This window comes from Anas platyrhynchos, chromosome 5 (genome assembly GCF_047663525.1).
Source record: "Anas platyrhynchos isolate ZD024472 breed Pekin duck chromosome 5, IASCAAS_PekinDuck_T2T, whole genome shotgun sequence".
Lineage (NCBI taxonomy): Eukaryota > Metazoa > Chordata > Aves > Anseriformes > Anatidae > Anas > Anas platyrhynchos.
In genome coordinates this window covers 16104445-16233515 of record NC_092591.1, presented here as the reverse complement: position 1 = coordinate 16233515, position 129071 = coordinate 16104445, and the positions used below count along the sequence as shown (strand labels likewise).

At 38.5% G+C, this 129071-nt stretch overlaps 1 protein-coding gene and 1 long non-coding RNA gene across 9 annotated transcripts; both read left to right on the top strand.

The window, feature by feature from the left end:
• The first annotated feature begins 3389 nt into the window (after nucleotides 1-3389).
• On the top strand, nucleotides 3390-6253 carry LOC140002580 (uncharacterized). Its single transcript, XR_011809523.1, has 3 exons — nucleotides 3390-3773; nucleotides 3864-3981; nucleotides 4840-6253. It is a non-coding gene; the product is annotated as an uncharacterized lncRNA (long non-coding RNA).
• Nucleotides 6254-15818: 9565 nt separating this feature from the next.
• UNC79 (unc-79 homolog, NALCN channel complex subunit) lies at nucleotides 15819-119033 on the top strand. 8 transcript variants are annotated; one of them, XM_038180308.2, is made up of 52 exons: nucleotides 15819-15976; nucleotides 19936-20056; nucleotides 26064-26209; nucleotides 29543-29713; nucleotides 32147-32239; nucleotides 33350-33405; nucleotides 34035-34164; nucleotides 35640-35704; nucleotides 37516-37604; nucleotides 38780-38820; nucleotides 40063-40091; nucleotides 41155-41384; nucleotides 41672-41843; nucleotides 42904-43134; nucleotides 45364-45554; nucleotides 46430-46553; nucleotides 47494-47634; nucleotides 48727-48948; nucleotides 49559-49786; nucleotides 50482-50623; nucleotides 51028-51107; nucleotides 51191-51339; nucleotides 51865-52022; nucleotides 52376-52557; nucleotides 53844-54045; nucleotides 55799-55978; nucleotides 57053-57118; nucleotides 58846-59132; nucleotides 62755-62937; nucleotides 63790-63952; nucleotides 67101-67253; nucleotides 68755-69984; nucleotides 72324-72431; nucleotides 77069-77185; nucleotides 79173-79256; nucleotides 80451-80553; nucleotides 82396-82536; nucleotides 85544-85582; nucleotides 86726-86838; nucleotides 86925-87010; nucleotides 87947-88120; nucleotides 89883-89951; nucleotides 90568-90678; nucleotides 96160-96264; nucleotides 100880-100957; nucleotides 104086-104175; nucleotides 107206-107381; nucleotides 109056-109242; nucleotides 110862-111059; nucleotides 112659-112736; nucleotides 117138-117179; nucleotides 117955-119033. In XM_038180308.2, the coding sequence occupies exons 1-52, from the start codon at nucleotides 15955-15957 to the stop codon at nucleotides 118153-118155; spliced, it is 7977 nt and encodes a 2658-aa protein (XP_038036236.1). In that variant the 5' UTR covers nucleotides 15819-15954; the 3' UTR covers nucleotides 118156-119033. The 8 variants fall into 8 exon arrangements, with proteins under 8 accessions (XP_038036236.1, XP_038036232.1, XP_038036235.1 ...); XM_038180304.2 differs by having other exon boundaries at nucleotides 25905-26209; nucleotides 67104-67253; XM_038180307.2 differs by having other exon boundaries at nucleotides 25905-26209; nucleotides 68881-69984.
• The last annotated feature ends 10038 nt before the right edge of the window (nucleotides 119034-129071 follow it).

The window sequence follows — 129071 nt, the reverse complement described above, 5'->3', positions numbered from 1 at the left end:
GTTATGTGCATAACATAACATGTCCGATAGGAAGGGAAGACCTATACAAGGAAGAAATCAGAAAGCAGTAGAAGTAATGTATGGAGATCATGCTCCTAACATCCATACTTCAGTAAAGTCTGGGTGATAAATCCAATAGAGGCTGGAGTTGAAAGAAAGAACACTTATTTATTATTATTTATATACATTATTATTATTTATATATGATGGTAATATATAATTATATATTAAAATAATGTATAATTATATATATATAATTTATATATTTGCAGACTAAAAGCTATTTTGTTTTGTTTTTAAAGGAACTTGTTAAAGAAGTACCTACCTTCAGTTTTTCTTCTGAACAGAAGCAACCTGTAAAATATCAAAGACTGGTTAAATGTTCGAGGCAAAAGAATATCTATAATTAGCTTATTATTATTACTATTATTCAAAATGTTATATTGACTTGAGTGCTATTAAGACTGCTTTGGTAATGCTCTTGAGCAAGGTGTCTTCTAGATTATGCAGCATTTGATTCCAACATCTGGTTCTTTCTCTCATGCTTCTGTAATTCAGGAGCAACTTCACCAAATTTAATGAGCTCATCTAGTTTAAAACTGGAATGAGCCTCAGCTGTACAGTCCCCAGGTGGCAGTGTTTGCACTGCAAAGACACAAAAAAGCCCAGGTCGTGGTTTGAAGAGACCCAGGTAATCCTGTGTATGGTGGTGCTATGCTCGTGTTTAGTTATGCTGGAAGTCAGCTTGGCCAAGTCCCATTGCTGCATTCGTGAAAGAAACACTTCCAACATTTTTTTTCCCAGAGTCCTTGTGGCTTAAACAAGAGTTGCACTATTATTCAGAATGAAAAGATAACAAACCTATGCTAAAATGCATCTAGACTGAATCTTGTCTAGACATAGACTTTAGAATAATTCCTATTTGCAAATTTGAGCATGTGTTACTCTGTATTTGAAGAAGTGGCTAAGAGGAAAATTACCAACAAATCCTCTATATTCCACTATATTCATTATTTATATGCAATTTCTGGGAAAAAATATATTACTGATATCAGGCACATTTATAAATATCAAATACATTTAATTTTATTGAAGACATATTTTATGTGTCCAAGCAATAGGAATAGAATTGATTTTCTTCCAAATATAAAACCTGTGTCAAGAAAGTTGCAGCATTAGGAATCGTCCCTGCTGTATTTTTTCTCATTAAAGAAAATGAGGCCAAGGATGAGAGGCGGTCTGGAAGGCATTCAGTTCAGGACATTCCCTTTTCCAGCTCTTTTATGGGGTTTGCCTGCAAGCTTGGAGAATCTAGTTGATCTTTCTGTGTCATAATTTCCTGGCTGTAAGCAATAATAAATCCTTCATTCTCTTTAAAATAAGGAGTCTAAAGAGCAATAGGTAGCAGTCTAAAGAGCAAATACTATTAAAAACTGGGCTCTGAAAGAGCAAGGAACTATCCTGTGGGATCAGAAATATTGGGAAAATACAGAATGTGTTTTTAAGGTAGCAAAGAAGAAGGATAATTATTATTATCCTGGATAATCTGAGCCAGCCAGAAGTACTCAGAAGAGCTTTGAAATCCTCCTGCCACCCTGAAGGGAGCAATAACAAATGTAGGAATAGCAAAAAGCTTTCCAAAGCTAAATGTAATGTGGGAAAACTAGTGTTCAGAAGCTGCGTGTAAATGGTATATGGGATGCTGGCAATGCAAGAAAGATTATAGGTGATTATAGGTGCTGAAGCAGGCTGGGCATCCCCAAGCACTATGCAGGGGATGAGACATAGCCCAAGCAAGAAACAAAAGGACCAGTAATGAGCCAAGAACAGATGAGCTTTTTTTTTTTTTTTTTTTTTTTGGGGGGGGGGGGGGGGGATGGGGGAGGGCAGGGGAGGAAAGAGTCTGAAAAATGCTGTTCATTTCTATGTAAAAATTCATAGGCTGGCTATGAAAGCCAGGGTGCAGCACTATGGTGAGCAGAGGTCTATGGTAATGGGTCAGAAAATTGGGTTGGAATTTACATCTGAGCAGTTTGAAGGTTAGCTAGAAAAATAAGATTGTGTCTCATTTTCCAGCAAGCCTGCAGAAAGCTGGAAAACAATTGCCAAACCTGTTAAGATTAATGAAAGCCACTCTTGCTGTTGTAGAACAGTGATTTCATTTTAATGCAGAAAGTAATTCTGTGAGGTCTGTGCCGGTAGACAGCTGGAAGATGAAAGCAGAAACTCCATTTAATTTTATATTGTTTCTAATCCTCACTGCTGTAGAGAAAAATAAAGTCTGCAGAAGGCATGAACTCCTAATGCTAAATAGCTGCAGACAAGTAGAAGAACCTGAAAAGTGCTATTTTGAAACAGTCAGGATCGTATATGTAGCACAACCTCTTGGTGTTAGAGGGTATGGCTCAGGAATTGTGGTTGCTCAGGGTTTTGTATTGCATATTTAGCTGGTATTGCCACAGCTGATGAATGCAAATCAGTCTTTTGCTCCCTAATTACTTTATGCATGCCTCTCAGATATTTATTTATGGACAAATTCTGTGCTTGTTACGCCTGGGTAGGACTTTTAGTGAAAGGGGAGGATTTACAGGAAAAAAAAAAAAGCTGTTGCTTTTTCCTCCATAAAATTGAGCAAGCAAATTTACTGCGATAACAAAACCACAGAACTGGTAAAATCCATGCCAGACATGTCTGTTTAATCACTGATCCAGTACTGTTTGTTTGTGTAGACTGCTAACTCTTTGCTCTTCACACCTTGCTAACATATTCTGCACGTTGTCAAAAAACTCAAGCTGAGGCTCTCACCACCACCACCGCGTTGCTGGCTCTCTTGGAAATGAGCTTGGGGGATATATTCTGATGAAAAGCCTAAAGAAGGATCCCATGGTTGTCTGCTTCAGGCTTGGGTAATTGAAGGTAAGAGAGAGAAAGAAATTAATAAAATGTATTAAGACAGAAATGAATAGGGAACCTAACACATTTCATGTTTAATGGAACCGAATGAAAATCTTCATGTCTGCGTGTAACAAACATATCATCTGTTAAGAATACTTGGAAGGAAACGGCACACTACAGTGGAGCAGAGGGCCACTTACTTTCCTGCCTCTTAACCTCTGGCTGCGTTATCAGTACACTTTACACAGATGTGCGTAGACTGTCAGACACGCGGCTGCTGCTGGTGAAAGCTGACCAGTTACAAGCCAGCTCTAGCCGCAAGCTGAGTTGCCAGGTTAGCATGGTGCAGCTCTTCTGCTCGGGCTCGGAGCCGTAGCACCCAAGCCCAGCACCCAGCCAGCTCTGGGCATGCAGCAGGGACTGGCCATTTGTTGGTCGGGTCAGTTTGTGGACGAGGGTGCCAAGTGAACTGCAGGTGTGGGCACATGGGAAATTCAGGGTGTACAGGTTGGGGTGTGAATAATTTGTGTGGAGAGCCACGTGCTTGTGAATATAGGCAAATTGTAAGGCTGTAGGAGGTATGAGGACAGAGACTTCTCTCCATTTTGTGTCGCAGCACCAGCAGCAGGCAGACTCCTCCCAGCCAGGGGCTCAGCACATCACCTCGGAGCCCACGGGAGGTGGCTACAGCGATCCCGAGGAGCTTTCCCACCCCGCAGGCACATGCACACACTCCTGCTGTTGCTGACCCCAGGACAGCATCTACCAGGCATAGTCTGGTTTAGTGCTGGTGCTTCGTGCATCCAGCTTAAAAATAAAGGGACTTGACAAGCAGAAGGACTCCTTGTTTTCACTGGGAAATACTCAGCATCCTACAGGTGAGCAGTAGGCAGCAGGAAAGGAGGGTGAAGCTTGTCACAGCAGCTGTTGGTGTCTGGTCAGCATCCCCCAGTTGTGCTCTCCCCCAGGGACACAGGGATGGGCCCGACAGCACGCCACGGATCCCGACTCCTCCGCCTTGGCTCTGCCTGCTGGAGCGGCCGCGGCATCCACAGCTCCCCTCCGGAGGAAAAAGTGGGACTGGTGGTGAGTTCTGCCTTTGTGCCCTCACTTCTTTCCTCACCCACAGCTTGGGCTAAGGCCCAGTCTTCTCAGAAGAGCTTCCCCTTGCTCTTCTTTTCCATACAGGTTTGCTTAGATATTAGGTTTGCTTCAGTCCTGTTCCCCACCCCTACTAGAAACCCAGAAACTTCCCAGGAACTGTCCTCCACACCTCACAGAAGGTCTCCTGTTCCCACCTCCTAGAAAACAAGTTTGATCATGGGAGAGGGAATGCTCTTACAGCATCCCATAGAGGGATGTGTAACAAAATCCCATTTTTGTAGAGTGCTCTTCTATGAGCCTTGATTATAATCCCCAGCAGAACTATGCTAATTTGAGATTATGGAAGACATATAACTCCTAACTAAATCTTCAGCAGCAGCTCTCTGTCTTACTGCATCACCTCCCAGGATAGTAGATGCGCGGAGTTCTCAGGTATGATTGGTGGTGAGCTGCACTACTAGAACTATCAAGCAATTAGTACTGTTTCAATAAAGGTTATATACAGACAAACTCAATAATTAGACACAAAATGTACTAACTCGATAGGAAAATGAGAGAATTGTTACCTCTTCTGGATGCTTCCAAATGTGTCTTTATGTGTGTTTGTGCATGGCATGGACTAAACCATTTTTTTCCAGCTGACATGGATTACTAGTGCTTATAGTTCAAACATGTAAAGTAATCCTCTGTGGATTATTTTTCCTTTAGAATTGGTCATGTCTCTGGCATTATTGCTGCAGAAGTTGAATAATATCACATAATCTGGTTGGCAATAGGCTGCTTACCCTGGAAGCATTCCAGTTTGTTTAGTGTTATTTAACCGTATTTCCTTTAATTTAGGAGACAATCATTGGATTCTCAGCATTTTCTCTGGCAGTTCTTGGACCGGCTGGATGGTTCCTGTACCACCTTCCAAGCTATAAAGAGAAATAGAAAACATCCCTTCAAAATTAAGATCTGGAGGCTGCGATAAGCCATAATACCCCTGACTTGGAATTTCTTGAAAGGGAGCACACAGGCAAATGTGGGCCAGTTTAAAATGAAATGACTGAAAAATGAGTTCAAGTTTTATGTATGCCACATTGCTTCTGTATGAAAAAAGTCCAGATAGGGAACACAACTGACTACAGCTCCAGTTCTGCAGAACTCAGTGTTCACACACTGGGATTAGTCCTGAGGGACCGCTCACAGGTAGAAAGCTGTACTCCTTTGCAGATATTGTAGAACTGGACCCTGATATAAAATGACATGGTGATATAAAATAGGGATAGGGTTACTCTTCTGCCTTCTGCTAAACAAATTGGAGAAAACATCATGAAATCATTTATATGTATATATATATATACAATTTACATAGTTTTTATAGTTATATATTAGTACTTTCATTTACATTCATCTCAGATGAAAGCTCCAAGAGTTAAAGATTGTTTCCTTGAAAGTTTTGTTTTTGACCTTTAGTTGTATTCTTTTGGTGGCCTCCCACCTGATGTGCTACCAGAACAGATGTTTTTCTGCTGGCCATGATTGTCAGATGCTTCAATCTATTTTCAGTCTTCAGATCTAAATTTGTGATATTTGAAAGATTTTGCTGTTTTGATGTTTAAAATAAATGCTATGATAAAAACCTTGAAATCTACACTATGTAATAAAATAAATACTATTTGTCATGCCATGTTATAGGTGTTATAATGGAATAATTGTTTCATGTCTGCTTTGCAAAAAATGTACAATATTGACCTTTTGTGATATCTAAAGATTAGTAGTATATGAAAAGTGGTATTTATTTTTTTCCCAGAAAAGTATAGCTTTGTTAGTGAATCCAACAGTCTGATCTGAGGCCCAGTTATGTTTTTGGAAAGTTTCCTATGGATTTTAATGAGTTTTGGATACAGGCCTAAATTCTTGGTAACCAGAGAAAAATCCATGCCAGTAAGTGAAATATAGCCTTGTGACTGCTCTATGAAACACTGCTCTTGCATGCCATGAGTATATCCACTGAAATCAATTAGGCTGTTCTGCAGAATCTTTTGTAAAAAAGTGTTTTGAACATTTCAGCGTGCCTGTTTGTCCTGCATCTAATTTTGTCATCCATATCCCACCTAGTAACAACTAAATAAATCAGTAAGACATGACATCTTTCCATCGTTGTAGCTGTCTCTCTAAATTATGGCGCTGAATAATAAGGTTGCCTGGTTATAATGAGCACTTAGAGTGTGTGAGTGAGGCACAGAGAATTGCACTAGATGAAATGTGATAAAAATGTCGTTCAGTGTTTAACATCTGGCTCTGTAAGTACATAGAGATGTTAATATTCAAGCAGAAGTGATTTTCAGATTTTTTTTTTTTTTTACCTAAAGGACTGTTTGAAACATAAGTATTCTTCATAAATATATATTTTTTCAAATTTTCTGTCCACTTCAAGCATTCTCCCTAAAAGTAATGTGGTTTACATTTTACAGGTACTTTAAAATAGTGCTCTTTTCATGTAGCCCTCTTCACTGATGGATTTCAAACGCTGATGGATTTCAAACCACAGTGCTGGGGCTCCCTGCTAGTTCAGGGCTCTGCCAGCGGCGCTGCACTTGGTGTGCGGGCATCAGCGGCGAGCTCTGCAAAAAGAGGCAAGAACCACCCTCCTCTAATGACACACAAATGGGGAGTACCAAGAATAAAGTGCTTGCTTGAGATCAGGCAGCAGGCTAGGAGTAGGTGGAAACAGACTGCTGGAGGAAGAGCCCCTGCTGTGTTTCTCATTGTGTATCTCCAGCAAGGGTTTGCATTTCTTGCAGATGGCTTTAATCTGGCTACGGGCAGTAGCTCAGGTAACACGTATGCCTGAGAGTCAGTACCTGAAGTCCGTCCTTCCATAGGAACAACAGTCGTTCCTACCAAGGCAAGTGGTCTTGTGTAGAATTAAACTTTGGAATACAGTGATTATAGTTATGTGCTGCAGTACTTATTTTGCTAAAATACTCATTATAGCTCTGAGTAAGTAGAAGTGGCCCTGGTACCACTTGGTCACTATTTTGCCTCTTCCATGAATGGATGCTCCAGGAGAGCTCACTCTACTAATTTAAGAGACTCAGTAATATTCAGGTTATGCTCCATGTACTCACTGGGTCTGCAAAAGGTATCTGGGGAAAACTATCCAACTCTTAGCAGGCTTAAATTTGCTTTATAAATCAGGCAATATGGCCACTTGAATATTTTAAGGGTCTGCACATTAGAAAAATGTGGATGCTTCTGCATAAAGTGCAGCAACTTTCCTACAGGCTGCTTTAAAGGCGCCCCTATTCTGTCAGTGTAGTTCAGTTTTGTTCTGTTCATTGTATGTAGCTCCTGGACTCCTATCTGGAGCAAGCCAATTTGGTGTCATCGTTTGGAGGACACTCACCTAGTGGACTTGACATTGGCTAGGAAACCAGCCTTGGTGGAGCAATGCCCTTACATGAGCAAGGTGAGCCAATGCTGGTTGTTCAGGGCCAAGACCTACACCCTGGCATGGGTCACAAACATGGAACTGAGGGGCCCCCACACAGAAAAATGCTGAGGATCTTACAAGTGTTCAATGTTGTATACATTTTCTTCATCTTCCTGGAAAATCCCATGCCTTCTTTTGCTGTCTGTCACTGTTTTTACCCAGTAGAGCCCTTTCCCAAACATTTTAACCTAAGTGCAGAAATACTAAAGCAAAATGAAAACTGTGCTCTGGTTTATTGTCATCCCTGTCAGTGTCTTATCCTTTGAGCCACGATGCCTTAATAGGTTTAAGAAAGTGATTTTTTTCTCACTTGTCATAATTCCTAATACTGCAATACTTTTACTTTGGCCATGCACGTAGTTGGTACAGACAATTCTGCACTAGTGTGAGATTATAGGTAATAAAAAAAAACACAACACACAAGTTATTGGAGGGAAATCTAATTCATGAGTGATGCCAACTTTCACCCACATGGCATGGCAGCTATCACAAATACCATGCTTCTTAGAGCTAGTAAAGCCAATCTCTGATTTTTAATAGTCCTAGTACATGCTCATCAGGTTTGTTCTGGTTCTCTATGCAGGTCACTGATTTCTCTAAACTCCACTGCTATGGCAACAAATTAAGTATTTTGTTCATTTAGAGCCTAATGAGATTACTCTAGAAGAGTAATTGAAGACATTTATTAGATTTTTTTTTACAGTGACAGATACAGATAAACAAATCTAACATCCACAGAGTTAATTGAAATAATTCTCAGAATAAGAAGAAAATTGGAGACTTTTTAAAATAACCAAATAACAACTGTATTTCCTAATGATGCTTTTTTTTTTTTTTTTTTTTTTTTCCAAAGTCCTTATTCTATATTTGGGAGAGAAAGAACAAATATTAACAACACAAGCTGGCTACCCTGTTGGGATCACAGCAGAAGTAATGAGGCCCAGAGCTCTTTACTACTCAGCCTCTCACTTTAAATCAACCCAAGTCAGTGATGTCTGAAATGCATTTGTCACATGCCAGATGGCATAACTGATACGTGTTGGTGGCTTCAGCCAAGCCTCTGAACACATCACGATCACTTCTACCATGACTGCCAACATCTATTATCCTATCCTATCCTATCCTATCCTATCCTATCCTATCCTATCCTATCCTATCCTATCCTATCCTATCCTACATCTTCCTCCTCAGAACTGCTGCATTCCTGTTTTCCCAGGACAGGAGGTCTGGTTGATTTTCTTCTGTGTCAGTAGCACTGCCATCAGGATAGGAAGTTTTCTTTGTATGTTTGAGTCTCAGCACAGAGGCTGAGTCTGAATATTCTTCTCTTGGGAAGAAACTAATTCTCAGCGGAGTAGCAGCGCACGACTATATGATTTGTCAGTAAGATTGAGTTCTGAAATGATGCACAAACATTGTGTTGCCTTTGTGCATAGACATGATTTTCTGTGAGGAGGAAGAGTGTTCTCTGTATCCTGGCTGATGCCAGTTAGTCCAGGTGTTGGAGCCTTGGGGAACAGCTTCCAGATATCATCCTGTGTCAACCAGGATACATGCTGTAGCATATCTGAGCTGAGCCTAATGGCTCACTTTAATCCCAGATAGACTTTTTCCTCAAGCGATGATCTATTTTACCATCATTCATGAGGATTAATGTTTACAGAGAGCAAAGATTTAGGGACAAATTAAATTTAATGTGGTCTAACTCTTGCTGTCAGATGTGCACGTCTGAGCCTGAGGGCCTCCATCTGCTGTTCGCATCTGACGGGGGAGGTCAGTCCCTACACAGGCCCTGCTCAGGGGCTCCAGTCCTGTTCCAAGCAGCTGGCCTCTGGGTTGGGTCAGCCTGGGGACAGTGTTAGATACCCAGGGAGCACCATGTGGGTTGAAAAGCCCTGAGGCCAGAGAAGCTTGACCTCTCCTGGCTCTGCTCCAGTAGACTTGTTATGTTTCACCTCTCTTATTGGGATTACTGCTGCCTCACCAGTCTGACTCTGCTCTTCCTTGCCTCCTCCATGGCATGGTGGAGCCTTGCATTCGGAGGTCTGCAGTGACTAAAGCAAGTCTCTGAGACACCCCTCGTGTTCTCCCACCTCTGCTGTGGGGTTTAGTAATCCTATCACAAAGCAGTTAATGATAACCTCATGCCAGAAATTGTGAGTAAGTCTCAAAAAATTGAGACAGTGGGTTACAAATTAAATTAAAAGCTGGCTGTCTTTATTTGTTTTGCATTGTTTGATAAACTTATGAGGCGTTTAGACCCTTCCCTCACATTTAGGCATTTAAATGCACATTTGTTTCAAATAGTGTTCATATTATGTTTGAGTAACTAAATGTGCCAGGCTAGAACTAATTTTTATTTAAAATTCAAATAGAGATTCATATAATTCCCTGACTCCAAAGCTGAGCCTTTAAGGAAAACACCATGAGAATATGTGAAGAGGTGGTAAACAGTGAGCATATCTGTACACAAATACTTACAAATATACCTATAATCAGATACACAGGTAAACATGTTATTCTCATATATATACATTTACCTTAATTTATGAACAATTTAAGAAATTTTCTGTATACAATTCACAGTAGGAGAGTTTAGGATATCATATTTTTCAAAAGGATTACCTTTCTAAAAGTAGATTTTTAATGCCTGGAGATTAAAATCAAAATACCACATCTTCTGCCTCTGTTTGGAGCTGAATACTTGAAAATTTGATTCAAAGTGACAACAGTCATATAAGTGGTTCAGCTCTGCAAGACGTCTTAGAGTATTTTTTATACATTATTTTATATATTATGTTCTACTTTATTCTTGAAATATGTTATAATTGCAATTCGCACTGTTACAGCAGGCAAAATTAAGTTACAGAAACAGCAAAAACCACAGAGGCAATGTGATCCCCATCCCTTCCAAACCTTATCTGCCTTACCCTGCAAAAGACAAAGTGGAAGGAAATATGAGAACTAAGTCTCCTAGTGGAACAGAAAATGTGGATTATAACTAATTCCTCTGTAAGAGGTAGATAAATTTTGTAGCTCTCTTGAATATACTTTGTCACCTTACTATCCAGACATCCAGCTGGCTGATTTTCAGGAATCACCTCCTTCAAACTCAAAAACGGTTCCTCCCAACATGAAGTCAAACACAGGTCACAGGAGGGCTGTATGGATGAAAGAGGTGTTCCTGACAGAACCCAAATACAAAAAGGAAGTGTACAAGAGGTGAGAGCAGGGGTAGGTGACCTACAAGGAATAGAGAAACAGTGCAGGAATGTCTGAGTGTGCGGGGATGGGATTAGGAAAAGCAAAGTGCACCAGGAGTTGAATCTAGGATGAAGTGCAATGAGAAGGGCTTCTGTGGGAAAATCACCGGCAAAAGGAAGGCCAGGGAAAATGGGATGGAAGACCCAGTGATGAAGGACATGAAAAAGGCCAAAGTATTCAATGTCTTCTTCACTTAGGTCTTTTCTGGTAGAGCCTGCCTTCAGGAATCATAGGCCCCCTGAGGTCAGCATGAAATTCTGGAACAAAGACGACTTACCCTTGAGTAGGGGAGAATCAGGTCAGGGAAATTTTAAACAAACCAGACATACACAAGGCCATGAGAACTAATGGGATACACACACAAGTGCTGAGGCAGCTGGCCAATGTCATTGTGAGACTGCTTTTGATCATCTTTAAAAGATCAAGGCAATTGGGAGAGTCCTGAGAAGTGGAAGAAAGCAAATGTCACTTCTATTTTCAAGGACAAACAGGAGGATCCAGGACACTGAAGGCCAGTTAGCCTTACCTTGATCCTTGGGAATTTAATGGGAAAATAATATTGGAAACCAATTCCAAACACACCAAGAACAAGACAGTGATTGGGAGTAGTCAGTCTGGATTTACAAAAGGAAATTATTGCCTGACCAACCTGATAGCTGTCTATGACAAAATGACCAGGTTGGTGGACAAGGGGAGAGCAGAGAATGTTTATTTTGATTTTAGCAAGACTTTGGTCACTGTCTCCCATAATGCTGGCATTGACAAACTGTTAACAGATGGGCTAGATAAGTTGAAAATGATGCAAACTGGAAAGTGGACAAACTGCTGGGCTGAAAGGGATATGTTCAGTGGCACAAAATCCAGATACAAACCAATTGCTAGTGCTATTCTGCAGGGGTTGATACCAGAGCCAGTACCATTTCACATCTTCAGTGACCTGGATGATGGAATGATGCAAGTATGCAGAAGATACAAAATTGGAATGAGTAGTTGATACCCAAGATGGTTGTGCTGCTGTTCAGATGGAGCTTGAGAGGCTGCCATTGGCCAGCAGGAGTCTCATGAAGTTCAACAGATGAAAATTCAAGTCTTACACCTTGGGAGAAATAACCCTAGCACTGGTACAGGCCAGGGGCTGACCAGCTGGAAAGTGGCTTTGCAATAGTGGACCTGGGTGTCCTGATGGGCACTAAGTCAACAAGCAGCTTTTGTAACAAGAAGTTCAAGAGCATCCTGGGCTGTATTACATAGAGTGTGGCCAGCTGGTGAAGAAAGGTGATTATTTTCCATTGCCCAGCACTAGTAAGACCAGATCTGGAGTGCTGAGTCCAGTTCTGGGTTCTCCAGTACAAAAAAGACACGGACATAGAGGAGTGAGTCAAGGGAAGACCTACAAAGATGATGAATGAACTGGAGTATCTGTCACACAATTTGAAGTTGAGAGAGATGTGATTGTTTATCCTCAACAATAAAGGTCTCAAGTCAATGTGTATAAATGCCTGATGGGAATGTGTAGGAAAATGGAGCTAGACTTTTCTAAGTGGTGCTCAGTGACAGGACCAGAGGCAATGGGCACAAATTGAAATACAGGAAATTCCACTTAACTGTAAGAAATGCATTTTTGCTGTGAGGATGGTCAAGCCTTGGAACAGATTGCTCAGGGAGGTTGTAGGGTCTTCATCCTTGCAGATATTTGAAATGTGACTGGACATGGCCCCATGCAATCTCCTCTAGCTGAGCTTGCTTTGAGCAGGAAACTTGGAGTAGACAATCTCCAGACATTCCTTCCAATCTCAACAATTCTGCGACTCTATGAAATTTCCACTCATGAAATCAGAAAAACTGTTCTTTTTGGTTTTCATCAATTGATACCAAAGGTTAAGTTCCCCATTCATTTACTGCTAAAAATGTTTCTTGTAGTAATGACTTATGGGCTTTCAGATGCCTGCAGCTTTTGTCTTCTCTTAACTGAGTACATGCAGAGTTAAAAAGCATATGGACTTAAACCTTAGCTGCTTAAAAATGTTTCCAGGAGAGCACTGTACACCTTTTATTAGACAAAACCATAAGGATCTTGCTGAGAAATGGTGAATTCTATTCTGTACAGAGACTTTAGAAATTACTTCCTAGAGTGCCATATTCCTGTACTTGCTCCTTTATGACATTTGTTCACAATTTAAAGCATGAGTGTCCTAGTTACATTAACAAACTAGGGAAATCTATCACATTGTTTGACCAAATAACATTTGACTTTTATCAGGATTTATCCGGGGCTTAGGATTGTTTATGCATGCATAAGGACTCATAAGCAATAAATCGCTTTCCATATACTTAAATTACATGCTGAACTGTATAGGACCTTACTCAATAAATGCAGGCATAGCTGCAATTTTCAGGCTCTTAAACCAAAGATGAAAATTTACATGAGAAATGGAATTCATATTTTCTCAGCGTACTCCTGCTTTATCAAGCTGAGTGTTTTTAGAAGGCTCGGCACTGTGGTATGTGAATGCTCGGTATATTATAAAGGATACCTATGGGAGCTCAGTTCCTCTCAGTGCACAGAGGTCCCTATTGTTCTGCAATGAGCAATATTACCATGATCTGTTGCTTCAACAGATGGAAATTCAAGATAAAGACGTAACCTGCCTTCAAGAGCCTATTTCAATGGGCTAAAAATTGGGCTGAAAACCTATACTCTGAAAGATTCTGTTTTTATCACTTGTGAGGCCTAGACTTGGGGGAAGAGGGGCTGGAAGCACCATGCAACCTCCCTGGGCACTTCATTAAAATAAATAAATAGAAAATCTCTCATCAACTTCAGTAGGATCTGACACCACATGTCAGTTTCTAATAAAAGAGTGAACTGAAGTGTCAGCAGTCTCTGTCTCACCTCTACTATTCAGGTGGGAATCTACAGGAGGATCTTGGAGTGAGCTAAACAGGAAGGAGAAGCCCAGAGCTCCTTGCTTTTGTGAAGGACTACTCATGGAAATGGAGGTAACTCCTTTCCCAGCTAACTCATGTCTTTCAGTTACTGCTCAGTCCCACTACCGTCTTTGCAGCTGGTTCACACAAGCCACTGGTAGTGCTTTAAGCTGGCTCCTCTCTCTTTGCGGCTCTCAACAGGACGGAGTGTGGGAAGAGCTCTGTGAAGGCTGTGATGGCCTCAAGGAAAAGCATTAAGAGCTCTGTTTTGGAACTAAGTGGTGTTGGAAAAACATTGCACATTCGGTATTTTTAGATCATTTTGAGAAAAAAAAAGCCAACCTGTAAAATATCAGTGAACAGCACCTGCCCCTTCACAACGGTTCCTGTCACAGAATGTGCATCATCCTCAAATCTGGGCCGCAGTAATTTGGATACACTGCTTTGCGTGAGGAACAGGAAAATATACTCGAGTTTCTCCTCCTCCATAGCACTGTTCTCTTTGGCTGCTGCAGGCCTCCTCATCTCAGGCAGCTCAGCCTTTTGGGGAGAGACTACTGCAAATGGCCTTTTATCTATATTTATTAACTCTGCCATACCTTGGGCAATGAAATAATACTGCTTCTATATACCTTTCTCAGAGGTGTGAGGATCTGAAAAACTATTTCTGAGAATTTCAGAGAAGAAAATCATAGCTAACCATTCATACCTAAGACCTGGCAAAGTCAGAAAGCAGGGGAAACTGAAAAGACACACACTGCTGAAATTATTTCTCTTGGAGCAGGCAAAGGAATAGTGACAAAAATTATGTTGCTATTACTGCATTTTGACCTGTTTGAATGCTTCCAGGCAATAGTATTTCAGATAAGGCTATTTTATTTCAAAATGTCCAATACCGGGAAATAAAATTTCCATATGCCACAGAAAATATTTATATTGGTTTTCACTGAAGAAGTTAACTAAATTAAAACCAATACAAGGTGGCCTTCCATTTTTTTTTTTTTGTATTTAAATGTCTCTTTCCCTAATAGATATATATGTCCATGTATAAATATCCTAGCATTCATATAGGATAGGAGGGGGGTATTATAGCCCCTCTCTAATACCTCATAAGTAGATATACCCTAATGAATGATTGCATATACAGACATGTTTCTACCCAACAGTAAAGAACAGCTACTCATGTGTGCTACTTGTCAAGGTCCAGATGCCACCCACCCACCTTAAGGCACCTGTTGGATCCTGTAAATCACCAATGCCTTCTGCAATTGATGATAAAACCAGGCACTTTTGGAAGGGGATTCAGATCTCAAATGGGCTGAGCAACCTTCTGAGCTACACTGCTGGATACTGCCATGGATCGCAGGGTTCTTCATTTGTATACTACTGACAGTTTAAACCAAAGACAGATGAACACATGTCCACAGGTTTGTGTACCCAGTAAATTTTATGCTTTTTAAGGGGCCCATTTCAGAACATCTCCTATCCTTTTTCCTCCCTATTGCTATACCACTAGTTCCACTTTGGGAAGGAAGGAGATCCTGCCACCTCTGTGGCATGGGGATCCGGGTTGCTGGCTCGCTCACAGGACTGGATGGCTTTGTGGCGATCCTGCTGCTCCCACCATGACCGGTCCCACCCCGACTGGTGTTCACACCTCACCTTCGTGCGGTGCTGACGGAGCCCGGGGCAGCACCCCCCGCATGGGAGCAGTGCCAGAGGTGTCACCCTCAGGCCTGGGCTCAGCCCCAGCTCCTTGGCGAAGGGAAGCCAGGCGCACCACTGTCCCCAAGATGCCGGGCGCGCTATGGAAACAAACGAGGAAAACAAGCCGGGCGCACATCCCGAGATGCGCCGTGACAGCCCGAAGGGAGGGGAACCAGCCAAGAAACAACATCCCCGATTAACGCCGTATTTATTGAGCACCATGCACAGCCTCACGAACAAATCCCTGCCACGTCGCCGCCACCCGCGGCCACCTCAGGGCTCTGCGGCGCCCTCAGAGCCCTGCGGGGACACCCTGCCGCTTCCCGGGGGGGCTCCTCAGCACCCCCAGCCCCTTTGGGACAGCGTTCCCCGCTTCAGGTGCCTCAGGGCGGGGGGAGGCGGCTGCATCCCTCGCCTCCTTTAAGGCCCCGCTCCCGCCCCGGCTCCGCCCGCCGCCGCTCCCCGCCCCGCAGCCCTGCGGCAGCGGCTCCAGCCCCAGCCCGGCTCGGAGCCGGGGAGCTGCAGCCGGGGGCAGGGAGGTGCGGGGGGCCGAGCGGGGCCCCCCCGGCGGCAGCATGTCCACCAAGGCGGAGCAGTGTGAGTGGCGGGGCCGGGGGGCCGGGGGCCGGGCAGCGGGGGGGAGCGGGGGGTGCTGCCCGGCCTCCCCCCGCCGTGGTGGGCATCCCGGCAGCAGCCAGGGGGAGAGGTGTTTTTTTTTATAATTAGGGGGGTGCCGCTTTTCTGGCTCTTTCCTAGCCACCATGTTGGCGAGGCGCGGCCGGGCCTCTGCCCCCCCGCCGCCGCCGGTCCTGGTGGCAACCGGTGCGGGGCTGCCGGTGGCCGCGCCGCCAGGAGCCGGGCTCGGTGCCGGGCTCGGTGCCCTCCGTCCTGCTGCCGGCTCCTCGGGTCACCGGAGGCGTCCTGGCGCTCCTGCAAGCCGGTGCTGAGCTGCTCTAAGGAGGAAGATGCTTGTGTTTTGTCCTTTAGGGCTTGCCGCTTGTTTACCGTGATGGATGGTGGTGCTGTTCAAGTGTTGCGTGGATGCTGGTTTGTTGCCGTAGGGATGTGTTGCTGGCCTCGCAATTAAAGGACGGGCAATGTTGTGGCCGTGCAGCAGCCCCGAGGTGTGCAGCGCTCAGATCTGCACCGCTCTGCGCTGCCTTCCTCCCACCTGAGTTCTGAACTTGTGTCCTTTCCTTCTAATTATGCCTCTCTCACATTGCCCTGTGGGGGGATTTCTGCTGCCCCTTGTCCTACCACTGTCTCTGCCGTTTTTCTTCTTTTCTGTTTTGCCTTCTGTTCCTCCATTCCCGATGTCTTTGGTCTGCTCTATTTGAGCTTCTCTCTCATATTTTTCCCTATCTTTCCTTTCCATCCCCTTGTACTGTTCTGGAGACTGCGTCTTGGCTCTGCCACATCAGTGTTGCTCTTTGTTTTAAGATTTCTTTGGGATCCAGATTGCAGATCTTTCTTCTTCCTAATGCTTTTTCATGGTGCCTCGAGGTAGAGTATTCAGTTAGTGGAAATACCCTGTGCATTATAACTTCTGTATTTTGTTTACCAGGGTTGTTCCCCTGACTAGTTATTATGGCATTACCAGATGTCTTTCTCTCTATATAATGTTAAGATTCACTCACCTGCAATTTTTGACAAATGGTCTCCAACAAGGATTATGTTGGTGTACGCGCATCACTGTCAGGCAAACCTTCAAACTCCAACTGTTGCTGCTGTTGCTTCTGCCGTGATTGACTGACAGCTGAGAACCAGAATGTCTCAAAAAGGAGCCACAAGTTACAATGTATCTGAATTTACCAAGAGCAAAACACTGCGAATGAGGAAACAGACCAGTCAATTCAGAAGAGCAAAAAGGCACTGGTCTAAACGTGAATCCATGGCCACCCCACGGCACTTTGGCAGGTTGTATGAAAAGCAGGTAAAATGGTGGCAATGTGGGAAATCGTCTTGAGAAGCTTCCCTTCTTTGTGACCACACACATTTTGTATTTCATACTAAGAAATATTGACAGTGGCTGTCATCATTTGACTCATCTCCACAGCATGCCTGAGGTGTTCTTTGTATCAAAAGAGAAATGTTAGTTCTTTTCACCTTAAATGACAGTAACTAGCATTTAATTGTGGTAAGTAATGGCCTGGGAAGGCCTGATGCCCACTGTGTTCTTCTCCAGGACAGAGAGCAATCAGAAACCATTTTTACAGACTCGTAATGGTTTCACTCTTGATTTTGGTAAATGCTTGCATGGGGGCTAGGAAGTTCAGTTAGGTCTGTGTAGATACTAGAGTGATACCTAGCAAAACATCATAGAATAATCTTTTTTTTTTCTTTTTTTTTCCTTTTTTTTTTCTTTTTTTTTTTTTTTTCCTTCTTTATATGATGATCCTATAACAGTGGCAAAGGAAGTATTTCCACAGAATGATTCTGCATTTTAAAGTGTATCTCTGGGTGCTCAGAAACTTAGAAAATCAGGCTGTTGACATACTTCTGTATCTTCGGGGCTCCCTGAGTTTTGCTCTGGGGCCTCCTTTCAGAAGCGTCTTAGTGTTCTGGCACGCTGTGCTGAAATGGACAGTGTTCTGGGCAGCTCTGGGAGGTGAGGCCAAAGCCTCGAGCCTAAAGCTAATGTTAATATTTAGACTTTCTAACTAGTAACTAAGTCTTTCTGCTTTGTTATTTTAGCTTACATAATTGTGTGACAGTGCTGAGTAATAGAAAAAAACAGATTTAATTCTTTATGCGAAAAAGGTAATTCTAGATTTCCTATATGTTTTATTGAAAGAAAGTGGCCCTAGGGAGGTGGACAGTTTTTTGAAATACCTATCGACCTGAATTCTGACGTCATCTTTAGCATTTAGCTAATCCAATTCATTTACACATTTCTGGCAGCAGACCATGGCAGCCACAGTAAACTGTGCATCTTGCTGTGAATTTTTCTGTGTTGGGTTTTAAGATACATGATCTGTTTCCTTGCAAATATGCCTGGCTTCGTGGTCTTTTTCCCTAGCAAGCAAAGATAATGTCACAAAATACATTTATGAAAAAATTATTAAAACCAAACCTAGACTAGATTATAGATACCTTCACCATAGTAAAAGATATATAGTTACCTTTGAAAAAAAAAAAAACCACAAAACTGACCTGCACTGTGGGGATCAGAACTGAGATAGTGGGCAGAAAGAATGAAGCATGAGATGAGGAAAAGCAGGCTGAAATAAACTTCACCTGTAATCTGGAGTGAAACCCCTGATGTTCAGATGTTATTATCCCAGCAGTTTTGGAGTCTTACAGGAAGCTAGTTCTGACTGGTCTTCTAGAGACGTGGGTAACGTACTGCAAACCACTGTTCATGTGCCCCAGGCCTGTGTGGTCATTTGGGGGGTTCTGATCTTACTCATAGCTACTCTGAGACAGCATGTGCCCACAGGACAAAACTTTGTCTTCTGGTTTTCTGGGAAGAGAAGAGAAGTGAAGTATAATTAAAATCACTTGATGACACCTTAAAATAATAAGTTTTTAAGGTAAAATGCTTAAAAGTGGGGAGAAATAAACTAAGGATTCATAAGCAATCTTATTACTTTTGCATATGTATTATGTATGGTAGTCTCCCTAGTTTACTTGCTATTTTCTATTAGGATCCAGCTCTATTCAGTCCTGTGATGGGCTTTCTCCCTGTGATGAAGCAGGGAAGTAGTGTGAAGGAGACGTTTGTCTGTAGAAGCTTCACTTCCTGCAGAATTTGCAAGGGTATGGTCAGTACAGCTGGAAACCGGGGAGAAAGGCTGATCAGGTTAGGGCAATCGAGTGCTGGAAGGCTGGGTTTCCCAGTGCAGTTGGTTAGTCTTAAGTAGAGCAGAAAAGAGTTCTGAGTGTGCTCGATTATCTCAGCATGAGACTGGCTTGTGCCAAGTAGGCAATGTCAGGCATCACTACTATGGTGGGTAATCATTCTTCCAATACTAAACAGGGATCTTTGTTGGAAATTGAGAATGCTATTTCTAAAACAAGTAGTCTCAGAAAAGTTGTAGAGCTTCTCCAGCTCTTTGAAATCCCCTCACCTACTTGATCAGTCTTCCTAAGACACTTAAATAAAGAGCACAGATCTTTTCATATCCACTATTCATTGCATAAAGTAAATTTATGGTATGAAGTAAATTATATAAGCTCTTGCTGTCTTAGCTTTTATCTCTGCTTTGGCTACAGAAATACATGAACCTCCTGTGATCCAGTGAGTCACTTTTTTATAATGAATCTTGACATCTTTGGAGACACAAAGATGTGCAGTTTTTATTTTTATTTTTTTCATTTGCTAGCACAAAGACAGTCTAAAACAGATGCAGACATTCGCTGTCTTCCTTGCCTTTCCCTTAGCACCTGTGCACTGGGATGTTCAGTTAAAAAGAGTAGAAAGTTTTTTACAGTTTAATTCTTAAATCTAAAATCTAAAAAGAAAAATCAAGAATGGTAGGAACAGACATGATCCCCTTAACATGTGCAGAAAGCTAAATGCAAGTTTCTGTGTTTGTTTTTTGTCTTCTATGTAGTTGCTTCCAAAATCCGTTACCTTCAGGAATACCACAACCGGGTTCTCCACAACATTTACCCTGTGCCCTCTGGAACTGACATTGCAAATACTTTGAAATACTTTTCTCAGACACTATTGAGGTAAGTTTTAACTTATGCTGTTGAAGAAAAAAAAAAAAACCTAAAGAAGTGTAGGGGGTATTCATTTACTTTGAATTGGTTGCAGTATTTAATGGGTCAATGCTCAACCAGAAAGTCAGAGCATAATTGAAGAAACGAAAGGTATAAATTCATCTCTTCAGTGGCTGTTGCCCAATTTGCCCAGTTGAGCTGCTTATTGAGTGGCTGATTCTAAAATAAACTTGGTTGATTACACATTTGCTTGGCCCTCCTAAGACTTAGGTGAATGCACAAATATGCTGAACCTGTAAGGAAAGGAGTTAGTGACCTGCAGATTTGTAGAAGTATATACTTATGGCCTCCTTGACAGTCCTGGTGCTTTGGGATTGTAGAGTAATGAGCCAGAAAAGCAGGACTAGGTTCTGACTGTGCCATTGTTCAGCTGGTTTCCAGGTTTGGGTTCTGGTTCAGTCCCTTATAACAATATGAACAGACATGAAGTTTGTATACAAATCTGGATATGGGTGGAAAAACAGACCAGGATTGCTCTGACCCAGGGGTTTGATCTAGTCTAGTATTTAGTGATGATATATAGTGCTAAATACCATATGATTAGAGAATACATTTTGAATAGGAAATACTGCCTCTTGTCTTTCTAAAAAGATGTGAAAAAATGTGAGGCTCAATTAGGGATACATATGCTGCTTTTTTCCATAGTGCCTACCTGGTTGTTTTCAAATTTAATTTTCAAATTGGTTTTAAAGTGGCTTTTGACAGTGAAGATATGATTTTTGTCTGTTAGTTTTTGATTGGTATTAGTTCTTATATCCAGAAAAATACAGTTAAGGCTGCATTTCTCTGTATAGCTTCCTAATTTATACCTAGGAAGGTTGTCAGAAGCTAGTTTGGAAAAACAGCATTTGCCTTATTTGATAAAGAAACATTAATAAAATACAATTAACTATATATTTGTACACATACTCTTATGATGCATACAAGTGGAGAAGCAAGTTTAAACTTGAAAGAATTTCAGTAGTTTGTTCTAACATTCATTTAATGCCAATGTAATGCAATAAGATTCGTGACCCTGTTTATGAGAAGACACAGACAAAAACACTCACTGTCAGTGGAATAGCTGTTGTACTGCTATCTTAAAAACACAAAACAACAACAGAAACAACAAAACCTAGAACCAGACAAACAAAGAAACCCAGCACTTATACTAACTTCTGAAAATTTCAAGAGTGGAATTGTTTAACCACTTAAATTTGTTTGCCTTGTCATTGAGAGTGTTGAATAAAACTGTGACAGCCACAAGGGCTTTTTTTTTTTTTTTTAAAGATTAAAAAAAAATGAATTTTTGTATCATTACACTGTAACAGTGGTGAAAAAGCATTCAAAGAGTCCTTGAAAAGAACTCTGAAATAGGGTTTTGTTCCCAAATCAGGGTGTTTTAATGGATTATTTTGTACAAGAAAAACATTTAAATCGCATTTAAGGAAGGCTCTTACTTAAAACAGCCTCTGCTTAAATATTGTGAGCCTGCAAGTCTGACTTTCTTGCTTCTAACAGCTTAATTCTGGACATTTTCTCTCTTCTCTCCTCACTGTAACTACCAAGTGTTAGCTACGATGAGATCCATTTCTTTCTGGGCAGAAGTCAATTGAGACAGGGTAGATTTAGAAACTAAAAAAGTATCTCCATACCACCCTGCTGCCTTAATCTTCTGAAACAGTACAGCCGACATGTCCTGTGTGACAAATTCTTCACACTCCATTGACAGTGATGTTTCTGGGCTTGTTGAAGAAGCTTGATAGTTACCAGCTATGAGAGCAGATCAGAATCAGGGTAGCAGTTGTACAACTGCTTGGCTCCACTTCTTTAACTTGTGCTTGGAATGGGACTGAACCAAAATCCTGCATAGATGATGCTGAACCTCATGGGGCAGAAACGCTGTTCATATGTTGTACATAGATTTACACAGTTCACAAATGGCTTTGTCCTTTCCGATCTTGGATCTGATCAGCATCAGCGCTAGAAGGATTCCAGAAATTGCAGCCAGGACTTTGATCTAAATTTATTAAGTGGCCTGCATTCTGATACCTCAGCCAGGTCAGATCCTGGTGACTGGGGAATTTGAACTGTGGGCAAAGCCTTAATGCTATGGTTGAACCAATACAAGTTTATACGCTTGCTGATACTAAGAAAGAAGCTGGATAAAAAAGCAAAACAAAACATACCCTGTATTTAGTGTGGCAGATGGAAAGAAGGAAACTCCCACCCACTGTATGCAGATCTCTGTAAGATTTACCCTAAAACTAAACAGACTGGTTAAGAACTTGTCTTTCTGAAGAGTCTGATCAAACATTTCTTTGAACATTCTGCATGCTGAGTCTTCTTTCTGCCTCCTACACTGAGACTCCATTGCGTAAGTTTTAGCATCAGTGATAGAAGTACGTGATGGAGAATAACCTTTCCAGTTTAAGACAGAACATGTGAAATGATTTTGGACTGATCAAAGAATACTGATCAAACAATAGCAAAAACACCCATTGATTTTGAGAGATTCGGATCTGGCCTTCAGAATAGGCTGCTTGGGATCATCTTCTATTTCAAAATAACTTAAAAAAATATTTTCCAGTTTGATGCGTACTCTTATTGCAGCTGAATTCTTAGGATAAGTGTTTCTTGATGAACATACGTAGTTAAAGGAGTAATGTATACTCCCCAAAGGAGTAACGTATAGTCACAGAAATTCCATATGATGATCGGGTTTTACAGGTGTAGCATTTACTACTTATGATACTTTTTAACTTTCCATGTAATGGGAATGTTGAATGTGTTCTTTTCAGTAGGGTATGCCCACTGTTTTGGATCACATTCATATCTGGTGTCATTCTGCTAGCTATAGTTGGATCACGCAAGGGATTAATTTGTTCCTTTGCTCTGTATGTAGCCTCAATATATCACATGCTTGGGGTGGGGGGATCAGATGTGGAATGACTGAAAAAAATCAATTCCTTATTTCTATGAACAAACATTACATAAAATCACCATACACGATGCATAGCACATTGATTCATTTAGTTCTTAATTTTCTCTTTGAGCAAAAACATTCCTTTACATTACAGCATGAATTTGTTTCATGCCCTGCTCATTTTCAGTATTTTTTTCCCCCTCATCTGAGGAGTGATCTAAGACTTAAACATATTGCAGAACAGCTCATTCTTTCACATTTTCTTGGAGAAAGGTCTCCACATGTACTTCTAAGTAAAATGTTTTACATAAGGGATAGTTATAAATGCCACTACCTAATTAATGATCAAGCTTGTTTTGCTGCCTTGGTGAGATGCAATTCTCCTGTAGACATTTTAGGAAATCTTTCCTGGAAGATGGTAATTTTGAGATAAATAGATAGGAAAGGTGTACAAATCTTGAAACAAGCCCTGATGGCTTTCATGCACGTCATGAGGCAAGTTCAGTATAGAGTCATGATCAGGTTCTCAGCACGTGCTTTGAGCAGAAACAGGAACAAACTATAAATATTGGATCATGGTCTTAGGGGGACTTCCTAGATTTTCAGCTTTGACTCTGATTTATTGCCATTATAACGTATTGTCTGAAAGTTTAATATTATTTTATCCCTATATTTGGCATGATTGGAGCTGGAATTTGGTCTCACTTCTGTTCCTGAAGTGAACAGAAAGATGCCATTGTCAACATATAAGAATATGTGCCTTGGTTTCTAATCAGATGGGCAATAGCTCCATGTCAGAATAGAAGGGAAGCCTATAGTACAGGCTTTGCATCACTGCCTTACACTTTTCAAAGCAAGGATTAAATAATACAATAATGTTCTTTCTGGAAGTAAGGGTATTTGAAGTGATGTGTTGGCAAGTAAAGGGATGGATAATTGGTAAAATCTGTTAGAAGACAGAGATGGAATAAGATTTAGTATCTTCACATCTATAAGCAAGAGCTGCAGAGTATGGCAAATAAACGTCAAGCAAATTAAAAGTTAATATGAAAAAGAAGAATCAGCACTCTGGTCATTTGTTTTTTAAAATCATATTAGATCTTGTGTGATTTCGTGATACGATTTCATAAACACTGTAACAACAGTCATCACTCTTCTTGTACTGGACATTGGGTAACAGAAACCAAAATAATCTGCCAAATACATAAGGTGTAATAATAATTAAAAAAAAAAAAAATCTTAAAACAGACAATTTGACTGTAATCTCTGACTGAAAGTGTGATATGAGATCTGCCTTGTAGTAGCCACTTGGCATAAGACTGTACCAGTGAAAGTGTTTTATATATTTGGTAAATGAATGGCACCTCCTCTTATAAGCACCTTGGCATGAGTTTAGCTTACTTGTGTGAGTTGTTGCATTGACACAGGTGTATCTTTGCTAAGGTGGTTATATGGCAGGGATGTCTATACTGGTAAAGAGGACTGAGATTTCCAGAAGTGCTCCCTCTTGACGTAGCTCTGCTCTTCATTAGTCAGTGGAAATTTTAATCCCACTCACTTGTCTTAACAGTTTTAATGCTGACTTTGGGAGTGGAGTTAAACCAACAGAAATCACTTTTGGAAATCCTAATTGCTGAGAGATACGAAATGTGCTTAAAAAAACAAACAACATTGTGTGTGGTTTAATATATTTAAAGTTGTACTATAGGCACATATTAAGATTATGGGCTAACACTATAATTGCCTGATAACTAAAATACAGCACTGCTTAAGTGACAATATATATCTACTTAAAGTAGTTTTTAATTTTTCTTTATTAGAAAATTAAATTAACATGCTTACAACCATGTTTACAACATTCTTAAAACAACATAACAAGGTGGTTGACGTATAGCCTCTATTTTGATTCCCACTAAATCCTTTTTATTTTTTGAAATTATCTCTCCTTTAGTTTATAGTGAGTTTTGTTGAATAATAACGTAAGTAGCAGCAGGAATGTATGGTAACATACTGTCTGATCTGCAGTTACGTAATTGGTCTTGCTTGCTTAGCCCTTAGATTTTGAAGGTAACTATTTACCCAAGAAGTGTTTGTATTTGTAAAGTAAAATGTTTCTTCCCTAAACATGAGCAAAATTAAAAACACATAAACAACCATTATCATTAGCTCACAAACATATGCTAAAGACCATCTACTATATATTATTTTACAACTTTTTGAAATGTAGTTTAGTTAACATTTTAGAAATATTATATTATTTCTAAATCCATGTGCCTGTTTAAACTTCATTATCTCAAATGATACTGACTGAGTGGTCATGAAACAGTATCATAAAATACATAGACATTATTTTAATGCAATAAACATGTGATTTTTAAGACTATCTTAACAAACACACATGTTTATTCTTTGCTAAAACATGTTTCTGCAAGTGCCACACCTATATTTTACATGTTTTCAGTTAGTTGGCTCAAAGATTTCATGGTGGGGGGGGGAACACTCAAAATCCTCAAAATATTCTCAGTGCAAAATAGCGATCTGTTTTGATACAGCTATTTTTCTGTAGTGAACACTTTTAATACCTAGAATTTTTCTTAACTGTGAAACATGGGTAGGGCACTGAAACATGCATTTTTATATTTTTGCTCCTTATGAACCAGATAACACATGAGATGCAATGAAAATTTCCATAGATGTCAATTTTTAATTCTTATATCTTGAAGCATGAAAATGAATGGTTGCTAGATTTGTAGACACACTGGTTTTGGTAGCAATTGCATCTTATGTGGGATGTATCTGGTGTTTTATTATTTGTTTTATAGTGTCATTTCAATGTAATGTGCTGTTCTTTGTGTCTTTGTTGTCTCTTTTTTTTCTTTGTCCCCCCAACAGCATTTTGTCCCGCACAGGGAAGAAGGAGAATCAAGATGCCTCCAATTTGACAGTGCCCATGACCATGTGTCTTTTTCCTGTGCCATTCCCACTCACCCCATCTCTAAGACCACAGGTCAGTTCCATCAACCCTACTGTTACTCGCTCCCTCCTTTACAGCGTCCTGCGAGATGCTCCATCTGAACGTGGCCAGCAAAGTCGTGATGCTCAGTTATCAGACTACCCATCTTTGGACTATCAAGGACTTTACGTGACACTGGTGACACTGCTGGATCTAGTTCCTTTGCTACAACATGGTCAACATGGTAAGCAGGCCCTTGAACCCTTCAGTACGCTTAACTTCAGTGCCGTGAATCCATGAATGATGCATAAATGCAGTAGAAGAGATGGGCCTAAACTGACCTGGATCTGGATTTCAAATTACCGGGATGTTTATATCCAAGTGTTTGGTTTGTCTTTTTAAAATAAAAGATTATTTATTTATTTATTTTGAACTGTGGATTTGGTTTTGAATTCTGAAGCTGTCTGATTTTCAGTGATATTTTGTGATGTGTAACAAATGGGTCAAAAAAAAAAACTATCTGGAACTTGAATTTGGATCTGCTGGGATATCTTCAAACTGGTCCTTTTAGGGTGGCTCTCTAAAGAGGCATGCATTGCTTGGAAGTGTATACATGTCCGATAAGGAATATGCAGATTTAGTGTTTTGGTGAAGGTCCATCTCTGAATAGAACATAAGATATATTTGATTGAAGAAAAACTATGGCTCTAGAGATGGCTTTAAAATATTCCAGGGTAGAAAGGTAGCAATATCTCTGTCTAACTTGCTGAAAAGCAGTATTATCGTATGTTTTGAATTGGTTCAGCACTAGATTTTTGTGACTGTGTTGTGTTTATATTGTTTTATTCTCAAGTTCTGCAAATGTCTGGTTTGTTAGTCTCTGGCTTTTCATACCGGGGTATAGGAGCTGAGTATTTTTCTCATGTGGTAAAAGTCAAATATTAATTTTCACCATGGTATCAGGGTGTATTGCATCAAGATGAAATTATATCAGTGTATATAGTTCAGTATAGGAAGTATTGTCATCAATCACATACACTGCTAAATTCTATAGCAGGAAATTCTGTTAAATGCTGATTTTCTTCTGAGTTGGCAGCAGCATGTTTTGAATCAAAGTTGCTGCACAAAGAAATGTTATGATTTTTGGAAAAAAAGCACTCTTGGCAAATTATAGACCTGTTGACTTTTTCCAGAAATTGAAGTTAATTATCAAAGCAATCTTTTTCTAAGTAGATAACATGGTGGTAATTAACAACCAATGGAGACTTGTGAAGAACAAATAACACTGAACAAACATAATTTTGTTTTATGGCAGGACAGTGGTTCTCCTGCTGTGGTTTTCTTGTCCTTAGGCAGGCTTTTGTTACTTGACATCCTGGTGGGCAAACTGGGACATACGGTCACCACTTTAGTGAGGAAAACACTCCAGGAGCAATTACTAATGTTTCATGTCAGTTGGAAGGTATACCAAGAGGGAATTTTACAGGAATCTGTGTTGCATCTAGTGTTATTAAATATTTTAAATTTTTACTTGGCTGATAGAAGTGAGAGAAGATGACAATTTACAGGGGATATCAAGATGGTGAATAGCATGTCTCTTATATGAGATTTGATTCAGAATAATCTTGGCAAATTGCATTCTGTTTTGAAGGCTCTTCAAAGAAGAAGTGTAAAATATTAAGCAAGAGAAATCAAATAAAGAAATTAAATGAGGGAAGTAATAGCTTGAAAGTCATACTGCAAAAAGATTTGGGTGTTACAGCAGATCTGAGTCTGACCATAACTCACTAATGTATTAATATTATCCTAACAATATGTAAACACATGCTTTATTAGACACCCAAAGCATTTTTTATTTATTTAGTTTAATAGCCCTAGCAAGACGTCAGCTGGAGTACAGTTTTCAGATTTGTCCATCTGGTCTCAAGAAAGGCATGGACCTTTTGGGAGGAGTCCAGGAAAAAGAAACAAAAACGATCAGAGGTCTAGATTCTGTGAAGAGTGAGGAAAAACTGAAAGAACATTGTTTAGCTTAAAGAAAACTGAAGGGAGACATGATTACAAACATGTAAAGATTGCTGCAAGGAGAAATAAACAAACTATTTGTGTTTAGCGTCAGGATAAGGAGTAATGGGCTTGAATTGCAGCAAAGAAAATTTTAAAAAATGGTTTTACAGTAAAGATGGTTAAACATTAAGAATTGCCAGATGAACGAGTAAAATTTTGTCTTGCAGATTTCTAAGAACAGGATAGATAAACGTCTGCCAGAAATAATTGGTTGACTCATGCTTGGGGCAGGGGAAGGTCACCTGCTATTTCCTATGGTTCTGTGTACAAAGAATTACATTTTGCTGTGGAACTTGTTATTTATTTCGCCCTCAGCGTAGAATTTGACTAAAATATATATGTATGTGTGTGTGTTTTTTTTTCTTTCTTTCTTTTTTAATCTGAACAGTCTGTATTGGTTGGGTAAGTACAACTGGTGCACTAGATGCTCCTCAGCTTGGGTCCTGTCAGCCTATACAAAATTGTCAATACTTCGGTGACAAATATGTATTGCAAGAGCAAATGGTCTCTGGCATTAAGGGTCTAGTTGTTGCACAGAGACTAGAATGAAGTGTTAACTTCATATTATGACTCATGATGTTTACATCTACAGCTACAGATCTTTGAGAACTTTAAAAGGCAGTTTTAAATCATCCTAGTTATACAGATGAGGGTGAAGACCTGTGTGATACACCTTGAGGTTGCAGAGGGAGTCAGTGACAAAAGAAATCCCTCTTTCGCAGGCAGAAAGCCTTATGATGTATTGTAGTCACCATACAGGTTCAAACCTGGGGTTTATTGGGTGCTGTAGTCTTTCTCAGAGGGTTATTAGTCCCAGCTCAGTTCCTCATGTGTAAGATGTCACAATGGCCACTTACACGGCAACTTGTCTGCTCTATTTGGATATTGAATTAATGCATGATACCTTACGTATCCCTTCCAAAGCATTATATTGTAATTAATTAGAAAAATCTGGAAACTATTTATAAATGGCTTATTCTTTTTAAGTTTTGGGCATTTTTGGTCTCAATGGCTTCCCCTGGAAATAAAATCCACTGTTTAATCACATACTGTTTGCAAAATGCAGTGATGTTCCCTCTAGTTTCTATGTGGGAGGCAATTTGTAGCTTTCTTAAGGGTAATTAAGATCAAAATCTGATTTTGTTGAGAGATAGTATGGGATGCTTTTTGCAAAAGCAGACCTTCTCATGCTGGAATACTTATCAATTCTGATTGTAATAACACCTTTGCTTAAATGCAGGCTGCTTTATGTAGGTGTGTTGATTTTATTGGCTGTAGTATTCATATTCCTTCCAAACTAAGTGCTGCTGAATAGCTGCTTTCTTCTCTTTTAGGAAGGGCTTCAGTGATGGGTGAAGTCACTTGTGTATGACTATGGGAGTTAAGCTTCTGAAATACTTTGAGGGGAAAATTTGAATTTAAATGTAACTTTTATGATAGATCTGTACAAAGTACATAGTCATAATTGTTTTTCCATTGTAATGATTATGTATTTCATTTTATTCAACAGATCTTGGGCAATCAATTTTTTACACTACTACATGCTTGCTTCCTTTTCTCAATGATGATATTTTGAGTACTTTACCCTATACAATGATTTCAACATTAGCTACCTTTCCTCCATTTCTGCACAAGGATATTATAGAGTATCTCAGCACATCTTTTCTGCCTATGGCTATCTGTAAGTAGAACTTACTCTAGTATTGTTATGTTTCAGAAAAAAGGTACACTGCTATAATGTCAGACTGTAAGAGTCAGTGTGATCTGTCATAGAATTGCTATGTGACACCAATATACTGTATGTATACAAAAACAATTCCATGGAACTATTTTCAAAAGGAAATTCTTCATATGTACATGTATGTATTATGATGTATTGCTGTGAATTCTTTCTTTACTTAAAGAGCAAAGATAAACTTCTGTAAAGAAATACAGTTTTCAGACTAACAAAACTTTCCGTGCCGGTAAAGGGGATCTTGAATACAGAATTGATGGGCAGAACGCTGCTGAAGTGATACATGCAATAGCAACATGTATAATTTTTGCATCTGCACTAAATGTGGATGTACAATAATGACTCTTATCAATGTAATGATACCATGATAAATTTTTGGTTTTCTCTTTCTCTCTTTTTTTCCATTTAATTTCTGTACTAGATAGTAGTGCACATCTTTGGTCCCTAAGTATTAAAATTGAATCTGACAGTGGCTTCCTCTTTTCTTTTGTTAATTTTGCCCTCAAGGTGTGATAGGACTTTGTAATTTCAGAATTCCTGAAGACTATGAATCCTGAAGTGTGTTCTGAGTACCCATCTTTGTACCTGATAAAGCTTGATGGGCTTACAGTAGTAGCAGAGAGATTTAACCATGTTCTGCAGACAAAAACATTAAGCTTAAAGTCAGTTTTACCCAATAGATGTTTTACTGTGAGGGTGATCACTGGAACAGGTTGTCTGAAAGGCTGCAGATTCTCAAAATGCAGCTGGACGAAGTCCTGAGTACCTGTTCTAGTTGACCTTTCTTTGAGCAGGGGGCTTGGACAAGATGATCTACAGAGGTCTTTTCCAACATCAGCCATTCTGTAATTCTATGAGAATGTCTCCTCCTTATCTGCATAGCAGACCTTTATGGAAAAAAACATGAATTTTTGTACAAAGATCTCCAGTGATGCCACTGAAGAGCATGGAAAATCTTAGAACAAAGAAAGAAGTGTGGTCCAGTGTTTCAAGATTAAGATTTTGTGGAAACTTACACGTAAGGTTTTCTTTGGTCAGTGTTCTTTGGAGAAGTTTCTCCAAGAAGGTCCTCTTTGGATTAAGAGCAGAAAGTTGCACTAAATGTGTTTTTCCCCATTGACCTTACCTGTTAAAGAGGAGCTGATGTAGGTAATCTTCACATCTCCAAAACTAGTCTCCAAAACAACTGATTGAGCCAGATCCATAGCTAACATAAATAAATGCTTTGCCCTATTGTGTGTGGATGACTTTCAAAAAAGGTTGAGGTGTAATAAAGAGAGCCATAGCAATGCTGGGACATGTGGAGAAATACCAGACAGAAAAGAGTCTCCCTTTTCCAGTCATGTGTGTTCTTAAATAACATCCTAGGCTTTCTCTACTGGGAATGATCTGTCCCTTCACAAGGCGAGTGTAGAACCTTTCCTTTTCCTTGTGTTCAGCTCGGAATCAACTGAAAGGGAAGGGTGCAAGAGATTGTATAAGCAGCTGAAGAGCCAGATGGGAGGGATGAAAGGATCTCACTGAACTGTTAGTTACAATTATGTGCTTCTATCCCAAATGCTGGCAGACAGGCTTGGGATAGAGCTGTAGAATGCGAATGGGGAAGATACGTTCCACATCTCTGTGTAGGAGGTTGCCTGCAAAGCCATATTGCCATGATACAGTTCTGCAAATAAACACCTACACTGTGCAGGGTTATTCCAAGTTCCATATTCAACTATTACTAGTTGATACTAACCATGCAGTAGCAAAGGAGAAAGAACTCAAGCCCCTTTGAGTGAAGTCAAGGTTACAACAGCTTAGCTGCACTGCAGTGCTACTGTTCATCCTTAGCACAATTCACAATAACAAGGGGGAATGATTTTTCTGGTATGTATCTCTGACTGCTATTCATACCATGTGGTCCCTGAGAAGTAATCTGTGCCATACGCAACAGCCATCTACCGCCAGCACCAATCCTTCATCCGTATACCTCAACAGCAGGCTTTCTACGTTTCTTGTTTCCTTACCCTCTACTTTCTCCTCGCCTTTCCTATGATCCAAGTAGTAGGTGCATGTGACTATATGACTGAAATTGCTCTGACCAGTCTGTGGGTTCTGAAGGAGAATGCCTCAAAAGATCACCTTTTTGGGTTGATGCAGCTCTGAGGAAGAAATCTCACTTATCTGAGAGACCAGTTTGTGAAGCAATGCCATATTCTTAGTCATATTTTTCTCTTAGGGATTTCACCCCCACCAATACAGAATGGTTCTGTTTATTTTTTTAATTACATGGTACCTTAGAATTTTTTTCATCACTTGGAATCAGAGTTCTATGCTCTTTTTGCCTATTTTTTCCTTGTACACTAAAAAATCTTTTTTTTCTCCCTTTCTTTTAAGTGGGCTCCTCAAAAAGGGAAGGTGTTCCAGCACATGTCAATTTATCTGCATCATCAATGTTAATGATTGCAATGCAGTACACATCAAACCCAGGTATGTAAACATGCAGTATGGTATAATACTCTGTGAAACTATGAGTCATGAAGTTCTGTGACAAACTTAATCAAAAAAGTTCAGTGATATAAAAATCCATCTCACAATCTAGTGCAGGATAAAAAATAAATGATTTCAGTCAAAACTTGTATTTCTGAGCATTATGCTTGAAGTCATCATTATGTAGATAAGATCTCATTGTGGTGAAGAATTAGGATTGGACCCAGGATTGAAGAGTCTGGTCTTCTTCTGCTTGACATCAGAAAATAGTGTTGATTTATAATGTCAGTGTTGGAGGGAAATCGCTATTAACTTTGAGTATAGAATTTCATAGTAAAAGTTTGTCTTACGTTATGATTCATATCCCACCAAGTTCATGACTGATACCATTTTTCAAAGATGGCAGGTAATGCTGGCTGCAGGCTCAGAACAGAACTATCATTAATTTAATTGTAATTAGAAGTACCTAACCATAAATGCCATTCTCTCACTTCAGTGCAACTCCAGTTAAATCAGTGGGGTCACAAAACCAAACCAAAACAAAATTTAACCTGAGGGATCTGTCATGTTTCATAGTAGTCAACTACCTCCCATTTTATGTTTTTACTTAACTGGGTAGATGGTGTGTGTGAGGAGAAACCCCACACTGCTGTATGTGCATGAGACGTGTCACGTCATGCTACCCCTTGGCACACAAAGGAATGGTGTGCTGTCACGTGTGACTTCTATTACTGCCATACGATGAATGACAAGATACACATTTACAGCTTTATACAGTGCCAAAAGGACAAATTTTAAGTGAATTAGCAGATATTCCTAAATGAGACGTATCCGAAAAAGATCTCCGTTGCTCTGCAAAGAGCTGTAGCATTGTAAGGCTTCTCAGCTTACTGCATTTCTTGACAGAAACAGACTAGTAATATTTTATTTCTGGTCTTTTGTAATAACTCTCTGGGCAGTGATCCTTCAGCAAACCCTTTTAAATAAGAAGTAATTAAATTAAATGTAGAGTTTTGGACTGTCAAAACAAAGCCCGTTAGTTAATTACATCACTTCTGTAACTTGAGTTTCCACTTCAGTATTATGTCTATACTTTCTTTTCTCTCTTAGTGTATCACTGCCAGTTATTGGAATGCCTCATGAAATATAAACAAGAAGTATGGAAAGTAAGTTTCTGATCATATATACATCGTGGAAATTACTGGATAGTAATGAAAACCAGATGACTTGAAAATTGGACTGATTATGTGCCAAGAATTCTTAAATGATCTTTATATCCAATCTTCCTGAGTTATGGAGAGGAAGGTCCCTCTGATTTTTAGTTTACAGAAGCAGCTCTATCTTTTGTAGAACAAAGCCCTTTTTTCCTACATACTACATAGCCATGGCTCCAAGTAGCAGAAATTGTAATAACCACCAGTCTTCTCAGTTCATGTGGGACTGAACTTTTCCAAGGACTCTGAGTGAATATTATGAGTATGTGAATCAGAGAAGGAACCAGTTATTTAGCTATATCACAGATTGTTGCCCCATGGCTAGACAGAGGCTTCATTCACTATATGTTAGTGTGTGTGGGGTCATAGCTTTTGGATGTTTCATTCCAACTCAGAGGCCAGTTGTAAACATATTGTTGAAGTTTGTAATCTAGTCTACTTGTAAGAGGTTACAAAAGAAAATTTGTAGGGCATGAAATGACTATTTTATTTGTTCGAGTATCTTTCTGAAAGAAAATAATACATACTGAAGGGTGTTTTTTACCTTGCAAAATAAACATATTGTACATGTCTCTCCTTAGGATTTGCTATATGTCATAGCCTATGGACCATCTCAAGTTAAACCTCCAGCAGTACAAATGTTATTTCACTATTGGCCCAATTTAAAACCCCCTGGGGCAATCAGTGAGTACAGAGGACTGCAGTACACAGGTCAGTGCAGCTTTTTTGTATAAGCCAAAATGAACATAAAGTAAATGGTGTGATAATTACATGCTTGCAGTTTTAAAATGTATTTTGAAAACTTTTGTTCTGTAAGTTGGTAATTATGTAAGAATATCAATACAATATCTATTTGTCTGTGTTTTCAAAAGATGCTATGAAAAATAAAAAATGTGATTGTGGCTAATAAGTATGTTGTGTTACTCCAAATGCTAACTAAAGCAGAACAGGAGAAGAAATAAATACAACGTTCCAAATGGTCTGTGAAACTGCTTTCTTTGCCTCAAAAGGGTTCTGACTTATGCTCCTTTCAATTATGGCCTTGATTGCTTTTGTTGTGCCAGCTTCTATCTCTGCTGCTGTTGCTAAGGCTCTTTATCTGGCTGTTACTGTCAAAAAAAAAAAAAAAATCAGGTGATGTCAGGTGAAGCCAGTATAATGGATAAGTTCTCAAGGCTGAATACAGTGAGAGAGAATGTTAGACAAACTCAGCAGTGTAGCTGAAGCTGAGAAGGCAGACAGTACAAAGTCCTTTGTCTACCAGACTCTCTAAAGGTGCTGATGGGGTTATGCTTCAGTGGTTGGGACTCTCCAGCAGCAATTCAGAACTTACTTTTCCCAACTGCTTGTCTCAACCTGTCAGTTTCAAACAGCCTGTTGTGTAGCATATGTTCATTTTTAAAATTTACAGAATACAGCATTTTAAATAATGAAAATGAAGGATTTAAAAAGACCTTAGAAGACCCACTAGACTAACTCAAGTACATCTAGGAAGTTCCTGATAGAAGTTTGTACGTAAAGCCTTCTCTTGAAAGGCTGATAGATTTTCTTGACATTTTTTTAAATCATTTTTCTTTTACTGCTTTTTATCTCTTGTTTCATGGAACCAGGTCTGTAAACTAAACTATACCATCTGAACCCTTAATAGCACTGGGTAGACTGGAATCATCTTTTTCTATATAAGTTTTCTGTTAATGTATCCCAGAAAGAGTTGCACGTTTTCTGCAATTGCATGGCATTTTTTCACTTCAGGGTATTTCATAAGGCATCCAATTGATTCTGCTGGAACACACCTTTGTTGTTTACTTCTTGTCATTGCAAAAATAAGTCTCCTGTGGCTAAACTGTTCTTCCTTTATTATAATTGTTTTCATTTAGCCTGTGAATGTTATTCAATGTATTGAGTTACTCCTACTATTCTGCTCTGGGAGGGGAACAATAATTAATTAATTCAAAACATTGTGAGATGAGGAAGGGCCTACAAAGGTTATGTCTATGTCTTTCTTTTTTATTTTCTTTTTAGGTTGTTTATTGTAGTTATTAGGCTTCCTGAGGAATGGCTAGGTCTTCTCTCGTATTTATGTAGTACTTATACAAGAGGATCTTGTTCTGTATTGATACCACTAGACACAAAGAGTACAAATACCTTTTCTCTGTTGATTAATCTGCTGTATTTTGGTTTTGCAGCCTGGAATCCTATTCATTGCCAGCACATCGAATGCCACAATGCGATTAACAAACCAGCTGTGAAGGTACTGCTGTTTATTACGAGGTCAAATTTGAGTATCTGGAGGCAGGGGAGATTGCACTTTACCCAGCTGTATGACCTAGTGATGTGCAGATGACTTAAGGGCAGTAGCTAAGGGTACAGCAAAGCCTTTCAACACTGAAGGTGCCAGAACTATCTGAATATATTCTTTGGATGCCTAAAGCAAGATAGAGTATTTCCTTCAACAACTGTGTGTCAAGTCTTGATACTAAACATGAGTGGTTACAGAGCACTTCATAAAAATTCTAAGCTGACTTCTGGCTAATCCATTTAAATGTTTTCCTGAACACATGTATGTGTGTAAAATATATATGCAAATCTTTTTATATACATGAAATATTACATCAGTTACACAGGTATATCTTCACCTTGTTATCAAAATGAGGTCATACAATGCATCTACACTTATTCCTTTGCTTGGAATGTGTCCAAAAGCAAATGGCTACAAGGCTTTACTTGCCTCTTTTACAGCCCATGTTTAAGAGGAGGTAAATGATAACTTTCCTGCTAATACACAAGATAACAAGTAAAATGGTTTGCCCAGGATCATAGAGCTATTCAGTCGTAGTGACAAGAATAGAATCCCAAGTCCAGTGCATTCTACATTTTGGCATACTAATTAGTTAATTAGATTGGTATATACTTAAATATGTAGATACAACCAATTTTCCCAGCATCAGTTCATATAGTAACATAATTAGTCAAAAAGTTCTTCCGTTAGCCTTTTCCAGAGGTTGCTATACTGATTGGCCTAATGGTGATGCATCCCACAAGCCCTACAATGGACCACTTTGATGCCCACTTCAATTATTCTCTGTGATCCCTTTCCATAGGAAGAAAAGCTGGAAGGTGTTGCTTCATGTTGTAATGATCACTACATTGAGACTAATCACTGAGCAGAGCAAACCAGAAGCAGTCATGCTTCTGTTGTGTGACTGAAGCAGTCATGATTTGTCACCACTTGGAAGAATGCAGCCTGTTGTCTATTGGATAGACAAATGTAAATTTGATTTACAAAGATGAGAAACAGTCAAAAAGGCATTTGTCTTTATAAAGCACTTTGGTGGAGTAAGAAACATTTTAAATGGTTAAGATACTGTGTATGCATGCTACTTTTCAACTTTTCCTTAAGTAGTACAAAGTGCTTAAACAAATGCATGTTTAAGCATATTGGCCTGTAATTGACGGACATGTAGAAGGATAAAAGCTAATGCAAGACGAAGTACATTCTTTTTAAGTTTGGACATAAGTTTTAAGTTTGGCAGCCTATGCTGTCAGGGTAGCTACTGGTCCATAGTCTTTATTCTGTCACTGGAATTGTGCTGGGTAGTTAACAGCTATGATGACTGAAAATTAGGTTTTGCTGGAAGAGGCATATATTCAGAGAGAGAAATCTGGGCTTTTACCTTGCCTTGCCATGAGCAATGGGTCTTCTCAGTGACTGAGTCTTGGAAAGAATAAGAAGTGTGTTGTGACTATGTAATGTTAATACATATGAATGTATAACACAAAAGATACTTGTCCTTGAGAATGCGAATATCCAATATTGATATCGGAACATGCCTTGTTCTTTTCCCATAGGCTCTCATGTTCAGTTACGTCCTTTTCTTTGTTAGAAATGACTTGAGATCCTCTATTGCCATATGCTTGGTATCATCTTTCTGAATACTAAATGCTCTAAACAGTTACCAAAATGTTAATTACATATTTTGTACTAACATTACTGCATCAAACACTTCCTCAGTGAAATTCCATGGGCAGATGTGTTAATCCTTTTCCTTCTCTGTGTTTCAGATGTGCATTGATCCATCCTTGTCTGTGGCTTTGGGTGATAAACCACCCCCCCTTTATCTTTGTGAGGAATGCAGCCAGAGAATTGCAGGGTAGGTATATATACTAAGAGACAGAAAATGATCAGGTATTGTCAGTTAAATGTCGCAGTTCAGAACAGTCTGTTACAGAAGAGTGTTTGGCTTTTTTTTTTTCTTTTTGTATGATTAGCATATGATTTGTATAGTTAACCCCAATTGAAATAAATTGAGCAGAGTGAAACTCAGTATGAATAAGGATTACAGAAACTTACCCCACATGATTAGCACTTCTAGCTTGGACAGTAATGAGCCTTGAAGTTAAGATCTCTGAATGAATAGATAGTGTGAGATGAATTAACTGTGATAGGGGAATCTTGTTAATGTGCAGGCTTTTGGTTATTAATTATTTTTTTTCTCCACATCTTTTAGTTGTCATTAAATGTATGTTACAATGAAAGATCACAGAGACTTTGTTGCTCTTCTGTAGTATGTGCTTCAGATTATTGTCTATCACATACTGTGAAGCAGCAGAATAAAGAATTAAAACTGGTCCAAGCCTGCCCAGCTCATGAAGGACTACATCCTGAAATGAATTAACCTCACTTACTTTTTTTTTAATTGGAAATTTTATACACTTTTTTTTTACAAGATCTACTAATACTTAAGGTGACTTCCAATCATTAGTTCCAATGGGCAAGGTTACAGTTAGTTCAGAATCTATATGTGCATTATTGTTTTTGTTGTTCGGCCTCAGTTTAACAGACACCTTTGTATCATACCAGCTGCAGGAAGGAGCAGTATTGTGGAAATCATTTTAGTTTTTTAAGTTACTGATTTAAAGCTGCAGGTTAAGTAATTGAATTTAGTAGAAGTGTAGCTTCTGAGGAGACTTACAGTAAATGGTATAAGTACAATTTTTTTTTCCACGTTTGTCTTTCACTCTTCACTATCATTTCTTAGTCCTCAAACTTTCAGAGCACACACTATTTTCATTCAATAAATTAGTGACTTAAAAGTAACTTTTAAAAGCTTTGAGCATGAAATATCAGTCTCAGAGTGGTAATTTTCAATAAGTCAGGCACAACAAAGAGAAGTAATGTAAACCAGCTTGCAATTTATGAAACCATGTAAAAATGCTGCTTCAGAATAAAGTCATCCTACCACATTAATTTAGATAACTTTCCTATGTGCAAAAATAAATGAATGAAAAAGAAATGAAAAGCTAATTAGATATATAATTTTTATAGGGATCACAGTGAATGGTTGATTGATGTTCTTCTACCACAAGGTAAGAGGTATTTCAAGGGTAGGTGCAAACTAAACATAATTGTACAACACTATCCTCACTGATTTTTTCTGCATACTCTATTACTTGAAATGCTGCATTCTATTTTAAAGGAATATTGTAGAATTTTGAAGTAGCTTGTATTTAATGCTGCTTTATGTCTTTAAAGTACTATGGAGAATTAACTAGTCCTCTACTTGAAATAGTATGTAACTCGTCATGTGTGAGTAAACGAAGACAATTAAATAGATTTTCAATTCTTGAAGTGTCCATAAGTGGGGCCAAATTTTTTAAAAGTGTCTGTGTCCAAAAAAGGGTCTGGTTCTTTTGGTAACCTGGCTTTGATTCTAGAACTTTTAAGGCTTCAGAAAATTGACTGTATGAACAGAAAGTTTTAGAGAATACCAGAAAAGGATATAAAATATTTTTCATTGATCCCCTCATGGTCTATTGACCAGTGAAAGTGTTTGGTATTATCTACCAGAGTGCAGACGAAACTTGTTGACAGACTAAGTAGAATTTCCTGGGCTTAAAGGAGAGTCACATATTCTCTAAATTGTGGTTTTCAAGGGCAGAACAAAGACACTCCCCTCCCTCTCTGTTCTGCAAACTGAAAAGTTTTAGGCAGTGGAGATTTTTCTTGCCATCTCTTTACACTTGTAACATAATCCAGATTACAGAATGTTTCATTTATTTAAGGGAAGTGCTCAGCCACCTACATTTACTGAATCGGATATTGCTGGGGCAAACGACTGTGTAGGTACTGACTACAGGTTGAATTTACAAACATTTCTCTATGGAGTTAGGGGCCACAGACATGGTGGCTACATCTACATTGTGAGTCTAAATGCACTAATCTTTCTTCCTGCCAGCTTTCACAGTCAGTGTAGGCACATCTGACCCATGTCTCTCACAGTATGCCAGTCACATTAGCATACCAACAGAAGTACTGTTACAAGTCTGTCTATGAGGCAGAAGCATGAGCAAGGTGGATGGGATGCACAGCACACCACACTTAATTTACCAAGGCTGTTCTTTCATTTCAGTGCAGGAATAGCTAGTAAGCCCAAGTATACAGTATCACACCTCATGCAATACAAAAGATTTAGAGTTTTCAGTTATATCTGGAAGCACAAGTTTAGCTTCAGCGACTTCCTTGCAGCAATTCCATTTTGCCATGGTTGCCATAGTAAAACAGAAGGATCATCATTCTGTGTTGATGTTTTGTATGCCTTCCCCTTACAGCTGAAATTTCTGCTATATGTCAGAAGAAGGTAAGATTAAGTCATTTGTGTGATGGGGCATGATTTGATGTTGTGTGTAATGTCATTCCATTCCTGTGTGGTGCATTCTTTTTTGTACCATTCCAAATTTTCACAATTTATCCATGTATGCATTTGTTGGTGGATGGGAATGATTTAGCAGCAAGACTTCTTTTTGTTTGAACTACTGATATTTGATTGGAGTTGAAGGTTTTTATTGAAGACATAATTAGTAAGGCAATCTAATTATGCAGTTGAGCTGAGTTGTGATTCTGTCTGCTTCTGAGGAAGATACATCACAAGATGAATTTTAAATCTAAGTGTTTTATATCGTCTTGTCTTTCTGAAGTCCTGGGTTAATCCAAAGTTGGACAAAACTCCTACTGTAAACAGTAAATCATTTTAAATATATGGACTGAAAGTCTTCAATGCTGTAAAAAGACTGCTGACAAAAAGAATCTGCTTGCAAAACATACCAGCTACTATGATTTAATAACAATTTAATAATGAGGATTACAGTATATAATATATTGTAGATCTGGTGTGGTAAAGAAAGTTGGGCCAGATTACCAGAGGTAAAGAATGTTGGGCCAGATTACCAGAGGGCAAAAGTGAAGGTAGAGCATATTTCAGAGGTTTGGACAGTTACTTATGATAAGCCAGATTCTTACATAGAGTAAACTGATGTGTCAACATTGATTATACTCCTAAGGATCTGTCAGTTGCCATATGAAACTTAGCGACATTTTGAAATATAAGCAGAGGTTAAGAGATCTACTGTAAAATTTAAAGGTTTCTCCAAGCCAGAAAATAGAGGTTGATGACTTAACTTTTGGTTTGGCCTGTTCCTGAAGAAGAGCAATTGTGACATTTAAGTCCAGGCCCATCATTAAGGGCTGAGCTTCTCTTGGAAGCTCAGTGACACTTGGTTCAGGATTCTTACATGTTAGTACTTATGCGTAGTGAATTTGAAAAGAACCAGCACTTGAGCCAGTTCCTCACTGCAGACTCTCATCACTGCTTTCATTTCCACTGCTTGATACTTGTGTCCTAATAAAATCTCTCTATTTTCCAGAACTGTAGTTCCCATGTCAGAAGAGCTGTTGTTACGTGCTTCTCAGCAGGATGCTGTGGCCGCCATGGAAACAGGCCAGTGCGCTATTGCAAAAGATGCCATTCAAATCATCACAGCAGTGAAGTTGGGGCAGCAGCAGAAACCCACCTTTACCAGACCTCACCACCCCCAATCAATACACGGGAGTGTGGGGCAGAGGAGCTTGTGTGTACTGTAGAAGCTGTGATCAGGTAATGTTATTGGTTATTCAGCATAAATATGTAAAGCAGGATTGGGTTTTTATCTAAATATTGTCTGCATAGTGCCAGGGTGCAGAACTCCTGCTGCTGTAAGCAGAGCACCAATCATCTGGGAGTGTTGTCCTCATATAAGTGTTCAGCCTTCAATCTAATCTTACTTTATTACTGTTCTCAGGAAAATGTTGACATCAGATGTCTTCATCCATAATTATCCTTGATTAGATACCTGTATCCAGTGCAGGAAGGTTGTATTCACTGACCACAAACTTGTTTTGTAGCTTGCTAAAAGAAGCAGAGTTCCATGCTGAGCAGAGGGAGTATGAGCTCAACCGCAGGAGGCAGATGGGCCTCTCATCTTCCCATCACTCCCTGGACAACACAGACTTTGATAATAAAGATGATGACAAACATGACCAACGCCTCCTAAGCCAGTTTGGAATCTGGTTCTTGGTAAGAAAATCTTTTTCTTCTATTTCTGAAGCCTGGATGTTATCTCTGTCTTTTTTTTTTTTTTTTTTTTTCTTTTTCCCATTGTCTGAATTTTAGTTGGATAGTTTTCTGATTTGTAAGAAAAATGGAGTTCTGTGATACTCTTAGACTTGGAGATTACAGAACTGGTTTGGATGGAGCTTCTCACTGCCTTCTGAATCCTCTATTGAGTGTATAATAGCTACTCATCCTCTTCAGCTTTTTATTATCTCTCTGTCTTCTGAATGTCATTTGCTGAATGTTCTCTGCTGAATGCCGTTATTTTAACCCTAAGAGGCAATTCCCTTTCCTTTTTTCTTCTTTGGATTCAGTGCAGAACCTAACTTGAAAGTTTCTCGTCTCTAGATGGTAGTAAAAGCTCATCAGTAGATCATTATGGATTTAGCAATGTGGCTGATCTGTGAATTCATGTACAAACTTTGTCTCAGCTTTGGGACAGTTTTACAGTAAAGATACTGTTCCAGAAAAAAGTAAGTTAGGAGACAGAGAGAAGACTACTGTTAATCATTCTGTGAGAATTTTTGAGGTCTTAAAGCTCATATTCCTGCCCCAAATGAGGACAAATATATAACCCTTTTGTAAAGCAAAGATCACTTATACCAAGTAAACATCCTCTTTCAGATTTTTTGAAACCTTTCATTTGGTTTATCTTTACAATTTCTACATTTTGTATGTGTGTTTGTATCATATATTTTACTGGACATTGGGTTAACTTTTAAAAGTAATCTCAAAGCTTAAACCAGAATGTTTCAGTTTGTTGCAGCATTCTGTATTTAAATTTTCAGTGTTGAAACTGACAAAGAAATTCAATGCTTAATTTTTTCTTCTCATTGCTATTTTCTGGTTATGGAAATGTTTTTTCAATTATCCTGTGCCAAGTTCTACTTAAAACTGATCAGCTCACTTGCTGTCTATGTAATCTGTCTCTGCATCCATGTATCTCTGAAAATATGCAAAATATAGTAGACAAGCATTTCAAGTTTCCCACCTTTAAATCTAGATTTGTGTTTCTGTCTTGCAGGTGAGCCTTTGCACTCCCAGTGAGAATACACCCACAGAGAGTTTAGCAAGGCTGGTTAGCATGGTATTCCAGTGGTTTCACTCTACAGCTTACATGATGGATGATGAAGTTGGTAGCCTGGTTGAAAAACTGAAACCCCAGTTTGTTACTAAGTGGTTGAAGACAGTTTGTGATGTTCGCTTTGATGTCATGGTTATGTGCCTCCTTCCTAAACCAATGGAGTTTGCCAGGGTGAGGGTAATTTATCTGAAGGTTAATTTATTTGCCATAGACATTAACGTAAAATAGAGTAAGTCTATTTCTTCCCCAGCCCTCTCAAGGCAAAATAAATATTGGTAAAGGAGCAGTGGAGTTCAGGATTTTTTTCTCTTATAGCTTTTCTGGTTTTACTGTGCCAGAGGTGGGGGATTATTTACAGTAATATGAAGACAGAGTGGAATAATATTTTGGGGATTGAAAGATACTGTGCTTTTTCAATAGCTGTACATCTCCGTTATGCTGCCAAAACATAAAAATTTCTCTTGAGAAACAGGTTTCACATGCCAGCTTCTAGGTATGAGCCTGTCCTTTACTAGTCTGCTTTACTAATATGTTTATTTGTTCTTTGCATACTTCATCTCTGCAGCTGTGAAGTAAGATTCATGAAATCACGTGGTTGTAACTGAAGGGAATTTTGAGCATACTGTTATCCTGTAGCTTTGGATACCTAATTTCAGTTAAGAGACTAGTCCGCCATGGTATATGCCTTATTGCTGATGGAAGGAAGGAGACTTACCTGGAAGGTCATTCAGGGTGCCTAAGTGAGACTCCTGCTGGAATCACTCCTAGAAAAAGTCTTTCTTACCGTCTCCTTTAATTGTGAAACAGAACTTACCACTTAACTTGGATACTGAAGGCATGCATGAATAGATACATGAATATTCTGCTATAGAAAACTAGGTATCAGGATGAAAATAGGAACTTTGTGAGATGTGTAAGACTTTTTCCACATTTATTGCTGCCAGCTATAGATGTGCTTTTGCAGAATTCAGAGACAACTTTAATTTCATGACCTTCTTATGTTAAATGGCCAATCACAGAATCCTTTAGGTTGGAAGAGACCTCCAAGATAATCAAGTCCAACCATTAACCTAGGATTGCCAAGTCTACCACTAAACCCTGTCCCTAAGCACCTCATCTCCATGTCTTTTGAATACCTCCAGGGATGATGGCTGAACCACTTCCCTGGGCAGCCTGTTCCTATGCCTCACAGCCCCTTCAGTGAAGAAAAGTTTTCTAATACCCAACCTAAATCTTCTCTGGTGCAACTTAAGACTGCTCCTCCTAAGACTTGTTCTCTAGACCCTTTACCAGCTTCATTTCCTCTCTTTGGATACATTTTGGACATTTGTTTTATTTCATAGAATTCAGTGGCTAGTATAGGAAGAGCCATAAAGACTTGGTGTGATACATAATATTATCAGGGATGAAGTGTGCATCCATAGATTTTTCATTACCTTGTAAATGGGATTTGCTGTGCAAGTGCAGACCAACATATGTGTAAGTCTTACTCTGAACCACCTCTCTGAAGATAGACCTTGTCTGTGTGGGAGGATTGGAGGACAGCTGAAGGAATTTGAAAGGTGAATGGATGCACTGGTGTTAGAATTGAAGAAAGCAGATCTTGAGTTTGAGACTAAGAAGAGAAAGGGCTGAACCTCATGCTGTAGTCTATTGTGGACCTTTTTCTTGTCTTGGATCCAGCCCTTTTAAAAGTTTTATTACCCCCCACTGCAGTGCTGAAGACTAGACTGACAACTTGCCAGATTTGCAAAGGTTCACTAGAACATGAAGACAAACAGCCATGAAATTAGCTGTGATGAATGGAGAAAAAAATAGTTTGTTGGCTGAGATTACCAGTAGTTGCTGCCAAAACAGCAGGCATCTCTAGAGCCATTAGTAAGGAACAGCAGATGTGAGCTGAGGTCAGTTAGAATAATTAGTCTCTGTAGACTAGTTATTTATGTACTTAGAAGTATATTTTTTGGCTTCCTTCACTCAGGACCTTCCCTCAAAGAAATAATAACAAACAAAAAAACCCAAAACACAAAAGGACTAAACTTTCAAAAAGAAAAGATCCAGCACTCTAGTGGCCCAGAGCAAATACTTTAAGGTGTAAGTTTGACCAAACAAATCTGTCCTTCACAGAGAATTGTAAACAATTGGGGATTATTTTGTGTCATGGCCTGGAAGTAAGCATACTTCATCTAAATCTTGGACAGTGCTTCTTAGATAGTGGGTGAAACTAGAGAGGAAAAAAACAACATAATCCCCATGGCCGTATTCTCAATTCAGGCTGGCAGGTGCTGATAATCATCCTTCATGATTTCTTGGCTGCAATATGCTGAGCAAATTGGTGCTGGACCAGTTATAGGGATTAGAAATATTGCTCATCAGTATCATTCCTGGAAATGCCCACAGGTTGGTGGATACTGGGACAAATCGTGTAGTGCTGTGACCCAATTAAAAGAAGGGCTGAATCGAATCCTTTGCCTGATTCCGTACAATGTAATAAACCAGCCGGTGTGGGAATGTATTATGCCAGAGTGGCTGGAAGCTATAAGGACAGAAGTGCCTGATAATCAACTGAAAGAATTCCGGGAAGTGTTAAGGTATGTAGGTATTTGTAGAAACCACTTTATAATTATTTATGTTGATTTTTGAGGGTATTAGTGCAATAAAATGTTGACAAAGAATAAAAATGCCATTCAGCCTGCTCTCTGGTGTGCAATAGACTAGCAAGTGAATGCTGCTGAATTTTTCATGAATTATATTTAGACTAGAGCAGTTCAGCTTTGGGAAAGTTTCCTTTTATTGATGCTGATATTCTTGAATCAGCTTCTTTGCTCTGAACAAGGCACGCTTTCCGTGGCTTCCTGTAGCATGATGAAGGAAGCATTTTTCTCCTTCTGGCCAGCTGTTGAGGAGATACATTGGGGATTAGTAGAACTAGCACTGAAAGAGAGTTGATTTGTATTGATTTAACTACTATTTTCCCCCATTGAGCAAAGAAAATACCAGAATAGGGGTGGTGACTACTGGAGTCATAATTTCATGTTTGGTGTATACCTTTCACAATCCAGCTTCACATTGCTTTGTACTGTGTAAAAGGCTCTGAAACTGCCTGTAATTTCGCATTTGTAGGGACTGATGAAAATGTGTTTAGTGTGAATAAGGAATAGTGATGGAGTGGTAAGATGAAAATTTTCCCATACATTGGATTTTGAAATCAAGTGTAACTGGGCAGATGAGATGTAGTACAAATTCTTAAGGTGTATCAATAAATTCAGGGCAATAATGTTCAATCAGGACAGGTGGTATCATCGACCTAGCGCAACTCCCCTGGAGAATGAGGATGCAAATAAAACACCAGAAGTGTCATCAGTGCTGGTTATGAGATTGCCTTTCTATTAATTTTCTGTTTTCATAGTTTACAGTGTGTATGTTGTAGTAATTCAGTGATGCTTTGTTTTGTTCTCCTTTTCAGCAAAATGTTTGACATTGAACTTTGCCCTCTTCCTTTCTCCATGGAGGAGATGTTTGGCTTCATTAGTTGTCGATTCACAGGGTATCCATCCTCTGTGCAAGAGCAAGCATTGCTTTGGCTGCATGTGAGTGTACTCTCCTGACAAGTCATGCTGTTTGATTTATGATTTTGAGAGGAAGAAAGAAGCCACTTACCAGGGATTATGGAACCTTTCTGCCCCTTGAGTAAGGTGGTTGGTAGACAGGTCCTGGGAATTATTTTCCCTTTGGTTGTGTCTTTAGGGCCATTCAGTTATCTCTGACTTTCTGTCAGCAGAACTCCTTAGTCTCCACAGAATTTGGTCTGTAAATTCCAAAATTAATTCCAAACTGTAGAAGCAGCTGTAGTCATTGCCACATCTGAAGAACTGGATCAGACTATCACTGTACCCACCACACTTCCTGCTTCTCTGTCAGTCTCGTGCTATATTTGCCTATTTGTCAATATTCACTGGCATTCACCCAATATTTGTATTCAAATACTACAAGAAAAATCATGTCAGCTTTGGGGACAGTCAATTCAAAAGGCTATAAAATTTTCCACAGCACCTCAGAATAATACCGATAATCTTCATTATTAATTCATATTACCACTGTGATTTGCAGATAACCAATCTTGTCAGTATGTTGACATCTATAGGCTACCATTCTGGCTGGATTCTTAGAATAATTACAGGAATCCTATTTTAGGTAATAGTTATTCATACAAGTATTTGTAATATTTTTGCTTCGCATAAACTTTTTTGTGGACCAGTTTCACATACCTATGTGTTTATGCATAAAACTGTTCGCAATGTGCACCAAGCATCATGCCAACAAATATTTTGAAAATGCACTGTTTTGCCACTTCTCTTTTGCCCTGATTTGAAGAGAAACCTAAGGTCTCAGCTCACATGAACAAATCCCAAAATTAAATGCATGAAATTTGCTGAACTCAATATGATGTGATAAATATGCTTATAAAGTAGCTGATATTTTTATCAATCTCGAAACTCATGCTTTTTTTTACTTATTGTCTTTCCTCAGGTGTTATCTGAACTTGACATTGTTGTTCCTCTTCAGTTACTAATCAGTATGTTTTCTGATGGAGTTAATTCTGTAAAAGAGTTAGCAAATCAAAGAAAATCCAGAGCCAGTGAGCTGGCGGGAAATCTTGCAGCTCGGAGGGTAACATTTATCCTTCTTATTCTTTTGCTTTGAACAATTTTCCTAATAGAATGCATGTGAAGAATTAAAAAGTTTTATTTATTTATTTATTTATTTTTAACGGACAGTTAGAGTGAATTTTTGTATTGAGGTACAAATTTGGTGGGCCTAGGGATGTTCTGGGAGGATGACAGACCAGAACTTACTTCTGTTTCCCTGCATTTTTTCCCCCTCCAAGAGATGCAAAAATTGATGCCAAGGAAACTTGTCTGTCTGGAAGAAAATGTTTGCAAACATCTCCTACAGAATGCGTGAGGGACAGCAGAAAGGGTGCTTGAAGGTCAGCTCTTTAGATTTAAGGACCTACAGCATCTAGACGATTGATGATTCTTTTCTTGTAGTCCTTCTAAACTCTGATGTAGCTCAGCAGAGAGTACAACTAGCCTGTAACCATTTCTAAACTGAGCAAAAAAAAAAAAAAAAAAAAGGACAATCTTATTGTCTGGTATTCCAGACCATAGCTGGCCTAAAAATAGACCTTGAGTTACTTAACTGTTTATCTCCTTGGAACAACTGAAGGTTCTGACGGTGTTGTAGGTGGTCTGTGTGTTGGTTGAATGTAAATCTGTGCAGAAGTGCATGTCTTGCTATTGTTATATCTAGTTCATTTCCAGCTACCTGTATCCTTGGTGTAGCCTTAGTTATACTGCTGTGAGTACTGCAAGGCACCCACATTTATTAGCTTCCTGCTACTGAAGTTGGTATGTCTGGATCATGGGGAAGATTGTTGTAACTTGATGACCACTTTACTGTCTGCACCAATTTTCTGTTCTGTTTATGATGGTAAAATTCCTTTTTAGTGGAAATAAGGTAATGAATGACAGCCATTTAACCTAAGAGAATACATACATCTGTGCAGAATATGATTATTGTACTTATACCATATTTTATCATTTAATAGCACTAAGGGACATAGATTGAAAAAAAAAAAAAAAAGCTACCAAAGGAAATGATAAGGTTGTCAAAGTTCTTGACATTTACCAGTCTTGTATAGGATGAGATTGCTTAAATGCCTAACATTCATTTGGACATGTTTATTTTATATGTCTTCAGGTAAGCGTTGCTTCTGACCCTGGGCGCAGAGTTCAGAACAACATGCTGAGTCCTTTCCCAAGTCCTTTCCAGAGCCCTTTTCGGAGTCCAATACGTAGTCCTTTTCACAGTCCCTTCAAGAACTTTGGACACCCCAGTGGAAAGACAATTGACTTTGACTGTGAGGATGATGAAATGAATCTTAATTGCTTCATTCTGATGTTTGATCTCATCCTGAAGCAGGTACTTGCAGAAGAAAAACATCCATGCTGAGGGGCAGTGAAGTTCTGCAGTCACTTTTGTCTCTCCTTTGATCCTGTATTGAGTCCCTTTATGCTGAGGGACTGGTATGAAGTACAAGGCATTGAAACCTTTCTGCAGCTTTCATGTGGCTTTACCCATACGTGAGTTGTGGGTTCATGGTCAGTGAAGAGAAGGTAGATACCTCCACATCATGTTAGGTGGCTCATATCAATGAAATGAACTTCTCCTTGGAGATACAGCTATTGCTACAGACTAGAAGCAGGGGCTTGTTGATGGCCTTAGATTAGATGCATAATTTTTGGATAGGTAAAGTTATACATTGTGAATCTCAGCCCAAGTGTTTTGGATAACTGTCTCCAGGTAATGTTAATTTACCTGTGCTTGAAATTGTCTAATTACCTTCAAAATCTTACTCCAGCTGTTCAAGCTTTGTTGTGAACACCAGTGGCAATTTAAAATTATGAGCTGCAGTTTATCTCAGTTCTCATCCCAGTAATGCAATTCACTGGAACAAATGTAGGAATAGGCAGGACTGCGCTCTGTTTTTTTAAATAAGTAATAAGTCCTTATTCTTTTCACTCCCTTTCAGATGGAACTCCAGGATGATGGTGTCACTTTGGGCTTAGAGAACAGCATTTCAAAAGATATAATATCCATCATAAACAATGTGTTCCAGGCACCTTGGGGTGGTTCTCACAGCTGTCAGAAAGATGAAAAAGCAGTTGAATGTGGTCTGTGTCAGTCCAGCATTCTGTGTTACCAGCTGGGTTTTGAGCTGCTGGAACAGCTTGCTCCAAAAGAAGAAATCAGACTTGTGGTAAGTACAGTAAGAAAAAGAATCTCTGTTACTGGCACATAACTTCTCTACTTCATCTTGCTCATTGCATTGTGATGGCATGGAAGAGTTGGGAGGTTAAAGCAAAAATGCCATTGAATTTAAAATCTCCTGGCTTTGAATTGATTTAAAGAACACAGGGAAGATGGCAATATTCATCCAGTATGAACTCTTCTCCCTGTCACCATTGTCTGCTTTGGAAGTACACTCCTATGATACCATCTTAAATAAAATGTGAAATGTTAATACTTAGTGCTTTTCATCTTTTAAAAGCTAAGAATGGGTATCTTCAAATGATTAATGACTTTGAGAGAATCAGATGTCAAGTGGGCAACTTAAAAAATCTTAGTTGATGGTTGACTGTTGAAAATGCTGAGAAAGGAGGACAGGTTAAGTGAAACCAGTGTGATTGGATGCCCCTCAGCTCCAATATGCATATACAATAGCTGTTAAGTGCTATCATGTAAATCCATGTTTGAAACACAGTCTTATTGTCTATCCATTTGCTGATGCAGAATTTTAGATATGCAGGTGATTTGAATGCATGAGTGTACATGGAAACTGGACAGTGTGTCATTTGGGCTCAGCTTATCCACACTAAATATTAAACAAGAGGATATGGCTTAATGTATACAGAAAACATCAGTAAATGAATTTAACCTACTATGTTCTTAAAGGAGCCCACAGATAACCTTGAGGATAGTCTTCTGTATACTAGACCTGAGTTTATTATAGGAACTGAAGGAGAAGAAGATGACAAATCAGCACCAAAACATGGAGAAAACCCAGGAAATCACACAGAGACCACAGAAAATGCTGGTAGGTTCAGGGTGAGAAGACTGAGTATTTAAGTGAGGCTTTAAATGAAACATTTCACTTGTATAGAATACAAGGTTTTGAAGCAGTTTTTCAGGTCCAACAATGCATAGTCACTTTTTTTTTCTCATGCATTTAATTCAACTTATCAATAGGAAGGCTGTATTATGTTGGCTGCAAGTGTGACTGGGTCTCAAAAAGTGTTAGAAGAAATCGTGGCTTTGTGGACATATAAAGTAGCAAAACATTAGATGCCAAATTCTGTGCAGTTGTAACTCAACTGACATCAGTGTTATTGATAGCAAGAATTAATTTACCTCTGATTACTTTCACATTCTCTAGTTTCACTTTGAATCAACAAATGAAGGGAATTTGTCACCAATTTATGTAACTTACTTTTTTAACAGCAATAAAGAATGACACAGAAAGAAAATTTTGTTATCAGCAACTTCCAGTTACCTTGAAGCTCATATACACAATACTGCAGGTAAAATTAATGACGTTTGTTTAGTTTGAATTTTCAGTTAAGCAGTTTCACTGTGTTGAGAGTAGTGCATCTTGCTTACACAGGAAATGTCAAGATTTGAAGAACCAGACATTCTTTTTAACATGCTGAATTGTCTGAAGATTCTTTGTCTTCATGGGGAATGCCTGTACATAGCAAGAAAGGACCATCCACAATTTCTTGCCTATATTCAAGATCACATGCTGATTGCAAGGTAGGTTTTAATCACAAGTTTAGTTTTCATACTTTTTTGATTCCCCAACTATACATTCATTTGTGACATTAAAGAATTTGCAGGTTTAGTAGGGAAAACTAACAGAAGGTCATAGAGAAGTGTGGCTATCATAGTGATTTGTGAATGTACGTCACTCATGATGTCAAGGTGGTTGACATGGCTCATGTGCTGAACTTGGTCATGTTGAAAATGCTGATTTATAGCACAGATTATGTTTCATGGCTGTTGTGCCTTGAATTAAGCAAAATCTTGTTAAATCTAAAATGTTTCAATGTTAGCAATATTTGAACCTGGATTTTCAAGAAAAACTGTTGCATTTGAAGATTTCCAAGTGGCTCTATTCACCTAACAGCAACTCTGCAGTATTCTCATTAAGGCTCAGGATGGCTTATAGAGATTTTCACAAAAAGTGCATTCCCTCTAACAATACAGTGTGGGCTTTTAGAAGAAAGTATGTCAAGGGAGTGCTTTTATAAGCGTACTTGCTGTGTTTGGTCTTTCCAGCTTATGGGGAGTTGTGAAGTCTGAATTCTCTCAGCTTTCTTCTCTGGCAGTCCCACTACTTCTTCATGCACTTTCACTTCCCCATGGAGCTGACATTTTCTGGACAATCATAAACAGCAATTTTAACAGCAAAGATTGGAAGATGAGGTTTGAAGCAGGTAAGCCTGAGAAACATATGCTCCTTGTTGCTTCACTGAAGAGCTATAGCTTTCTCTGCTGTAACTGACGAGACTTGTAATGGGTGATTACATCTTTTTGCTGGTTTGGGGAGTTTGGGAGGTAGTTGAATGCAAAACTATGGCACAAAAATGCAATAGAATAGAGAATATAAGGCATTCTGGATAATCAGAGCAAGACCAAAACTACAATAACACCTCCCAGCTGTTCTTTGTTGCTACTTTCTAAGATGTGCATATTTCTAGGAGAGATAAGATTATTAAGACATGAAGGGCATAAAGAAGCCATTGTCTGAATTAATATTTATATTTTCTTTCTATGGGGGCTGTTACAGTGGAGAAAGTGGCTGTGTTGTGCAGATTTTTGGATATCCACTCCGTGACAAAAAACCACCTACTGAAGTACTCTTTGGCTCATGCATTCTGCTGTTTCCTGACTGCTGTGGAAGATGTCAATCCAGCAGTAGCTACAAGAGCTGGACTACTACTTGACACCATAAAGCGGCCAGCTTTACAGGTAGGTTCATTATACAGGGGAAAAATGCATTGAAACAGGAATTTGAGTTTTGACCCAACATTTGAAATGGCTAATGTGGACAGTGGCATAGTCACTGCTAATACCTCTTTAGACAAGCCTTACAGGTCTTGGTATTTGACATATACACAAAATAGACATGGGAAAGATACTGCCTGAGCTCCAACTTTGATGACTACAAAGGACTACTATGACATTTGAGCTGTTATCATAGAAAGCTGTAAATGTTTTTATTATTTTAAAATGTACTGGCATTTTTCATTTTAAAACTAAACGGTTTTGCAATTCTCATTACATCCTATTGAGCTGATAGTGAGAAAATACATTCAAGCAAAACCAAACATGGCCTTAATATTTGCAAGACTTAATATTTGCAAGACTTACTTAGACATGTAATTTTAAGCATGTGAGAGGCCTTGCCAATGAAAATTATCATGATTAAAACGAAGTGCATATAAAAATGGATCAAAGCCTACATAAACAAATAAGATTTTGAGGGGAAAAAAATAAAAAATCTCATAGTATAAAATTCAATTCTAGTTCTCTAGAGGATGTAATGAAAATATATTTTGAAAAGTTTAGTGCTGCTGCCTATGAAATACTGTTAATACTTGTTAATTTTATTCCATATAGAATCTTTTCAAAATAGTTTTCAGGGAACTTGAATTCTTTTGAACTAAGAAAAATAAATGTATAGTTCACTGAGGAACAGAGACTGGTCCCAGCATCCTGCAGTTACATATTTAACGTCTGGATTTACTTTTCAAACATAAGTCTTTACAGTATGCCTAAAATTCTAGTGCAGATAAAACAAAGAAGCATTTTATGACACAAATTCCTTCTGATACATTTCACGACGTAATCTTTTCTCTGTTTGGGATTGGCAATTCATTATTTTTCTAATCTAGGGCTTGATACGGTTGCATAACGGTAAGCCTTTTCTCACACAAGGATACGTGAAAAGAATACTTTGATACTGCAAATCAAATGTGTAGTAGAACAGAACTTTCGCTCATACTTTTATATTCCTCAAAACCTTGGAAACTTCCCATTATAAACATCATATTTGTTTATCTCCTTACTTACCTTTTCCTTTGGTATCAGTAGCATTAGTTCTGAATTAAAGGAGAGGGAAAAGAAGCTAAATCTTTATCCTTTAAAAATTGTGGGGAGAAGTTAGAACTTTGACCTTCCTTTGCTTTAAAAAAATGTTTATAGTCTTCACATTTCAGTACTGTGTTGTTGTTGTTTTTTTTTTTTCTCTGTAGGGTCTTTGCCTCTGCCTTGATTTCCAGTTTGACACAGTTGTCAAGGACAGGCCCACAATTCTTAGTAAGCTTTTGCTACTTCATTTTCTAAAAGCGGATATTCCAGCTTTGAGCTGGGAGTTCTTTGTGAATCGCTTTGAGACCTTGTCTCTGGAAGCACAGCTTCATCTGGACTGCAACAAAGAATTCCCTTTCCCAACAAGTAAGCAGAGTCCAAATCAATCTGATCACCTTTTATCAGCTTCTGGAATTTCAGCTGCGTTCAAGGGTCTGAGAGAGATGTAGGCCTCTGTCCTGGTTTCAGTTAGCACAGAATTAATTTTCTTCCTAGTAGCTGGTGGAATGCTGTGTTTTGGCTTAGGATGAGAAGAGTGCTGATAACACCCCGATGCTTTAATTGTTGCAGAGCGGTGCTTATACTAAGCCAAGGACATCTCAGCCTTTTGCTCTGTCGTGGTTAAACCACGACAGCCTCACTTGTATAAATTGTCTGAAACTAAGTAATCTTGCAGGACAGAAGAGAGTACCTCAAAGTGAGCACTTTTTGAATGCCTGAATGCAGATTAGATCATATTCCGTTGCACCTTTGGGCATCATATTTTACTCTCAATAGGATTTGGTTGCCAACCTTGGTTGAAACATGGTATGGTTCTGTAATCACTCAACTGCAACCTGCATTAACCCACTTGTTCTTCTGTAGATGCTTTTATGCTATCAGCATTGCTATTCTCAAAGATCATGTCTGATCCTGTTCTGTAATGATACGTACAAAGATAGCCCTAGGAGCTGCATGGTCCTTGAAACACAACCGAATACATGGGGCACAGCACAAGAGGTGCACAGATTCTTAGAGCCAGTGCTCAGTTAGCTATTCCTGTAGTGACTAAAGCAAAAGTTTATCCTGTTAGCACTTGGTTTCTTGATGAGATACTATGTCTCTCTCCATTCACTGCTGGGGGAAGGGGGCTAAAAATAATTTGTGCATGGTTGTTTAATATGCTCTGTAATGAAAAACTTCCTTACCCAAGTGATGGACCATGAGGCAGACCTATTTCCATCTGATTTGCTTGGAGGAGGTGAGAAACAGCTGTTTGGACAGCATATGCTCCCTCAGCAGCCTTGTGCCTTCTTCTATGCTTTCATGGAGACCTAAAAAAGCCTAGGTACTCCTGCTGCATCCACATAAGAAGTGGAGCTGCAAACGTATTTTCTTCTTCATATGTGAGTACCTTGGCACAAAGCAGGGATCTACTGCTGTGGCCTGAGAAGGGAATCTCAGCACTGGTTTCTAGCTCCTCTAGCTGCAGAAGTAAGGTCAAAAGATACTTTTCAAGATTACTTTGAACCTTTCTCTTTGCCTTTTCAAAGGCATAAGTGGTGCAAGAGATGGGGTCACTGACTTTAGTCACTCAATTATTAAAACTCAGTTTGAAGGCACTCTAGACGTAAGTATAGAAAAGTGTTAGTGACTTCATTAAGGCATGCAGAGATACTCCTGGTAACACAACTATAAACACATAATCACCCTCATAGCATTTTGGGGGCACTGATCCAGGATGATAGGTGTAGGTAGGACATGAGGTCAGTTTGAGGTAAAACTGGAGGCCACATTTGGATTTGAATTATCAGCACTAAATGTGATGTGTACTCAAAATAGAGGGCACCTCAAATTCCCATAGCCTGAAATTCAATTTGGTTCAGGAGTCTGTTTTTGTCCAATTTCACAGAAGGAAGGGACATCATTATTTTTTAAACACAGTTAATCTCTTTGGGGTTTTATGGATTTCAGAATGAGAAGATGCAAATGAGTTCCTTGCAGATGGACCCCTTGAGCCCATATGAAGCTTTCTTGACTTGAGTGGGACCTGGGGCCCAGTTGCATTTGGCACTTGGCAGCATTAGGGCCTCACCATGCTGTGGAATGAATCCTAACTTGGTCAATTGCATTTGCAAAGCTATCACTGCTGTCCGGACAAATGTCGCCAACCTCAGTGATGCAGCAATGTGGAAGATCAAGAGGGCTCGTTTCGCACGTAACCGTCAGAAGAGTGTACGTTCCCTGAGGGACAGTGTGAAGGGACCAGTGGAGTCAAAGAGAGCGCTCTCCCTCCCAGAAACCTTAACCACCAAAATTCGTTGAGTATCTATTTATATTTTTGTGACAAGCCTTATCTTCTCTCTTAGGTTTGTGTCCTACTGCTAGGTACACAATGGAATTGTAAATATTTATCTAAACAGGATAGCAAATCTAGGTTTTTGACTGAGTTGGGCAGTATTCAGATAATAAGTTAGTGTGTTTGACAAGGAACATAGACAAAACGTTACATTTGTCCTGTGTTTGTTTAAAATGCTGGGACAAAATGCTCCAAAAGTAGTTTGTGGATAAATCTTAATTTTTATTTGTGGCTAATAGACAGTAATTTTGTCTAAAATAGATAAAATGTTTATAGAAAAATTCCTTGGTTACACTGATGAATAATTGCAAATAACAAATTAGTATGCAGTATGTGCTTACACATCTTAAAAAGAACTGTTAAGTTCTCAAATGTTCTGTTTGGAATCTTCAGAATTCCTTTGTCAAGAAAACAAGGAAACAGTGTCCATGCAACACATTCTTCCTGCCAGCTTTCATAGGAGGGCCTAGGTGCTCAAAAATCATAGGCCTGTATGAAACAACGTACAGATATTATTTGAATTAGAATTAAAGCTTACACACAGTCTCATTTAGAGAATTTCTCAAGCATGGAGTTATCTTATATTCATATTGGACCTCTTGCATTGCTCCTACCCCTATATGGGAACTGATAAAATGTTAAAACCTAGGCACTAGTGGGCTGTTAGGTTAAAAGGTTTATATATTTTCTCCAAACCAGGCAACACCATATTTTGGAACTCTTTCATAATCCTTTTTGACCCACTTCTGGTCCTGCACAGGTGCTCCTGTGGGATGACTCTTCCACCAGCAAAACCTAATGATGGAGAAAACTAGAGTTACACAACAGGGCGCACAAAATCTATATAGTACAGAAGTGACATTTCAAATGGTTACACTCACTGCCTGACAACAGTGCATGAATAAATGAACATAAATATGTTAGTGCTGAATGTATGCTGAAGTTTAAGTCATGAGTGCTGCTTATTTAAACAGAGCTGTTCTTGTTTTTTGTTGTTGTTGTTGTTATTTGTTTGTTTGTTATTTTTCTTTTAAGCTGTGAGCTTGACCAGACATGAGCAGTCTGCTCCAGCACTTGGCGGAACACCAGAGCAAACACCAGGTGGGTGTGAAGAGGAGGGGAGTGCTTTAAAGGGAAAAGCAAATGAAGACACTAGTGCTTGCTTTCTAGCTGACTCATGAGATAAACTTATGCAAGATGAAAGCTATTTTCAAGATCTACACCCTTTTGGAAACAAGCACAGCATGGTTCCAAAAAGTGTAAATTGCAGTTTTGTTCTAGATTTGTATTGAAAGTTGTCCCCAGTTGTATGTACTACTTCAGGGCTGGTGGATGTTGTTCAGAAGCAGCCAGCTTTTGCTGTCAGTGCCTCACCCTCAAATGGCTATCCCTCTCTACCTGCCCACTGTTTATTATTTCTTTCTGAAATCTTAATGTTGTTTTTTTGAAGGTTTGGCTTACGTTTGTTAACACTTTGCAATGACAGTACTGAGCGTATCTCATCCTTCTAAGAACCTAACCAACTACTAAACATAGTCTGTACATCTGTGGTAGAAAATAATTTATTTTATGCATACCACTTAAATGAACTAGTCCTCATGCTCATCTGTTTTTTCTAGATCTAAAACTAATAATCCTTGCACAATCCAAATGCAAGATCAGAATTTAAGCTAATCTCACTTGTACAGTCAGTCCTACAAACTTCAGCTTAAACAATTCTTGCAAAAGTAAGGGCTATTTCCAATACTTGAAAAGACTTATCCATTAAATGAAAACAAATAGATCATTTTGTAATTCTGCTTCATACCAGCTTGCTTTATCACAATAATTCATTGTAAGATAGATTTTTTCACACTGAAGTGTGAAATAGCTGCTGCTTTTCATGATTTCAGTTGTTATTGTAGGAACTGTTAAGCACTAACGATCTTTAATAATAGAAAAGGCCTTAAACCTAGGGTGAGATGGAAGAGGTTGACTCCAAAGGCAGGTCTGAAAAATAACAGGTAACACTGCATTTAAAAAATACTGGAATTTGAAAATGAAAATTCACGTCCAGTTAGCGACTGTTATGTGCAGTGAGTCTGTTCTGCTCGGGCAGAGAGTGGCAGCACGTCAGCTTCATTGTGCTTTTTAAGTAGCTTCTAGTCTTTCACCTGACAACAATGCAAAGTACTATTGTTTGATTATTTCCATTCAGTGTTTATAAATGAAGTCTCAAGATTCTTGTCTGGGAACAAACCACCTAAATTTTCACATATTACATAGCGTCTCAAACATAAACCATTATAATGCCTACGTTTTGGCTCAAGTTATCTGAGAGAAGTATGGACTCAGTGTTAAAATGGGAAATCTTCATTTTTTTAATCATTATTGGATAGAATTTTCCCTATTTCCTACCTTTGCCAGTTGCTGCATTCTCAACTGGTGAAGTCTAATGTCTGCTGTTTGCTAAGGAAAACTGAAATCTATGCCAGATGAGAATTTGATGACCATGAAATTTGATTCTCTTTTAATGCACATGAAAGTAAAGGAATGGTAATATTCAACTTGTCAGAGGGGCACTGGAATGGGAAGATAAGCAGTTCTGGTAAATATGGGAAAGCTGAAAAATGTAATTCAGTATACTTAGTATATATTACTGTGCTGTTGAGACTGAAGCAATAGAGGAACAATGCCCTCAGAAATGCATGCCTGTCTCTCCTGTGACATCACCCAGGTGTATTTGGGCAGAAATGGAGCAACTGGCTCTGGAAGAACTTTGTGATGTATTGTGTATCCTTCTTGCAGTCTTTTCCAGTGTCTGATACCATTGTCTCTTGTACTGATAGGACAACCCTCCCCAGAGAATGATAATACAATAAAAGACCTACTGCCAGAGGATGCTGGGATTGACCACCAGACTGTTCATCAGCTGATTACTGTGCTAATGAAGTTCATGGCAAAGGATGAGAGCAGTGCTGAGTCGGATATCAGCAGTGCTAAAGCTTTTAACACAGTCAAGCGCCATCTGTATGTCTTGCTTGGTTATGACCAGCAGGAAGGATGCTTCATGATTGCACCACAAAAAATGCGTGTTTCAACCTGCTTTAATGCCTTTATTGCTGGGATAGCACAAGTAGGTGAAGGCTCTCACTATCTCTTGCAGCTAATTGTCTTTGCCTGTTGTTGAAATGCTGGTAACACGGCTGCTTTTGTACCAAAATAAAGGCTGAGTGCAGTAATCCTGCTTAAACCTTCTTAATGCATCTTGAGTTGGTGAAATGAATTTGGGAGCAAGGACTTTCTTGTTTACTCTTAGAAGGTTCTCTGTAGTCTAACCAAGTGCTTCATGTAGAGTTTTGCTCTGTAGTTAAAAAGTAAAGGGTTGAATTATTTATAGCTCCCTATTGGTACACTAAACTTCCTGCACTGGTGGCATTGTAATAAGGGTTGTGTGTATGTGTGTGATTATTATCACTGTATGAAAAGTTGGAGACTGCACAAACCTCTTTGCTCTCTTTACTTAGCCTACAAATGCCTTGCTTTCCTCACATGTCATTCCATCCTTCCATTCAGGAAGACACGGAACCTTACAAGAATGGTCTGTAAGCTTTTTGATGTTCCTTGTTTTGCAGGAGACTCATTCTCCTCCTTCCTTAGAGTGCACCAGGGCTTTCTCTTCTCACCTTTTTTTTTTTTTAGGGAGTGGAAATGATGAACTGCCTGTACAGTTGTGTTAAATTAGCACTTTCTTGCCTTGTGCCTTCTTGTCTCCATCTTCAGAGTAAGGAGGACTGTAATTTCTTACCTCACAATGCTCTTCTAAGACTTAATTCTTACTGATAGAGCAGTTTGTAATGCTAGGCTGGAAAAAATGTCACGCTTGCAGAATATTCTTTTTATTTGTGATGAAGCGTAATCATCACTTCCACACTTCCTCCTTATCACAATGTACTCTGATCCACTCATCTTGAGGCATCATTACTATATATTGGTAATGAATAATCTTTCACTGGTAGTTTTAAGCTGAAGAGTGTAAAAGGAATTCCAGGCCTATTACACTGTTTTGAGAGGTGCCAGTTTAGATCACAGGACATTATCTTCCACATTTTTCTGTGTGTTTTCCAAGTTTGGGTACCCAATCTTCAGTGACCATATTTGACCTGATTATCAGAAGTACTATGTAACACAGTCATCAGTCTTTTCCTTTTGTCTTCCTTTGCCTTTAAAATGTCTCAGGATAGCCAAATTCACCATCTCTGTTTGAAAAGCTTCATAGTTGAATCTTGCCTTCCTTGAAGTGAAATAGAGCTTGTATGAGGACTTAAGTAGGCCATGATTTGTCTCCATGTCTAAGGCATAAAAACTTTAACTTGTATTTTCAGGGGATTTTTTTTTTTTTTTCTGAGCTGTAGGGCTGCTTTCCAATGAAAATCTTCGCTGCAAGAGAAATACTATCTGATACAATTTGAAGATGCATTTACAGAATGAAAACTCAGTATAATAACTCTTAGAGGTGCATTTCAGTTACAGCCCTCTCTCCTAGTTATAGAATTACAGACACCTCCCGTCAGGCCAGGTTGCACAAAGCCCCATCCAGCCTGGCCTTGAGCACCTCCAGGGATGGGGCATCCACAGCTTCCCTGGTCAGCTTGTGCCAGTGCCTCACCGCTCTCTGAGTGAAGAATTTCCTCCTTGTATGTAATTTAAACCTCCCCTCTTTTAGTTTAAAATGTTACTCCTTGTCCGTGGGCCCCCTTTAGGTATTGGAAAGTTGCTGTAAGGGTAATAAAATAAATATTATTTATTGTATAAATATATATAATATCATTATATATAATATCATATAATATATAATATTGTTATATATTTGCTTTCCACAATTAGCTCCACAAAGGGTAGGATGGGACTAACTTGCTGGTTAAAGAGTTTTGATTCAAAACTAGGTTGTAATGGCCAATTCAAGAAAAAAAATCAAATTTTTGTTTGTGTCATAAAATCTGAATATTTTGAGTCCTTGAAAGCACACAATTTCTAGCAGTGGAAGTGGAAAAATGTTGGTGTTTGAAGGCAGTTCGGCGTTGTCCCGCATGGTGGCAATGTTGTACAGTCGTGTCTGGTGGGGAAGTACAGCACTTACGGGGACCTACAATGCCTTGCCAGGCTCTGCCTCCCAGGCTGAAGTCTGCTCAGCGTTTGTAACATCATTTATTCCACATCTTCCTGTGACATCTTAAAAAAATATGTCTGCTCAGCTTAGGACCATCTGTGTTACATTACGTGCTGCGTTAAGGCAGGGTTCTGTCTTCCTTGTATGGGTGATCTTTTCCTAACGATGCTATAAAACTGTATCTCAGCCTGAGAGGACCATATTTGGTGATTATACATCATCTGTTCAACAGGCTAACCCTACAAGGATAGATAGAGACGTAGAATTCATCTGTTTAGGTCCATGCATGTAGCAGGAAAATTTGAGGCAACTTACAGGGACAAAACTCTAATCAGCTTGTTCGGTAGGGAACTTGAGAGGTAAGCTTTGTGTTTGTAAATTAGGTCCCTTGTTCTAATAAAAGCAAAACTAAAAATAAATAAATAAATAAATACAGACTTGAAGGAAATGGTTCATGTGGAAGAAACTGATGTTTGTGTCTGTTTAGGTATACAGGGCTCCTGATAAAGCACCAACTCCACTTAAACTGCAGGAAGGTGATAGATCTTAGGGGATGTGCTGGAGTTTGCTTTGTTGTACCTTCCTAGACATCAGCCATTCTGGGTCAGTGCCAGAGAGAAGGGCTTTTGTGGATCCTTGATATGATCTAGTTCAGCTGCTGATTCCAGGACATATGGCTTTAAAGAAAAATAATTAATGTTGAAAGACTGTTAGGAAAATAATCAAAACTAATAATTCCCTTTCAATAGAAGACACAAGACTGTGTTAGGGCAGTGAGAATATACGCCTATATTGTAGCTAGTCATAAGGATTCAAACCTGTAGGATAGGCACCAAATAGCATGATGCTCATCAGTGTTCATGAAGGAGGCAAGGATTATGGCTAGTAGTAATAACAGTAACCTGTCTTCAGCAACACTCCCACTTAAAAACAATGAACATTTTATTTATAGCAAGATACTTTTCATCAGCTTTATTCTTGGATCATCCTTAAAGAGTTGCATGTTTAGACTTTCTGCATAACATTACAGCTACAATGGAATTCTTGGCTCATTACCTGATTCCAGAACATGTGGCTTAAGAAAAGAAACAGATAGCATTGCAAGACTGATGAGAAAATAATGAAAATTGTCAGTGCAGCGTTAATTGAAAAAACAAACTGCCACCGCCAGATAACCCACAATTGCATCTTGTCTGTTAAACATGGGATATATGTCTAGCATGGTTTTGTCTGTTAAAGTGTGATCAACTTGTGCCACAATATAAAGCTATTCCAGCGTAATATATGTATGTATATATGTGCATTATGTATGTATGTATATGCATATGTATATACATTAAAAGTTAGACTATGCAAGATGAAAGGCTTTCTGAATGCATCTTGTTTTGTTTCATTTTACCTAACTAGCTAAAAATAGAGCCTGACAAACTGGCAGAATTTTTTAATTGCTGGTAAGACTTTCTTAAAAACATTTATTTCTTTTCTCTTAACTAATATCTAAGCTACATTACTTATTTTGCTTTATCAAAAGCTATTACCAGTGGAGTTGATTTTAGTGAGCTAACTCCTGTGACGATGTTCTTTTCAGGTGATGGACTATAACATCAACCTGGGAAAACACCTTCTTCCTTTGGTGGTGCAGGTACTGAAATACTGCACTTGTCCTCAGCTAAGGCATTACTTTCAGCAGCCTCCTCGCTGCTCGCTGTGGTCCCTCAAACCTCACATTCGGCAGATGTGGTTAAAAGCTTTACTTGTTATTCTCTATAAGGTGAGTGGTCTTAAAAAGGTGGAGTCTGCCTTAAAATCCACCTTCAGAGTGAAATTTAATTACATGGAACAATATCTGTACTGCAAATGAAAGGAACTATAAAGAATATGTCTGATTTGCATTAAACACTCCTTGTGTTTAATTTCAGTGCCTGAAATAGTTAGGCTTTCATCTGTGCTACAGACCTGTTGTTCCTGCTGTCTTTATTGTCTTTCCCATTGTTACCTTGAAAAAAAAAACAACAAAAAACAATGGATATGAAAAGAGTAAAATTCTGTATGAAGATCTAAGTGCTAATTAGAAAGGTCATGAATAGTATTTAGGGTAACCTACCCTGTTTTTTAAAACAAATTTTAACTTTTAAATGAGGGGTCAGCTTAATAGCTTGTAATCTTTAAGTGATGCTTTTTTTTTTTTTAGGATCTGTTGTTAAAATATAGTGTGTTTACACACTGAAATGGAGCTGTGAATACTTCTGATATTTCTTGCAGGTTTACAGGGCATACAAGGAAGTAGAGATGCTAGAAATGAATGTTAAGATGCAGGTTGAAATACAGTGTTGGGAGAAAAGTTTTGATAAGACCTTTTGAATTATTATAAATATTGATTTTATCATATAAAAGTCAAGGAAATTATATATTGAATCTTATTAATAGAAAATCTTTTCAAGTGTCTGCACAAAGCTGAAAACAGTCCTGCTTCTCATCATGTATTTAGAAATGTGTGATTAAAGGAAGGGAAGGGATATCTAGCTGACAATATTCTTGTCATTTTTCTATTTTACTGCTTAAATGCTTATCCATGGAGAAAAGTTGGGTTTTAAGCTGAAGTTTTTCCTCTTTCACTGAACAGTACCCCTACAGAGACTGTGAAATCAGCAAGATTGTACTTCACCTAATCCACATCACAGTTAATACTCTCAACGCTCAGTATCACAGCTGCAAACCCCATGCAACTGCTGGTCCTTTGTATAGTGACAACAGTAACATAAGCCGATACAGTGAAAAGGAAAAAGGTACTTTAAACACTCTCATTTATATTATAGTCATTGATTTAATTCATTAAGTCTCACAGATGTTGTAGAAATGGGTATATGTCGTTTGAAATTTAGGACACGGTAGTCAGAATTAAGGCCAAGGTGTGATTTTTGTGTCCAGCTATAGCCATCTATAATAAAAGAAATACGCTTACTGTTTCTTTGTAGGCTAAGCATAGCACAGCAGTCTAACTTTTATCTTGAAGGGAGCGTAGTTTAGGCTGAGCAGTTGAGTCACCATGCCTGGGTAGTGCTTAGCCTGTAAGTGAAAATTTTAACTGGTCATGCTCACATAAAAGAGTTGCAACCAGCCTGTCACTGCAGTCTGACTATTTGGATATGGTAAGTGCAATTCATCTGACCAAATACAGACATGTAAATGTGTGCTAGCTGTCTAGAATCCAATTAGCAGAAAAACAGGCACTTCTGGAGTGCATTTCATCTCATCCCACAGCAGATGTTCAAAATACTGCGTTCTGGATGATAGCTACTTTATAATAATAACATGGCTTAGTACTAAATAGTAAGAAGTTTAGAAGTTAAAGTGATGAACTCAGTCTATAGTTTTGTTGCTTTTTTCTTTTTCCTCCTTAATAAATGGAGCTGAAGTTGAGTAGCTCAAATGCAGACATATATGATGCTTGTGTCTAAAGGCAGAAAAGTGGTTCAACCCTTGGAGTCTGCATCTGATTGTTAACTGTACTTTTCTTGCTTGTTATAGCAGAGATACTGGGATGGTGTGAGCTGATGTAAGGTTAGAGCTTGAAGTTACATGGGGTCACTGAGAGTAGTTCCCTACAACTGTGAAGTTTGTTATGTGATAAATATTTCTGATCAAAGTTTAATGGGTTCTTTTGATGCTAATCTCTAGCTGCCTTTTATTCACTGACTATTTTCAACCTCCTTTTCAAGCAGTCTTCCTGAGTGTTCAGCAAACTCTTCTTCCACAGGAAGAAGAATATAAGGAGTACTCTGTCTTTATATACATATCCTTTTCCTCTTTTGCTGTTCATACCTCATTGAAAAATATCTAACAGAAGAAGGACATGAAATTTTGTTTACCTGAACATCCTATTACTCAGCTCTAGCAAATTAAAGCAACTTTAAAATAGATGTACATGAAGTATTGCATATTCTTACTAACTTGGCCTTTTTGTATTGCTAGAGGAAGGCCAAGAGGGCCTTCCCTGTGGAACTTAATGCCTGTGGAACTTACGGAACTTATGGCCCGTGGACTTAATGGTGATTTTGCCTTTGTTTAGAGCTGTAGAACTGAATTAGGATGACTTAAGAATGCTGAGGGTAGTAATAACATTTATAAAACATAGTCAGTTTCTGGGTTGATTTTGAGATATTTCTAGGACAAAGTGAGGTGCCTAAATACCAATTTTGCTGTTCAAAGTAAGTGCCAAGTTATATTGAAAAAACCCAGTGTTCCAGTCCTGTGTCTGACACTGATTCCTTGGGTGGCCTTGTGTGTCACTTCATCATTGTTTCCGAGTGTTTAAAGAAAGGAGAATAATGTTTACTTGCTTTCCAAAGCTGTTGTAAAGGGCATTGGGTTGCCCAGAGGTTAAAGACCATAAATGGGCTGTTTTTATAAATGCTGATTTAATTATAGGGCTGAATATTCTCCTTTACTGAAATGCTTGAGAAAAAATAAAGATTATGTAGAAAAGGTGTCTTTCTCTCTCTCTCCCCCCACCCCTCTTCTACCTACAAGAAGCAGCCAGCATCACTCTATAACGTTTTGGAACCTTTTATAATGAGATTCTGGCTAGGTGGATTGTGCACTGCCATCATCATCAAAGGTGGTATTTAGATGACCAAAATAACGGGATCTTATTGTCAGGCAACAAGAATCCCTATGGTTTTCCCACTATGTAACAGAAAAATTATAACAAGGTTTGAAGTTTGTGGTGGGACTGTGGCATCTGTACAAACTGTTGTAGAGCTGTTGATAAATCCTGTAAGAAGAGGCATTTGTTGCCAAAGGGAAAAAGAATTGAGAGACACAGGACATGAGTTTAAAAGCGATGTCCCAGATTATTAAGCCCAGTTCCTGTAGATGTTCATGTTATCAACTTTGATTGATGTTTTTTACTGTTTTCATCTTAGCATAAGGGATAAGAAAACTAATTGATACCAAATGGCTGTTACAAAGCTTCACATCTATAAGAACGTTCCATCAGTTTGAAAGCTAAAGATATTAATGTCTAGTTTATGCCTTCAATTTTGGCCATTCCAACTCTTTGACTTATTTTCCTCTACCTTATTCCTCAACTCCAAATGCATTTTCTCTCCAGGTCTGCTTCCCAGAATAAACAAAGCAAACTTATTCTTGAGTCCTCTATTTTTCTTATTGTCCCAGTAGTGTTTCTTATCTCCTTGGAGAAGCCTCACTAGACACATGATAGATGAGGATTTTTTTCTTTTTCTTTTTTTTTTTTTAAATCACTTTATTTTTTTTTAAAAGAGAAATCACTTTCATACAAGTGATGTGATTATTTTTTGGTGGGTAGGTAGACTTGGATCTTTCTATCTGGCATTTCTAAACACTGCATGTCATATTAGAGCTCAATGTTTCACTATTACTACTTAGGTCAATAATTTCAGATTTCATATTCATAGGTCATTGTATTGCTATTAGCAGCCATTCAAGATTATCATTTTCCTTCTTTTCCACTTTTCTATTTTGCTGGTTTATTACTGACCTTGCAGTTGTACTAGGTCCCATCTCCTGCAAATTACCATTTCTCACTGAGCACTGTAGACAATTATTTACTCAAGTCAGTATCCAGATCTCTTGTTTTTCTTCCATCTAAAGATCTAATCTGTGCTATTAGTAGTAGGAAAAAAATCAGCTTAGAATGGTAAAAACATTGGCATACTTTTGCTGTATCGTAACCCATTTTCCATTTATCAATGTCCTTTCTGACCTTAACTTAAGGTGTAACAAGAATGGCAAAGTTATATCTGTTTCTGTAGTTTTTCTTAAAAAATTCAGATGATTTTTAATTTTCCAGTTCAAAGTTAACTGAAACTAGCTGAGGTTTTATCACGTTGACAGCTTTTCATTCAAGGAATTGCACTCTACTACAAGTAATAAAGTTTTTTCTTTCTCCAGCAGAGGAAGACAGTGTTTTTGATGAATCTGATATTCATGATACACCAACTGGCCCTTGCAATAAAGAATCTCAAACGTTCTTTGCAAGACTGAAAAGAATTGGTGGCAGCAAAATGGTGAAATATCAACCTGTTGAGATGAATGCTCAGAGAAGTATGATTTTTTTCATTGCTATAAACTTGTGTAGAAGTACAATTTCCTACTCTAGTTTCAGGCTATCACCTTTCTTTGTAGAGCTTATTGCAATGTATAATTTGAATACAAGCCCTCTGTCTGATTTTTGAGAGCAGGTACTCTTCATTTCTCTGTATGAATTCTCTTATAGGAATCTCAGATCTCTTACAGGAATCTCCAAAATGAAAGTATCTAAAATCAGTAGTTGTTTCCTGAAAACTTAAGCTCTTTTGAATGTCAAAATGTTTAAGAAGATTTCTTATAACATTCTCTTACAATTGGGTTGGAAATTTTTATTCAAAATTACTTTTTTTCATGGAAATTGACTTTTTGATGAGGTAGGATGATTGGTCAAGCAAATTTGTTGCTGCTGCAGCAAATATTATGGTTTTCCATTGGTAGAAAAGGTCAGCTGGTGGTTTCCAAAAATAGAAAGGAGTTTGTTTTCAAATGTAGAAATGTAGAATTCTGAAATGAACTCTCTAAAACAGAACAGAATTCAAACATCAGAGTTACTCTACCTCTGCCACCATCCCCCCTTTTTTTTTTTCTTCCAGAAATTTTGCATTGGAGGAAGAATGTTCTGAATAGGAAAATGCTTTAATTTTTCTCACTGCTTTTTGATTCATATGTGGAGCATTTTGAAATACGGGGCTAATGATGATCAAGAATATTCTCAATTACTTGAAAATATGTCATTAACACCAACAACGGCAACACCAACACAAACAACCTTAAAAAATGTTCTCAGTGGGTGTGTTCACATAGCAAGATACAAGTGAACTGGTAGCAGCAGCAAGTGCAGTGGTAGCACCAGCTGTGCTTGCTTTACACCTTCCTAAGTTGGGGAGGTCAAACTGTGTGATGCGATAGTGGCTAGGCTTTACTGGTGTCTAGTATACATGGAGAAACAATTCTCTGAACACCTGTCTGAGCTCAAGCTTGTGTTGCTGCATCCTCACTGCTATTGCTACCCTTGCTTCTTGGATTAGAAGCATCCTTTTTAAGCCTACTTTGTTGCTATAAATGACATGTAGGTGTGCTCTAATAATATAAGCTCAGTATAAGAATATGTAGATGTGTTCTAATATACATGTGTGTGTGTGTATAATGCTCACATATGAATAATGTCCCCAGTTACTTTGAAACCTCTTCAACATGGTCTATGTAGCTCATTCCCTCTTTCAACTCTTACCCCTAATGAAGCCATACCATAAGCTTAAACAGACTATCTGCAGGGTACAACTGTTCGGGATTAGTAGAATTTGGATAAAGCCTACTATTTGGGTGTAGGGTGTGTTTTGTAATTGTAAAAGTCTACGTAATGTGGCTCTGAGGTGAAAACAAATTTTAGATGATTTTGACTAATACTGGGTTTGTATTTGAAATGCCAGTCATGTGTTGAATTGTGAGATGAAGATGAAGATATCCATCAGAAGTCTGCAACTAAGGTAGTATTAGCTCTTTCTGTTTTAATCAGGTGAAATAGAGCTGGCTGAATATAGAGAGACGGGGGCCTTACAAGACAGTATTCTGCGCTGTGTGAGAGAAGAAAGCATTCAGAAAAAAAAACTGCGCTCTCTAAAACAAAAATCTCTTGATATAGGGAATGCAGACTCCCTGTTGTTTACATTAGATGAACATCGCAGGAAGTCCTGCATAGACCGGTGTGACTTAGAAAAGCCACCTGTCCCTGCTGCTTACATCATACACAGACAGAGTGACTATGGACGATCTCGGCAGAACTCTTCTACCAAAGCTGAAAACATAGAAATACAAGAAAATCCTCCTCCTACAGAGAGTTTCCAGGAAATGAGAAGACCCGTCATACCAGAAGTTAGGCTAAACTGCATGGAAACCTATGAAGTGAAGGTAGACTCTCCAGTTAAACCTGTTGGTCCCAAGGAAGACTTAGATCTGATAGATCTGTCCTCTGACTCAACATCAGGTCCTGAAAAGCATTCGGTACTCTCCACTTCAGACAGTGACTCTTTAGTCTTTGAACCACTTCCTCCCCTAAGAATAGTGGAGAGTGATGAAGAAGACGAAACAACAAACCAGTTAAATGATGAAGTCTCTGGTAAAACTGCTGTGTCATCTCCCTCAACTCCGATCGATGTTTCTGCATTAAGCCTCAGCACAACTCCTCTGGTCCAGTTCAGCATTGAAGATTGCTCGAAGGACTTTAGTTCTAAGGATGCGAGCAACAGTGCTTCAGCAGGAATAGAGGAGTTGCTTTCCATTTCTCCCAAAGGTAAAAAGGACTCTTCAGAGTTAGCTAAGCCAGAGGAACTTCATGACACACCCAGTGGGAACCTGCTAACACTGAAACAGAAAAGGGACCTGCTGCAGAAATCGTTTGCCCTTCCAGAAATGTCCATTGATGATAACTCTGAACTCAGTGTAGAGGAAATCAGGCCTAGTGGAGCAATTCCAAGCCCAAATGTAAAAACAGTCCTTATTAAAGTCCCTGAGGATTCTGAAAACCAAACAGAAAGTGATAAACTTGCTGGGTTAAACAACACAGAGTCTGACACTGAGCAGAATGCAGAGCAAAAACAAGAGGAGGAAACTGAGGAGTCAGAATTTAAGATTCAGATTGTTCCCCGCCAGAGGAAGCAGAGGAAGATTGCTGTGAGTGCTATTCAGAGAGAATACCTGGACATCTCCTTTAACATCCTTGACAAGCTGGGAGAGCAGAAGGAGGCAGGTGAGCTCAACCACTGACCCAATGAAAAGGCTTATTATTTTGTGAAGGTTTTCATTGCAGGCCAGTATAGAGAGAGATGTGTGATCACGTAGCAACTGACGTGGTCTGAGCTAGCTGAATGCTTCCAGTTTTTGTTCATTTCTTTGTTTGTTTTTCACACAAGGAAGTGTACCAGCCATACAGGTAACATGCATGTGCAAAGGCCCATTAAAAAAGGTACTTGGAGCTCAAGGACAAAAATACTGGTTCTCATATCAAAGTTAATGCCTCCAAACTCCACGGCCTCTTTATGCAGGGAGTCAGTAAAACTGTTGTTCCTCTATGCCTTATATCCTGTTAATCTGATCCGTGTTACACTGATTCTCTTCTCTGTATCGTGATTTTTTGTCTCCTACTTATTCTGCAAACATAAGGCAGCAGAGAGGAAACTGGATCATGAAATGCGAATCTGAGCAGGCTGTGGACTGCAGAGCTGAGTACTTGGAATTAACTGTACATTGCATTTACGATCAGAGACAGGCATGTTTTTACACACTAAAAACTCTCTAGCCTTTTTTGTAGTTGGATATCCACAAAGTTTACAAGGTTTTTGTTTAAAGATTTCATGGGGAGAACTATAGAGTATTTCTGTGTATCCCTATTCTTTCAGCTCATTTCAATACAGGGTTTTGCTACCAAGTTTTTCATGTGGAGAGAAAGTGTATTTTATCTGCTCAGATTTGAATTAGATGTTTCAAAAAGTGCTAAAAATGTGTTCTGCTGCCTCTTTACTTCTGTGGTTATTTTTTTCAGGATTTTTCAGTTATTGGATTTTTATCAGTTAAAAAAAAAAAAAAAAGAAGGAATCTTTCAGGCCTCATTTCTTTGAAGATGGGGTAATATTTTTGTATTCCTGACCTCACTTCTTTCTCAATTGCTTCAGAAGGAACCGTAGTATAATTTCCTATTATGATTCATGAAATCATGATATCCCAGTCTTACAAGGAGAAATCATTCAGTGTGATCATGGCTATGCTGTTCCCTTTATTTTTGAGGCCTAACATCCCATTTGTTGTACCAGTAAGTTGATGAACTGCTGGAGCATTTTAAAAACAGAGGAGAGACAAGTGCTTTTGAACCTTTCACATGGGTTTCTCAAGAATAATTGTCACGAAAGTATTTAGACTCAAATGCATTTTAGACCATTACTAAGAACCACTAAGTTTTCATGAATTTGCTGACATAAACATCCTTGAAACTTCTTGGAAGGGCTGTCCCAGTTCTGAAACACCCCATGGAACCTGGGATTTTAGCATATAAGATGGTCATTTGGCTGCATGAATCTACATATGTCATCCAAGTGGAGCATAAAACATTCACAACGACTTACTAAGTGCTCATGTAATGTTACCGGTTGATACAGTAAATCTGGATAACTAGGTAATTTAGTTACTTGGATAGTTCAGTCTCTTTCTTATGCATCTGCTTCGCTTTGTTTAGCCTCATTGATTTGTTTATTTGAGAACATGTGTTGTAATTCATTTAAGTAGGCTTAATATTGCCATCATAATATGCTGATTATAATTTCAAAGCCTTGTTTGAGCTTTGTCAGACTATTATGCTGCCATATGTGTGAGAAGGGCTTCTGACACAACTGATTTCTGTATTAAATAGCCAAATGGATTGTTTCTTCAACTGCACAGTTCTGGAGTACAGGGTTTCCCACTTGAGGCCTTTTACAGCACAGATACATATTCATTTTTATAGGATATGCTGAAACCTTACGTCAATACTTAAAATTTTCTTTGCTTTATTCTTCCCATATCAACAATATTAGTTATAATGAAACAAAACCCTCAGTTTTAATGTTTTTATTTATTTATTATTATTATTATTATTTATTTTTTTAGTGACAGATTTGGCCTTCTTATACTCCTTGAATCTTTGGGACCAATTGCTAGAACAGCAGACCTTTGAATGAAAGCTGATAATGTGTTGGGGATAAGACTTTCAAAGAATGCTAAGGTATCACAGACTAGCTTTAAATCAGTGGTACCTCTCTTATTTCCATGTTGGGTGGTCACTTTAATCACTTTGTGACTGGGATCAAAATCTACATGCATTTATTAGTTCTGAGCTCTAAATGGGCATATGTACAAATCTCCAGCAAAAAGTGATTTTAAGTAATAGATCTCTATGCCTCTACAAACACTACCACTGAGTCCTTTTAAAACTGCTGGGAATGCCAGATGGTGAATGGATGATTGAAAAGATGTGAAAAAGACATCCAGAGAGAAAGCAGATGGAAAATATTTATTGATTCTAAATACTGACAGTTTAAACACAATTTCCGTATGTAGATCCTGCTGCCAAAGGACTTTCAACTCTGGAAATGCCAAGAGAATCATCTTCTGCACCAACGCTTGAGGCAGGTGTCCCAGAGACAAGTAGTCACTCTTCCATATCAAGTAAGTGAATCTCTGATTTAAGAACTAAATTGAAAATTAAATCTGTAGCATATTTGTGCTTCAGGTACATATCATGTATAGTAAATGCTTCCCCCTGAGTGTTATTGATTCTTGGAAATACTACTGTTGGGTATTGTTAGGTCTTTTAAATCTGTGGTGGTCAGCAGGATGTTAGCAGTTAGTGGCTGCCAGGTTCTCTGTTGTGACATGGCAAATTTGACAAATGTGTTTTTTTTTTTTTTCTGAATTAGAGTAGGTGGCAATTAAAAGCAAACATTTTGCTTCAACAAACTTCTGTTTTACAGTGAGAGAAAGCATTGTCAACTGTCAGTGCGCAGAAGCAGAGGGTGAGATCTTTAACAGGGCTGTTAACGTGGTCAGCGTGTTTGTTAATTTACCGTATGAAAACAAAACAAAACAAAAACCTCTTGCAATTTTTAAAAAATGCTTTGAAATGCCACTTTCTCAGCTGCTCAGCTGAAATGCAGTAACTACTCATCCAAGAGTCCCTGTACCCATCCTAGGGGAAGTGAAAAAAGTTGGTTTAAGCAATCATTGGCTTAACAGAAAAGATGTAGATAACGTTGGAAGGTAAAGGCATCCTAGAACAGTTCAGTAAAATCCAGTATAGTATGTCTGGTTCGGTAAGCTTAAGTTACACATCTGAAGGTGGGTGGGACAGTAATCTATGGCTAGTAGAAAAAGGAGGGAAAATCATGTCCTTTGATACCAGTGAGCTGCTAGATCGGCTGAACAGTCACACTGAACTGCAATTTCAGATTGCTGTAGGAAAGTTAAATGTTGATTTCTGAAATTCAGCATCTGCTGATTTGATTGGATGGGATATCTGGACTATTAAAGGAGGGTGTTATTGTGACATGCGAATTTAGCACTTGGAATAGAGGTTTCCTCTCCAGTTTTATGACAAGCATCTTGTATGATGTGCATCTCATAGAGCTGGATGGTCCTTGGCAATCTAATGACATCGAAGCACTTAAGAAAGCAGCTGAAGACCTGCCAGTTAAGACCTATCTCTGTCTGGTTTCACTGTACACGGTGTGTTTCTGTAAGTTGCAATACATGAAATCTGGAATCGTATCCAGATCATACTGTGCAGCTCAAAATGACAGGAAGCCTCACGAATCTGTCACTCATAGCATCGGCAGTGGCAGTGCTGAGAATAGTGTGAGGTTTATGAGGTCCCAGGGGGTGGTTGAGGGGGGTTCTGAGCCCCAGCACTGTGCTGTGTGTGGAAGCACTGGCCAGCAGGCACCCGTTGTCACAAGCTGGACAGTGCTCCAGGCTCAAGATCCCTATGAGCAAGAAGGCAAGCAAAGGAGACAGGAGACCTGCATGGATGAGCAGGGAGCTCCTGGCAAAGCTCAGACAGAAGGAAGTTTACAGCATGTGGAAAAGGGACAGGCCTCTTGGGGGGGGGAATATAGAGACACTGTCAGAGTATGCAGGGCCTAATGTTCACCTCAGTGTACTGAAAGAGCACAGAAAGAGTTACTGGATGTTAGAGCTGGCCCCCTCTCAGCAATTTACCAAAGGTTTGGGGAGGTCGCTGCTGACTGGAAGCTAGCCATTGTACCATTCTGCAAGATGGGCTTGAGAAAAGCCCCAGGCGATGACAGACATCAGTGCTTGGAAAAGTCATGGAGAGGATTGTCCTGAGGAACAGCTCAACAGAGAGGGACCTGGGGCACTGGTTGGCAGCAGGCCCAGCACAAGCCAGCAGCGTGCCCTGGTACCTGAGGGGGCAACCTGCATTTTGGGGTTCATTAAACCCAGTGTAGCCAGGAGGTGAGCCTGTGTAGCCCAAGGAACACAGAGGGAGCTCTCTGCTCCCAGCACTCGATGGCAGGGAGGGAGGGAACAGCACAGAGCTGTGCCAGAGGAGGGTCAGACTGGGCATTAGGGAACATGCCTTTACCGTGAGCGTGGTCAGACACTGGGGCAGACTTCCTAGAGAGGTGGTTGGTGCCCTGTGCCTGCCAGTGCTCAAGGGGCATTGGGACAGTGCCCTCAGTAATGCGCTTGAACTTCTGGTTAGTCCTGGAGTGGTCAGGCAGCTGGACCAGACGATCTGTGAAAGGCCCTTCCAACAGAACTATTTGATTCTATTCTAAATTCCTTTGTAAATATTTCTTTCCTACTTCTGTGTGCCTCAGTTTCCAGCTGTAAAATAGAACAAGACACTTTCCATTATGTCTCTTGTATATTTAGATTGAAATATTTTTAGCCTTCTACTATGTGCCTTTACAGTGCTTTGCTTAAGTCCTGATGAAGATTCTGCACACGAGGCACTTCTGTAACACAAATAGATATCATTACATTTTCAGCTAGTGCCTGGCTGCAGAAAGCATATCATTAATTGTGATAGGAAGATACTGGCTTTGGACTTCTCTTGCTGAGTAGGGAATTCCACCACTCACCAAATAATATATGAAAGTTCTCTGTCCTCTCATGATTCTTAGATTTCTTGTACAAGACCTGATCAAGAAATGCTTCCCACCCTATACCACTAGTCATTTCTAGACTGAAAAATTCACGTGGTAGTCCACAGCAATCAGCCTGGCTCCAGCATTGTTCAAAGGCTGATAGCTATCTGGTTTTTTTTTTTTTTTTTTTTCCTTTACTTACTGACATTGGAAATCTTGTCTGTCCATGGGAAAACAGGTAAATACAATAGAAATATAAACCTGCTTAACAGTAGCCTGATGATGTGAAATATGCATTTAAACTTTAAAGTTATAATCGCAAAAGCTGTTAAGAAAAATCAGGGAGATAATTTTCTACATTTTGACAGTCATCTGCACTCCAAGCGGTCTTGTCAGCTCTAACATTAATTGCTGTTCTTTCATCAGGAAATTCTATGCTTGATAAAGTGATAAAGCATCTATTTAAAATCCTTGCCCTGGAAACGATGGAAATTATATTTTTCTTCTGATTTGCTGTGAAAGGCAGCTGCAATATAACTTAAAAAGTGAAACATGGAAGGGTCTTTTGGCCTGGTTCAGTTTCAGAAGTTCAGTTATACAAGGGCAGCTTTGGAGCAACGCTGGAGGAGATTGTACTTTTACCAAAAGTAGTGTTTAAATGCACTCTGATACATTGAATGGATATAATGAGGAAAAGCTTAAAATCTTCACCTAGTGAAATAGTTTCAGTGTGCAAATTCTCTCTGAAGTTGTCTTTGTGTTTGTTATTACTCAGGGCAAGTAGATGTTTTGTTAGGAAATATCCTGCTTTCTCTGAATTTGAAACTCTTAGTTAGAAACTGAGCAGAGTCAGTTTAGGACCAAGGCACTCAACCCATCAGAGATTTCTGAAAGTTGTAGTTTATCCCATGTCTGTATTTCTTCATCACAGTTGTGAATAGACTGGGCTTAATAATCATGTGAAAGAGTAGGTTTATTTTCAAAACTTATCTGGGTACTATTTGGAATTTTAGAAGTACACTGCTTGATATTATGGTTTTTAAACAATGTTGAATGTAGTTACAGATAAAAATAATCATTAGGAGAAGATTTTGCTTTGCTATCCTTGCTGAGGAAGGCACTTAAACATAGACTTACGTCAATAGTTTCTAAGCTTTCCTGCATGGAAATGCACGTGGGCATACCTTGTTCAGTGACAGCCTCTGTCTTCATGCTGTCAGCAATGAGTTTGGTTTCAGTGGTGGAAATATATTGCTTGGGCTCAGCTGGCAAAGCAAAAGTATTATGCTTATTCCATATAAATTTCTTATGAATGGAGAGAAAAGTAAGAAAATCAGGAGTATTATATGCCTGTTTTTTTCTTCCAATTAAGCACTGAGAAAATACATGAACAAAAAGTCTTAAATAGTTAAGTCCACAAGGAGTGTTTTATTTTATTTTATTTTTTTTGACTGGACAATGCTCCCAGGAGACACATCCTTAAAGCATGTGGTAACACTTGTTTAAAGAAGTATTATATTAAGAAACAGCAGATGGTTGTTGCTCCATGTAAGAAAAATGTCAGGGAAGTTATAAAGGGGACCCACCTTCAAAGGCTTGATAAAGTGACATCACATTATCACAATTCAGAGAATGGCTTCACATTTCAGAAGAATGTGCAGGTGTTATGCCTGAGCAGGTATTTAGGAGGCATGTTCACATTCTGACTGTTATACAGTCAGTCAAACCTTTTTTTTTTTTTTTTTTCCCAATAGTGAGTGTAGATAAAGCATTTCTCTATACTTTGCTGGGAGGACACTGAGTTTCCTTTCTCAGTATGTAGTGCATGAGTGAGGTTGAAGTATATATTTATCTATCACCTGTTGGCATGAGAATTTGGGGGTGGGATTTTACATTACACAAATACCAAGTGCTTTGAAGAACTTTTGTATTATTTGATGACAAAAAGGCACTGACAGTTGACACAGTGAATGAGATCCTAGATCCAAGTCACTCATGACTGATGTCGCTGGGTCCAGAATTTTACCCTCTGTAGTTGTGTGAAAAGCATGTATTGACTTGATCAAGATCTTTGGGGCAGGCAGTTCATGTCCTGTCACTATTTCTCTTGTGCTGGCTTGTAAGATCAGGAAATAAGAGTAGTTTTACATACTGTTTGAGCCCCTGAAATCCTTTTGCATTTCTGACTTGCAGCTCAGTTCAGACAAATGAAAAGAGGCTCTTTGGGAGCTCTGACAATGAACCAGCTAATGAAGAGGCAGCTGGAACACCAGTCTAGTGCTCCCCACAATATCAGCACTTGGGATACTGGTGAGCTGCGTTTATTGTTCCTTATTTCTGTTTCCTTAAACCAATTACTTTCTGTATCAATCCATTAAAAAAGAAGTATTTCTAGTCTACTACTGCAGATAAGTCATCAATCTCAAGTCTAAAGAGAAACCACATAGTGAGTAGCAGTATCTCATCCGATATGAGTTGGAAGATACATATTTGGGATACAACCCCTCTGGTACAGTGGTGTCCCCATAATGTTTCATACTGGATTATTTCCTGACTTCCTTGAATGGAATGGAAGAGTCATTGTAGATTTCATTAGGTATAGAATTTCATCCTTGGTGTGTGGAATCATTAATTTCCATATATGTTTGCAATTGTGTTGGTACACAAAGGATTTGCACCTTATGCCATCCCGTCTCATTTGCCTGTAGCGCAGTTTCTGTTAGCTCACACTGAACACCTGAAGTTTCTGTTCTGTTACTGACCTGTTTTTTCATCCTTTAAGATGAATGTGAAGCAGACAATGAAAACTGAAATAAACACATCATTTCCTCATTAGTCATTTGAAGATTTTTTTTCTTTAAAATATGTTCTTTTATGTCCAAATTCATAGCAGATGTCACTAAACAGTGAACTCATTCTAGTTTGTAAAAGGCACTAGGTATTTCATTGCCCATCTTTGTGTTAGTGATGTTATGGAATTGTGCTTCTTAGGAATCATGAGCAGGTAGGTCCAGGTGAATCTAGAGAAAATAATAGTTAAAACTTCTTGTGGAGCTTAGCATTTTGAATGAATGTCTAACTACCAGTTCTGGACAGTTGAGCCCAGATTTTTATTTAATTCAGTCTTCAGCCTCAAATCCCATCAAGCTAAATCTTGTAGCTGAAGCATGGCTAAAGGTACAGCGTATAGCTCAGGTTTATCCTTTCTAGTCTGGTCTGCTGAGTAGCATGCTCAGCATGAGATCCTTAAATCATAAAGGGGAGTTATGATTCAGGGGGAGTCAATGTTAACAATGTTTTATGTCCTACTAGTAAGTTTGTTTGTTAAAGAGAGTTAGTTTGTATCACCTACTTTTCATGCAGGGTTTTAGAAGTGGAAAACTTACTACTTTTGTGAAAAGTATTTAGCCTGTATACTAGAGCAACAAGTCAGTACTCAAAACCATTTAGGAACTCAGTCTTGTTAATCTTGTTCTGACTCCATTAAATTTTTTCACAATATCTATGACTTTTCTCTCTTAACATTCATATCAACTAAAGGCTTCCAAGTATGGAGAGAAGTAAAAAGTTCTTTACCAGCTTTGCATCTCTCAGTCTCTTTTTTCGACCACTAGCTTTTAAACAAAATTATTATCTGGACAGATTAAATATATATATATTTTTTTTGTGGGGCGGGGGGACAAATGCTCAGTGTGACTATTTGTCACACCATGGTTATGGGACTCATTATGTTCAAGTATAACAACTAGGAAACAGTCTTATTCTGCAGAAGTTTTTGATGCATGCTTGGTTCACGTATGCTTTCTATTGTTTTAAACACTGGTAGGTACCATGTCTCATTACTTATTTCATGCTTTTTTTCCCCCCCCCCAAGCTTGTTTTCTGTAAAATAAAAATCTCTGTGTGTATAGCTTTTGTCAGCAAAAACTATACATGAACTTCTAATCTCTCAGTATTCCTAAACATTAATTTTCTCTTTTTGGGGCTTTTATATTCCCTATCTTGTTGAATCTTTACAGTCACTACTTCCTTTCTTCTTTAATGACACTTCTCAAAAATGCCTTCTTTGCTGTTATGTAATCTGTCATTTTCTTCCTTTGCAGGCTTCTTTTATCTTTCTCTTCCTTCCTTTTTCTGTTGCTCTTTTTATGCTTTAAAAATAACTTTTATTGTATTTATTATTATTATTTAAAAAATAGCTGTTTTAATTGTCTTCCTCTTGTTTTAACTGTTTAAAACTTGTGCTGATGTGCTGGATTCATAATGTTAGAGACTGAAGTTCTGTATTTATTCACAGAGCAGATACAGCATGGAAAGCGGCTGTGCAATGTCCCTGTTTGCCTAAACCCTGACTTGGAGGGACCACCACTAAGAATCAGAGGTTAGTTCCCCATCTTTTTGACCTGATATCTCAGCTAAGACTGCCAGGATGGTTTCCTGTTAGTACCAAAGGGTGGTGAATTTTCTGTTCCATTCAGCTGTATTAAAGCCCTCAACTGTCCTGCAGAATGTAGATTATCAAAAAGTTATTAGATAAAGCATTTCATTCAAGACAGGGACAACTGATTAAAGGCTGAGGATTTCCATCTACCCAGAAGTTGACAGTTCAATTCCCTCATAGTCAAAATACATACAGACTTACAATCTTGTAATTGGAGAAAGACCTACCTTCTTTACCTAAATGACGTTTTCTCTTTTGTTCAGTACGCTAGAGGACATTTTTAAGTAGTTAAGTCTTATTCTGACATTGTAGCCTACATTATGACAGCTTTTAGCATTTGCATGTTGCAAAGGGACTTACACCTAGCAAAAATGACAGCAAACTTCCAAAGTCATGGTAGAGGGATCTTCATTTGTTTGTGAGGGGAAAAATAATCAGCTATAAATATATGGAAAATCTACTTCTATTGTTTGTATTCTGGATGATATCCTATGTTATTGAAGAATATTCTGGACTTTCTGAAGTGTCTGTTTTCATCCAGCTAAACCTCAGGGGACAGTTATGAAGTACTGAACTCTGTATGTAAAAGAAACGTAAAAAATTCCTCCCATGCTTTAGTGAAATGATTGTTTTTCTTTTGAAACCAGCTCTCAATACTCCACATATTTTGAGTTCAGATACTGTGGGAGTTTCTTAGATTACTTCACTGAGAGGTGCTATTAAATTTGCTTTTTCTGAAGTAACTGGGATTATCTTGTCATAAATTCTTTCTCAACCTAGCTTACATGGAGAAGCTAACTGATATTTAACAATTTCTATTGTTAAATATCATTAGAACATGCTAATGTTAATATTAAAGTAGATAGAACTACACCTGCCCTTCCTGGAATTTTTGTGCTTTACCTTTTTTTCATGGACTTTTTTCTTTTTTCCATAGTTCTAGGTAATTGGAGTAATTTGGTAGAAGCAAGGGATGTACTATATCTTTCTGTGGGCACATTTCCTTCTGTACACATTAAAATCATGGCTGATCTTTAAAAGTCTGATCTTCAGACTGGTGCATTTTGGATTTCTGTTTAGTGATTTCTTTTGCTTTTTTGTTTGTTTGTTTTTATTATTTCTTACTCCCTTAAGGTGCCACAAAATCTAGCTTGCTGTCAGCTCCCAGTATAGTCAGCATGTTTGTACCTGCACCAGAAGAATTTGCTGATGACCAGCCCACTGTGATGACTGACAAGTAAGTTTTTAAGTTCCTTTTAAAGAACTAGTTGACCTTCAAATAGGTCAAGTTAAGTATAAATATATGTTATGGAAATACAGAGTCCATTCTATCCTTTATCCCTATACTATGTTTTTATTTTTTTTTTTATCCCAAGGTAAAAATTTTCTAAACACTGCCAGCAAGACGTGCTTTTAACTCAGTGGGATATGAGTGAGTTTGCACAGGTGAAATTATGACTTGTGCTATTGTGTGTATGTGGAGAGAAAGAAGTGTTTTCTACCCTTCTTTTGAAACTGGACATTTATGTGGTTAAGATTGTACAATATATGTAGCCTACTAAGGACATTTGGGTAACAGAAAGTTTGGATTTTTCTTTAATTAAAGCTGGTTGTGTAAATAGGTGACATTGTACTGTTCCATATTTTTTAAATCAGTGTCTCCCTGTGATCCACTGGAAATCACTTTTGCCTTAGGAAAAAGAAAAACAACTCTTTTTTGATTTTCTTTTGTTTTCTTTTGAAATATAAAGTCATGATTATGTATCAACACTTCTGTTACGAATATAGCATTGATCCCACAAGCTTTTGCAAACATCTATTTGCTTGTTAAAATGTCTCTGAAGGAGGTGTTAAACTTAAGTGTAGTCATTTAATGGAGAAGTAAAGCAGTCAGTAGGGAGGCACACATCGATTTAGTCAAAAACTAGGAAGAGCAACTGTAAGTTCTTTCATGTGTTGCTGTGCTTAGTCCACTAGACAGACCCAGCAAGATGAAGTAGACCTTATTGTGTGACAAAGTGAAACATCCCCAAAGTTAGGCACGTCCTTTGACCAATTCCCCAAACCTCTAGCACCACTTATTAACATGCAGCCCAGCTGAGCTCAACTTTCATGACTTCGATGGCATATTTTCCTTCTGTTTAGTCACAAAGGCAAGAAAATTGCCTGTACAATTCCATTAAGTTAAAATATCACAATCTGTTGGAGTCATTAGCAACTGATTGACCAAATTAAGCAAGCCTTCCTACTGGGCTGAGATAAGCCAGTTTTCCACATTGGTTTGCTTTTTTTGTACAGTTGTGAAAGCCTGTCTCATATCTTCTGAATCTGACATCCTCTTTATAATTAGACATTAGAGAGCCCTTTCAGAACTTTGTTGATTTTCTTTTAACATTTCAGGAGGGGTAAGTGACTCAGCAGCAAATGTGCCCTGGGAAAGGACACTTCTCTGAAAACTAAGGTTCTGTGCCCCTGAGAGGTCCTTTCATTTCCTTCTTAATAGCTCTAACAGCTGTGGGAACCAATCAAATTATTGTTTCCTAATTGCATAATTTGTTATTCATAATTCATTACTGACAGGAAGGACAATATGAAATTGTTCATTCTCTTTGAGATCATCTATGAGTGTCATTGTTTGTGTCTATACTGCAAAGTAAAAGTCTACTGGGACTTGAGCCCTTGCCTGAAACCAAGTAACACAAACTGGGTGGTGTTAACATTGCTGAGGGCAGGTCTTTACTGCCGTAGGGTTTTTTTGAACCGTGCGCACTGAAGACAGCCAATAAAGAGTGTGGGATGTAGCTAAACACGACCAATGAAGGACCCAAAATAGACCTATTCTGTGCCCCTCTTTAATTTGTCAGTGTAGAAACAGCCAGTGCAGCTAGTGAAAAGCTTTACTAATGTTTGAAAGCCATGGCCTTTAGTTAATAGAAAGATCACAATTACATTATTTTTCTAAATTAATTTTGAATAGAATGTACTAAATAATTGTACTTTAAAAAGTCATAATAAGTGTGTCTATATGTATACTAATGCTTTATTTTAGATCTGTTCACGTCTGTTTTAAAAACTGCAGGTGCCATGATTGCGGAGCTGTTCTTGAAGAATATGATGAAGAAACACTAGGCCTGGCCATAGTTGTGCTCTCAACCTTTATTCACCTTAGTCCAGACTTGGCTGCTCCCCTGTTGTTGGACATCATGCAGTCTGTTGGACGGTAAATTCAGGACTTTCTCTTGTATGATTGAAATAATTTTGTACTTGGAATTGGGTTTACATAAAATTCATGATATGGAATTCTATGCTTTAGAACTTTTGAATGAATAACATCAGGTTCTGCTTATTTGAAGAACTCTTCAGGCTCTTCAACAATATTTTGTATGTTTATTAAGACTAATTAAAGAGTTGCATCTCCTGGCTTCCTAACCAGCTCCTCCATGAGATTATCTCTAATAACATCTTAAATATTGGCGTGTTTGCTATTTTTCTGGTGTGACTTCCACCCAGTGTGCATGGGATAACTCAAGTGCACCATTATATTGCAGTACTTGTCATTGCTGCCTCAGCAATTGCAACTTCCTTTCCTAAGATGTGTGAGGGATGTGTTAGGATGTTTCAGACCAAACTTATGAGCAGCGCTACATGTGCAGAAATGGCATACACCTCTCCTTTTCCATGTTCCTCTCAGTGTCTGGAATTAAAGTTGCTTGACTGGATTCTGTAGGTGCATGGCTCTTCACAGCCCTGCCTCTATTCTGTCTCCCAATTCTATCTGAACACAGCAGCACTTCAAGCCCTCCATTTCCATTAATTCCAATGCTGCAATTCCCTGCTGTCACTGCTAATGAACTCTGATGGAGGCAACATTTCTAACAGAGACAGATGCTTTCCATTCTGTGTGATTCTTGTAAATATAACACTACTAAAGGGTCATAAGAAGCCACAGAGAGTAAATCACTTGGAAGATGAGGATGAGGGCTGAGTGGGCTACCTTTTTCTGTGCTTCAAGGAAGAAATGCTGTGTTTTTGGAGTAAGACACCTGATTCTTCTAGAGTAGCAGGTGCCTTGCAGTTTGGGGTATTTCTGGTAAATGTCTAGTGTTGTTTCTACTGGCTGTCATTTCTGGCAAGTTCTAAGTCCAGTAAGAGGCTATCCATAAAGGAATTACTTTGAATATAAATAATGTATAAAATAAGGTAGTTCATTTCAGTATCACATACAGGCAGAAAGGTATTCAGCTACCTCGTGTATAATCGAAGTGTCTCTGATCAAGCAGTGCCATATCATTACCTCTGAATACCCACCTGTTGGCAGAGGTGTTGCTTGTTGTACTGGGAATGTGTTTTATAAGACCCTACTATGCATTCATATTTATAATCTTGTTCCTGAATCAGGACCTTTGACTTGTTGATTGTTATTTTATTGATTTCCAAGGAGATTTGGGTTTCCAAGCATCAAAGTCATGTTTGAAAATGGAACTTAGGCTCTTGAACTAGTGAGAAGCTTTAAAAATCTTAAGTTTATTCTTAACTTGTACAACTTGGAACACATCCATTTATTGTCTGCTTTGTGGTCTGCAGAATGGAGGTAATGATGAGGGCTCATTGTCTTTGCACAACAAAATATTTATATATATAAAATAAAAACATACAAGGTATTCATTTCAAAAAGCTTTAGATGTTCCCAAGTGTTTACTGTAGTTCATATCGCATGAAGTTTCTCCTTTTGGAAGTTAGAATCTAAATATTTTGTTTACTATAAAACAAAGAACAAAAACAAAACCACAACCACAACACAGATGTGTTACTGCATTCAAAAGGAGAGAAGCATCTTTGCCTAGGACTTTCATTTCTTTGAGAAGAAAATGTTTATGCTGCTGTATTTGAATGCTTCAGTAGATTTTTGAGAGCTACAATGTCCATAGGACGTGTGATTAGTCCTACTGAATTCATTAGAAATCCTCATGTACTTTAAGGCAAGCTGATGCTACAGTTATTCCAGAATCAAGGCCTGTATTGCTTAAAGGAGGCTTCAGAGCTGTTTTCACTCAGAATTAGCTTTACACAGCAAAATTACTGTGTTGTATTTTAGCATGGACTCCTCTTAACAGTGGAGCCATGAACTCTAATGACTTTTTCTGATTTATGTTGGGACAACTGAAGAGAGTACCATCTTAAATCCATTGCACTATCCAACCTGACAATATTTTACAGCTGAATGTATGCTATGTGCCCAGCTTATCATGCATTATTAATGGAAATCACCATCCTTTTTCCTTTACACTGATGCACTTGACTGAGCTGCTTTAGGATCATTTTTGGATTTTGCAGTAGTGACTAGAGAGGAGACTAGAGTAGTGACTGTCTTCTGAGGCTGACAGAGGATTGAGCAATACCTAAATCCAACCTAAAAGGATCTTGAATCAAAGATAAACTTTGAAGGCCAGATCATCAGCTGATGTAAATTAGCCTGCCTCTATGAACTTTTAGTTCAGATACATAAACTTTGCAATGATACAAAGCTGGGAGGAGTGGCTGACACGCCAGAATGCTGTGCTGCCATTCAGCGAGACCTGGACAGGCTGGAGAAGTGCGTGATTTGCTTTAAGACTGTGTTCAGTATTTTCATAATTGGATGCTCATATTGGGCTTCCAAGTCTATATTAAAGTACTGAATTAAATGACCTGATTTTTGAGAACCGACTATTTCTCTTCTGACTTTGCAAGAGTGCCTAGGTACTTATTGTTTCTGGAACGAGGCCATTTATTCAGGTGCCAAAACCTGAAATTAGAAGCCTCACTTCAGACTGCCAAGTAGAGAATTTTGCCTCAGTCTATGTTGTGGTGTTAATCAGAAATGATTAAGTCAGTAGGCAGCTTCTGGCAAACTTTTTTCTCCACATCCCTCTGAATTAGTAATTATCCTAGATGTGCATGTGACAATAGTTTTACTTCATTATTATCATTCTGGTCCAGGGAGGCAAGTAGAATTGTCTTTGGGGCTGGTAAGTGTGGCATTGTAAGACTGAATAGAGTTTCTGTGTTGTTCCAACATGATATGCCTGCATTTAAGAGCACTTCAGAAGATCTTTCTGGCGATGTTTTTAATGTTCTTTTAAACTTCTGTTTATTTTACTTTTTATTCTTATATAGGTATTTCAAAATGGAACACAAAAAAGCATATGAGCTTCAATTATTATTACTTTTTTTTTTTTTAATTCCAGGTTGGCATCAAGTACCAGTTTCTCTAATCAAGCAGAAAGGTATGGTAACAAAGGATACCATGGCCAAAATCAAGCAGTTAATCTAAAACGTAGAATCATAGAATCATTAAGGTTGGAAAAGACCTCCAAGATCATCTGGTCCAACCATCCCCTTACCACCGATATCACCCACTAAACCATGTCCCTAAGCACCAGGTCCAACCCTCCCTTAAACACCCCCAGGGACGGTGACTCCACCACCTCCCTGGGCAACCCATTCCAATGCCTGGCTACTCTTTCTGAGAAGAATTTTCTCATAATTTCCAACCTAAACCTCCCCTGGCACAACTTGAGGCCATTGCCTCTGGTCCTATCACTATTTACCTGTGAGAAGAGGACGTTATCCTCCTTGTCATTAAATCAGATTTAACTTAAAAAAAAATAATAAAAAAGTTTATAAGTAAGGAAAAACTTGCCCTTTTTCAGTTGTTTCAAATATCTCTTGCCTTCTGAAGATGAATAGGAACCTGTACTCATATGTACTGACTCTGAAAACCCTCAGATTCAAATTAATTTAAAGATGCCTCCTGGTTTCCACAGTTTCACTGCAGATCTTTCTGGCTTGTTCCATGTTCAGTATCTGTTGTGATAAACTGTCTCCATACATTCAGTGAAGTGAGTCATCCTTGGCCATAGACAACCCCTCCTAGTGATGTCTCTACTTAAATCAGATATTGAATAGGATACATTCATTGTGAGAAGCTGCAAAAAGTGCTCAGAAGTGCAGTTAATGAGTAAATAGGCAAATTGATATTGTAATGTGTATGTTTACCTATTTTTCATGTGTTTTATGGTAAATCCAAGAACCTCATTTTGTATCACTGAAATCCACAAAGTGAGAGCAGAATTGTATTTCAAACCCTGACAATTCACAAGCACAAATATATGGACAATAAGGGAAAATGCAACTATTTATTGAGACAAATACTTTAGGTATGTGTACATAGCTTTTTCATCTCTGAATAGTTGAGCTGAAGCAATAAAATAAACTTTTTTTTTTTGAATCAGGAAAGTTCTGACTGTCTCATAACTGAACACTTTTGTAATTAAAAAGAATCTTCTTTATTACCACCATATAGTCAGCTTTGAGAAATGTTTCATCTACAAGGCAATTTCTCTCTTCTTCCTTCCCTTTCATTTCAGCATGATGATCCCTGGAAATGCTGCAGGTGTGGCCAAGCAATTCCTCCGCTGTGTTTTCCATCAGCTGGCTCCGAATGGCATTTTCCCCCAGCTCTTCCAGAGCAATATTAAAGGTGAAGTGTGGCACCTGAGTGCATTTCTGATCTCTTCAAATATCCCTGTATTTATACTCAACACAAAAATGGTATTTCAATTTCAGATGGAAGTTTTTTACGGACCTTGGCCACATCTCTTATGGACTTCAGTGAGCTGAGTTCTATTGCTGCTCTGAGCCAGCTATTAGAGGTATGTTGGTAATCAGCTCTATTAATGTTGATAGCTTTATTAGCATTATCAGGCGTATGGAGTCATCTCTCCTCATGTATTAAGAGTTCAGACTTATATCACCCAAAGTAATGTGAATTTTTCTTTTGTTGTCCCTGTAAGCAGGATTTGGCTGTCCTCACCATTTTTCTTCTGGATTTTGCTCTTACTGATAGCATTTGTTTTTTTTCTTCAGACTCAGACAGCTCCCGGAGCAGTCCTGCTCATTGGCAGGATAAACCATCTCTTTCCCAGCACTTTTTCTGGTTTTCAGAGAGATTTCTGCTCCTAGGTTTGTTCTTTCCCTTGTATCTGATGGCAGTTTCTCTAAGTAGTCCAAAGATCCATTGCCTGCCTTTCACTGATTGCCTTCTGTGCTCTTGTTGTAACTTTTATCTTCCCGCTGGTACTAGTCACTTCCATGCATTTTCCTGCTCTTACATCATGGTCGCTTCATTCAAAGATTTTGGCAGCACTTTAAAACTGTTAACATCTTTCTAGGCATGTCCCTAGTACATAAGGCAAAAAAATTGTACTCAGTCTACTGAATGTTAGTGAATTCATCTTAGTAGTAGCCAGAGGAAAATATAGACAAGCTACTGGTTAAAACAAGTTTTGCTTTCTTTTTACTGCCATGCCAATGTAAGCAGGATGTGAGTTAGGACTTCATTTAAAAAAAATTGGCTCAAAGTTCTACTTTTTACACTTTTGACATTGACATTTTTTGGTCAGTACTTTAGGAACTGAACTTAACTGTTACATGCACAGTTTAAATTCTCTGCACAAAATGTTATTTAGTATTATGGAAGAGGTGAGTAGTATTTGGTCTGACCAAATTAACCTCAGTATTTCCAATTATCGTTTAAAAGGCTATGTCTGCAAGTGTACCTTTGTTTATGATTCTTATTTGTTTCCCAGGGTTTAAACAACAAAAAGAACTTACCAGCAGGGGGTGCGATGCTACGCTGTTTAGAAAACATTGCTACCTTTATGGAAGCCTTGCCGATGGATTCACCCAGCAACCTGTGGACTACAATTAGCAATCAATTTCAGACCTTCCTTACCAAACTCCCTTGTGTTTTGCCACTTAAGGTATGATATATAGACATCTGAAATGAGCTATATTACCATTGGTCAGGATGTTCAGAAACAGTAGGAAAGCTGTGGATGAGAAATGAGAGCCAGAGTATAAGTAGTGGTGAACATTTTCTAATGATTCAATTAATGTTTCCAGAGGAATGGACTTGTTGTATACCCGATCCATCCCTTTAATTATATTATCCATATGTAACAATAACGACTTTGACTAGAGATTATTCTTCCACTCTTTGTTGATTTTTTTCCATCTACGCTTTCCATACCCTACCTTTGTCAGAATAGGTTACCGTGCTGAGAGAATCAGCATTTTGGCAGTAAAAATCTATCTGGCTTTAACTTTTAAAACTATATAAAACTCATAAGAAGAGCATCACCACCTAAATTATTTGCTAAAAGTACACAATAGGCAGAGAGGAATGTGAGACTACTGGGAATAGTCCCAGTAGTAACTGGGCCTAAGGTGTTTGACTGTCCAGGTTATAGTTCCAGCTGTAATGAGAATATGGAAACTGAATCTAGAAGCCTTGGGCTCTGATTTTTGAGTGCTCGGAGGACATACAGAGAGGTCTTAACTCCCGCTGTGTACATTTCCAGATGTTTTTTAAGTAAACAGTGAAAACTTTTCTAAGTCTTTCCAGTAAACAAGGGATTCTGATACCCTTATTCTGACTTTATTTCCCACAATGTGAATTTCCCACAATGTGTCTTCTATGCAAAGATGTGTTGCTCAGTAAGAACTGAGAGATCAAAAAATCTACCTTTGCAACTTACGATGTTGTGTTTAAATTGGGTGTTACTCCCAAACTATATGAAACATATTAAATTCCTTGTCACCATCTGTTAAGCAGTAGTCAGATCTACATGTCTTCAGGTGTAGGTAAATTGAGGCACTATCCAGCAGCACTTACTAAGCCAAACAGACTTTCTTTTTTTGGGTAGTAGCCACTCCAATCTGTTGCATTTTGCCTAATGTAAAACAAATGAAAATCAATGAACTGAATCTTAATAGTTACATCTGTGTATCGGTCATTCACAGAACATTTAGATGGAGTGTTTACTATGATTTCCCTGTTATTGATGGGAGGTATCATTAGCGATATAAGTAAAACAATCACTTGCTTCTGAACTTTCCTTTTCCTGTTCCTTCCAAGGGGTCATAAATGACTCTACTGTTTTTAGATGTTTGCAGCTGAGGCAAGTCAAGACAATGGATAGATCCTGGAAAGTCCCATTCACTGCTGCAAACTGTGTGATGTACACAGAAGTAAAATAAATTACACCACAGAGAACAGGGGGGGGCTCTGGAGCAGATTTTTGCAAAGGCACATTCTGATGGCTCTGAGTTGCAGCTTTGTCTTGGGGCATGGGGGAATGTCAGCCCAGGATGACGACAGAAATGAGGTAGATAGTACATACCACTTGCTAACCCACTCTGTTTTTAAATCCATTTTCATTACAGTGAGAATGTATTTCTAGGAGATGTTTGTCATAGGAAGGAAAAGGTAACTTTTCTAAACTAGCGCTTTTGTGAAATTTTCTCATTTCAAGGTCCATGCTGTGGTATGTTACCAGTGAGGGTGGGGTATGATTGTGTGTTCAGGATTAAGTCAGTTTAGGCAAAGTAAGTAAAGATCAGTCTCCAGGGATCATTTTTCAGACTTAACCTATAGCTTATTAATAGCTGCCAGCAGTAAAAGCAAGAGATATGCACAGAAAGGTACTAACTTTTTTTTTTCCCCTTCAAATATGTTCACAGTGTTCTTTAGATTCTAGTTTAAGAATAATGATTTGCTTGTTGAAGATACCTACCACTAGTGCCACCAGGGTAAGTTCCAAGAAGATGCAACTCTCTTGCCTTATGTTTAGCCAGCCTGCATTATTCTGCAAATGCGTTCTGATCCTCTAGCTAGGAAAATATTATATATAAGCATAAAATTGTTCAGTCTGATACTCTTTGGATAACAGTAAGAGCTTTGGAATCTAGGTTACAGTAAAGAGTGTGTGGTATTACATTCTTGTGTGGGTGTTAGTGTATATCTTAAAGATTTGATGTTCTCCTCTTAAAAAAAAAAAAGGGGGGGGAGGGTTGTGGGGAGAGAAAAAAATAGTAATGAACTTCCTGATTCTGTAGTCCACTCACTGGTACAATTCCACTGAGGTCCGTGAGGTTTTCATGCATAAACACCATAAGAGTCTATGATGTCTCATAGCACTGTGTCAGAGATGAAACTGTCTTCTGATTTGTTGCTTCTAATTTGTTGTACAAGAATGAAGGCAAATGCTAGATAGAACAGCAATTTGACTGAAACAGTGTAAATCACAGCAAAATGGCCTTTGAGCTAAAAATAATGATGCTTTTCCATTCAGACATTTCCAAGTTGGAATGGTTTTTGTTTTGTTGAGCAACTAGTTATTGATTTCCCTAAATCATGTCATTGCAGAGTCTTCTGGAACCTTTTTCAAAATTACTAAGCTTTGTAATTCAGAATGCTGTCTTCACTCTGGCCTACCTGGTGGAACTGTGTGGTTTGTGCTACCGAGCCTTCACTAAGGTAACGAGACTATATCTTCCATTAGAGACCACTGAAAATAGGACAGACAAAGTCCTACTTCCCTCAAGTAGGATGTTTGTAAGTAAAGATGAAATCAGTGTCAAGTCTCAGACATGTCAACAGTTTTAATGTAGTTTGGCTAATCAAGTAGTGAAGGATGATTCAGTGCCTATTAATATTGAGTTTCACATTCCCACTGTAGTTAGTGATAAAGGAAACCTGCTGAAAAAATTGCTCAGAAAAAAAAAAAAAAAAAAGTATGATTTTTGAAAATTTTTCTCTTGTAGAGATGGTGGTTGGTATTCATTCATGATTTAAAATGTCTGTGTAGTCATATCTTTCCTAGTGCACAGATTCAGCCGCGTAACTTGTGCAGCAGTAAAAACTTAAATGTTCCTGGTAGTGCCACTTCAGAGCAAAGCTATGAGGGGAGGCAACAGATAGCTGATTAAAGTGAAAGACTCCAAGTTAGGAGCTTCACAGCTTAGATCCTGTTTTATTCTGTATTAGGTATCTCACTTTGACGTGCATGGCTGTTAACTGTGTAGAAGAGAAAACAGGACTTGTCTACCTTTAAAAAGTACTTAAGGTTCTTGTCTGTATACCTATGATATACAGAGTGCATTCGGTTATTAGTCAAGTTCATTACTGGCACAGTTAGTGAGAAGTTAACCAAAGAACCCCCAGAAAACAACCAAACCTTTTACTAGGGCCTTGTATGCTCCATTATGTAGATTAAGGTACAACAGTAATTGATCATCATGAAACATTCTTTCATATGTAGCTACATGATTTTCTGTGTTGGTATTGTACAACTGGAACGTGCATCACTTCAGTCAGTAAGGCTTAAAGTATCACTGGACAGACAGTGAAGAGAAAAACCAATGACACTCCCGAAGAAAACCTGCACCACAACACAAAAATATTTCACTGGATGTAATGGTTTGAAGGATTAAATAGAAACTGCAAGTTTAACTACAGTAAGCAAATATTCCCTTTTTTGTCTTACTTGAAAGAGTTCATGAAAGAAAAAAAATTGCTGAATACAAAAGAGACTATCCAGCTATTGGAAGTAATTTGAATTAAATCTATAGTTCAGGCTTTGGGCAAGGCGTAGTAAAGTGAAGAAAAATGTTAACTTAGAATGAGGGAAGGGTGTTCACTGAAACAAATAAAAAAAGCCCTGTTTAGAACTGACACAGCTATTGCATTTGAGATCTAATAAGACTGTTTCATGTATGCCTTCTAAAGCAAATTTTGAAATACAGGAAATGTTTCACTCCCATCAAACTCCACAATTCCAGTTATTTTAAGAAAATTTTATTAAAACATGGTATTACAAAAAACAAAACAAAACATTTTTTTTTTCTTGAAAGCTTCCTTGTTCAATATTCTATAACTGTATTTAGTACTTAATTGCACACAGGAAACTTGGATTATAGCACTTGGTAAAAACTCCTTCTTGATTTAGTTTAATGCAACCTGGTGACCCAGAAATGGAATCATTAGCGAATGTTCTCCTGCAATTTATATCCACAAAATGCTTAATTTAGTGGAACTCCACACTACATTATCCTTGTTATTGCTGAAAGCTTGCCATGGCTTTGCATTAAAAATATCAAATTAATGACTGCTGTTAGAAAGAACAGGCTAGTTGAGCTATTTGTGTTTCTCTACAATGGAAATCACTAGAACCAAATAGTGCTGTTTGTGATAGAATACCATGTAGAAGTGAATTCCAGAAGGAATATTATTTGTGAACATTGAAACTATTCAGATTTAATTATTTGTTTTGTACCTTTGAATGTACTGACTTGAACAAGTTGCCATGTCACAACACGATACAACTTTCAGATATGCTGTGAAGGAATTTTTTTTTCTTTTCAAACAAGCGAGTCTAATAAGTAACTCATAGAAGTCAATGCTGCTCGACCACTCCAAATCTTTCTTTCTTTATTTTTATTACCAACATTTTCCTAACACCCTATGGCAGGAATACTTCTTGTCAGTGAGCCTGAAGACTCACATCAATCTGATATTTCCTTGTTTGAGTTTCTGTTCCAGATCAGCAATGTGATTTTTTCAGTGCCTTTGGAACTTGCAGTTGAGAGAAGCATCTCTTTTGTGTATTGTTATTAACTTATCATTTTTGCTCTCAAGTCTCTTAAGGTCCTAAATGAATGTGTTTTGGCTCTCTTACCTCCTACAGCAGCTGAAGCTTAATCCTAAACTTAGCATTCTACTAACATGTTGGCCCTTGTTAAATAAATGGAGTATGCCACTGAATTGTACATGGGAAGATTTTGATACTGAATTTTTAAAGAACATTCAGATGGCCGATCTTCAATATTTTTAATTGTTGCAATAGCAAAACAGGCAAATAAAAAGGCTTTTGCTTTATCCTGGCTTGTTCGGATGGTAGCATGCTACTGAATTAAACCAAATTTACTGTTCTTATTATTAAGGGCACTGAGATACTGTTAGAAATAAACTTCACATTCTACACATACACCTCTGGCAAGTCATAGTTTGAAGGCTGCAACGCATTTGTTTTGTAGGGATGCACAGACATTTGAGAAAGTTACTTTGGCTGAACAGAGACTAAAGGGGTTGCAGTCTTGACTCTTTGGTTCCACGTTTACACACAAGTCCTCCAGGCTTTATTCTCATGGAACTAATGCCACTTCACTGAGCTATGGCAGAGTATAGATTTCTTAAAATATGTAAAAGCATAATTTATACATAGTTATCACCATCAGAATGATAAGAGTGAAGAGACATCAGTAGGAAGGGTACTCTGGGTCACTGACTTCAGTGTCATCATTTCTGATTTACAGTGCAGGAAGCAAGAGGTCGAAAAACATTTTGCTTGATTTTCCTTAATCTGTCTGTGCACTGCATGTGCTGGACAAACATTGGGAGTTTAGACAGTGAGATAAGAGTCGTTTGAGAAGAAGTTTGCTTTCTGCTGTATTATCCTTAAAGAAAAGGAAAGCTGGGATTCGTGAAGTCTGTGTTTCCTCCCCAGTGTTCTGACAAACTAATTTATGATGGTCCAATTGTATCCGGTGTAGTACAGGTGTTATCATTTTATACAATAATTTTACCTCTTTTCCAGTATGTGCAGACTGCTGTACTGGATCAATGATAGGAAATTCTGTCAGTTGTTTTGGGGGGTGCAGTTGTCAACCATCTGGGCAAGTCATTGTGTTGTGTGACTCAGGAGTGTGAAGGCATGTGAAAGTAGGAAGGCTCACTCTTGCTGGGGAATATATGTCATCAGGGTCCCCTTGCACCTTGAGTACCATGCACCATTCTGGTTCCCCATGCCCAGTAAGGATGTAGTAAAACTGGAGAAAATTCAGATAAGGAACGCAAGAATGATCAAACCATGGAATAAACTCCATGCTCCAAAGCAACTAAGTCAGCACTCTTCGATCTGAAAAAGCAACAATTGATGGGAATGTGACAGAGGTCTGTAAGGTCACAAGTGACCCAGGCAGGGGTGGGTAATTTCATGCCTGCCCAGTACAAGAACGTATTAAGTTAGTAGGAACCAATGTCAAAGCAAGTAAAAGGAAGTGGCTTTTTTAAACAATGACTCCTTGCCAAATAATTGGTGCTAAAAGTTGACATGGTGCAAGAGGTCAGTGGACACATGTGGAAGAGAAATCCACCGAGAGTTAAGGATTATACAGAAACGACACTGACCTCAGAAGTTCCCTGAGCCAAAAATAGTTACTGGCTATGAGAGTGATAGTGGGAATTATACATGCTTGCCCTGTTTTTCTTCTTCCTGTGGCATCTGCCTATGGCCTTGTTGGAGATGAGCTACTGAGGACATAATATGATCAGAGCACCATTCATGCATGTGGGATTTGTGACTTGAGTACTTGTCCCCTCAAGACGTTGTTTCATAATACAGCTGCACTGATCCAGTGTTTGCTCTGCTGCTGTAAAGGAATGGACTTTTTTTTCTTTTTTTTTTTTTAAATGTCTTGGAGCCTTAGCTTTCTGTTAAGTTCAGCAGCTTGACTGCTGCAGCGTGTTCAGAGAAGCACCACCGCAGTGTGGGGCCTGTTCCATCAGCTCATGTGTTACCTGACCACAGTCAATGTAATTGAAGATCAAAATTCTGCTTGTGTTGGGCAAAACAGGAGCTTGAAGTAAGGTCTTTTGATTCACAGACTGGCGTTGTAATCTCTCTGAAAGACATGCTATACTGTTGTTTTGGTGCCTTCTTCCAAACTAAAGACTGATGTTTAAAATCTCCTTTCATTAAGAGTCATGTGGATGCCGTGGGAGGCACTCAGCATTCCTGTAAGCTTTGTTTGGCTGTGTGCTACCCAGATAAAATGTGGTGACATCAACTTTCTGAGGAACTTAGGTCTGCAGCAACCAAAGCTCAGTCTTACTTCTAGCCACTCACCTCCTCCAACTCCTTCCCTTTTAGTTGAGCTTGTTACTGTGTGCAGCTGGAGAAGGGCTACAAACTGACCGTCACTTATTAAACCTTGCACGATTTCTTAGAGGAAAAGGCCAGCATTACTCCATTTTGCAGGAACTGAGGCCCTGACTAAGAGAAAAGTTACAGGCATTTAACTTAGTCAAGTGAGCAGACAAATGCATGAGATTTACAAGATAAAAGATGCTAATCTTTAAATCTTTATCTCATTTTGGATGTGCTCTCTTTATTAGACATCTTTTTCTTCTTTAATGGTCATTTGAAAGAGAGCTCGATGTAAGTCTGTCAGCTGATCCAAATGTTTGAGTTGCTATGGTCAGTAGCAGGCTATGCATTTGTTCCACATTTTTATCTTATCTTTTAAAGTCAGAACGTCAAAGTATGATGTGTAACAGGCTCCTCTTATCTCTTGCACCTCCCTGCTGTTTCAGCTCTACAACTCTGCTCTTAGGCTTCTGTAGTCTAATCTCCATTGGCTGATTTTCCCCCATGTGTTTTAAAACGTTTCTGTTGTAGCAGCTGTAGCCAAGATAGATTTTATTGTGTAAGTGGAAAAGTACTGCTTACTGCAGACAACCTTATTTTAAGGGGAATGACAACTGTAAAATACATGGTAAAATCTAGACCTTTTTTGGCAGGTTTAATGAAAGAATAATGCTAAATACTATTGCCAGTTTTGTTCTGTGTCAATCCTTGCTGCTTTTCCTTCTCCCTTTATATGTAACTATGCAGGGAGATCTACCGTGCATGCCTGGGCTGTATAACTGTCTGTCTGTTTCTTGTGAAATACCTTGCAAAGTCAAGCAAAAATCATATGCATATTCTTGTTTATGTCCATTCCATCTGATCTGTAGAATTGGATAATTGATGAATGATGTCAGCCTTTTTGTAAGATAAGAGCAAAAAGTGCACTTCTGTAACTTTATTTTTAAATTTAGAAAAAAGTATTGTTATGGTTTACTAGTGGGTGTCAGTGAACTTCATGACATTCATAATTCTGTGTTTTTCTCTTTTAGGAAAGGGACAAATTCTACTTGACACGCAGTGTCATATTGGAGTTGCTACAGGCACTGAAGTTAAAGTCACCCTTACCAGACATGAATCTCTTGCTGTTGGTGCAGGTACAGGAGATCTGCCTCATGTTATTCTCACATAGATTCTGTCTTAACTGAAATTCAGCAAAAAGAATTTTCAAGTCCAACATGGTTGCAAAAAGTACCAGCGTTATCAGGGGAAACACTTTTTAAAATTTGAATCCAGTTACATTTGTAACCACAGGTGCATACTGCTAAGACTCCCACAGTTTGCTTGCTTTTTTGTTTTATTCTTAGACTTCTATTTTCATTCCAACCGAAGACCGTCAGATTCAAATAACTTAACCACCAACCTCTTTCTGTCTTAAGCTGTAGTGATGCAGCTTGATACCATGGGCATCAGTGTTGAGCTGACTTCTTGATTGCAACTTGAGCTGACTTCTTCTAGATTGCAGTATAAAGTAACTTTTTGTACTGCTCCATTATTTTGCACAGCTCAGTCCTATGGTGAAAATGATGGGGAAGCATAATTTTCATAGTCTAGTCAATCCTGAAGTCCTCATTTGGGAATGCAAACATACTACTTCAGTCTTGGCAGTGGAATTTGGAACTGGTAAACACTTGTCCTTAACATTCAGTCAATCACCTGATGGAGTCAGTAAGGAAAACTTTCTCTTACATGCTGGAAGTAAAGATTAAATGATAATTGCCTGGGATTTCCTCCTAGCACTGTTCCCATATGCTACGTTCACTTCGGGGTGCATTCATACCTTCCACAACAGCATCCAATGTGGTTGTGAATGTCTTATATAATATTTCAGAGGCTGATGAAGTAAGCCATATTTCCTGCTGTCCGAAGCAGCCAGCTTCTGTTTTTGTTCAGTCAATGGTAAAGAAGAGGGGTTGTATTCAGACTACCTGCCATGGATACCTACTGGAGGGATGATGATAACTTCTTCCATTGCCTGTGCAAATTGGAAGCTCTCAGTACTGTGTGGTCTGAAACATTCAACAACCTCTTGAATTTGAATACCACGGTAACCACTTAGATATATATTTGTTTTTACTAGCAGGTTTCTCAAAATACAACAGTGCATAAGGTGTATTAATTGCTTTAATTTTCTTTGGTGTCATTAATGGAATGGAAGGCTTTGCTTACCTCTTTACCATGCAAGGCCTCTACGGTATTCATTCAAATTGTCTGGTGCAGTTTTATGGATTCAAAATCAGAGTTAATGTAGCACCAAACGGAAATTGTTTTCATTTCCAAGACAGCCCCTTATCCGCGAACATGTTAGCCTTTATACAAGATTCTATGCAGACAGAGCATACAGAATACAGAGATTCAGTCAAAATGTTCAAAATAACAAAGGAGCTAGGAGCACTTTATTTCAATGATAGATCAGTTGTGGGCTGTCTAACAAAGAAGTTCCTAGGAATGCACATTTGACACCCACATTGATTCCAGATTATATGGTGCTATCAGGGTGATTGGTGACATCAGTGCTAAGATGAGAGTAACTTTAGCCCACTTTACAAAGAATGAGAATTTTAACCAGATCATCCCAATCCTGCATAGCTATTCTGGATGATAATGGGCACAAAAAGTCTGTCTCCTTGATTTGTCCTAGCAAATGAAGGCCATCAAGTACCTGCTGATCTTCCACGGGTTTCCACAGGAACAGCTTCTTCACCCAGCATTTTGATTCCCAGTACTGTTCTTGTGCTCATATTTCATCAGTGTACGTCTTCAGGATTTTCACTGACTTTAAATTATATTAGTCTCATTAGGACTTGTTTGTTCAGTCAGTCCCTAAGGTTCACTATATCTGACCTGTTTTGATTAGATGACTCCTATTTTCAGCCAGACCTTCAGCTTCTGTAAATCAGTGTAAAGCTCGTGGTTCCAATTTATGTATTTGTGAAGATCTGGTCTGCTAATTACTGACCAGAAGGATTTAAAGTTACATATAATACATTGCTAGGAATATATACTTTTACAACTCTGATTATAAATAGAGACATCATACAGACAAACTATTATATAGGTAATTCACTTCATTCCACAGACTTTCCCAACTGGACATTATGCTCCATCTGTATCTCATCAGACAACGTTAGGAAGATGCATGACAATTATTTGCCCATTCCTCATGTTTTTGCAATGTGGGAATACTTTCATTTCCTATTTTCTTTACACATGGCTGGCATTGAATCTCTTGCCAGTAACATTTTAACACCTTAGAGTATTTGTAGTAGCAGCCAACACAAATGACAGTGGATTGGACTGGAAATAAAAGAAATGCTTGTTCTGAGTCTGTTTTTCCTATCCTCTCTTGACTGCATTGTGACTTGAGGAAGGATCCTTGGACTTGGTAGTCAAATGATGAGAAAGATAAGCTAAACAAGGCCTAATTGTTCATTAGAAATGGAATGGAGTTTCTCAGCTGTTTTTCACGTATAAATTAATATCTTGTCTAACCCAAACTCCTTTACTCCTTTGTGCAAAAAATATAGAAAGCTTGCAGGAAACCAGTAGGAGTTCTTTTGGCTGCTGCTGCTGTTTTTTGTTATTGTTATTAAAAGAAAATGTCTGAAATAAATGACATTTCTCTTTGGCAATGTTTTTTTTTTTTTTTTTTTTTTTTTTTTAACTTCTATGTTTAGTGCTGTATAGTGTCTGCAGCAGTGCAATGCATTCACTGTTGAATGCTAAATATACTCAACCAGATTATTCAGGGAATTTTGGTGCTTTTTTTTGCATCTTGTTGTACTACAAGGGAACCCTAATCTACCTGCAAATGATTGAGAAATCCTTCACGCAGCAAAACAGCATATCTATTCTCCAACAGATCCAGCATCAGTATTGCTCTTTCTGATACAGACACCATTAGGAGAAAATCTGTCATCTATTTGCATAAGTCCATTAATGGGTTTTCTGTTTAAGGAGAAGTGGAGAGTCATGGTTACTGCTAAAACTAAGACAAAGACTGGATTGACATAGCCCATAACCCTAAGGCTTTTTTTTCCTTTCTGAGTAATCATTACAGCTCTGGTAAGAAGAGTGCCAGGCCACCTCTCAACTGAAATATGAGTCAGATTCTTATTTTATTTTTGTTTGGCTTATTCTGGTGAAAAATAATTTCTAAGCAAAAGAAGAGTCTATTGGAGCCAGGCCTATGTCTGAGGATACCTAATTAGATTATTAATCTAAACTCAGATATGTATTTCTGGTATTTATCCCAAAGAACAGACTCTTGGTCAAGACATAGGTTTGATACATGAATTGTTTCCAGGTCTCAGTAGGCAGTCTTAAGTTCAGAATAAATCTATCATTGAAAGGTAAAGGTCATGGAAGCGCAAGAATAAATTCTAGGTCTGTGAAGTATATTTGATATATTTTCAAAAAGAGTTCCAGTCATTGAGAACACTGCTAATGCACACACTAGACAATTGTAAAGTATATTGTGTAGTCAAATCTGTCTCAGTTTGTGTACCACAGTATTCATTATCAAGAAAGAAAATCAAGGCTTATACCTTAGTTTATAAGTTCTTTTCTGTATTCTCTTTGTTAGAAAGTTACTTTGCATCATCATTGACAGATATTGCTCAACTGCAAATACAGTATTAGCACAACAATTTTAGGCACAAGCACATCATCTGTGTGGTGTCAAATATATTACTAAAGCTTATAAAGATTAAATAACAGTAATGGTAGATCTAATGCAAGGGTGATGTGGACATCAGAGATTTTGGGGCAAGAGATTTGAAACAGTTTAAAAAAAGGAAATCAAGGAAAATAAAAACATAAGAAAACTACTTAAGAAGGTATTTAGATATAACAGAATGATATTGATCTTGTCTCAGAAACAGTATGGATTTTTTTTTTTGCTTTTATTATGCCAAAGTTAAACCACACTATACCAGTGTGTTCATATTAAATCATTGATGAATTGGTTAAATTAATTGATTAAATCATTGCAGAACTCTATTGGAATTAAAGCATTGTAATCACAGTAAAGAACATGGCATGCTGCCTTGTTTTCCTATATCTTGTTTTAAACTGTAATGAAAGACGTTTTGGAGGTCAGTCTCTACTCCCAGGCAGCAAGTGATAGGACAGGAGAAAATGGCCTTAAGTTATGCTAAGGGTGGTTTAGGTTGGATATTATAAAAAATTTCTTCTCTGGGAGGGTACTGTGGCATTGGAACAGGCTGCCCAGAGAAGTGGTTGAGTTACCATCCCTGGAGGTATTTAAAAGATGTGTAGATGGGGTGCTTAGCATTATGGTTTAGTGGTAGACTTGGCAGTGCTAGGTTAACAGTTGGACTTGATGGTCTTAGAGGTCTTTTCCAACCTAAAGGATTCTATGATTGTATATATCCAAGGAACGGAAAAGATAAATATTTATGCTTATACAGGAAAACTTGATTTATTACATAATATTCTTAAAGTTGCTTCTGCACAGCATGCACATGTTCAAGTATGTAAAAGTCAATTTTTTGTCATTGAAATTGTCTCATTTGTAACAGTGAGCAAACTGAATTCTTTAGAAAGGAAGAGAGCTCTAAGGGCAAATTATGACAAATATAAGCAAGAAGAGATCTGAAGTGATCGTAATGAAGTCATGAATAACTTAGTAGGGTTTTCAGGTTCTTCCACAAATAATTCAAAAATAACTCATCTTTAATTTCTTCTTAGTTTGTTTGTGCAGATGCTGGAACTAAACTAGCTGAGTCAACAATCTTGCATAAACAGATGATTGCCTCTATGCCTGGAGTAAGTATTGAATCAAACATCTCTTACTTTTGGCTTTTAAAAATATGTCTTAGCTCATTATGCTTTGTTTGAATGTTCTTTTTATTTCTCCTCTGGCTAGCAAGCTATAGTGCAGGCAGAAGTTGATACACTTTTTCCTTTTTATTAATGTTGAAAAGTTTTGGACATGATACTGCTTCCCTTACTCTCACTAATAATTTTAAGTCATATGTCTGCCTTTAGCTGGAGCCTGTGCTCAAGAAAACAAAATCTGGAGAACAGACCAGCTGAATGCCTCAAAAATTGACATCAGATTGGGAAACTACAAGACATTGCCTTCATTCTGACAAAAGATAATTTGGTTAAAAAATTGAGTTAATGGCATTTTTTTTCTGGTAATATAAGGCATTCATATATATCCTACTGATGAATGTAGTTTAATTATCAATGCTCATCATTGGTTAGGTGTTGAAAACATGGCTGGTGAATGTGCAAGGAAGTAGCACAGTTGTAGGGCTTGACTTCTTCCATGACATGTCACTGAATACCCCAACAGCTGAATGAAGTATAGCCAGTGGTTGTTTTACCCTGCAGTTAATCTCCACCACAACTGCTCTCTTGCTCCCCCTCCTCAAAAAGAAGAGGGGGAGAAGAAAGTGTGATGGAAAGAAAAAGGCTTGAGGCAGTTGAGATGAGGATAATTTAATTAAAGGGAAAAGAGACAGGAAAAAAAAAAGTAAGTGCCACACAAAAGCAAAGAGGAAAAAAAAAACAACACGATTATTGTCTACTTCCCATCAATGAGTGATGTTTGGCCGTGTCTGGGAAGCAGGGCCTCAATATGTATAGTGGTTTTTTGGGGTCTTCATAGCTAGTGCCTCCCCTTTCCTTCCCCTTTCCCACCTTTTATTGCTGACTGTGACACCGTATGGCATGGAATATCCCTTTGGTCGGTTTAGGTCAGCTGTCCTGGCAATGTCCACTCCCCACTTCTTGCCTACCTCCAGGCTTTCTGGGGATTTCACAGAATCACAGAATCAAGTCTTGTTCCATGCCAGCCCTGCTCAGCAAGAGACAAAGTATTGGTGTGCTTATCAGGGTTGTTTTAGCTTCAGGTACAGAGCACAGCACTATATGGGCCACCACAGGGAAAGCAAACTCCATCCCAGCCAGACCAAGACCTGCTTCCATGCATGTGTTTGACAGCTTTAGGGCTGACCTATTAGGTCTTATCTTCTGAAGTGTTTTTTTGTGTGTGTGTGTTTATTTATATTTTTTGCTTTAAATTCATATCTTTAGTAAGACCTTTCCTCCCAGTGGAAAGTTTTAGCTTGGTTTAAATAGATAGAGATAACATCTTTAAATGGATTTTACACGGTATGATAGGTAAGTGATCATTTCAGAAGAAATCATAGAGAACCTTGAATGGAACAAAAGGCTGGGGAGAAGTGTTGCACCAGAACATTTTTATTCAGAGGTTTGAGTATAGTATCTTTTATACTTATGTCACTCAGTAATATAGAGCACATGTGGGGTCCTTACTCCACATAAACTGGATGGAGGATATGCTGTCAGTGACCTTATTTTACTGTTTTTTATTCTGTCAAAGGAACTGACTTGCATAGCATTTGAAAAGACAGAAGGTGTTATAGTTCAACACCATGTAGATGGATACTAACTTAGAAAAATGAGAAGCACTCAGATTAGTTCCTTAAAAATAGAACATTAACAGTTTTTTTTCAAATTTCAGCCACTAAAACTCAATTATGGCTTAATACTTCTGTGATCAAAACTAAATTTGATTCATTTATATACTCAGATAGTTTTGTGTTTCTGTGTTTCAAAGCACAGGTGATTAAATAAAGGTCAGAGAAGAATATTTTCCCCCTGTAAGCATTTTGCAATATTTTGTCCTTAGCCTATGACTTGGTACAATAGTGTTTTTTGCCACTTTAAGAAGAATAGCCTCTAAAGTTAAGCATTGCTTACACTTGGCCCCTAAAAATGAGGCATATATAGACTTGATGTTGAGGAATGTTGAACATTCATAGTTCCCCTTGAATTCAGCTAGAATTATCTTCACTGTAGATTGTTAACATATAAACATTATATGATGGCTCATGGGTCAGTCATATCACCTTCTGAAAGCTTTTCTCCAGGGTTCTCTGGTCTGTCAGAAGCCTTTATTTAATCTGACGGCTTTGTTCAATTGACTGCTTTGCACATCTTGGATATGTCTTGTACTAGCTGAAGGCCAGATTGGCGTTTTTCACTGATCTAGGAAAGGAACTATGAAAATGTGTACTGTGGGAATACAAGCACTACCTTGAGTCCTTTTGTTTTCCCTTTGTGGTCATTCTTACTCTGGCACAGACCACGTCTCAATGCTTACAACTTTATGGTCAAATAGGATGGGATTCATCCCTTTTAACCATCCATGCATCTTCTTTTGAAAATTGCAACTAGCTTGAGTGCCATTAAAATGCCATATGATTTCATAACAGGAATATCCCAAAAACCTTTGTTAGTGTAAAAAAAAAAAAAAAAAAAAAAAGGTACCAAACTCCATCAGTGTTCATTCCAGTGACATTTACACATAAAATGCATGAAACCAGTCACTTACCCTGTTTGTCTGTCATAATTCATGTAATTGTGAGGGCATCTGTGCCTGTGATTGCATTTTGTTTTCTGTGATTGTATCTGGTTGGTTTTACTTGCAGAAATGCTCAGCTGGTTGAACAACTGGGTTGTTAAACTCTCATTGACTTTTAAGACTTTGATTCTGGACTGCTGTAAATTTCAGATGCATGACAAGTATATTATTGAAAGTTTCATCAGTTGATCTTTCACTGCTGTTACAGATAAGAGTATTTTATGATTCATGAAGAAGCTACAGTGCCTGGTCTGTCTTTATGCTATCGTCAGATAAGAGGACAAATACAGTGAGAAGAAAAACATCAAAGAATGCCTATTCCTAATTAGAGTAAAGTAATCCAACTGAAAAGTAAAACAAAGAACTTGAGTCAGACAAGAACTTGTGTTCTGGTGAACAAGAAGCAAAGAGAAAAAACATTAAGAGATTCAGAAGTTGGTGCTTAAACATATTTCTTTTATATATGGTGCTTAAACATATTTCTTTTTCTTACAAGTGTGGAACAGCAGCAATGGAATGCATGAGGCAATATGTTGGGGAAGTGCTGGATTTCATTGCAGATATGCATACCTTGACCAAATTAAAGGTTGGTTATGGGCATACATGATCTAAAATAGGTGTATGTGTGTATCCGTTTGTTTTTAATATATTTTCTGTAATTAACCTGCCAATGGAAGAAACCATTGGAAGTCTTTGAGGAAGACTGGCTTTATATTATTATTGCTATTGTTTTTATTAATTAAGTGCTAGAGCTGTTGTAGATTAGCCAGGAGCTGTTTTCCCAAGAAATGAGTATGGTGTTTCCCTGAAAGGGCCTCTACTATTGCACCAATCCTGATGAAAGTTACTGGCAATACACTGGAGTGTTTCATTCTATGATTTCATACAAAATTTCTGTTACAGGCAAGACAGGAAAAATGGTAACCTGTAGTAGATTTTGATACTGGAGGTTTTTTTTTATGAATCAATGAGGTTAGAATTTTTACCCTATTGGTTTATCTTGCATGTTTGCTTGCTCACTCTCCCATTGCCCCCTCGACCTCACACCATGCCCCAGAGGGTACACTTCACTACAAGATAATACTACTTACCATAAAGGAGGAAGAATCCCAGAGGAACTGAAAATGACATCTCTTGAAACTCACAGTAACCTTGTTCTTCTGGACAAAACACCTTTTTGTAATTTCTTACCCTGTTGGCCCTATGCCTTGAATCCCATTGAGCTTTAAAAGAAATCCTGCAATAAAGAGAAGCAGCCTTTTGTGCTGGACTAGAAATATACTTCAAAGTACAAACGGATTAATCATTTTAAGCTCAGTTGGATTGCCTTTGCACTGTATCTTTTTAAAGCTATTCACCCATTTCTCTTCCAGTTCAGAACTGCTTTCAAAATAGATTGGCAAATAAATCATAAATGAGATAGAAATACATCTCATTTGCCACTTCCAAATAAATGGGGAATGGTAAAATTTATTTGTAAATACTTGCAGTTATCCTATCTCCTTTGTAAAAATTTTCTGTAGAAAGATCCCTCCTACTTGCACTTTTTCTTTGTACCCCCTTTTCCCTTGAATTGTAGCCTGATTTTTAGAAATGCTCTTACAATGATTAAGTCCATTATGTTGATTACTTATGCTTTTTTATTCTTGGTAGGACTATTTATTTATGACATTTTTGCACCCAGATATAGCTAGAACATGAATGAACACTTTACCCAGTTTGTCACATTTATGTTTTGAAATTAGACAAGAAGCTCCCCAAATTTGTACTCTGTAGCATTTAAAATGAAATCAGAACCAAATGGTCTAAATTTTATGTTGTTTTGATTTGATTCCATGTAATATGAGTCCATGTAATACAGGACTCTGAGAAAAAGGTGAACTTAACAGAATCAAAAATGGCTGTAATTTTATGTACAGTGAAGAATAAGCTTTGTCCGTCTTTGCAAAATGAAAAGGCATTTCTTATTAAATAAGGCTGAATTTCAGAAGCCATATTTTTTACTTTTGGATTCTGGTAGGATCTTTAGAGAAAGTTACATGTGCTCCTGTGATAGTCGGGAAAATATTGCAAATGATTCTAAGTTTAGAAATAGCCAAAACTTTAAACAAATTCACAACATCTAAATTCACTTCTTTTAAGATGATTTAATATAATTACTTGTGTTGCTGGGCTTTATTCACATATGTGTTCTTAGGAAGTGAGTTCTAAGATCATCCAGTTGTATAATTTCTTACTATGAGTATGTAGTATCAACAGCATCTGGACGACCATATTCACACAAAGAATGTCACATGCTTTATATGACTAGTTGCAGTCAAACAGCAAAAGATTAATCTTGGTTCTCAAATTCTGAGTGATGTTTTTCAGAAGAAAAAACACAAAAACTGAGAAAAAGTTATTAAATGCTATTATATAATAAATATATGTAAAAGAAAAACCATTATATAGGAATTCAGCAAACATGGTTAAAGTTGTTTATTCATTTCTGGTGTCTTATTTTGTGCGTCTGAGAACTGTTGCTGTGAAAGAAGTTAATTATTTGCAGTCCTGTATATTAACAACTATTGCATTATAAGCAAAGCTTAAATATTAATTCTTAAGATAATCACATTCCAGTTTACTGTTTCTGTTCACATTGTTGTACTTTGTTTTTTTCCTTAGGGATAATGTTTTAATTGATAGAGCTCAGATAGGCTTTTAATTAGAAAATTCCATAATTTTTGAAGAATATATCTGCCTGCATACCATTCTATCATTTATACCTGTCTCTTTAGCAAAATCATTAGATATACATGCTGATACATTTCTTTATTCTTTTGAAAGTGACTTAAAGTGATCTTTCAGAGTACAAGTTGGTGGAGTCAGGTCCTTATCTTTTATAAAATATTACTGATCCACTGATTTTTATCCAGTTATAATAATTCAATTACTGATAGCCTGTTTTTTCTTGTGCAAAGCATGTGTTTTTCATTTAAGTATGCACATGCACTCTGCATGTGTTAGTCCAGGGACAGAAGGTAATGCAAAGTGTGCTCAACTAGAAGTACTGAAGGATCCCAAGGATCATCAGTGAAACATTCCTTACAGCTGTCAAAACAGTGTAATTATCTTCCCAGGCAGAAATGTATGCAGGTTTCTTGGTAAAAGGTTTAGTACTTATATTTCCAGGTCTTAAAGGTATTTGTAGCAAATGAATAGAGCTACAATGTCATACCGTTGGTAAATGATAGATGTCTTTTCTGTACATGTAAATGAAATATCACACAAAGATGGCATTTCCTGCCCAGAGTGCTACCTTGTTACACAGTTGGATTTTTTGATCTTCAGTCTGGATGTGCAACCATTAGTTTGTACTTATCAGCTGCTGAGTTTGCTGGTACAAAAGGTGCTTCTTCATTTTGTATAATTCACCTTTTGTGTGGTCTCTTGAAAATATGGGCTCCATGGAAAAAGCTGCATCATAATACTGTTACTAATATAGGGACTGGATAATTTTTTTAGACCTATTTCCGAGTTTTGCAGTTTTATAGACAGGTAGAGACTTTGAGAAAAACTGCAGGGAAGTGAAATAGAATATTCTTTTCAGGTATGAAATAAGGTCTTTGCTTTGCAGAGTCACATGAAGACTTGTTCTCAGCCACTGCATGAAGACACATTTGGTGGGCATCTGAAAGTTGGTTTAGCTCAGATTGCTGCTATGGAAATCACACGAGGAAACCACAGAGACAACAAAGCTGTGATCCGATACTTGCCTTGGCTTTACCATCCTCCTTCTGCAATGCAACAAGGGTGAGGATGCTTTTCCACAAATAGGAATATTAAAATGAATTAGAAATCTTCATGGAATTCTGTTTATTGATGGATTGAATAGGTAGGATGGACAGTTTGGGAGTGGTGGCTATGGGACATCGAAACAGCTGGTCAGCAGCAAACAGGACCCTTACCAGAGGAGGTCATCAGTGCAACTTTTAAAGTACAGACCAAAGAGACAGTGAAAGTAACTCCTTTGACTTGACTGGAGTTCACTGGAAATGAACTTGATTCTTGATCTAGATACAGACAGTGAAAAGCATGCAAGTACTTGAGTAGTCCTAAACTTGTATAAAATATGGTGGGAGAAAAATGAGAAATGTTATTGATATTACTGAGAACAAATGAGTGAGATTTGTAAACATAAAGCTATTCAGGTGTCAGTAAAAATACTGACTTCACCTAGTGAAGTTAGGTGAGAGAAATTCTGCTCTTCAAGACACGTTTCTTATTTTTGTTCGCTGTGAGAGTATGCAGTGTCTTATGATCAGAAAGAAGGGCAAAATACTGTCCCTTGTCTTACAGTGATAGCAAATGAGATGTTTTGAGTGTAGCCCACTGGACTATGTTTTAACAAATCAGTATTTTTGTCCCAACTTTGTTCCAGACTTCCTGCCCCAGGCTTCTGGGGAGTAGGCTGCTTGGGCTCCAGTCCTACAGATATGTCTGCATGTACTTCTGTGTACATACCTAGTTTTGGAAATAAGGAATTGTTTTCTCTTTGGGCTTCTGTTTCACACGTGTAAAAATTGCATTATATGTTCCAAGGTGAAGATGGGGAATTCCTGTGAGACCCTGTAGGTACTTGAAGATGAACATTTTATCAGAGTCTATACAAAGAAAAAAAATAATGGAATGCCTCTTTGGTTCTGTGAGTCCTCGACAACAACATGAAATTAGAAATGAATAACAGTAGTGAGTGGCCTCCTAGGTAGTGGTTCTGAAAAATGTGATCTAAAATCAATCTATTTTCCTAAGCCTATGAATTTAAATGAGTATGTAGTTTGAATTTTTTAACAGCAAGGGGATAGACAAGATGATACTTGAAAAGTACTATTCCTTTTCAGATTGATTAAGCACAATTGCTTTACAATTGAAGATTGCACTACATAAATAATTAATAAGTGTCGCAAAAAAGCATAGTCTGTCCCTGCCCTTAAAAGCATGCAGTCCAAATGTCCAAGGAGAGGCTAAGGAGAAGAGAAACGAGCTCCACTTTACCTGTGGAGAAGTGCAACACAGCAAAAGTAAGGTAGGGCATCTGTCTCGGAGTGAAGAATTTCCTGCCGTAGCCTTCTCAGCCATACACTGTCTAGGGGACCTGGAAGGAGCACTTTCCCTTGGGCAGCTCTTCTGATTTGATGATTTCGGTGTAAAAAGTCACTGTGTATGGAACCAGTGAGACTGTGCATGTTCTAGTCTTTTATAGAAACCATTTCTTAGGCCCAGCCCACCAAGTGTGTTCTGTTGGACTTGTTAAAGGTTGTCGAGTCCACTAAGTTCTTTGTGATTCTAGTCTTCTTGTAAGTTCTGCCAATGATTTGTGCCTCCAGCACAGTTAAGACTGCATCTGCAAAGTGTTTAAAGAGGCTCTTTGTTTGGGGGAAAAATAGAAAACTTTGCAGCATTATAAAATCCGCTCTTTCTTGACAGGCCCAAAGAGTTCATAGAATGTGTTTCACATATTCGTTTGCTGTCCTGGCTACTCCTGGGGTCTCTGACACACAATGTTGTCTGTCCAAATTCTCCATCATCTTGCATGCCTATTCCACTGGATGCAGGTTCACAAATTGCTGACCACCTTATTGTTATTCTGATTGGGTTTCCAGAGCAATCGAAGGTAAGGGATTCTGTGTTTTAAGAGGAGATGTGGTATATACTGGCCTATACTATTGAAAAATATTTATCACTAACTTGTATTTTTATTGTGATGTGAAATTTTAAACTTTTCTAAATATCATCAAAACTAAATTATGTAAACTCATGTCCTGTTTAAAACAGCTTCTATTTCCAGCACAGTATCCCATGGACTGCGTTTCTGAAGTAATCCACTAATACAGTTTTAGACTTTTAGAACTGTTTACCTTTTTTATTTTATAAGAAAGATCCCACTGGATTAAAGTGGACAACATGGGAGTATTTATTTCTTCCTAAGAAAAAAAGAGGGGTAAAACTATTAAAAGCTGAAATCAAGGGAAAAAAAAGAATCTATCATTTTTCTGGCATAGTTAGCTCTTCATGCATAGTAAACTGATGATGAAATCATTACGAGTAAGTTTGAGATTTAACTTTTTCAAAATATCTCAGCACAGGAATAAGGAAGGAAAAGCTGAATTCCAAACTGAACCTTTAGCGATGACCATCTCTGCAGCAAATCTCTAGAGAATTGCTTATTCTTTTCCACGTGTATAGTAGTATTGGATAACCTATAAATGCTGTGACTCAATTAAAAACTATGATGGTTCAAACACAACTTTTTATTTTTCTGAAGGTGCACTCGACAGTTAGTGTTATTGCAAATCGTAAACAATTTGCAACAGTAGCTTAACACAGATATAGAAGTACTCTGACTCCAAGCAGGATTTGATTAACTAAAGAAGCAGAATGATCACACATTTGTCTGATACTGAAAATCCTCCCTTTCTTTCCCCTCACCCAGCCAAGGCACTGGTGCTTCCATTCATGTCTTCTGGCTTTTTTTTTTTTTTTCTTTTTTAAATACCTCTTTCCAGTTACCAAGCAACCATTGCAATGTTTGGTGCAGTCATACTGCCACAGAGCATGAATCATTGTTGCAGTGTTAAACTGAGGAAAGTATCTCTGACCAGCAACATCTTTCTTATAATAGAGTAGTTAATGTCGGGCACTTTTGGAGGCTCAGACAGCACAAAATATGACACTTACTAGCCAAGTCATGCTTGAGTACACAGGATGAATTCTCTGTTAGCTTTACATGGACTAAGAGCAGTTGTGTCCCAGTGAAACAGAAATGGATAACAGGTGTAAGATGCTGTACTTTGTATGATATCCTTCCTTGCAGGTGACCAGACTCAATGATGTACCCCAACAGCATCTTCGAAATGGAGATGTAAATGTCCCAGCTTCCAGGCCTTCTGCAGATGGTGGTGGGAGTTTTCCATCAAGAAAGTTTCAGGACAAGTTCTGAGTTGCTGTTCTGCAAAACTAACCTTTTCTTTAAAGGGACTGACCTTAATGTCATATATTAAAATTGCATGGGACTGTGTTTTTAGTTACTAGTTATAAAAACAGTTTTTAAACATGGAGAAGATGTTATCAAACATCCTTGGTTAGTTCCTAATCAGAGGAAAACATTCTGGAATGAGGGGCAGGACTGCACAGTGCAATGCATGACGGAGGAGTACTTCGATGAAAGCTTCTGCACTATACCTGAATACACTTATTTCAATAAACATTGTCCTCTCTTTTCTATTTTTACAGACATCTGTTCTGCACATGTGTTCCCTCTTCCATGCATTTATATTTGCTCAGCTCTGGACAGTGTATTGTGAACAAACGGCAGTAGCTCCGACAGTCCAGAATCAGAATGAATTTAGCTTTACGGCCATCCTTACAGCCCTGGAGTTCTGGAGCCGAGTGACACCTAGCATCCTACAGCTAATGGCACATAACAAAGTGGTGAGTCAGATGCTGTGCGCAGATTCAGTACAGATTAAACTCAGAGGGCTTGGCTTTTCTTCCATATTTCAGTGGAATACATCAGATGCTAAATAACTTTCTAAAGCAACTTTGATGCTTTTGAGAAACTAAAGCGAAAGCTAATTTGTGGTGGTTTAACCTTACAGTGGACCTGAGGCAGGATCTATATATATAGCCAGGATCTGCCAGAAACAGGGTCATGGCATTCAAGAGCTAGAGCCACTGCTTGTTGGATTAAGAGCTCCCTGCTTCAAGTCTCATCTTATTTCTCTTCTTCAAGTCTCATTTTATTTATCTTCCTACTTTTCACATCGGCCTTATTGTTTCATCTTACTCTGCCTTACAAGAGCAACTGTTTTAGGATAATTCTGTGAATAACCATTTCGATATTTTTTACTACACCATGGTGAAAAACAAACATTGCTGATATTTGACTACTCATAACCCATTGGTTCCTCAACAGAAATAAGCCACATAGATATCTCTGGAAACATTTTTAAGCAGTGAATGACTTGAAGAGGACATCCCTAGAGATAAAGTTTGAAAGGGAAATGTTCACCTTTTCCTTCTGTCTTGTCTATATTAGGCAAGGACCACCTAAAGTTGTGTTTAAATGATATTTTAGCCTCTGAATGGGAGCTGTGCATAGTGCTACTAACTAGACAGTTGTTTAGTCAGACGCAAAGGAAAATGTCAGCCCTCAGGACAAGAATATGACCTGGAATTTCTAAGTTACAACCCTTATTCTTGGAAAGTGTCTCATTATGTGTCTTTAGTGCAAGTTATTAAACTATCAGTACTTGCCTCAGTACTTGCTCTCTGAAATGTGATAATAATACTTGCCCATCTCACATGGGTGTTATGAGGTTAATTAGTTAGTATTTGTAAAGCACTCTGAAGATTAAAAAAAAAAAAAAAAAGTGACATAAAAGCTAAGGTTATTATTATCGAGGGGAATGTACACACAGTTCATGCCGGCACTGTAAGTACTTACTGTTGGCTGAAGGTATTTGTCTTGTACCTATGAATTTAAATAATATAAAACATAAAATGCTGTCTACCTCCAAATAAATGATATTTGCATCTGTCATAAGTTGTGGTACAAATGGAAGAATTATGGACTAGCTGCCAGTTCAGAACAATAAATTGTCTTTAATAGGAGAGGAGAAAAAAGATGCTTTTCTGTGGCTCTGTTAATTTTCAACAGATTCAGTAAATAAAAATATCAATTTCTGACACCTTGATTGATGAGAACTACAGAGGCATGAAAAAGGATTTATGATGTCTGAAATGAAGAAAGCTGAAGGCAACCTGTTTTGATGTGTGATAGGAATTAAAATGCATTCAATACTTTGAAATATTTACCAGGTGCTGCTGTATCAGGGGAAAATTAAATAAAGAAAAATATGCCCTGTATGTACATGTAATACTTAATCTTACGTGTAGACGATAAATACACATCTAGTGATTCATTGTAACTGCCAAGCAAATACAACAAGATTCTTTTTAGGGATTGTTGTCTTAGTGTACAACACTGGACATTAATTTGTTTTTGTGCTTTATTTTTTTTTTTCCAAGATGGTGGAAATGGTGTGTCTACATGTGATTAGTTTAATGGAGGCTTTACAGGAATGCAACTCTACTATCTTTGTAAAGGTAGGCATACCACATCATGAATATTTAATTAAGGGTGTTGTCTGTTTAATTGTGATTTCTGGAGACACTGTCCCTTGCTTTGCTGCAACTCAAAACAAACAAACAAAAAAACCCCACAACTTGAGGTTGAATTTTTAGTGCAGAAATAAAATCTAGTAGAGCAAAACAGAAAATAAAATCTCTAGTAAGACCAGAACATAATCTCAAATCCAAATTCACCTGATTTTTTGGAATGAACTTCTGATCCTCTTTCCATTGTTGTACTGGTCTTATTCCTCTAATGGAGTTGAGTGACTGGTGTCACTGACCTTATAAGAACTTCTAGGAGGTACTGTCTGAATTTTTAGCCATTCTGTAGCGTTAAACCATCACAGATCCTTTGGAGATCCACCTCATTGTTCAGATCCTTACATTCTTCTAGGCTGATAACAAAGCCTCATATCATAGGGGCTTTATTCTTATGTGCCTACTTGGCTTTCTTAGTCAAATACTATTTGATAGTGAATCTTCTTTCCCTAGGATGAGTGTAACAGTCTACTCTTTGAGTAAAAGAGATCAAATAATTCACACTTCATTCGTGTAAAAACTCCTTTTGAAATCAGCAGTCTTCTGTGCATTTTTTATACTACCCGGATTGGAACAGAATAGATGTTCAAAGGATCGGGGTAGATGCACAAGCATGAATCAATTTCACTAGCCTTTTTGCATTTTTTCCCATCATGTTATTCTGAAGTTCTTTTTTTCCCAGAAAATTGTAAAAAACAAAACAAAACAAAAAACAAGTAGTTAAATGCAACTGATTTTTTTTTCCGAAATGAAATTCATCTAGCTGAAATATATTGGTTTATATAGTTCTTCTGTTGCCATAAAGGAGACTTCTCACTGTTGTTTTACTCTAGTCTTTTATTGTCAAGGAGGAATAGAAAATTTAGTAGCTAAAATTAAAGGCTTTAATGTTAACTGGCCTGAAAGTATTCACATTCATTGTGAAAACATACATTTATTGTCAGCAGTGACTAAATTCACTACAGAAACCGTCAGTGTAGGACAAAAAAGTGAGTGTGGCTCTCCCTAGAGGAGCAGTCCAGGACATCCAGAATTTGACAAGGATATGTCTTTAAAAAAAATGGAAGAATGGCTTTGAAGCTGTAAAAAGAGAGGCCTTTAGGGCTAAATTCCTGTCACCATTCAAATGAACACTTCCAGAGGTTTGTATTTCAGAGTATATCAGTGATCTGATTTCAGTATCAATAGTATGCTAGATCAGGTTAAATCAGGTTTTGTTACTATAAAATCAAGCTTGTAAACCCGTGAAATTCAGTTAAGGTGCTAAGCTTTGTTTCATGTTCAGTAGGTTGGAGGTGAAGGAGAAGAATCTGGACAACCAAATCCCCATTACTTAGCCCTATCATGAAATCCTGTGGGAGCATCTGCAGGCATAATAGTATTAGAGGATTCTCTCTTTCAACCTAGAAATTCTGTGATTCTGTGATTCACAGTCCCAAGTTACTATTTTTTTTTCCAAAGCTAATTAATTGTATAAGTATTTATCCTAGTTTTTCCCCGCATTCTTTCAGCAAAAGTAATAATTCCCAATGACATCCTCTTGGAAACGGGCACAATAGCATTATTAAATCCTGATAATTTATCATTCACATAAAAGCTACTGCAATGTCTTTTATTCCACCTGAAGAAGCCAGGTGCTGCAAAAACTTTTCTTGTTAATGAAGTCATTGTGTAATAATGCATGATCCAACACATACATTTCTAATGCACCACAATGAGAAGACGTCACATGATGCCAGGCTGTTCAGGGGATAACTGTTCCAAGTGGCCATTTTCTGAAAATTTGTCCTTAAACAAGAGAGAAAGAGAAGACGTAAACAATTCTTTCCTCCTTCACTGAAAGAAGAGCTTTCTTTGTGCCTGGTATAAGCAGTCCTTCATCTCCTGCTTGTTTTGATACTTATGAGGATTCCTCCTCCTGGTACTGTGTTGGCTATTAACCTCATACTGAGCTTACTGAGACACGTCTTTAATTGCTATCTATGGTCTTTGAGCCATTTCCTGTTTTCTCAGAGGATGATTTTTGGATCTGACTTTAGACCATCTAGACTGATCTGGAGAGGAAAACGAAGTCTCTTTCCTGTGAATACATTTCAGCCATTATGTGTTTATTTTCCTTTCTAAGTTGGAGTGAGATAGTGTACACACACACGTGTATGTGTATGTATGGACTTACAAAGATGTATACATACCCACGTATATAATTTATCAATTACATTTTTCTCTGAGGAAGGCACTCCACTTTAGGAGAACTGAAGTGATAGTGTTCAGCTTTGCTTCTGTTTTTCTAGGTCAAAGAAAGTGGGGAAAATAGCTATTGAAGGACAGACACTGATGCAGATTAGCCTAGAGAAGAGAAGAGAGCAGTTCAGCAAATCACAGAATCATTTCCAGAGACCCAGGGAGAATAGGCAACTCTCCATTGGCTGCAAAGTAGGTTTCTAGAGACCTGGGCAGGCAGCAGAACTGGGGAGCCAGAAAGGTACAGCAATCAGTCTGTTCTCCAGATAGGTTTCTATCAAAACTTGCACTGGCATCAACATGATTCTGTTGAAAATACCAATTCCAAAAAAATGACAGTGTCTGACAGCAATGTGTTCTCCCAGCTGTTTTTTTTCTTTGTATTATTCCTTTGTGTGAAAAAGGCTGGCTGTGGATTAGGTCATAAAACTGAAGCACTTCAATAAAATTTCTTCTGTCTTATTTATCTAACTGGCAGCTGTAGGTTTGCTTTCTTGTTCCTGCAGTGGGATGTTTAGTTTCCCTAAGTGTGTCTGGATCCTGAAAGACAGAAGTGGTGCTGGATGACAGTAGTCATACCTGACCTTAGACCTCTACAGCATAAATATCAATGTGAGCTAGTTCCTTAGAAAACCCTTTTTAGTCAATAGATATAAACATTTATTTTTAGGTCATGATTCATCTTTATCTGCTTTAGATATCTGTCTTGTTCCAAAGGAGATGTGAGAAGTGTGTATTTCCAGCTGACTGTAAAAGACGTCCAGACTATTGGTTCAGATGCAAAAGGGTGCCTTGACCCTGAGGAATTCCCTTCCCTGGGTTTTCTGCCTAGTTTCCTTCTTGCTTGCCATGTTTCTGACACCAGTTCTGTCCCCACTGGCTAGCTCCATTAATGCTGAATGAAACTTTAAGTGACATTTCTGATTGCAGAAGGGCATGGAACATAGCTTCTCACTACATGTACCTTTTCCCACCTCTCCAAAAACCACATCTTGACCTGGGAGCTCTGGACCTTATTAAGCACTTCATCTGATGTGAGAGTCCACAGAATGATACACAGAACTCACACATCTTCTGCATCTGGCTGCGTTCCAGCTGTTTTGGCATTCATCTTTCTGTTAATGCTGAGGTTTGAATATGGTTCTTCATTTGGTAGGCTAAGTAATCAGTCCTGACAGAGCTGCATATGATTCTCTAGCAAAACAGCAGTGAAATTGAAACAATTATCATTCCTTGCACAAGGGAAACAGCACTTTATCTAATGTTGTCAATAGTGATTAGGTTTAACTTGCAGCTCCCGGTAGCTTAATTGGTAAATTGCAAATTTTGATGCCATTTGGAGGAACATTTTAGAACAATAACCTCAGTGGTTAAATTAATATTGGATAACGTGAATACTTTTGCTAGAAATGCCTGTCTGTCTTCCAGAAGCTTGTCATGTTATGCTTACTCAGAAATAAAAGTTCTCTGAAGGGCAGGAGACTGAAATAAATATCAGCCATGGGTGACAGATTGCCAGACCTCCTTGCCTTGTCATTTTGGATATTTAGGAGAGTTTGTCTGTGCTTCCAGGACTACAGGTCACATTCTGCAATGAAGCAGTGACACTGACTGGTGGTTTATAAAATGCTGATTGCCATTTGAATATCTGTCTTATTAATAGGAACTTTTGATCTATTTTTTTTCAGTTCTTGATGTGCACTTCACAATGCAGAACATATACTGTATTCATTCCAATATTGCTCACTTACACATACAAAAACACCCTCACAGGAAAATAAGAAGTGATTTCCTTTAACACCTTTTTTATTATTTTGTACTCTCATCATTGTCTAAGGTGATCCTTAAACCGTGCTATCAGTAATTGCTACTGGTGATTCATCAAGCTGCAAACAAAGGAAGCTGGCTTCTTTACCTCAGAGACATCCGCCCCAAAACATACACGTCATTGGAAAATAGCCACATTTGAAGATTTATGGTTCAGTCTGTGTCCATTCTGGCAGTTAAATGGGATAGAGATACCCTTCTGTCTCACAGTAACTGGAGCATGTTTACAGTCACTTGTATAATAACAAAACGTATCTCTTCTTACAGCTAATACCCATGTGGTTGCCAATGATACAGTCAAATCTAAAGGTAAGTTGTTTCTAAAAACTTGTCCCTTTATTCTCAGTGTTATAAATTTCTGTAAATTCTGGAAATAAGGTCAGTAGACTTGGTCTCCAAACTATTTGAAAATAGGTCATTGTAGCACATCCAGATGCACCGGATAGCTCAGCACTGAAGGTCTTGGGTGTGAGCGTGCACAGAGCATCAGCTACGGTACTTGCCCTGTACTCAGTGCTGTTCTCTGTTTCTTTTGACACACTTTCCAATAACCAGGTTCTGCTGCCCAGCCTTCCACACTGTTCACTGAGATGGTAGCTGGTAGGTTTTGTGTTTTGTGTTTGAAACTTTCTTCACAGATAATGACTGGGAGTCTTGACTCAGAAGATGGATTTTTGTTATATATAAAAGTGAATATATTTTTATGCATACATATACATATGTGTATATATATATATATGTATCAGATATTGTGGGACTACTTGGGTAAGACTGTGCCTGCTGTTCCTATTTGTAAGGAAGAGTGAGGTGGACCATTGTGGCTTGCCACTCAAGAGTTTTATTAATGCGTATAAAGGTGCTGGATGTGGCCTAAGTATGTAGTTGGTTTTGATAAACATGGTGATCTTGTAGGCATATTTGTCCTTCATGACAGTGCTGCAGTACAGGCTGTGGAAGAAAGAAAGGTGACATTGGGGCAGTGGAGGAACTTCCTCTGACCAACAACCACCGCTTGATGACAATAAGTACATTTATTATATTAGAGTACATTAGAGAAACTAAATGTTTTGCATTGTTTCAACAGCATTTATCTGCTGGACTCCAGCTACGCCTCCAAGCCATCCAAAGCAATGTCAACCATCACAGCCTAAGAATGCTACAGGGGTCAGGACAAATGAACAATAGCTCATCTGTGCTCCGCAAATGGTTGCAGTGTACCCAATTTAAAATGGCTCAAGTGGAAATTCAGTCATCGGAAGCTGCATCTCAATTTTATCCTTTATGATTAATGTCAGTTGTTCCAAATGTTCATTTTTAGTCTAGCAATAACAGGGTGATAGCTATAGAACACCTTTTTAAAAAAAAACACAACACAGTATACAGAGTATATACTGTATCTATACTTTTTAGCCCAGAACAGATTGTGGAAAGGTTTATGTGAAGCTGTGAAGCTAAGAGCCTGACCTTGCCAGTCCCTAATTACACTTACTCATTTGTGCTCAAATGAGCAAGATCAACAGGTATTCAAGTCTGTAGTCATGAACATATTTGCAGGATTAGACTCAAGTCTATCACATTGTACATATCTCTCTGGTCAGTGAAATATCTCGTTAATAAATGTTTCTTTACATTATTTTTGAAGCTAAAACAAAAATCACTTTTCTTTAACTTCTATTTTTTTTAAAACTAGAGTTGTAGCTATTCACAAACATATGGAAGTGCTATGTTGCTATTTTTTGATGATAAAAGAAAACAGGGTTTTTAGGAACCTTTATAGCTTTTGGGGGAGTTTTTTTTTTTTTTTTTTAGAGTCACAGCTGGCAATGCAATAAAACCTGTCACTACAAAACAGTGGCATTCTAATGAGGCTTTTTGTCATCATCTTCTGGGAAAATAGCAGCTTGTAAGGAGAGTTATTATAAAGTGCACTTAGAAATTAGGTTGTTAAACTGTGCCAATTCATTTGTCTTATTTTTTTTCAATACTGTTTTCCAAAACTGCCAAATCTAATTTAGTATTTTTTGAAATATTGCTTTAACTTCATTGATTCTGTGCTGCTTTTTGTAGGTTTCATAGAAGCCTCTCTGATTTTTGTGAATACTGTATTGCATTCTTCTGTAATACTTGTATACAATGCAATTAAAAACGGATAACCCAGACCTATTTTTATTGATGTCAACAGAAATTGCATTACAAGACTTCAAGAGGAGTGTGATTGGAACTGAGCGTTTGCTTAATATTATCAAATCACAACATTTGCATACTACTGTATTGAACATGATTTTAATAACAAATGCATTTTAATATCTTTAAGGGACTCAGCCAAAGCCTGTTGAAATCTAAGGAGGAATCAATAAATTCAGTGATTTTTGCCCTAAATCTTAAGAGCACCATAATTTACCACCTCTGGTAATTTGAATCTGTGCAATCACAGTTTTATTTTCTGTACTTATTACTGTAATGCACTGATTAGAAGAAATACAACATAAACATATTTGTTAATTAGAAAGCTATTATAAAGTCTTTACTACCACTCTAAGAATCAACATTTTTCCTCCCTGATTGCATGGAAGTAGAAATGCACACCTGTGAAGAAGTGAGTGATTTCAATTGTGGAGGATCAATCTTTCCTCAGTATTATTACCAAAGAGAAAAGTGGAAATGTTCGGAGATATTCCATTAAACTATTACTATGCTGAAAACAAACAAACAAACAAAAAAACACAAAACAAGCCCACCACCATGAAAGGTAGTAAAGCATGCACTAGCTTGCTTAAAAGACCCCTTCTAGTGTTTTTAGTGGATAGGCATTGATCTGGTTTTCCTTCCTTCCTAGATTCATATGTTAATGGAGTTTAAGCTCAGAATAGGCCATTCATTATAAATAAATAAATAAAATCAATCAATCAATCAAAGCAACAACAATGAAAAACCTAGCAGATTCATTGTAAGCTGTTTAATTGCAGATAGTTTTGCTTGTACTGAGGTCAGTGACTTGCATCTGACTAAGGCAGAATTTTTGAGCTTCTGGAAAGCATTTCTGTCTTGATTTGAACATTATTAAGAGATCCATCAGAAGATCATTTCTTAGTGCTTCAGGCATAGATTCTTGTCGTGCTGAATTGAGATTGTACAGCCTTGCATACATTGTTCTGGAAATACTTCTTCCCAAATTTTCATAGTAGTAACAGAGGGAAATACTACTTCCTTTCTCCAGGTTTTGACTGGCTATTTATAAGAAAGTTGTTCCTCGCCAGGTGCAGTACTTTGCACTTCCCCTTGTTGATCTTTATGAGGTTCCTGTCAGCCCATTTCTCCAGCCTGTCAAGGTCCTACTGGATGACAGCACAACCCTCTGGTGCATCAGCCACTCCTTCCAGCTTTGTGTCACCTGCTGACTTGTTAAGGGTTTGCTCTGCCCCGTCATCCACACCATTAATGAAAATGTTAAACAGGATTTGAGCCACTGCTGACCTCAGGGGTACACCTGTAGTTACTGGCCTCCAACTAGGCTTTGTTCCACCAATCACCACCTCCTGAGCCTGGCCCGTCAGCTAGTTTTCAGTCCGCTTCACTGTCTTGTCAAGTTTATTCCCTGTGCTGTGTGCATTAATGCACTGGCACTTCAGAGAGACACCCCCAGCATATTGATTTCACAGAAAGGGTTTGGGAAATTTCTCTGTAATGGTGCCTTAAAAGTGTTTTGTTGCTTTGTAATTCCAGCTAAGCGCTGCCTGTTTTGTTAATTTTGTGATCCTCTACTTTCACATCATCCCAGGCCCTTTGCTCATAGACCCTGCCTGTCACTCCCTTGCAGCACTGCAGTTAAAAACTAAGTGGTAAGCAGCTGTAACTTTGACTTCCAGACAGAAAGGAGCTGTGGTTTGTGGTTTCATTGGGTTTGGCTCCTTTCTTTCCTGGGCTGTATCTCATTCATGCTTGCGTCTGTGATACAGAAGATAACTTTGCTGGGCAAGCACAGAAATAGGCTCACCTGTTGTGGAATCTGGGGTCACCTTCAAGGAATGGAAATGGTCCTGTGAAAGCAGGATATGTAGGAGAGAGATTTCTCTATTTTGCTCTAACTCCTCACCACCTCTGTGCTACTGTTTCAGTGACTTGGTGAGTCTGAAATACAACTGAAAGGCAACAGTATGAGGGCCTTGGCTGTGAGAAAAAGGGTGAACTCAGGTGAGCACAATGGAGGTTGTGGAGACTTACAGAGTGAAGGCAGATCGCTTGTAGGGAAGCGGTTTGTCATCAAAAGCCACTTTCAGAAAGTAGATAACGTGATCAGGCATCCTGTGGACAGTGAATGTAGGCAACATGGCACAAGATTTTCCCTGCATAGCAAAATCTCTGCCTCTGAGGATTAGGTATCCAGAGTGGCAAAACACTAAAAAATGCAAATACAGTGGTGGGTAGTTACTAGAATTAAACACAGACATGCTGAATTCAGGTCCATAACTAAGCTCTTTCAGATTTTGTGGGAATTTAGATCTGGTTACAGCTCAGGGTTTAGAGATAAGAGCTGGTCACAGAACCTGCTTCATTATTTGAACATAGGGTTTAGGGATTTGGCATGGTTCTTGTAGAGCTGTCATGCGTAGTCAAATTAAGATGAAATATGAATTGAGCAGCTGCACAATCACAGAGAATGTAGCCTGGAAGAGATTACGATCAATGATTAGCATGTGCTGACTAATAAATGCAGCTTGGCCAGATGTGTGTGGTTAAACACCCCATGAAAATCACTAAATGTACTGTAGACTTCTTCAAAAATACACAAATCTGCATTAATTGTTTTTAAAAACACAGTAAAATATATCTTTTACAGTGCTTGAGGTCAAGATGCAACTCAAGTAAGTCACTCATTCTCCCTCTGAAATAGCCCAGAGCAACAATTCTTTTTATTTCCTTGGCAGATTGGGAAGCAAATATTTGGTGTTCCATGTAAATGCCAGCACATAACGGAGGCCACAATCCAAGCATGGCTGTGTCTTTGGGGCTGTGCCTCCAGGAGCCAGGCCGCTGCAGCAGAATCCAGCCTCCCTCCATCACAAAGAGCTGCGGTTTGGAAACAGTATTTAGTCATATGTTGTGATAAGCTGCTTAAAGCACTGCTTGTTACTGGGGCTGACCTAGTAAAAGAAGCAATTTACTGTGCACTGAACCATGAGAGTTTCAACAACGCAGGGCACTCGGGATGAAACGATGGTAAAAACCCACATCGTACGCGGTGCGACGTGTGGGTAAATTACATAACGCTCTGACCTGAAAGCGAGGTTAACATCTGCACCGAATCCCTCGTATTGCCGGGCAGGCCTTTCTGCAGCCTATTAAGAAAGCCACTATCCAATCTACACGCAGGGCTACACAAACAAAAAGCTTTTTCAGCACATCGGTTACTACCCACACACATGCCTTATCTTGTATGTAACATTTCTGTGACATCTAATTAGAGCCGCAGTTGGGTCAGACGCCCTAAACCCACACAGTCACTTCCCTGGCTCTGTTTTTCTTGATATGATAGGACATGATGTACTGTAGGACTGACAAATGTTCTGGGCCTGAAGATTTCTCTGAACTCTGGCCTGCATCGCCTTCTTTCAAGCTGGATGAAGATTACCAGAGCCCAGGGCTATTTCGTCTCTGCTAATGTGTCCTGGAAAAAGCTCTGAAGGAAAGGTTCCTGTGCTGCTCCCTACTTGCACACAGCTCCGAGAGGGTTTCGTCCACAGCTTTTGTTGTTGCAGCTTAATGTGACTTTAGCAGAGCCAGAGCCTATATTCTTTCTGTGGGATCTGAATCTCAACTGCACGTTGCATTTTCAGTCAGTGATGTGGGTCTTCATTTTATCAGTAGGCCTAATAGCAGGCGAAGGCAACAGCAATGCAGTTGGCTTAAAGTTGACACACCACTGGTTGGACTTGATGCAAATTAGAAAGGAAGGGCTCTGTGTCTGTTGATTTATAACTCTGAATTACTCCATTCACTTCTTCCTCTCCCTGCTGAGTACAATTTCAGCTGGAGGCCGAGCAGCCAGGGACAGCAGTGAGAACAGCGAGTTCAAGGGAAGGTGCCCTGCTGCCTCTCAAGCTGCAAAGGCATCAGGAAGAGAACTTGAATCTGCCCTTGGCATCAGCCTCTCCAGGGCTTGCAGCAGGGGAGTCAATGACCACCACTGGAAATGCCTTTGGTCAGATAACAGAAGGCCACGCAAGGACGAGGCAGGCCTGATATGGCCTGGTGAGCTGCCGCAGTGCCGAAATCCTGCAGTGGGAACTATGTAGTTGTTGTCTATCCCTCTGTGTGGCCTGTGCATCGCCATTCTGGAGCAGGACATTGCCAGGAGCTAGCAGTACTTGGGAAGGGAACTAGTTCCTCATTCTTACTTACAAAGCATTAACATGGAAAAAACAGAAGCCATGACTCAGTAACTGGAAGTCTACATACTCAGTCACTTTCCAGTGTTTTGTAGGATTTGATAAGACACTGCAAGACTGGCAACTGACTGATAAGCAGCCTTCTGTGGGCAGCCCCAGGTAACCTACTCTGACATTGTGTTTAACCAGCTCCCCATCAAACATGGGGAAACTAACAAACCATGACTGTGAGCTGGGAGGCTCTGTGCTTGACAGACATAGTGTAATGCTAGGTCAATTTTCTCTATGTATAATTCAGCAGCCGGGCAACAAAACTGCTACGGCTGTTTTACTATTTTAGATTCTTTCAAAAAGGCACAACAGCACATCTGTGACGTTTTACACACAATAAAAATTTTGCAGGTAATCCTTTCTTTGGGAAGGTTAGCTTTTCTGACAGTGCCTTTGCTTTCATGTGAAGTCAAATTGATTGCAGTGAAGTTCTTTACAAAAGCTTTTCTAAACCTGTGAACCCTATCCATGCAGGAAAACATCAGTAAAACAGAATATAAATGACCACTATTTAAATAAATAAACAAGTAAATAATGATACCCGTTTTACATTACAGAGAAAATCCTGTGTAAATTATGTTGATTAGTTAGAATAAAAGCAAGAATAAACTGCCAGAGATTTATTGAAATCTGCAGAGCCACAGATTTATAGCCATTAAGTATCAAACCCAGTATTTATAGCTCACAAGGAACAAGGATTGATGCTGTGAAACAACTGGGCAGCAGAGGAATACTTGTTTCTGGTGCTAGGCTGTTCCACATGAAACCGCTGAAGTGAGGCAGCCATGGTTTGATCTTCTTCATACTGATATGTTTATTGAAAAGCAGATTTTACCATCACTACACTACCAAGTGGACAATGTTGGTTTTCTTTGCTGTGTGGGGAACAGCATGTTTGTTCTCCTGTGTTCATCTTTGATTTACTCTGATCACACACACCTCAGAGCTCAGCATCTTCCCAACTCGTCCGAGGACAGCTGGTGCTCCAGAAGCTGCAGCTCTACTTTTGTTCAGGAGATCATATTAATTATACTTGACCAAAGCATTTTTAAACCTTCCAAAATCATTTAATATAATAGTATTGGCATTCCCACTCAGGGATTCCTACCCTGATTACAATGATGCTCAAATATCAGATGCTTATCTGCTCCAAGTGTGTGTCACTTCACACAAATAGCCCAGGTACGTTTCCAGGCTTTGAGAGGAAGAGTGTGAGAGGGCCATGTAGATTATTTCACCCCTGGTATCTCAGCTCCATCAACATCAACCAATCAGAAAGTTCTCAGCTCATCTCCAGTGACTATTTATGATCCATTGAGAGCTGTCAGGGTGATGAAAGCTGTACAAGTCAGGAAGAAAATATGCTTCCCGCTCCAAGGATTTTATGAAACTCAAGCATATGCATCCCTGCAAGACAAAATCTTCTGTGTAGGAACTGCCTTCTTTAGAGCCTTTTCAGCAGCATTATTTATCTATGTTTCATTGTAAGTAGTTTAATATTTGTTAACATTTCTGTCACAAGTGAATTGCAGCTGATTCACCTACTGTGTAATAATTTGCAAATTAATTCTATTAACGGAGTTAGTCTTAATTAATCTGCACTGTCCAATTATTCATCTGATTCACCCACCTACATGCAGAAGATAGCCTCAGAGGGTTATTATTCTGTCCCTTTTGAATCACAAAACAGCTGCTAGTTTTCCCCAGCTGTGTGGCTGAGATCAAACATCAGGGCTGCTGAAGATGCTTTGCCACAAATCAGGGTATTAAAAGCAAGGAATTTAATGTTCCCTCATGTGTCACAAAACAGAGCAGTATGACATGGCTGGGAAGTTAAATCCACAGCAGCATGTCAAGGCTCTGCTTGGTCCCATTTTGAGGGCTGTTTTGCATGCACTGGGGCATCGTGCTGGGGTTTCATGGGGGGGATGTGCCAGTTAGGGTGTGGAGTGATGAGGGGGGTGAATAACCATTCCCCTGTACACCCTCCATTGATGTACCAGCCCCAGGAGTGACACAATGCTACTCCCTCAGCAAAGTGAGAAGGGGCTTCAGGGGACTTTGGCCTCCCTTACCTCTTCATAAAGGCACAGAGCAAGGCCTGTAGAGACTTGAAGACCCAAGGAGGAGCTGTTCCTGCCCTGCTCTGGAGGTAGGTGGGAGAGGCCGCATTACATGCTTCGGGATGTGCAGGTAGACATGTATCAGTCTGAGGCTTTCCTGATCAATTTTTCCAGCTGGTGTTTTACTGAGAAACCCGAATCTTAAATTTTACCCTCCATTAGTCTCCAGGTCTCCCATTTGCCTGCTGCTAGTGACCACTGATAAATCCCTGCAAAGGTAGAGGGGATAGCTAGAGGGTTGGGTGTGAAAAGAACACAGGGAGCCGGTTCCCTCCTGAGGGTACTGGCTGGATTGCTCACCAGCTGTGCTCGTGTTCAGGAACAAGGATGCAGCAAGCTTTCAGATCTGAAGTCCTCCTTTGGAAGACATCAGTTACTTTGCTCAAGAAGGGTGTGCATATGCTGCATGCTGACTTTTCCTAGCTGTAAGGGCATAACTTTTACAAACGCAATTACCTCCCTCATTTGTTAATTATCTTTGAGTAAATGAAGTCACTTCAGCTGTATGCTTGTCTCAGGTGTCATCTGCAGACAGGAGGACTAATTCTGACTTTTTTCCTCCCTTTTAGTTGAAGTGAGTCCTACTGGAAAAAACAGGACTGAGCTTTTTCCTTCCCTGTTCAGTATATCAGCAGATAAAAACTGTAGGTCTTGACAACTCTGACCTGTAGCAAAAGATGTGGTGAGAACAAGATTAACTTGGAATTCACTTTTTTAGTAATACGTAGTTTCAGAGTTTAATAACTGAACCTTGGGTGCTAGGACATTTATATCCCTTCTTAACCTTTGCAGCTAATTTTACTGTGCCAAGCTACTTGTTTTTTCTCTCTCTGCCCAGAGGTTTGACATGAGAGAGCTATCTGCTTGTATCCAGAGCAGACAAGAAATCTCAAACACATCTATGTAGTTTGGTTTGAGCTTAGATCTAAAGTTAGCAGGGACTCATGTCATAACTAGTGCAGAAGGAGCATTTGAATTTATAGTCACAGGAAACATGCAGGATTCTTGCATTATCAAATAAAAATCTAGATATCATTTAATTTAATGTCTTTAAAGCCAACAGCATCTTACCTGAGACCTCATGTGATACTCAAGTGGATCCAAATCTTACATGTCCCCCCTTAGCTGTTATTATGCTGTTATTTAGCTCAGTAAAATATTAATTGTCAATGCTGTAGTAATATGAAAAACTGAAAGTACCAGTGAAGACTATTGATTTTTTTTTTTTGAAGTGCAAAATGAGTCTCAAGGGAGTCTGGATGGCTCAGAGGATTGCATAAGATACTGAATCATCTGTCAGCCATTGCTGTCTCCATAAAAGAATGGTAGCTTCTGTCTGTACAGTGATGCTCACTTTTGACTCAGTCTCATGGAATGAAAACCTTGACCGTAGAGGTTGCTGGGCATTTATTTCAAAGGGAGTTGGCACTTGAAAATCATTGCAGTTCTGGGCTAAAGGTCTTCAGTTACTGCTTCATACTTAAGTCTTTTTTTTTTTTCTTTCTCCTCTTTCCTTATTTATTTATTTATTTATCTATTTATTTATTTAATTCCCTGGGTATTCTGTTGCTGAAAATTGCTGTTTAGGAGCCTTCATAGAAATGGATAGCACTTTAAGAACTACAGAAAATAAACTATATTTCCACCATTGAGAGGATTGATTTTTGTTTTAATTTTAATTTTTTATTTTCAAGATAAAAGGAATGTTTCAAATACAATTACTGATTTTCTTCCTTAGTATGCTTAAGCAACAAGATGAACATAGCTCAGAAAACTTGCAAGGGTGTTCCCCAACATGTCTGTAAATAACATCCTTTTTGTGCTCCAAGTAGAGTTCTGCAGAAGCAGTTAAGCTTTTCAGAATAACTTTTTAATTAAAGCAATAAAATGCGCCACTCACCACAGAAGTGGCCTCCCTTTTGTCTTCTAAATAGGAATTATGATTTCAGCTTTTTTGTCACCACTTATACCAAGCAAGAATCAAAAAGCAATCAAGACTTGAGGGCCATATGAATCTCAGATTAATACAATCAGCCTGACAGTAGGGAGACTAGGAAGACTTTTTTTTTTTTCAGTATAAAAATAGCAAAGAGAAATGCCAAGTAAGTCCTTTTTTTTTCTTCTTCTTCTTCTTCTTCTTTTTTTTTTTTTTCTTTTCTTTCTCTTTCTTCTTTCCTTTCCCACTTGTTTCACACCATTAAATGCTTTGGAAGAAAGGTACAGTAACTGCAGCTATTGTAGGTAAACTTTAGATGAATGTACCTGCCAGAATATAAATGAAATCCTATATCACTTTGCTCATTTTGTTTTGTTTTCCCCATCCTAAATGAAATTAGAGAGAATTAAATTTTTGAAGCATGACCATTGCACAGAGAATTATTCAGCTAAGAGCTGGCCACCTGCAAGAGGTTCTCTCCTCCCTCCCCTTAAGCTTGTTATTCATTGTCTCTGTTACTAATTAGGTTTTCTGATTTAAACTTAGTTTGCAGATGATGGATTTTAAAGAATATTGTAAGGGACAGGACATCAAGGTCAATATTCGAAACTGGCTGAGATGTAACCTTCAGAGTGCTTATGCTCTGTGATAGCTCCAGAAAGGGAGAGGCCATGTGCTGAGCTGACACTCTTGTTAGCTTTTTGTTTTTTATCCACAGCATGCAGCAAATAGTGCCACTGCTGGTGGGTGACACCATAGCTATGAAAGTTAAAGGCACTGCCCATTAAAAGTGGCACCTGGTATGTGTGAAGTTTGACCCTAGGCACCCAAGACATGCTTCCAGGGTGGGTGAACAATATATTTTCTTGCAGCCTGAGGGCTAACTGATGAGGAGCACAAGGGAGAGGGAAGCACTGTAAGTATTTTAGATAAACATCAACCACTTTATTGCTGACTGTGAATTCAGAAACGGAGCTTTACAAGACTGAAGGGAGAAGAGTCATAATTGGATCCTTTGCTAATTCAGCAGCAGCGTGGCTCAGTCACAGCCTGGTCTCTCATATACATAGAATGGAAAATTCCACTTCAGGCCAGTTCTGGTGCTAGATCTACTTTAAATAGCTCTTTTCTCCTTCAGTAGGCCTAATGGCTTCATTACAGTCTCTCGTGAATGAAGGCAGTGCTTGGAGCAAACAGGGTGATCAGAGATGATCCTCTATGGGTTTCACAGCTCAGGAAACCCCCTCAGAAGCAGACTTTCACCATCTGGGCTGGGGGGACTAGGAACCTACTTGAAGAAGGGGTCTTCTCAGAGGATAAATCCATAGTGAAAAAACAATGTCTTTATGATTTTTTGTTTTTAAGTACCTGCTGAAGTTATGCAGTACTTTCAGAGGCCTTGGCTCTTGTAAATGGCAGCATTCCTGCAGATGTCTACTATGCAGATGTTTACTATGACCACAAGGACATCCACAGGCTTAAAGCATTCAACATCAAGCCATGTTCTAGCTGTGCTGAGGTGAGCTCATTTACATAGGGTAGTTTTTCCCATGAAGGATGGGAAATGTATATTTTGATAGTGGGCACCTGTATACCAAGGCAGCTGCAGCCAGCTGCAGAACTGCTCCAGTAGAACAATTCTACACTCAGCAGTACTTTTTCTGGAGCCTTGTCTCATGGATCTCGGTTGTTCCTTGGGACAGGT

What these genes read in the sequence shown, in the direction of transcription:
- UNC79 (XM_038180303.2), top strand. Translation starts at nt 15,955, where the DNA reads ATGTCCACCAAGGCGGAGCAGT. An exon ending in GCTACAACATGGTCAACATG is followed by an intron (nt 26,210 to 29,542) that starts GTAAGCAGGCCC and finishes TTTATTCAACAG; the next exon opens with ATCTTGGGCAATCAATTTTT. An exon ending in CTTCCAGAGCAATATTAAAG is followed by an intron (nt 86,839 to 86,924) that starts GTGAAGTGTGGC and finishes TTTCAATTTCAG; the next exon opens with ATGGAAGTTTTTTACGGACC.